General features: G+C 33.3%; 3 protein-coding genes and 2 long non-coding RNA genes across 25 annotated transcripts; all 5 read right to left on the bottom strand.

Moving 5' to 3' along the window:
• Window positions 1-3,520: 3,520 nt before the first annotated feature.
• LOC139977464 (fibroblast growth factor receptor 4-like) lies at window positions 3,521-13,247 on the bottom strand. Of its 5 annotated transcripts, XM_071986807.1 has the most exons (13): window positions 12,339-13,241; window positions 11,562-11,849; window positions 10,384-10,698; window positions 9,415-10,130; window positions 8,948-8,984; window positions 8,129-8,166; window positions 7,679-7,837; window positions 7,148-7,252; window positions 6,462-6,751; window positions 5,554-5,671; window positions 5,182-5,269; window positions 4,785-4,902; window positions 3,522-4,595 (listed from the first exon to the last, which is right to left on the bottom strand). In XM_071986807.1, exons 4-13 carry the CDS (start codon window positions 9,548-9,550, stop codon window positions 4,515-4,517), a joined length of 1,170 nt encoding a protein of 389 aa, XP_071842908.1. In that variant the 5' UTR covers window positions 9,551-10,130; window positions 10,384-10,698; window positions 11,562-11,849; window positions 12,339-13,241; the 3' UTR covers window positions 3,522-4,514. The 5 variants fall into 5 exon arrangements, 2 of the variants coding, with proteins under 2 accessions (XP_071842909.1, XP_071842908.1); XM_071986808.1 differs by lacking the exon at window positions 7,148-7,252 and having other exon boundaries at window positions 3,521-4,595; XR_011796548.1 differs by lacking the exons at window positions 3,522-4,595; window positions 4,785-4,902; window positions 5,182-5,269; ... (2 more) ...; window positions 7,148-7,252; window positions 7,679-7,837 and having other exon boundaries at window positions 12,339-12,659; window positions 13,151-13,247.
• A 23,438-nt stretch (window positions 13,248-36,685) lies between these two features.
• LOC139976735 (uncharacterized) lies at window positions 36,686-37,841 on the bottom strand. The gene is made up of 3 exons (XR_011796241.1): window positions 37,466-37,841; window positions 37,135-37,186; window positions 36,686-36,769 (listed from the first exon to the last, which is right to left on the bottom strand). It is a non-coding gene; the product is annotated as an uncharacterized lncRNA (long non-coding RNA).
• Window positions 37,842-41,577: 3,736 nt separating this feature from the next.
• Window positions 41,578-61,836, bottom strand: LOC139976730 (uncharacterized). Its single transcript, XM_071985428.1, has 26 exons — window positions 61,664-61,836; window positions 60,407-60,473; window positions 57,916-58,227; window positions 57,241-57,555; window positions 56,910-56,996; window positions 56,785-56,821; window positions 56,278-56,323; window positions 55,335-55,397; window positions 54,830-54,892; window positions 54,309-54,371; window positions 53,729-53,782; window positions 53,211-53,273; window positions 52,684-52,746; window positions 52,254-52,316; window positions 51,731-51,793; window positions 51,217-51,279; window positions 50,739-50,801; window positions 50,260-50,322; window positions 49,737-49,799; window positions 49,223-49,285; window positions 48,742-48,804; window positions 48,215-48,277; window positions 47,698-47,760; window positions 47,214-47,276; window positions 44,809-44,852; window positions 41,578-44,211 (listed from the first exon to the last, which is right to left on the bottom strand). Exons 2-25 carry the CDS (start codon window positions 60,459-60,461, stop codon window positions 44,814-44,816), a joined length of 1,953 nt encoding a protein of 650 aa, XP_071841529.1. The 5' UTR covers window positions 60,462-60,473; window positions 61,664-61,836; the 3' UTR covers window positions 41,578-44,211; window positions 44,809-44,813.
• A 10,508-nt stretch (window positions 61,837-72,344) lies between these two features.
• LOC139976728 (uncharacterized) lies at window positions 72,345-107,049 on the bottom strand. Of its 16 annotated transcripts, none has more exons than XM_071985412.1 (31): window positions 106,857-107,049; window positions 102,221-102,287; window positions 99,945-100,256; window positions 99,231-99,566; window positions 98,911-98,997; window positions 98,789-98,822; window positions 98,286-98,334; window positions 95,943-96,005; window positions 94,697-94,759; window positions 94,282-94,344; window positions 93,868-93,930; window positions 93,440-93,502; window positions 92,739-92,801; window positions 92,026-92,088; window positions 91,621-91,683; window positions 91,058-91,120; window positions 90,366-90,428; window positions 89,653-89,715; window positions 89,248-89,310; window positions 88,685-88,747; window positions 87,994-88,056; window positions 87,283-87,345; window positions 86,879-86,941; window positions 86,316-86,378; window positions 85,624-85,686; window positions 82,856-82,918; window positions 81,878-81,940; window positions 80,899-80,961; window positions 79,918-79,980; window positions 76,737-76,780; window positions 72,345-76,181 (listed from the first exon to the last, which is right to left on the bottom strand). In XM_071985412.1, exons 2-30 carry the CDS (start codon window positions 102,273-102,275, stop codon window positions 76,766-76,768), a joined length of 2,274 nt encoding a protein of 757 aa, XP_071841513.1. In that variant the 5' UTR covers window positions 102,276-102,287; window positions 106,857-107,049; the 3' UTR covers window positions 72,345-76,181; window positions 76,737-76,765. The 16 variants fall into 16 exon arrangements, with proteins under 16 accessions (XP_071841513.1, XP_071841512.1, XP_071841517.1 ...); XM_071985411.1 differs by lacking the exon at window positions 106,857-107,049 and adding an exon at window positions 105,842-106,774; XM_071985416.1 differs by lacking the exons at window positions 94,282-94,344; window positions 106,857-107,049 and adding an exon at window positions 105,842-106,486.
• A 909-nt stretch (window positions 107,050-107,958) lies between these two features.
• Window positions 107,959-112,194, bottom strand: LOC139977838 (uncharacterized). Of its 2 annotated transcripts, XR_011796710.1 has the most exons (6): window positions 111,998-112,194; window positions 111,491-111,810; window positions 110,998-111,279; window positions 110,553-110,867; window positions 109,531-109,836; window positions 107,959-108,060 (listed from the first exon to the last, which is right to left on the bottom strand). It is a non-coding gene; the product is annotated as an uncharacterized lncRNA (long non-coding RNA). The 2 variants fall into 2 exon arrangements; XR_011796709.1 differs by lacking the exon at window positions 107,959-108,060 and having other exon boundaries at window positions 108,748-109,836.
• Window positions 112,195-117,780: the final 5,586 nt, after the last annotated feature.

The raw sequence follows: 117,780 nt of genomic DNA, 5'->3' as shown, positions 1-117,780 counted from the left end.
AAACAAAGCCCCTCTTTACACGTGATCCATTTTGCCCGCTCATATAAAATACAATTTTGCATTCTAATGTAGAATCAAATACCTTAAAGGGATAATGTATTCCGCGCGGGATTATAGAAATATTACATAATGATTACATAAAGTCACTTCCAGGTAAGCAAACTCCAGCCGATTGTGTTTTCTAGTTACTAGCCACCCCTTACAATAAACAAATGTGTCCTTCCATTCTCCACCCTGATGTTGATGTTATGCTTCGACCACGAAGCCTTTGAATATCAAGCTCCAACTTCCAAGACGAAGATCATCAGCATACTGATTACACTTTGTTAAACACCACTTCGGGAAACAAGAGGATAAATCATGCGTATCCAAGAGAATGTACTCCGAGGTGACGGAGAACTGCAATGACGGCAACTCCCATGAACAATATTTGAACTGAGACTTCTGGATTGTTACAACTTAAATCCTTTTGATACTTTATTTACAAATTTAAGATCCACCATCTCACATGTCTTCATATTGTCAATTCAAACCATGTAAAGGGTACACCTCTTTTTTTTACAAAATCCAGCGATTCTCATATGAACCTTATATATTGTGCAGCTCACTTTTGCTGTTTACGGGATACGGTTGGAGATCACCCACATAATTTAGCATAGCAAGTATTAAGGTATTGGCAGAACTTGACAAGCAACTCGAAACCAAATTCGATGAAGTTATAATGCGCAGGTTACACACATGTAGTAGGTAGAATAGTTATCGAGCTAAATATTTCGCTGTAGGAGAGTAACTTTTTTCAAGCGCTTTTGAGAACGACCCACTCATCTAGTTTAACAATCACCAGAGCGGTAGATAAAACTTTCTTGCTAGTCCATCCGATCTCGGATCACTTTTCATATTTCATGCTTGAAAAAATAGTGTCGTAAATATATAATCTGATTGGTCGTTTACGTAGTTTACAGGTCGGCAAAGTTCTCTCAATAAAGGTTAATACTTGTTTTGAGCACTCGACTTTTCGTGAAACATATCATTTTAGTAAGTGGTCTTATCTGAATATTTTGTATTTGTTATCGGTAATAACCGTTGACGGTACACGGATTGGTATTAACAAATTTAATTAAGGACATTTTTATTTTATCGTTATATCTTATTTTTCTTTACCATTTTAAATTGAACACACATAAGGGATGTTAACAAACGCATCCAAAAAAAAACGGTAAAAATTGACAAATATAAAAATAGAAGTGGATCCCACTCATTTTATGAGAAAAGCCGCGCAGTCATAATGATGAAAACGCATAACCGTGTAACTTTATTAGCCCTCGATTAAACACATAAATTTCCGGGGTTGAACTTTCGAAGCTACTAACAGGAAACCTCGAGGAGGTATGGACTGACTCAAAAATAGAAAGTCCATCAAAAATCCTAAATTTACCATTAGACATATGACAATATGTCCTTAAAATTGGCATTAACAAATATTACGTCATATCTTTTTTCTCCAACTCAAACTATAGTTTGACATGTTGGTTTGTGCCCGTTTCCTTGCTATTTTTTTTAACGCACTAGGATTAATATGTTGAGGGTTTGTACCACTAACATCTAGATGTCCCAGGTCGTCTCTTTAAAATTATAAAACAAAAATGTCAATGTTATTTCAATTCGTTTCGATGCCTAATTAGGATTTTCGATCAGAAACTTGTCAAATACATGTTGTGTGTTTTAAAAATTACTATGAGTTTATGATTGACTACAAATATAAGTTAACATTAGATAATATCTATAAACATACATAAAGATAGTATATAGGTACAATGAATTGTTCTAATACAGCTGTTGGCCTGACAACGTCCATTGCATTGAGCTGTTAATCAAATGTATAGTTATAGTGTAAAGATGTTTCCGTGATAAACGTGTGGCGGAAATAATTGTTATACATCATTGAAAATCCCTATTTGCAGGATGAAACCGATTTTTATACCTAGCCTCTCACTATTTTGACAAGAGCATAGCAACATATGTTGATTTCACTTTCATTAGAGGTAACTATAACTTACCGTGATAGTAAATTATGTCACACTTCCTCATTGTCATGAAACTTAATGCGTCTATAACCTTGTCAATCAAATTTCTAAAGTACATTCTGGGTCGCACGGCCGCACCATCACCCGATACACACACAGAACACAGTCACTACTGTAAATCTCAAAATGTTGTACCAAAGTAAACACTGGATCGTGTTATACATCGATAGCATGTGCTATTATGATTACAGTATGAAATGAGGATATGAGTAATTCCAACAAATCCAGTTGTTAGGTTTAGTTGGGATTACACACATCCTCAGTTATTACTGTAAACCTAATAACACATGCTACCGATTTATTAGATTTGTCAGCACAGTCCAGTATTTACTGTGGTACAAAATTTTACGATTTACAGTAGTTACTGTAATCTCTGTGTGAATCGGCTGTCTCTGTGTTGAAAGTTAAGGGAAAGCCAGTCCATAAAGAGCAACAGGAGGTAAACTAAATTTTAACATCCACTAAACAAAGGAAAGTTTAAGACACTTAATGAAAATGTACAATGCACTAATAAATATTTGACGGTTCAGGTGGCGTTAACGCATGCAAGTACGATGAATGTTGTAATTGTTTCCGGGTAGCTGTAATTGATGGATAAGAAAAGAACGATCTTTGCTTGAATAATGCATTTAAATGATCCATCATGTTTGAATATGTGATACTCACATATTAAACTGAATATATCGCCTCTGATAGAATAATTCGTGTTGGTTTCATATACCCTTAGAACTATACGTTCTTCGATCTTTGGTTGACGAAGGCGTTATTAAAACGTGACTGCGAGCACAAATTCATAGTTATAGGATGGTGCCAGCTGATTCACACAGAGATTACAATAACTACTGTAAATCAGAGTACAACGATTTCGAATACATGGAGATATTCACTGCTTGGCAAATGCGTGAGATGATTGTATCGAAATTGAAAGTAGGTAACTATTTAATTTGTGGATGGAAAATGGTGGGACGGTTGGGAAGTGTTAGAGGATTGGAGGGGAGGGGTGGAGAAGGGGGGTGGAGACATGACGGAGATTTTACAGTCCGTTAGCAATGTGAATGCAAATGCTTCTTATACACATGATAGTTAAGCACATCTGTAAGTATTGAAAATTCAATTAAAAGTTTGTGTTTTATTTATTAAACGCAATAGAGCTAAAAAGCACAACGCTAAACAGTATAATTAGATGTCGGAATCATTCAACCACTACCTTTAATGGGCTTATCGATACAAGTTTTCTTTAATTAGACAGAGCTAAAATACGGGAAGTTCTTATACGTAGACATATTATAAGGAACAATTTTGAATGAACATCACGAACACAACTTTTTCAAAGGTTTTAATACAGTTTCTTTTCAATTGAAAAAGCATCGTAATGTTTTATAAAATACACAAGTATATTAAAACTAAAACGCTATAAAAGATAAGTTCAAGAACTGACAAAATGTTCCATATCTCTTTATACATGCCGTTAACAGCAATCTTTAACTTCAATATACAAACCAAACTTTGCAAGGGTTTCAATCGATTTCTCTCAGCAAGCATAAATCATTGAACTGTTTTATAATTAATATTTATAATTATAGCTTTTTTTCATGAACTTTCAAATAACTTAGTGTACATATTCTTCAAAGTTTTGGTATTTGTCACGTTTCCGTTCACATTTTACCTTTCAAAATCCACTCTATTGATGAATCCAGTATAAAATTGCCTTGTATCAAAGATTTCCTTCAGACAAGTATTATTATAAAGTGATTTTCTTGGACGAGCTTCGTTGATTTAGTTGTGGGATCTCTCTCATTACAGTCGCTCACATTCTTAGCATATCTCACACCTCGATTTTTGCTTCCCAAAAAAGATATATCTACCACTTTTAAGCCATTCACTAATTTAAAATGACTATAACCAATGTGTGACGAAAACTTTCCTTTTGCATGAAAGCTCTGTTTATATTAAGTTAAAAAATGATGGTTTAATTAAAATATAAACATGATAGAATAAAATTCATAATAAATTTAACAATAAAAGTCATCAGTTTTTTAAGTAGATATTATTATAGCTGTATTTTATTTTACGCGTTATAAGAAGAGCCATTTTATTAACCTAATGCTTACACTTTGATACTGTAGTTGGTTAAGATGTTAGTTTTAATATTCAAGCTACTTTGAATTGTTAATCTTATCAAATTAAAACATAGAAAAAGTACTTTTTGCATATCTATGTAAAAACAAACATGGAAATGGTAATGCATTAATAACGGTGACATAAACAGGTGATAAGATACAAAATTCTTAGGATATGTCTAATCTAGGTATCTTACAATATTAGGATACAAATATTAAATCGTTAAATTTTTTAACAAGCAATGTAAGAGTTAAAAACGACGGGCAAATGCCGCGCTGCGGTTCCAAAGCAAAGCAAAGTAGTTTTCAGCTATAAGATTTGACGATCGTAAACATTGTCATAACATTTGTATCCACCTTCGACTTCCACTTGTGGTATATCATAGAAAGCCTGTTTCAAATGGAAAATAATGACAATTTTACAATCATGACAATGGTAAATAGAACGTTTTTAAATTATATACAAACTAAATCCGATAACATAAGAGAAACCCGAAAGTACAAATGGTTCAGATTCGTCATTGATAATATTCACCTCCGGTAACTTAATTCATTGAAATGCGTACATAATTCCGCTTACTTCATTACTATGGATTTTCTGGTGATCATCGAAAGCCTCCTCCAAGCACTCTTCCAACCTCTCAAGGTTTGGACGCAAGTTTATGTTAAAGTGCCAACATTCACTGGCTGCGGAGTATCTATAAATGGAGCAATTACATATTATACTAATTTACACATTTTTTTATTATATATATATATATACTAATCTCATTTTGTTAAGCCATCTCGATAAGGCTATACATATAGCTACGTTAATACTTGAAAGTGAGATAGTTTGGAGCTGATGGTCTACAGAAAGGTGTTAAATTCTATTCTAGAGTAATAAACAAGCAATTCCTTGAAGATGGAAAACTGATTAATTTATAAGTTGTTTAATGAAATAAACAGTTTAACCACCGTTTTAATTTAAATCTAACATTTTGTCTGGACATCTGCTTGGCTTCTTCAGATTCCTACACACATCAACACGAGAACGAACATCAGCATGGGTGGGCGGCAGAACTCCTGTGGAGAATACAACGTGAATAAACATAAGCTCATTCTAATTGCATATATTTCTTAAATCCATACAATATTGAAGGACATTTTTTTTTTCACTTACAGTATGCAACTGAAACAATCACGTCAATATCACGTCAATCACGTCTAATCATGGTATTATATAATTGCAATCGATCATTGCAATGTATTAACTTTTTTAAACAGGTTCTTGGCAAAATAAAGAAAACACGAAGATATGTAGAGCTTATGCCAATGAATAGGAATTACCGGTAGAGCCGTTAACCTACCATATGAGAATATTTCCCATACCACAACTCCCACAGCCCAAACATCACTTTTCTTTGTATACACTCTCTTCCCGATGTGTTCCGGGGGAAAATACAACGGAACGAAGGAAGTAGAAACCTATGACACAATAGAAGAAGCAAAGAAATCAGACAATGGAAATTAATTGCAACAGTGAATTATTAGTATTATTTAACCACGTAAGTTTTTTCTGCTCTTTTGAACTGGAAAGGTGTCGTATAGTCAAAATCTCCGGTTGCTTAGCAAACAAATGTATATTCTTGCTTTTGGTTGAAGTACTTATTCTAACTAAATAATCTACTTTCTTGTCAACTGCTTTGTTAGGTATACTGTAATTTACTTTATGTTATGATACTTTAATGTACTGTTGTTAGTTCAAGCTGTATCTATTTAACAATTCTCAACTGAAATGCATAACATTTGATGTCCTCGTGGTTTTTGTATGATCATATTTAAACAAAAATAGTATTCAGTTTCATTGGAGGGTGCTCAGTTGTTTATGCAAAGTTTCATAATCATGTATTAATTAGTTTATCAACAATTTGTATACTATTAATATTCAGGCCAACAACATAAGGGTATCAAGTCATCGTCCATTAAATATTTCGATTGAAACATAACTAGTACTCGATGCATCCGTTTCCTTAGACTAATTCAAGGCAATGTTCCGTTTACGACCGTCCCATCATTTTCGTAAAGTGCTTCGTCATCGTAATAACTGATGTGTAACGGCCAGCATTGAAATACTCGATACAGACAACCAGCCAGCATGTAGGTAAGTGTGCGCTTAAAACGGAATGTGCTACGAAATGTATCGGGAGATATAGATAACTGTACTACACAATAAGTGATGATATATTAAAATGCCAGCAACAAAAAACGGGCTTACATCTGCTCTCGGTTCGAGATCTTTGACCGCTGAATGGCAAAAGTTGTACAATTTACAGGAATTATTATTCGCCGTAAGCAATAACTTGTCAATACATAGTCCAGGATGGATCCAGTGATATTGGTGCAGAAACTTGATTCCACGAACGACGCAAAGAGCAAATCGGAAGAAATAGTAAGGTGCGACTCCTCCATTTAGTTCTCCCTGTACCATGTTTCTTCCATAGTCCTTTCCCAGTAGAGTACGGACAGTACCGTATGCCAAATGTTCATGAACACAATAAACTGTATCTGCAGAAATCAATTGTTATATCTACACGATTATAAATATTACAAACACTAAAAACTTTACATTCCACTGTCATATGCTCATTCCAAATATGAGATTATGAACCGAATTTGACTAAATTTGCAATGTGATTAAAAGATCTTACTAAGATCGTATTAAAGTGTATGATTTGTTTTAAATGATGATATGGACATTGTAACAGAGCGATACATTATATAATCTAAAAAAGAAAGCTTCAACTGGAACATTGCTACAAGCTATTATCAGAGCGTTAAGTTGGTAATAAAATGTCAATGTCACACTTTGCATATGGTTGCACAACAGACTGAACCTGAAGCCACATCCAACTAATTTGTTTAAAGATCAGAACATCAGAAAATAAGTTGGTTGTATCTTACCTGACTTTGTGCAAAGCCCTAGAAATTTAACAACATTCTCGTTGTCTGGCATTTCTCGAACCATCTGGCAAACCCGACGCCAATCAGCTTCACAGCCGCTGTAATCTTATAATTTAAAGAGAAATCACTGCAGATATTTTGGCCCACACTTAATAATCAGTTCCATTACAAAAAGGTTTAATTTACTTTTTGAAATGAAAATGCATGTTTAACTTGGTATAGCGTTAGTTTCATATGAAAACAAAATTCTAGGTTTGACACAACAGCCAAACAGAGGTGCTAGTATTATGCACCTCTCATTTGTTTTATGAGCAAGACTGATATGTGTATACAATTTAAACATTTAAAAAAATAATAATAATAATACTTGATAAATATAAATAAGTTGCTATCGCGCAAAAGGTGGAAAAGGTCCAAACTTTTTGTAAGATTACACATCACTAAAGAGTGAATAATAGTATCCCAAGATGCGAAATTAAGAGAGAGAAAAGGCACTGATAAAGTTTATTGTGCTTTATATTACACGGTTACCTCCGGCAGTCGATAGAATAACTTTGGTTTGACCATCTGTTCCCTTTTTGAAAATTCCTATCCACCGGTGCCTGAATTTTCCTTCCTTCAGCAGAAGTGAAAATACCATATCTGTTTGTGAAAATGTTGTGACGGTTCCGCTGTGCAGGTTATCTAACTCTGAAATGAAAGTACAAGTTTACATATATGCAACTGTTCGATATATTTTACTATAACTGATATTAAAGTTCATTGGTGTAAATATAACATTGCAGTACCTGTCTTCTGCCATAGTGTAGTAAACCAAATGGAACCACTTCCCAACGCACGAAGAAGATAACTAATTCATTGGAGAATAAATAAGCTTAACAGCAGAAAATGTTGGTGATATGCTTTATTTTATGTTTTCTAAATTATCAAAGTTAGAAGGCTATGTTTTAAACGGTAAATATTACGGTTTCTTTCACTTACCAAGGTCATATTCTGCTGATTTAGATAAGGACAGCTGCCTGAGTGTGAGATATACATTGAAAAGAGCTACAGACGATTGTAATCATATATCATCAGTCATTAATCTCACGATCACAATCACGCAACTGAAACTTAGGTGAGATAAATATGTGTTTTTTGAGTTGGATAAAACTTAAAGTAATGATATTACAAATTGGTTCCGAAACAGACTACAATTAAGTTTGCAACTGTAATTGTGTGAAAATTTCCAAAGGAAATTACTTGGCTGTCTTAAAAGCAACCTACAGTTTTCCTGCGTGCTTCATTGCTTCGGTATGACATACTGAATTGCAGGTAAAGCTGTTATCAGAAATTTATCACAGCTTAATCTTTCCAAATTTACTTTTCTGTTAATCTCTAATCACTAATTATGTTGCCCAGGCTGGATTCTTTCATGTATTTAATTCCTGAATTAAAGGTTAATAGAAAGGCGAAAGCGAATGTCAGCGTTATTGGAATAAAACTCGCAGTTGTTCATTAGTGAGAATTTTGATAATATGAAAACTTGTAAGATTCTGTTTTGTTATATTTACCTGTTCTACACACATATTTCTTCTTAATAAATGGATTTAAAGAGGAACTTATTTGTTGTTATTACAATAAACACGTTCGTCTCCAACCATGAAACTGTAACATATCAATACTGTACCTTGGTTTGTGTGTCCAGAAATAATAAACCTTTGATTTGTACTGTTCAATGTTAACTATGATGGTTCTATGATCTATCAAACACATTTAATGAAAGCTACTGTACATAATAAAAATGTAGATACTACTCACCAACTACACCCGTAGAATTTACATAACCGGACACCCTCTGTAATATAGTTTACATACGTTATAAACAGTTAATTAATACAATTGTATTTAGAGTCCACTGCCTACTAAATAAAAAAACACTGACAATGACTCATAATAACAACAAGGCTAACTAATATCTCTGATTACATTGAGTACATAAAATAACGTATACACAACAAACTCCAAAAAAACTTTGTAAGGAATTATTCAAATTTAAATTATGTTAAAAGTTCTAAATACAAAGAGAACTAAACTATTCAAGCCATTCCCCTAACCCCCCCCCCCACCCCACCCACTAAAGTACTGTACAGTTGATATTAAAATGTGTTCGCATCTGATATGAATACGTGACTTGTAGTGTATTCGTTAATTATTACCGTTTAGTAGACTTACCGTTAGTAAATCATTGATATAAACATCATAAACTAACCTACGAACTTACTCACTCTTTATGAACATAGATAATGCCATGACAAGGATGACCCCACAACAGATGAAAATCACCATGCTCTCAGTACTACCTTCTGCACCTTTGAAACCAAGTGGAAATACATTTAAATGTATACAAGATGTATTATTCATCTAGAATCATTTTACTCCAACCCTAATGACATATGTTTCCTTTCTAAAAAAAATCCAAAAAGAAACATCCTGATATTAAATTGGAAATAAATATGGCAACTGTATATTTACAGCTACATTTTAAGCCGATGAGAAAGTAGAACACGTTGAACAAATGAATTTAACTTGCCTAATATTTAAGTACACAAAGATGATAAACGAGCCGAGGAGGATAATTGTAAATGTTAAATTGAACAAATTATGTCCAGGATACTTGCTCTGTATTTTTTTACGAACTCACCTCCATTACGCACGAAAACTATTTCACTGATAGCATTATCCCTACCAGTTATTTGCGCAATACATCTGAATTCTTCTACATGGCGAATTTTGTGGTGCTGAAGTTGAAATTCCCAGACCGTTGGATTAAGTGACTGGTTTTGAGCATCAAGTTGAAGTGTTTGCCATTCGTATAAATCGCTTAACCGCTGTAATTTTACCACTGGTGTCGGATTGCCCGTCGCTTTACATCTAATGAGTACATCTTCATTCTCTTTAATCTCTAATGCATGTGGTGTAATTACATTCACGAGCGCAGGATCTATTCATAAACAAACATTTCAAAGGATTAGGCTAAAGAGATTCACAATAATGTCTACATGGTGATGAAATATGACTTTAAAGAAAAGGAAATAAATTTGGGTTTATTAGAGTTGAAGCAATGAAGTGATTGGTGCCACCTGCATTATCACACCACAGAGTTCCAAATCAAAGACAGAGACGAAAAATGGATATAACAATAGCAAAATCTACATCTTATTTAAAACTGTTTGGTGAAGCGAAACTGAACTTACACGGTTTTTCAATGATCAACTCTCCACTCAATGCCCATCCATTGTATCCGTTGCAGGATAAACATCGAAATACAGTGATGTTCTGGCTTATAGCAACGTTGTGGAAAATACACTTAGTAATTGCCAAGCCTTCTTCTGGAATATTCCCTATCGTCGACATATTTTGCCAACCCTTTTCCGATAGAAACTGTTGTAAGATGAACGTAGGCGTTGGATATCCATCTGAAGAACATGTCAGGTTAATGCGATCGTTTTTCTCTTGAAGAAACAACCGCTTGGAGGCACTGGAAGTAAGCCTAACATTTGAAGCGGGATCTGTAACGCCAAAACAAGAATATTATATAAAAAATCTGTTTTAAAAAACTGTGTGCTGCGAAAACAACTAGCATACACAAAATATGCACTTAGATACCAGACAAAAAATTATGAAAATTATAATACTTATATCTGGGATTCATAATGTCAACGTAACACTTTTGGAATTCTTACAAGAAGATGTAAATATCTCATTTTGTTTTCATTTCGTAGATTAACGTTATCATAGCTGGATATACCGCTCAATCCAAGATAATTGCTTATTTGCCCGAGTGAGTACTCAACATTGTCCTTTAAGCCAGAAGTTGCCAATAAATAGTAAACTTGCAATGAAAATTACGATATTTGAAGTTACATTTGAACCATGTTTAGAGTACAACGGTAGTGGGGGCGGGGGGGGGGGGGGATGGGATGGTAACTGCATGCATTGGACGTACTAAAACCAAAACAATGTATAGTGACTGACAATATGATTATGACGCTTGATATATCACATCAGTAAAGAGTCAAACGATCATATTTACGGTATATATAAACTAAATAAAGACAAATGAGCAAATCCATGTAAACCACAGAACTTGTAACGTTAAAACAAGCTTATTAAAGCAATAGAGTAACAGAGTATGTTTAAGGAATTAACTTTGACTTCTTGTCCAGGCTACAACATGCATGCATTAGATGCGTAATTGGGCGTGTGTTACGAGCGCGAACGACTGCCTTTGTAAAATGGTAAGACGGATATACTTCACCTGCTTTTGTTACAAATTTCCATTTAAATAGGGACACTTCATTCAACATATGAATTGCCCGCATTAATAGTTCTTAACCCAACATTAACATCAATACTTGTATTATAAACTTACGTAAGACAACAATATTTGCACTGGAAGAAGCGTTAACTTGATTTCGGATTAGGCATTTCATATTCTTTCCATGGTAACTTCGCCGACTTATAAAAGTAATATTGCTACACATTGATGTTTCGGTGGATTCTGTTGAAACGCAAGAACCAAAAGGTAGACTTGAAATGCCATCATCAAATATCCAAGATATTGTCGATGAACTCCACAGTTCCGAAAACGTCACGCAACACTCAAGTGTCATATTTTGGTGTTCTTCTGGAATAGTATGTAGGGTTACCGTAACGGGACCTGTGTACCGAAATTAAAGCAAGCAGTGATATATCAGCTTTTTTTGTTTAAAAGCAGTAATTTGTATCAGATAAGACTTGATTTCACATTGTTTCCACTGATGGTTTATATTTTGAATATATAGTATGCGACGGGGTTTTTTTTTCAATTGTTTTTCCTAACCAATCACATCAAGCCTGAGAAGTTTAAATAGTTGAGAAGTGTCATTAAAGACCGAAAAAATCAGCAATTGCTATAACCTATGAAGCATTGTCTACGATGTATTACTTTGCTCTTGCAATAACACATTTGAAATGATGAACGGTATAACAATTGTTATAGCAGTTATGGTGTACAACACAAGTTGAGAGTTTGAAATACAAAATTATTCGTGGCAATAAAGTCGTGATATTACTTAGATTTGTTCGATCGTACCGTATATTTTTACAATATGGTCGTCATTACTTTCCTAAACTTTATTCAAGGTATTGTATCTTAACTGTCACATACCTTGCAGGAAGAGGTAACACCTTTTTGTCTCTACGACTCCATGTATAGTCGGGTACCTGATACAAGAGTAACTTCCAGCATCACCAATTGTTGCATCACTGATTCCCAACCTTGCTCGGGTGCCACTGGTGGATAGCGTTGATGTGTATTTCCAACCCTCTCTCAGTATCAGAGATGATCTTGCATCATGTCTCATGAGAGATTTGCTATTCTGTTTCCAAACCACTGAGTAGTCCGACCAAGATGTGTCAAAGACAAACTCTATTTCTGCCTTTGAACCGACAGTACAAAAAGTTCTACAGGTCTTCATGGCATTTGACACTGGTAGTTTAAAATTAAAACTCAACGATAATTCATAATATGGAACATAACTTGTACTGACAATACAACAAAAGGTATACATTTTTACCTGTCCAGTTGGAAATCATTTCAACTATTTAATGCATTTGCATGAGTTTAACTTATATGCTCCAGTTATATTAAGACATGTGACCTTTATATCATGTTCTTTGTTACGATATAAAACTGATTTAAAAGAAAGATAGGCTGTTGTTATTTCAAGTTGATTTGTTTTTAATAAAATAATATATTAGTTATATAGCTTTATACTTCTAGTTCTATAACTGTTCTTTAAGGCTATGCGGGGAAATGGGTTAAGCTTCATTAATTGAAATATGCATTGTTTCTGATATTATTGCACGAATATCATAATAACGTATTCACTAGACGAAAAGCTTGTATACATTGTTTTTACATTTTAGTCGAAGCTAAATAAACTTTATATTTAAAGAAAACGAAAGCTCATACATCACCTGTTGTACTGCTACCGCATTTGGAATATGCAAAGGGAAACATAAGTAGTAAGATAATTATTGGTACCTCCATTTAACAAGTGTTTCACTGGTGTTTTAACAGAAATGAAAATAGTCTGATTACCAACATATGATGGCACATTTCACATCAACGCTTTACCAATAATGAATTTAGTTGTCGCTTTGTCAACTGTTTAGCGGTACAAGGTTTTATAAATCGTAATTAATTTAAGCATGTGTTTCTTACAAAAGAATATTATATTAGTTTCGTTAATAAGTGCAGTCTAAAAGCATCATTTTGGTAATTATTGATAAATGCATTATTGACTTTGTACATCCTTTTGTTTTGAGTTTGTTACATCCTTCACAAAAGAGATATGTATTAATACAAATACGTCTTCGCATTGAATGGTAGTTATAAAGGCTGTTAAACATTGCTAGAAAGGCAGATGATTGAGTTCCACTTTCAACATTTTTATTTTTCAATCAGTGATAGTAATACAGTTTTGTTCTTGTTCCAATATCGGTTATTATAATAAGCAACATACACATTGGATAACATTATTAAATGTGAAGGCAACCTAAACTTTGTCGTAAGATCACAATCTGACGTATGTATTTATTTTAATAATTTGTATTATTGAGATTACTATTTTACAATAAACATGTTACAAACAATGTTAGGGATGAATAGTAGATCACACTAATTTTATGGGCATGGCAATGGAAGATTTGTATTTGCAAAGTTATTCAGTCATTATACTTAAAAAAAGGTATCCTCAAACCTATGTACCTGTATAGAAATGAATCATATTCATATTTATAATACTGTATTTTACCAGTTACGGCTAGAGAATCCCAAGTGGGTATGAACTGACTCAAATGCAAGCCAATTCTTAGTGTAATTAGACATCAGCATTAGACTAATAGCACTCTGTCAACTCAATATCGACACAAGCAAACACCACATCCTAGCTTTAAGCTTTATCAAATAATAATACTGTTTGATATTACATAAGGCTATTTCTTTATAGTAGAGGACACCCCACTCCAACAAATGTAAATAATTAAAAACTAAATAATAAAATGATAAAAAAAATCACTACAAAAACATTCCATTCGAGGACTAACAATTTTTGGGATGAAACACTAATACATTTGTTTCATAAGTTGAACGCTTCTGAGAGGCAGTGAATTGAAGTTGAATTAAAATTAATTATACTTTTAATGTGCACAATATTTGTTAAGGTGACTTTGATACTATGGGTAAACCTGTGAAAATTTTCATATTGCGTGGTAAAAAAATATATTTATACCTGTAGGTTTGATAATAAAATCCCAGATATACACCAATTTTATTTTAAGTTGCGCTTCGAATTGACCTGTATTTTTTTATATCTAAGCAAAACAACACTTTGTTTAACCTTAACGACTAGGCCATTATCATTTTTTTAATGTATTTTTTTATGTAAGTCTTTTTACTTATTCTTCTGTATTATATGTTACAGTATTGTAAATAAATACAGTGAAAAAAAATAGTTTGCGTGAACATGTGAATTCACGACATCTACTCTCGTTGCTCACAGTCATAAGTGAGTTTTATTGCAAGGCAAGTAGTCTATTAGAGCAGTTAATAGTTTACAGTTACTATGGATCGTAACAAGTTATATTTTTATTGATATACTCAGGTTACTGATTAATTAACTTTCAGATCAATCTATCTCTTTATATCAATTTGCTAACTTTAATCGTAAAATTGATTGTTAAATGAAGTGCTTTTGATGTTCAGTGGCTTGATCTATTTCCTGTTACTTTTACTGAAGGGTTTTCCTTATATGTTACCCAGAATACAGACATGTCGAGTACTAGAAAATGTATAGTGTATTGATAAACGTCTCGGATAAATGACGACTGCATTGACATTAATTTCATTTGACGGAGAGGTCGAATGGGTTGAAGTGACAGAAGCGGTAGAAGGGTGGGAGATATTGGGTGACATGGGTGGGAGTCGTTGAAAGGTTGAAAAATAGTTTCCAGTACGTAGCCAATTTTCTTCACGGTTGTAAGAAATATATCTCCCAAAGAAAGGACCTGTTGTTAAACTTGTATAAAGGAAGTAATTGTTTAAACTTTAATCCATATAAACAGATTGTGTCCGTATAAACGTGTTAGTTAAACAGAAGAATTGCAAACCTAGTTGATATTTCTTTATTGTACTCAACGGAAGCTGTTGACATGCACGTTGAAATTATCAGAGATAGCTTGTTTGATTTTGTATTATGCTTTCATTCTTCACAATATCGTTAATTATCCAGAGATAATTGAAACGCACGACACTAAAAATATCGCCACAATATATAATACAATGTGTACTGACCAATTGAAATACGACGTTCCTAATGAGACAATTCCAGCTGAGGTGCGTTTACATATTAACACATGTAGTTTATTACCAATTTAAAACATATCATGTCAATTGATCTAAAAAGTTCCTTAGTCACTGTTTACAACATTCAAACAATTTATCTACAGAAAAAAATACACTCAACCTGTTCACATTTTACACAAACAAAGCTGGTGCAACCAGTGCACCTATCCTGTGTTGTGTAGAAAAAAACATTGTGTGAAACTTGATGTAAAAACTTACTACACAACACATGGTGTGGATTTCACAAAATATGTTGTAGATTTAACACGAGTGATTTACCAAACTAACTGCACACTCTAAGGTGCAAGTGTGTTAGTATAAAGCCCAAAAATTATGTCACTTGTATGAGTGTTCGAGCTATACATAAAATAAAGGACCAGTGCTTCCAGGATTATGTTAATGACGACATTTTTCTTAGAAAAACAACAGTTTACGAAAGTACAGAGGACTGGAGAACTGAAATAACAGAAGAATTCAAAACTGATATACTTGATGACCGTGTGTGTTAACCGGTGTCTGGCCAGTCGATTTTATGAACTCAGCTTTTTTTAACAGAATCCTGAATGGTCCTGCAACTGCTGAAACTTGGACATTCAGGACTTGTATAAAATAGCCTGTGTCCTGTAAATAATAACTTTACATGATCATTTCTGTTTTCATCTCGAATTATTCAGATTGTACATTAAAATGTTGGCTAATTGGCTAATAGATCGTCATCTAGCAGGATAAAACCGCTTTTTATGCCTAGATATCTCTCTCAATATGCGTTTCCACTGCACTTACAAGAGGATAGCAACATATGCTGATTTCACTCTCATTATAATGAATTATACTTGCCGTGATTGTAAATTTTACCACACTTCCTCATTGTCATGAAACAAAAAGCGTCTATATCCTTGTCAATCAAATTTCTAGAGTTCATTCTGGGTCGCATTGCCGCACTATCCTGTTACTATGGTGTTTTGCTCGCAAAGTTGTACCGCTGTATATATATATATACAATAATAAAGAAATGTTATGTCGCATTCACATTGACCTAAGTAAGAGCTTTAAATACATACAGGTTTTTTATATTTGTGGGATAAATTTGGGATATATTTTGGGATATAATATCCTGTAAACGGACATTAAGTCCCTGCCGGTTTAAAACGCAGTCACGTTTTAATGGGGCCGTGGTCAGCAAAAGATCGAATAAGTCATAGGTTAAGGGTATCTGAAACCAAGACGAGTTATTCTAATAAGAGGCGATGAATTAAGTTTAAAATATGAGTGTCACATATTTCAACATGATTGATCAATTGAATGTCTTTTTCAAGTAAAGATCTTTCTTTCCTTTCCCATCGCTAACAGCTATCCGGAAACACTTGCAGATTTTATCTTACTTGCATACGTTAATGACATCGTAACGGTTAATTATTCATAAATGCATTGTTCTTTCCATGAAGTATTCTCAGTGTCCATTTGTTTTGTGGGTGTTAAATATTAGTTTACTTTCTGTTGCTCCTATTGACGGATTTTCCCTTCCTTTTAACACAACGATTGGAATGCAAAAAATATAAAATGCGTTACTAATGCGTTAGATTAGTGTATTGAACTTAAAAGCATGTGACTCATTTGAGAGTGGAAAAGAGTAGGATGGTCTAGGCAGTATTGGCGGATTCAGAGGGTCATGTTTTGAAGATTAGATGGTCCTACCTGCGAAACGAAAGATCATATTTCAATAATGTGACATTTTTTTTTTTATGAAAAGGTTGTATTCTTTTCCGTCGTAATTCAACATAAACCTGTTTTGAACAGAAGAAAGTCATTAGAGATAAGCCACAAGGAAATGTATCCCAGACAGGAGAACATATGACTATTATCTGAAAAGTCGTTTTCTTAATGTGAAACCAAACCATCGAGTCCCCCTCCCTATGATTGGGAACAATTCTGGAACATAGAAATAACATTGGTTGGAGAAATGTCTTCCAATCTGATACACAAAGACATCAGGGCGCATTTAAAGTAGCTTCCTCAGCAGCGAACTATTTTAATGGCTTTTGGACTTATGCCATGCCTACTACAGTGGTCAAATATAGTATTGACTTCAGATGCACTGAATGCTGTTGAAAACTTAAATTCCCAACGTCTGTACAAAGCTAAGTATTCTCTCTGTAAGTTTTGTGAACTCTACGACGAAGCAGTTTAACATGAACAAACCTTCAATAATGCAACAAGTGCTTCATTGGAAATTGTTTGTGCATATAACCAAAGTGTTAAGTTGGCAATAACATGTCGCTGTCAAACGTTGTATATGATTGAGCAACAGATTGCACCTAGAGTCGCATCTATTATTTTTTAAAGAAAAATTACAACACCTGTAACGAAGTAAGTTGATGTATCCCTCATGACTTATTGTAAAGTCCCAGAAATGTAATTATCTTTTTTCCTGGTATTTGTTGAACCATCTGGCAAACACGGCACCATTCGGCTTCAAAGCTGCTATAGTCTAAAAATTTTAAAATACACCTCTGCAGACATTTAACAATTATTCCATTTGAAAAACGTATATCTAACATTTGCGTAATATAAGTGCATGTGTGGCTTAATACAACGGTAGTTTCATATAACTTGAAGATATAAACAATAACCACATTCTTATGCTAATATCATAGAAAATCCATACGTATATGCAGCAAGGCTGATATATTTTAACAATATACGTAACTTATACCTGATTAATACGGAAGATAAGTTCCAATTTGCTCACAATGGTGTAAGAGATTCGACATTTTTTAAGACTACTTTGTACTACGGATATTAACGTTTCTTGATGTTAATGTAGCCTGCCAGTTACCGTACTATACTATATACTGATAAACCAAATGGAACCACCTCCCAGCAACAGAAAATGGGATAAAAATATGATTAGAGAATAAAAAGTTTAACAACAAAATAGCAAGAACAATTTGTTTTAAAGCTTTAAGGATTGACATTCTGTAAAACTACACGCAATACATTCATTATTATTTTATTTCTGCCTATTTCTGCGATACTACATAAAGTTCTAAGGGTCGCCCCGTGGCATTTGGCAGTGGTAGATTAAAATAGAGCTCCATGATAATTTATAAACTTGAGTAAATGCTACAAAATGTATTTTCACCGTTCCATTTGGAAATCTTTAAAACTAATGAATGTATGTGCTTGATTTTAACAAAATATGCCATAGTCATTTTAAGAAACCTGATAAGCTTCAATAATTGATCGAGTAGGCTATGTGATGAAATGATATTTATCGTCATTGAAGTATAAATTGCATTTCTCATTTTATTGCATGAGTATCATTATAAAGTCTTGACAAGACGATCAGCTTTTATCGATTTTACATTTAGTCAAAGCTAACTAAATTCTATATTCAAGAAAAAAGTACGCTTATACATCACCTGTTGTACTGATGCCGCATTTAGAACATACAAAGGGAATCATAAGTAGTAAGAAAAAAATTTGTGTCTCCATTTAATAAGTGTTGAACCTGTGTTTTAACAGAATGAAGTCAAGTCAAGTATGATAGAACATTTCACACCAAGCGTATATGTCTTTAATGGATTTTAGTTGTTGCTTTTTTAAGTAATTACCGGCTCAGGGTCTTATATACGAATTGTAATTACTTTTACGTAGGTTTTCCTTACAAGAAAACACTCAATTAGTTTCGTTAATAAGTGCAGTCTGAAGGAATTGTTTGGTAATTATTCATAACTACATCATTGAATCTGTACTTCGGTATGATCTGGGTTTGTCACAAGTTTCACTAGATGCTTATTAACACACACTCTTTGCTATATACACTGAATGTTGCTCACAAAAGTGGTTACACATTGCCAGAAAGTCAGGTAAAGGATTTCACTTTCAAACTGTTATTTTCAGTCAGTGATCATACTGTATTAGTTTGTGTATATGTTTTTGTTCTTTTACAATATCGGTAATTATAGATAGTAGCATACACACTGGTTTAAACTATAAAGGTTTAGACATCCTTAACTTTATCATAAGTCCACAATGTGATGTATAAAATCACTTTAACATTTTATTTTTCTGTGTTAGATTAAAAGGGATCAAACAAAGGCGACTCTTATAGTCGCATTCTACATACAGACTTTAGAGGAAGACTTTTGAAAAGAGTGGAACACACTATTTTTATAAGAAATGGCCAACATAACTGTTCTGGATAATTTGTATTAGTAAGGCTGTACAGTCCTAATATTGGAAAATACACACCCTCATCAAATAACCATTTACCTTTATTAGAAATAGATCAAATTAACTAGAACATTTACATTGTACTATAACACTCTGGCATCTCAAAATTGACATAAGCAAAAACGGCATGATAGGTTTACTATTGTTGTTTTTCGAATCACTAAAGATCGATAAATAAGTGGATTGTACTTGATCTTTATTGAACGTTGGAGGATTGTTTATTAGGTTTAGATACCACAACTACTAGGCACTGAAGATTGTCTACTTCAACAAATAAAATAAAATATTCTGACCAAACACAAAATTCCTTGATTTGATTGCAGTTTGTTTCGATACCTAATTAGGATCTATTACAAAGGTGTCAAATGCTTGCTGAGGTGATTATTTATCAACTGTAATGTCTGCAAGATTGCTGAAAGCATTAAATGTTTAACAGCAAGAAGTGAAATATTCTTTTATACTAGTATTAGTTCAGTTTACTGCTGTAATGCCGTAATAGGCCCGACAAGTATGCCCATTACGTTGAGTCATAAAGATACCATCTAGTTTATAGTGTCAAACTGCTTCTCTTGAATCAGTCATTCAAATAATAGCTGTAACTTATCAAATCAGTTTTAATAGGATGAGATCGTTTTCATAAACGATTAATTTACCATATGATATGGGTATTACATGGAAAACGTTCTATTTAAACTTTATTAAAAAAATATTAAAACAAAGTTTATTTATATTCAAGTTACTGAGTAATTTGTTTTCAGTTTCATGCATTTGTCAAGCAGCAATATTTGTTTTTTTTTTGTATACATTGCTAGTAATTTTAATAACCTTAATAACAATCACTAACTGAGTGCGTTTATGGCATTATAGTAGGCACTCATGTATTTAGTACACCGTTAGTTTCATGAAGGGCTGTCGATATCTTGATCTACTTCCCGTTGTTTCAACTGACGTGATTTTCCTTAAATTTTTCCCAGATTACAGACATGTTGAGTACTAGAAAGTAAACAGTGTATTGCTAATGCGTCAGATAAATGAAACAAAATATTGAAATTAAAATATTTAATTCATGGAGGGGTTAGACGGGTTATTTACGGTAGGAGCAGTTGAAGGATGGGATACGTGGGAGGATGTGTGGGTTGGTAGGGTGGGAATGGGTAAAAGGGTTGCAAATATTTGTCAATGAGTATCTAATTTTCTTTATAGTTGTACAAAATATATTATCTTTAGAGAAAGGACATGTTGTTAATATATTTATAATAGAAATATTTGTTTATATGATATGATGAGAATGTGTCCCTATAAATGTGTTAGCTAAACTCATCTGTAAGAATTTTAATCCCAGTTCAAACTGAAGAGATTACTTTTTGTACACAAGAGAAGCTATTAAAATTATCATAGCTAACTTGATTAAATTGTATTATGCTTTTGTTCTTTACAATATTGGTTATATTTAAGCAATTAAACAAACGACGCAAAAATGTTAAACCAGTAGTTCTGAACATGTTTATCAGTACATGTTTACCATCACGGCACAATATATTATAAAACATATCCCTAATCAGATAATTATATCTCAGGTGCGTGTACATAGTAACATGTTACATTGATTGCCAATGAAAACCTGTAACGTTAAACGTACCCTTTTGTCAAGTAACAGTGTTCTGCCGTATTCAACATGTTAGTGTTAACTTTGTGAGTATTAAAGTCATGAGAATTGCATATTGTAAAAACTTAGCAAACATTTAAACAGAATGTCTGCTTAAATACGTATGATTAATTGCATAACCAGTAACAATCTGAGATTTATGATATGTCATGTTCTCTTTTGTAAGAAATATGTATTATGAGATATGAAATGTAAAGATTCAAACTGTGTAGCGTATAATATATGCACATAGTGATACAGTCCATCGTGAATACAACAGATCTGCTGCAGTACTGTTGTTATGAAACAACAATTAATATATGCAAATAGTGAATCATTCCATCTTGAATACATCAGTTCTGGTGTTATATTGTTGTTTTAATCCGTAACGTGCACATCTAGCGCTTTGAGAATTATATATACTTAAATATGGTGGCGGCATTCATATTAGTTTCTTTTTTAGAAAGAATCGTTACGACTCGTAATTAACAACATTGACGTCGTTACCATTAGACCATCAAGAACATTTAGATAATTACTAAATGAAAAGTAGAAGACTTAATATCAATCTATGTTTGAAGCATGATGTAAAAGCAGTTAGCTGTACAAAGCAAAAGCATTTAGAACAATTTCTTTTCCAATGATATTCTAAACACATCTCAACAAAATCGGAAGTACATTTTTTTGTTTTAGAAAATAATTTACAATATTGCAATATCGTTGAAGTTCTTGAGTTTTATCATTTATCCGCCGTCATGATTTGCCAAAGAACCACTTTATATCCATGATATACTCTCCCGTAACATAACCAGATACGAAAATGACGAAAATATCAAGGAATTATCTTGTCCATTTACATTATTTTGATGGGATAGGGAAAAACAAAAGTTTTGACCGTATGAGCAGGTCCTGAAGCGGTTTTCATGATTTATTGGAAGACGTGTACGCGGATGAGGACGGGAAAGACAAATATTTCACAGCAGGTTGATTTTGTTCTTCTTGGAGGAATCGCATGTGTACCAGAGATTGAGTTTCCAATCAAACTCATGGCTTAATCAATCGCTAAATAAAAAACTACAAATTGCGTTATTGTTCAAAATTAAAGAGTTTTATTCTGTACACCGACACTGAAGTGCACAACTCAAGCAATTTTAGCAATTAATGTAATATTAATTAATATTAATTTGCAGGGAGGCAGCCCACTGTCATGTTGATGAAAGACTACCCTTTCGTGACAGGTCTTGTATAGTACTAGTCTGGCTTCTATTGATTTTGTACCAGAGAACCAAAACAAAAGAAACAATCACGTGTTTGCAGATATACAAAGAATTGTAAGTTATCGTGACAACAGATCGCTAGTTTGTGTTTCATTTTAAACACAATCTAGCTGACCCTAACCCTGTCGTCGTATTGACACTACAGCGTGGTAAACAATTTATCAGAACTAAGTCATGAATAATTCAACTGCTAGCAAAGGAATTAATATATGGGATGTTTTCTTTTTCAAACGGCTCGCTCTGCTTCGGAAAACGCCATTATAAAGATAGGAAGATCTAAGTGGTGAAGATTGTGTATTAATGTACGCTTCAGATGTCCCCACTAGGTCACGAGGTCTGACGTTATGAATAGTGAATATATACTTGTAGAATGACGATTCTTCAGAGGCAATCTAGTCAATGATGTCTCAAACAGTACCTTCTGAATAAGAAATAGCTGACACAAGTCCACATAGTCGGCTTTGCTTAAGAAACCAATACCAAAGCTTGCTTTACCAGTCATCCACGCCCATTACTTAAAGATGAACGAAAAAATACGATTTTATTGACGTTATTCTAGTGGTTATTCTAGTTGGTTTCCATTTTAAATATCTGAAACGTGGCGTCAATCCGATGTTGGGAAATCTTAAATTCAAAACCTGTGTTTTTTTAAAAAAAAACAATCATGGCATTTCGCGAAAAACTGTATGATGATCGCATGTGACGTCATTATGATGATAACAAAGTAAGCACAGTGTAGACTGTACGTCAGCTGCTTGCACTGAATGTGTTATTTTAATTGCAATTTACACTATATTAACGCGACAGACAAGCTTAACTTAAAGGGAAAAAATAATATAGAGGATTCAAGTTACTGAATTTATTATGCCATTCTAAACTAGTTATATTCACGACCAGAAAAAATTAAAACAAACCAAAATTGAAGACGGTCCTGGATTGCCGGATTAAATACAAATGGTTTGTCAATTGGAGGAACTCTTTCTGGAAGGAGTTACCAACACAAATATGGATTTGCTTCCATTTGAGGCACATGAGCTACATTAGTATCATCCCCAACTCGGTAAAGTTCAATGTCATCATTTTGTTTACTGAAGTTGATGAAGACTCGCTGAACAATGAATCTACCTATTCCAATTCAATGTAGCCATCAGCTGGTTCTTCTTCGACTTCAACCTCGGATTATGATATGTTGGATGTCATGTTTAGCGCAGTAGGCCTATACTTCCATGAGCATCAATGAATCAACGAATATTGAGGCCGACTTTGAAACTCATACGATAAGGTCAGCATTACCGCTGTAACAAATATGAGTATAAGCCGGAAATGGGGCAAAACCTGTCATCGATGTATTAACTTTAAACATAAACGTAAAATTAAAATGGCAGAAAGGAGATTTTAATAGCTGGGTGATACATTCAAGGTTCTAATTAGTTGTTATCTAATGCAATTTTACTTCGGTGTTAATTAGGTATTATCGATCCTGCTTTTTTGTCGTTTTAGAGAAGCCGACGTCCCTGATGTGTATTATGGAAAAACAGACACAGAGCCCTCTCGGGCTCCAATTGAAATTTGCGTGTGGCAAGGTTGCTAATAGGCCTTAAGTAAAACATGTTTGAAAGATTCATGCTTTTATGCCGCATTATGTATATATTTCGCGGTAAATGCAACAGTAAGTGTTGCAACTAGGAGACCTGTCAGACGTCAACAATATAATGTCTTGTAACCGAACTTGCGTAGTATTTTAACTTTTGATAGCTTTTTGCTATTTGTTGTTGTATATGCTGTATTGACTGTTTACAGCTTTAAGGAAAGTTGTAATTCTCTGCCGGGACATTGTCGTTATCCTCTGAAGTTGCTCACTATGAAGAAAGCAATCGTGTACCTGGCATTTGTTCAAAGAGTTGAGCTTTCCGGCCTCCGGAAGGCTGGTGACCGCAACTCAGACGCGGTGTTCTTTGAAGTAGTATATTCTCGCACGAGTAAGCTCAAGCCAATGCTAAGGCTAGTAGTAAAGGAGCTGATGGTAACGTTCAGCGTGGCACTCTTTGACAAAATCTCATACAAGACGTCTACTTACGGTACGTTATCTTATTAATTTATATCAATCACGTCGGTTTGTTTCTAATACCACGGCGCCTGATCGTAGATATTGTAAGTGCTCAGAATATTCTTTATAATATGAATTGTTTAGCAAACTGCGCTATTGCACTGAGGGAGATTACGTCCAGGTATTTAAGATTACCGTTCTCAACCCATCGTTAACATTCACGTTGCTAACGTTATTTAGTCACGTTATGAACTGCGTAAGAATACATGTGCGTTCCCAAGGATTAGTGCAAGGATCAGTGAATGGATTCAAGATTGATCCACCAGACAGGAAGTGACGTTGTGGACATAATCCACATGCAAATTTCAATTGGAGCATGGAAGTCGCTTAGGGTGAATTTTTGGGGCCGAGCTGTCTTTTCGGTAGATTTCATTTTTCGGTAGATTTCATTTTTTATACTCAATAGAATATGATAAAAAGTATCACGGCACCATGACTTGCCGAAACAAAATAATGATTTCTATATTAAACCGTTTATTCTGATGAAATGAATCGATACAAGTTTGCTTTATTTCTATATCAGAAGAGAAATATCCAATAAGATGTTCAACTGAAGAGGTAAAGATCATGAAAGTTCATGAATTTTCATGAAAGTCCTCAATTACACCATTCTTGTTTAAGCGCTGTTACATAATAATATGTGATAATTGTCATCCCATGGAAAATGTCATTGGCTAAATATTGACAAGTAATAGTTTTCTGCTTTAACCAACATGTAACTGTTAAAATTAGTTACATGAAAAGCTATACATTCTATACGTTAAGTTTTCGAACATGAAAAGATGATTGGCAGTACCAATAATATAGTGGGCGTGGCAGCGGTATGTGTAAGGCTCAAACCTATTCTCACATTAAAATTATGTGATATATTTACAAATTTAAAGCAAAGTAAAATTGCATAACGATAGTTCATACTTTAAAATACATATGTAAATATATAAAAAGAAACATGATCATTTGTCATTTTTGAAGTAATGCTTATTTTCTGTAGCTCGATTATTATTGCTATACGTTCAATACTTTTTAACAAAATGTAACATCCTCTTGTGCTAAGTACCAAATGGTGTAGATTGATTTACGATACACTGAATACAGTCGTTTTAGGAACAAAATATCGCCCCAATACCTTAGTCATGAAAAGTGCATCCAATGTTTTGGAATGATTTATGCATTATTTGTAAAACCATCATTGTCTAGGTTTCTTAATTAAATGTTGTAATTGTGTAATTTTATTGCAATAACTAATCCGTGAGAGATTCGGTAGGGTTTCGTACACCATTTTGCGGTCCATATTATTCCATTACAACGTCTGAATAATTCCACCAATTAATCATAAACAGATTACTGTTCAGTAGCGAGTATTCCATATATGTATTGGCAAAAAAGATTTTATTATGTTTGCCATGTCGGAATTATTACAAACCCCGAAGTGTTGATAATTAAAGCGAGATAGTCTGGTACTACTTGATAGCAAGGACAATGTAGACCAATCTTACTCTAAATAAATGATTGAATATAATTATCTTAGCCATACACATGTTGCAAACATATTCGTATCGTATAATATGAAACATGTTTGAACTTTTCCTGTATTAATCGTAATTGCTTGAAGGCTACATTACGAGATCGCGTTACTGAGGTAAGGTAGCTTGATCTAGTTTTAAGTTTGGTGGTCAAATATGACAACTTTGGTAGAGAGTTACAATGAAACAATATCAATGAAACAATGAAACAATATCACTGTCATTGAAATATAAACGGCATTGACTACACAGTAAACGATATCACACGAGGTGTCTTGATGTATAATCCAGATACAAGGTACAAAGGTTGCAGCACTAAATAAACAGCCAGCCCGAATCGAAACTAAAACCTAATAGATGGCACAACCTTTGTCACTGGTGTCATGTTCACATTACGATGACTATATTATCAGGCGCGTATCCAGGGGGGCGCGCCCCCCGGGTAAGAAAAAGAGGAGAGAAAAAAAAAGAGAAGAAAAAAGGGAAAAAGAGGGGGAAAAAAGAGGAGGAAGGAGAGGAAGGAAGGGAAAAGAAAAAAAGAAAGAGAGAAAAAGGAGAAAAGGAGGGAGTAGAAGATAAACGCCAAGACACCGGGAAGACAAGAGGAACATTCATAATTAAAGCGCTGATCACTATTATATACACATAGTAGCCAGTGACGAATCGAGGATTACGGGGGGGGGGGGGGTGCGTCTCACCCTACCCCTTACACCGACAACTCCATTTTTGACGTTTCCATTTTCATCTCTCACTAATGTAGATATATATATATATGTATATATACCATCTATGGTTTATCATAACGCGTGTGTGTGTATGGACGCCTTAAACAATTGTACAATTGTGCTATGAAACGCTCGTAGTACCAAGACCTTGACAAAATCCGGCAACACACCACTTCATCGATAACAAGTGATCGGGTATATCGTCCCCGTTCTGGCGTAGTGACGAATGTTCAAAATGTGAGTTTTGAGAAAACGCGCTCTAAAGATTTTCATATTTTGACTTTAGTATAACGTAACTAAAAGAGGATCTTTTTTACCGAAAGTTTTCAATATTTTAAATATAACAAATAGAACTTTGAGTTCTCATGTTTGTTGCTGAAATTTCTTACATAGTAGTAATTTTAGTGTAAAAATTTTCGTCGTTATGTCATGTCATTTTCAGTTAATTTTAGACATTCGCCACACATTCGGCACTATGCTAGAACTAAATTTTGAAGTTTCGTCCTGTCACAGACTTGTATTCGTCACTTTTGTGCGTAGTAGCCATTGGGTACACCGTGAATGTTCACTGTCACATGGGGAGAGGAAGGGGGGGTTAGGTGGAATAACCTTACGATAGAAGAAAATAATCGAAGGGGTGGTACATTGGTCTTATCAATTTTAAAAAGAATGTCCACGGTTTACTGTATAAAATAGACAAGGAATGGGTTATACGCAGGTATCAACATACGTGTTTTAGTATGTTTTTCTTGAGTGACATGGATGGAGTCGGATATGACGAGGGGAGGTGGTATATAGGGCAAGGAGAGCCGGCTGTTGAAATGGTGGTATATTGGTCTTATTAATTTAAAAAGAACGCCCACGTTTTGTTGCAATGTATAAAATAGACAAGGAATTTGTATGGGTATGGGCGGATGTAAGTGTTTTAGTATGTGTTTCTTGGGTGAAATGTAGGGTGTCGGATAGAGAGATGTTGAGGTAGGGAGGGCAAGGAGAGCCGGCTGCTGAAAGGGTTATATATTGGTCCTATTAATTTTAAAGAACCCCCACCATTTTCTATAATGTATAAAATAGACAAGGTATATGATGAAATGTGAACACATGCAGTTGCAAAAATAATAGTTCCAGTGGCGTAATCTGTTAAGTCGGAACTCTTATAAAGCACACAGACTACGGAAAATTGTGTGCAATTCTTCATTTTCAAGTAAGTGTATTACGTGAAATGTCTCTGACGATAGTTTCTAAGTATCCTTCAAACGCTTTGGGAAGCTATTCCACTATACTATCCCCTTAAACCGAATGTGAAATTTTATTACGCTCACAGGCACATTCATAATAACCAACCCAACAACGGTGCCATTGTTCAAGTGTTTCCAAGTTGTACTATAGTATGTTGTTCCTTCTTTTTATTTCCTTCCAGTATACATATAAAAAAATTCTTACGCTCACAGGCACATTCATAATATCCAACCCAACCTCGTGTGAATCCTCAGATTTAAAGAAGGAAATAACTGTGCCATTGTTCAAGTGTTTCCAAGATGTACAGTAGTATGTTGTTCCTTCTTTTTATTTCCTTCCAGTATACATATAAAAATTATAGAGAGGAGTCATATAACACCTCAACAAGAAGAATAACTCATATAAAAGTTTTTTTTAAGATGATAGGATACCAAACAGTCCAAGAATAACTAATATAAAAAGGGAGAAAATGTCAAGATGATAGGATATCATATAAAATACATCTACTAATACAAAAGTTATTACATAAAACGATATAACAAACAGACTATAACAAACATTCTAAGTGCTCGAATGAAATGTATAAAGCAACACGGTAAATAAATGAGTTGCTGTAAACTTACGTTCGGTATTTTGTGTGGATTTCTTAGATTTCTGCCTGATTTGTGCAGGAGAGTTTCAGTACAGTACTACAGTATACAAAGGGTTATTCTGATCACTGTAAATCGTATTAGCCATTCTTGTAAACTCAGGTCTTGCAGCAGCATTTACTTTTTCTAAAAGTATATTGTATTCTAAATTAATATAGATGATGTGTATTTAAGAAACTTCATTCTTCTTTTCTTTGCTTTTTTTTGCAATATAAAATGGTACCAGACAGGCACTGTACAGATCACATGTGCCAGGGTAGAATAATAGTATTGCAAACATTTTCCTTAGCATTTTGGTTAAAGAAAGACACAACGTAAGCCACACTAAATACTATATAATATACTTTTTTAACACCTTAATGCTTTGCAAAAAAAGGTCAAACTGTCGTCACTGTATACTCCCAGTACTCAGTTTTGGAGGTTCTAGCCACATCAGATCCCTCAATAATAATAATAATAATAATAATAATAATAATACGTTGCGACCTTGATAGAATGAGACCTTCATGTTTTATGGTTTATTTTCAAAAACAAATTTCCCTTATTTTTTTTTGGGGGGGGGGGGGGGGAGTTACGCAATAAAGTCTTGCGGTCACATGTTGGAACTATGTCAATTACAGAACACTGAAAATTTCATTGGTCAGTTTCAACAGAGCTCTTATGAATTGTACATGATACAGCAGTATCATCGGCATATTTTGTTATAGAAATATGTGAGTTTGACCTAATTTCATCAGTATATATAGTAAATAATATAGCATATAATGGCCCCCCTCCCACCCCAAGGCACACCAACCTTTATTTCCAATGTTTTCGATAACCCTTTATCCAACCTTACTTGTCTGGGCCATCCTTGAAGAAATTGTGTCAGCCAATGAATAAGCCATGTTTCTTTGATAAATCGTAAAAGATCCTTCATTAATTGAAGCATTTGACAAGACAGTATTAAAGGTTGCTATACAGATTTTCTAGTAATTCGGTCTAAACTCACCCCCCCCCCCTCCCCTCCTTGTCCTTTGTAGCAAAGTAACTACTTAAGTATAAACTATGCTAGTACCTTCCAAAGTTTCATGTAAAAGTATGTGACCTTCAATTATGTAACTAGGTATTACTTAGCTAGGAAAAGTTAGTTTTAAGTTAGGCTAGAGTAATGCTCGTGATGAGCAAAGCCGCCAACAGCTAAGAGAAACCATACTACCTTAGGGAGATGTTACATTTGTAACGATTTGACGATTTGTATCTCGGCAAAACGTCAATTTTCAGATTGTTCTCATTTTGACGAGTTGTCGTAACTCAACAAAACGTCAATTTTCAGACTTTGTTTTCATTTTGACGACTTGTTATATTTCGGCTAAACGTTAAAATTCAGATTTTTTTTTATTTTGACGACTTGTTGTATCTCAGCAAAACGTCAATTTTCAATATTTTGTCATTTTGACGACATGCTGTATCTCGGCAAAACGTCAATTTTCAGATTTTTGTCAGTTTGACGACTTTTTGTATCTCGGCAAAACGTCAATTTTCAGATTTTTGTCATTTTGATGAGTTATTGTATCTCGGCAAAACGTCAATTTTCAGAATTTTGTCAGTTTGACGACTTGTTGTATCTCGGCAAATTTAATAATTTTGTCGTTTTGACGAGTTGTTAAGCTCGGCAAAACGTCTTTTTCCGAATTTTGTCATTTTGACGAGTTCGTTTCTCTTTCACCACCATGTCCCTTCTACGCTTCCGAAGTATATGAATACTGTATTAATCAATTAAATGACGAGGTGAACTAATAAAGATATTACCTTCCCATAATCCTGGGTGTTTTCAAATGGCAGTTAGTTGGTTCTCAAGTCAGTATGACATGGTTGTTATGTTCGGCTTGTTCCAAAGGGTAATATTCGTCGATATGCAAAAATACATGGACCTTAGACAAATAGTGTTACTGAGTGGTTGTAATGATGACTTAAGTATTCGTCAGTATGTAAAAACGAGAGTGGGTCTTAGGTGGACATTCGTCAAAAATGAGTCAGAAAAAACGAAAAAATAGACAGTTTTAAAACTTCTAACCCGGCTCAACCGATTCTTCACCCTCGAAATAGGTAAGAACAATATTTAACTCAATTTCGCCAAAAGTGCACGTTCGCCACTACGCGAAAACGGGGACGATATTAGTGACCGCTAGAGGTCGTGCACTGACCTACATGGAGTGTGACCGCTTCCGCCTTTGCAATTTCCCAAGATCAGGCCCCGAAAAATCCATGAAATCCCAAGGGCACTGTACTGTATGGATATCTAGCAATATCTAGCGACATCTAGGATGAAAATCCCAAGATCTTCCCTAACTTCTTGGTTGACGCTTCCCTAAATTCTTGGTTCTCAGGCGAAAGTGTGCATCTGGTTGGTCATTTCATCCTCGAGAAGTGTCATTTCCGGTGATCTGGGGGGGGGGGGGGTTATCAAAACCAGAAATTTTCTTGTACGCTGCGCGCCAACCGAAGGTGGCGCTCCGCTTAGATAGTAATTCGCGCCCCCCGGGTTAGAAAATCCTGGATACGCCCCTGATTATTACCATGTATTTGGTTCATACGCTATGGCGTGGCCGAGTCAGTTTGTTAGCTAGACTTAGATCAACAGTCCTAATCTCCAATGCGTGCTATGAGCCATTACTTGCAAACGGTCTAGTTTTTAAGACTACACATGATGAATAATGTACTGAGTATTTTTAGTTTAGAAATATCATAGTCTGACTGTATATATGGTCATCAACAGCTGGCAAATACCTGTTCGTTTGACAAGAAAGTGTCCGTTTTGAAACAACCTCCCTTTTCTTTGTTAACATGAAGAGCATATGGCTAACGTAGCACTTGATTAAACTCGCCCAACGAAACAAGTGGCGACAAAACATGTGCAGTTGCTTATAAATGAGACACTAAGCAAGCATTTCAAAATGAAACACAAACTCATGAAACAATTAACATAACATAAACATATATATGTTAATTATTTTCTGGATAATTATGTTCTCTCAACTAAAGAAGTGAGAATGCATTTTCACGATGGCTCGGTGTGGTTAGAATACAGTCATTAGACCATAGTCCCTTAAACTGTATGCATTGTCCATTTCTTCCTAAGAATGGAAACTCACTTCGATATATCTTAGTTGTAAACATTCGTAGACTCAGCGATCATCTTTTCTGTTAGGCTTAGTCAACCGCCCACAGTTTATGTAATACTAAACGCATTCCAGAATATATTAATTCACTGATCTTTAGTCTAATCTAAATCTGTATTGAAAATCTGCACGTGTACGCAACTAATACATAAATTGACTACACGATAAAAATACACATGGCTTATTTTAAGGCTAACGTTAGACTAATAGAGAACGACAGTGCATATTCTCAAGCATATTGTCATAATTAATATATTGATAATTACCATCCGATATTATGTAAGCAAGTATATTGGCTGATTATAAACGGGTGAATCTTCAACCATGGAAATACCAAAAGACTTCAAAGATGGACTTCAAACGGTGAGTCGATGCTTGATTGAAAGGACATTACCCATGTGACCAGTCTATGCAAATACAATCTGCCAACTCAAAATCGCCAGACCTACAGTGTAACATGTGTGGTACATTTTCATATTTCAGAATGATAACGTATCCAAATTGATCAAGCTTCTTCAGCAGTCACTTCATAACACTGAGACAGTTTATTTTCCAATTGCGAATGTTTAAATTAGCATAGAAAGTTATGTACGAACACGATATCATACTAGTGTACGCTGATATGGTTGGACTGTTGCAATAACATTATTAAAATGTTGCTGATGAACAACGTTTACGCTTTGATGATTTTTTTTAAGAAGACAGATTTAAATTGGGTTTTTCCCAAAAATATTGAAAGTAATCACCGTTTCAAACGTTTACAATACTATCACAACGTTACAATCTTCTTTTGAAACAGCACGGCCCACATTTTCAAACACATTTCACACATTGTTAAAATATTGTTAAGCTCAAAATTTAACTTTTAAAGATGTTAACGCTGTGATTAGTATCATTGATTTGTCATATATACAGTAATCAACCCAGTAAGTTTCCGCCATATAACAGAAGTCCAATATTGGTCATTGTGTATAGGTGCTTCAGAACGAATAATTGAATGATTAAACTAGACAGAGTATATCGATTATGTGATTATTTATTCATTTGATGTAGACAGTTGTAGCACAGGAGAGAATATGATTTAGAGGTGGTCATCTTCAACATTCGACTAGAGGTGCTTTTGAACACGATCGACAATCGTGTAAAATCGTTGCGATGGTACATTTCACTTATATTAAAAATGTCAAAATAAATCATGCAAAGAGTTTTTGTACCATTGTAAAATAATTTCAAGCTAATTAAAACTTGAGGTGATGCTATAAAATATTAATTGTTACATCTCATCCTACATTTTGGATATATATGCACAAATATACATTCAATCAAACAATGCAGTCACTGCAGTAATTTTTCGTGTGTGCACTTTCAGCTAGTTTTTCATTTGGCATTAACATAGAAACCAAAAGAACTCTTCTTAAAAACTTTAAATATGTAGCTATTTTATTAAGCATAGAGGAAAAGCCTTGACTTGAAATATTAAATATGTTAACCACACATTTCAGCTCATTTCGGTATGTGTTCAAGTTTGTTCAATTTTAACCATTATCTCCTTTGATCATGTGACCATTTTGTATTATTTAATAATATTGTAATATTCATGATATTTTAAAACGTTTCAGCTCATCACGGATACATATACAATAAAAAAGGAACCATACGAATCATTTTATACGTTATGCTTAAACTGTAAAATATATGTTATAAGAACATACATTTTCAAAACAATGCAAATCTAACCCAGCAATCATGAATTATTTTTTATGTACACTAAACAGATACATAAATCAAATAAATGTGTAAAATGTTGTCATTTTGCATTATTTAATAATATTGTGATAGTCATTATAGTTTAAAACGTTTTGGCTGGTCACGCATACATATATCAAACAAAGCAGAAGAAATTTAAGGATAATCGTTATACGGTTTGGCCAAACTGTTCAATCTATCTTATAAGTAAATACATTTTCAAAACAATACTAATCTAACCCAGTATCACGAAGCATATGTTTTGTACATTAAACATATACAAAGTACCAAGTAGCTTCTCCTATTTTTTTTTTATCAAATAATTGTTTTCATGCTTACAATACCCGCAATTACTTTCCGTTCCCCATTATTCTCTTGCTATTAGTCAACATTTTGTCAAATACTCCGCTATTTCTTATTGGAATTCCGTACCAACTGCATTGCATTCAGTTAATAATTTATCCTCATTCAAACGTAATTTAAAGCGTTACCTTCTTTCGTATAAAATTTTATGATTTAGTCTAAAATTCGGGCCACATCTTTATTAAAGTTTTTTTTTTCTTCTCCCCCACATTTTTTCTTCTTATTGTTATTCATTTTCTTGTAACATTTTTTTTTGGTCATACTTTGAACCTTTGTCAGTTTGTCAGTTTGTATTTTGGGGATACCTCACTTACAAGTTCTTATGAACTTTTCGAGGATCCCCACAACCATATACTAGGTATGTATATACTTGAATTATGTAAAATGTTGATAACGTTGATGGTTGAAATATAGTTGAACAAACAGAGATTATTCTTTTTGCGAGCTCTAAAATCGTATGGTGTCAGTCAGAATATTTTAATTAACTTTTATCGTGCTATTATTGAAAGTATTTTAACTTTAAACATTTTAGTCTGGTTTAGTCGCGTAAGTAAGCATGATCTTAGGAAACTAGAATCTGTCATAAAAAACGCGGAGCGCCTCATTGGCACAGGCCTACCGTCCCTTCACTCACTCTACCAGGAGCGAACGTTAAAACGTGTTGAAAATATATTGATTGATGATTACCACCCAGCAACTGATTATTTCAAATTCCTGCCTTCAGGCAAAAGAATGCGTACTTTTAAAGGTTCTAAAAGATTTACTGACAGTTTTTATCCTTCTGCTGTGAAGATATTCAATACGCACCAAAACCGTCAACAATTTTAAACTTTGTAGACTTTATATTGGATTTGAGGGCATTTATATATTAAATTTGTACTCTTTTATATTTTGTAGGTACATTTTATATTTTGTTCATCTTAATATTTTATAGGAACGTTTTCATATCTTTGTGCAATATTATACGTCTCATTTGTTGTTTACAATTTTTAATGTTTTGAGCTCTTGTTATCAACCAATTTCCATTGTATTTTTATATGATTGGCTGAATAAATATCTATCTATCTATCTATCTAAACAAACAAACATCTAATACAACTGTAAAATAACACTGCAGCGTAATATTGATAAAACAAGAAATGCATTAACGGGAAGCGTGAGTTAAGAACTTCCTTAAAAATCTCTATACAGCTTAATTAAATTGATTAAGATAGAAATTAATAAATTCTAATTATTTATACTGAGAAAGGTATTCTTTTCAAATGCTTAAAGAAATATGGTGGGAAAATATCAATTGTTTAGAAGAATACATCAACATATTCCGTTAGAATAGATTATCACTTTGTTAAATTTAAAGTCAGCATGTAAAGGTTGATATTGATATGTTACACTCAAATATCATTATCATGTCAGAAAATAATACCAGCAGTTAACATCAACATTGGATGTACAAAGGTGACTGTCCTGTGTTAGTGGTGGCCCCCGGGAGTGGTGAATTTTTTGTAACATTAAGTCATTGACGTTTTTTAGCATTCTGATAAATTTGACGAAACGTCATGCTCATCCAGACCATAAATTATAATAATCGGCTGTCCTGTAATGCTAGATTACTCTCGATATTTCATGTTAGTGTTTTCCTCTTCTGCTTTCGTTGGTGGTGGTTTATACATTGGTTTTTTTTAATCTGCTGGCAAAAAAACTATGAAAGCTAAGGAACATTTTTGCACTGCCAGCCTAACTGAAATAGCTAGCGGTGATACATAAATACAACACGTTTTTTATACCCCTTCTTCATAAACCGAAACTTAATATGACACCGTTATCATTACTGAGAAGATCCATTTATCACAACTTCGTATAATGTTTTTCATGTATAACAATTTATGGTTCACATGATTAATAAAAATGCAGAAAATATTACTTTTAATATTTTAAAAGTTATGTTTGATTTATTCTTATCGCTTTGTGGTTCTTATAGACCGAGCGAGTCCGAAATAAAATTATGCATTGTTAATGATTTGCTCAACTGTACATCGTCAGATTAAGGGTGACGGACCCTCAAGACAGCCACCATTCTCTTGACGTTTGATAATACGAAACACACTTTACAAACCCTATATTAAATGGCTGACAGATATACACAAAAAATACACATATGTTGTATAATGTACGGTACACACCTTTTCTTTTTCACCACTGCATAGTTTGCTCCGTCATCAAATCTAGAAACAGCAAATTTTGCTTTTGGTGCTCTTTCTCTGCGATACCAAAAATTGAAAAGTGTATTAATAACCAACGCATTTTATGTAACTTAGGACTGTCATATATATTTCTATCAATTTCATCACAGACCTTCAATAGTGTTTATTGCAGTATTTTTTATCGCTGAGATGATAACAGTTTTTTGTTGTATTTGTAATCCACAGATACATACCTTAACTCCATAGCTTGCACCGTTATCGAACTTAGCCAGTGGGACGTCTGGAGTTGCAGACCCGGTGCGATCAAAAACTTGGAAACTAGACGAACAGATATCAGTTGAAAACTTCAGTTATCTTTAATTTTGTTGAACAAGTTTAGCCTGTATTGAATTGCTCGTGTACTAGTTTAACTTGAATTGCTGGAATGAAATAATGTTAACTTTTTTTCCACTCAGTAAGACCGAGTTTGCAAATTTGTATCGTTACTCATGTTTTTATTTATTTTTTATCAGCCTAGAAAATAATCCATTGCTCCACTACCATAGCGTCAAAAGTATAACTCAGTTAATGTTTGCTAACAATGAAGCTTTCCCTAACAGCTCTAAGATAAAGAAGAAAAGTTAAGCGATTGCAAGAAGTGTTTAAACATTAAAAACAGTGAAAAGAAATGAAAATCAACTTGCTTTTGGTATTGTTCAAGAGGATAGTCTTCCTTCCTTGATTGTGACGGTGTATCTAAATCATTTGAAAGATACGAGTTGTATCGATGAAAGCAAAGAGAAACAATATCGACACAACGAAGACAATTGTAACATTAGCTGCGAAAAAGTCCAAGTTAATAAAAAGCGAGCCGAGTAGTACTTATTGTTAAAGTTGTTAAACTGTATTCTATTTAATATATATATATATAAAACATTATATCAACTTTCTTGGTGCGTAGTTGTTCGTTAAGCATAATTATTTATGTAATTGACTGGAACATTTCGCTGGCAATTGTGCTGTGGAAAGACTCACCTATCTGACTCGAAGCTATCGGTCCATGGGAACATAGGTCTGGCATGTCTCGACGTATAAAATTTTGCTGATTTTGTGTGGAGTTTGTCGCGTTTCTGTAAAAATCCAAGCAATAGCACTGCTGTCTATGTGATGTTTTTCCGTTGATCTCATTACACGAGTAATATATATATGAACTCTGCCTAATACGCATTTATGCTATAGCTGTACTTGTGGTATATGATCATAATATCTATAGCAGAAGTCAGTAATAAAATGTACCAAAATCTTTATAACTAACAGAAAGCTATTTGAAATATATAAAATTCCAGGCCCGGGAAAGAAATATTCAATAAAGCTTTGTTAGATTTCCGTAATTTTATATATTACAAATGTTAAAACAGCTTATATTCTACAAGAAGCTCCTGCGCGTTTAAATTTGCTAAAAGTAGGGAGACTGACGCTTCGAGTCTAGCAGTGTTATCAGGAAGAAATCAGATAGCAGGATCATCAGGAATGTACTGCTTGTAATTGTATTCAAAGTTCCAATTTACGCGCCCGTAAATCTTGTTCATAATATCAACCAGTTTCGCTTTGTGATTATCTCTGCTTGCCTTTGTAGAACATTCTGCAAGTAATGACACGCCATGTTCTCTAAGTTTTATCAATTGACACCGTCGTTGTTGAACTTATTGCTTACTTGGTATGAAGTTGCTAGAAAAGACGTAACATTCTTTGTTCATAAGCTTTTATTTTGACTTTCCAATAAAACTCGTGGCTTGATTAAAAATGTTTAAAAAAAATCAACCTGCTTGTATTTCGTCGCTATATAAACAACTACAAATTGCGTTATTGTTCAAAGTTAAAGAGTTTTATTCTGTACACCGACAGGGAAGTACACAACTCAAGCAATTTTAGCAATTAATACAATATGCAGGGAGGCAGCCCACTGTTATGTTAATGAAATACTACCCTTTTGTGACAGGTCTTGTATAGTACTAGTCTGGATTATATTGATTTTGTACCAGAGAACCAAAACAAAAGAAACAATCACGTGGTTGCAGATATGCAAAGTATTGCAAGTGATCGTGACAACAGGTCGTTAGTTTGTGTTTCATTTTAAACACAATCTATCTGACCCCTAACCATGTCGTCGTATTGGCACCACAGCGTGGTAAACAATTTAACAGAACTAAGTCATGAATAATTCAACTGCTAGCAAAGGAATATATACTTGGGATGTTTTCTTTTTCAAACGGCTCGCTCTGCTTCGGAAAACTCCATTATAAAGATAGGAAGATCTAAGTGGTGAAGATTGTGTTTTAATGTACGTTGAAGATATCCCCACTAGGTCACGAGGTCTGACGTTATGAATAGTGAATATATACTTGTAGAATGACGATTCTTCAGAGGCAATCTTGTCACTGATGTCTCAAAATGTACCTTCTGAATAAGGAATTGCTGACACAAGTCCACATAGTCGGCTTTGCTTAAGAAACCAATACCAAAGCTTGCTTTACCAGGTATCCACGCCCATTACTTAAAGATGAACGAAAAAAATACGATTTTATTTACGTTATTCTAGTGGTTATTCTAGTTGGTTTCCTTTTTTACATATCTAAAATGTGGCGTCTATCCGATGTTGTGAAATCCTAAATTCAAAACCTGTGTTTTTTTTTTAAACAATTGTGGCTTTTTGCGAAAAACTGTATGATAATCGTATGTGACGTCATTATGATGATAACAGAGTAAGCTCAGTGTAGACTGTATATCAGCTGCTTGCACCGAGTGTGTTATTTCAATTGCAACCTACTCTATATTAACACGACAGACAAGCTGAACCTAAAGGGAAAAAATGATATAGAGGATTCAAGTTACTGAATGTATTATGCCATTCTAAACTAGTTATATTCACGACCGGAAAAATTAAAACAAACCAGTCTTGGAGACGGTCCTGGATTGCCGGATTAAATACAACTGGTTTGTCACTTGGATGAACTCTTTCTGGAAGGAGTTGCTCACACAAATATGGATTTGCTTCCATTTGAGGCACATGAACTTCGTCTGCATCATCCCCAACTCGGTCAAGTTCAATGTCTTAATTTTGTTTACTGAAGTTGATGAAGATTTGCTGAAGGGTGAATCTACATATTCCACTTCAATGTATCCATCAGCTGGTTATTCTTCGACATCAACCTCGGATTATGATAGGTTGAAGGTCATGTTCAGCGCAGTAGGCCTACTTCCATGAGCATCAATGTATCAACGAATATTGAGGACGACTTTGAAACTCAAGCGATAAAGTCAGCATTACCGCTGTAACAAATATGAGTCTAAGCCGGAAATGAGGCAATAACCTGTCATCGATGTATTAACTTTAAACGTAAACTTAACATTGAAATGGCAGAGAGGAGATCTGAATCGCTTGGTGATACATTCAAGGGTCTAATTAGGTGTTATCGATGTGTAAACGTAAGTTGGCGTGACGTTTCGATCCTAGCAGGATCTTCTTCAGAGGCTAAATGACGAGTAACAGTAACAGAAGGGACATTTAGCCTCTGAAGAAGATCCTGCTAGGATCGAAACGTCAGGCCAACTTACTTTTACACATTATATTACACAGGCTCTCTAGTGGATAAGCAGTTTGCTAACAGTTTGTTTTATTTAGGTGTCATCTAATGTAATTTTAATTTGGTGTTTATAATGTGTTATCGATCCTGCTTCTTCTTGTCGTTTAGAGAAGCCGACTTCCCCAATGTTAATTACGGAAAATCTAGACACAGAGCCATCTCGGACTCCAATTGAAACCTGCGTGTGGCAAGGTGCTGATAGGCCTTAAGTAAAACATGTTTGAAATATATATGCTTTTATGCCGGATTACTAATATATATCGCGGTAAATGCAACAGTAAGTGTTGCAACTGGGAGACCTGTCAGACGTCAACAATATAATGTCTTGTAACCGAACTTGCGTAGTATTTTAACTTTTGATAGCTATTTGCTATTTGTTGTTGTATATGCTGTATTGACTGTTTACAGCTTTAAGGAAAGTTGTAATTCTTTGCCGGGAAATTCCCGTTATCCTCTGAAGTTGCTCACTATGAAGTAAGCAATCGTGTACCTGGCCTTTTTTTCAAAGAGTTGAGCTTTCCGGTGTCCGGAAGGCTGGTGACCGCAACTCAGACGCGGTGTTCTCTGAAGTAGTATATTCTCGCACGAGTAAGCTTAAGCCAATGCTAAGGCTAGTAGTAAAGGAGCTGAGGGTAACGTGCAGCGTGGTACTCTTTGACAAAAACTCATTAAAAAAAACGTCTACTTACGGTACGTCATCTTATTAATTTATATCAATCAAGTCGGTATGTTTCTAATACCACGGCGCCTGATCGTAGATATTGTAAGTGCTTAGAATATTCTTTATAATATGAATTGTTTAGCAAACTGCGCTACTGCACCGAGGGAGATTATGTCCAGTTATTTAAGATTACCGATCTCAACCGATTGTTAACATTCACGTTGCTAACGTTATTTAGTCACGTTATGAACTGCGTAAAAAAACATGTACGTTCCCAAGGATTAGTGCAAGGATCAGTGAATGGATTCAAGATTGCCCACCAGTCAGGAAGTGACGTTGTGGACATAATCCACATGCAAAGTTCAATTGGAGCATGGCCGTCGCTTATGGTGAATTTTTGGGGCCGAGCTGTCTTGTTACCCTCCATATCATTAGAATATGTAATACGAATGGGGAATGTGTGTATGCTCAAGCGCACACACTGCCATTTGTGTTTGCACAGTGTGGAAGTACCGTTTGTGGACCGCTGTGAAGCCGGGCTAGAATATTTCCTCCTGAATCCCAAACCACGAGACATGCATGGGAATAAACGCAATAGGCATTAGTTATTAGAGCTAGACTGACCAATTGATTGAGTTCAAATGCGGTTGTATTTCAAGCTTTGTGACCTTTCTGTTGGATTTAATGATGTACGGAACAAGAAACATTTATGTCTGACTCAACAGCAGTGCATACGAGCGCTTCTACTTTGTTTAGTTTTTCTAACTGTTAATCATTTATTTATTGTATTGTAAGTTCATGAAGTGCTTTTGATGTTCCTTTCTTTAGTTGATGTTAAATTTGGTCTACTTCCTCTTACTTTTGCAGACGGGTTTGTCCTCAATTTCTTTTACCGATAACATAGACGTCGATTATGAGTAAAATGTACTGCTAATGCGTCAAATAAATGCAGAAAGTATTGAAATTATAACGAGGTTACTATTTCATTTGTGGGATGAGTGGAACTTGATGGAAATGTTCAGAGAGGTGGATACATGACGAAAATTTTCCAGTCATGAAGCCTATTTTCATGACCGTTGTTAAAATTGTATCTTACACAGAAGGGACTTGTTTTTAACATAATTATTATGTAACTGCAACTTATATTTTTTATTCAATTTTCCAATAATGTTTGAACACATCTAAAAGAATTACAAAAATAGTTTAAACGGTAGATTTCATTTATTATACTCAATAGAATATGTTAAAAAGCATAACGGCACCATGGCTTGCCGAAACAAAAAATGATTTCTATATTAAACCGTTCATTCTGATGAAATGAATCGATACAAGTTTGCTTTATTTCTATATCAGAAGAGAAATATTCAATAAGATGTTCAACTGAAGATGTGAAGATCATGAAAGTTCATGAATTTTCATGAAAGTCCCCAATTACACCGTTCTAGTTTAAGCGCTTGTACGTAATAAAATTGGCTAAATATTGACAATATAAAGAAACATGTTCATGTGTCATTTTTAGAAGCAATGCTTATTTTATGTAGCTTGATTAGTCTTTTGTACGTTCAACACTCTGTAACAAAATGTGCCACTCTCTTTTGCTAAGTACCACAGTATCAAGATTGATTTATGATACACTGAATACAGTCGTTTAAGGAACAAAATATCGCCCCATTACCTTAGTCATGAAAAGTGCATCGAAAGTTTTTGAATGATTTATGCATTATTGGTAAATATATCATTGTCTAGGTTTCTTAATTTAATGTTGTAACTGTGTAATGTTATTGCAATAACTAATCTGTGAAAGATGTGGTACGGTTATACCATTTTGCGGTCCATATTATTCCATTTCAACTTCTGAATGATTCCACCAGTTACTTATAATCAGATTAATGTTCAGTAGCAAGCATTCCATATATGTATTGGCAAAAAAGAGTTTATTATGTTTGCCATGTCGAATTAGTGCAAACCACGAAGTGTTGATAATTAAAACGAGAGAGTCTGGTACTACTTGATAGCAAGGACAATGGTCATTGTAGACCAATCTTACTCTGAATCAATGATTGAATATAATTATCTTAGCAATACACGTGTCGCAAACATATTCGTATCTTATAATATGACACATGTTTGACCTTTTCCTGTTTCAATCGCAATTGCCTGCTACATTACGAGATCGCATTACTGAGGTAAGGTAGTTTGATCTAGTTTTAAGTTTGGTGGTCAAATATGACAACTTTGGTAGAAAGTTACGATGAAACAAAGAATACTGACTTACATATTCGTTCAGTGTTTCAAGAATACTTGATTACATTGCTATAGTTGATAATGTCAACGCCACAAATGTTAAATGACACATACGCTAGTGAATAATGCACTCTCTGAAAAGTATAACATATCCGTCTAGAAATGATATTGACTTGGAGACTTTCTCTATACTTCGAAGGAGAAACGATGAAAAGTGGAAGGCATCTCTTTTAATAGGTTTTAGTAGATTACTTTCATATTGATCCAACAAATTGATAAAGCATTGCATTGAAATACTAAAAACTAGATAAAAAAATTGATAGCGCAAAGCGGTTATACTGCCAGGCAGGAGCATATCAAAATGATGAAGCAATGAAATAAAAAAGTTGTAAAAGACAGATTGTGTGTGTGATTAATAATTATGGTACCTAGTGTAATGTTATGTGTTTAATCTGAACTCTCTTAATTCTCTCTTATAGGTTGTTTGGTAAGAAAATTACGATGGCGCTCTTCCCTCTTAACATTAAGATACAGATCATAACAGGGGATATCATATCATTACATGAAGTACATATGGTAATACCGATTTTAGATAAACCGTATGGCAATCATTGGAACAGCATCCATTGTGAAATTATTATGATTTAACAAAATTGGAAGATTGATTTGCTCCTTTTGGAGTTCCCTGTTTTGTAAGAGTCTTTAGCTTTTGTCGAACTTTCTACGTGTTCAACTTCGCAGACGAATACAAAAGTAATATAAAAATGAACAGACACGATGTCCATCAACAACAACTGCAACTACAGGTAAATTGAATGACGGTTGAGGAAACGGTTTCTGTGAGGGCGTAACAAATGGACAACATTGTAATGATGGATTAAAATATAGGCGGAAACATTCCTGTGCATGCCTTGAATGGATACTCGAACGAAATGGTGTACGCCACAGGGTAGTGATGGAGCGTAGAGAAGAACAAGTCATGTATATAAAACTGGATTCGGGAAACTGATATGGATACTATGCAATTAACTTTTCTGGAAAAGGAGATCCGTGGAGATTGATGACGTATATGCGAGGTATGCCTGCAATTGCCAAAGCCAATGACTCAGAGTAATAGGCGACAATGACTTCTTTCTCACGTGACACTGAATATACGTAGAGAAGTTCGATTATCTCGTTTCCATAGTTTTGACCATTTATACGGCGCATTTATGGTCGGCCAGAAAGTTTACCTGAAGTAAAGATAACCAGTAGTAGTTGTAAGTGGTTTGATAAGTGATACGATGCCACGTTGGGACGTTTCAAGGATTCCACCCTTATTTAAACTTTTAACAGTTGAGCAAATGACTGTCTGTTCACACATTGTAATAGATATAAGTAGCATATTCTCAGGTTTAACTAAATCGTTTGTTATGTACTAAACGAAGCATACTATAATGAACTTCGTATTCCATTGTTTTGGTGTTCCGTATAACAAAATCCATGACAACTCAATCATACACTGCATTTTCTCACCCACACACTCATCTAATTAATATACCACCCCATAAATCGATCATTGACCAAACAATTCACTGCAACGTTCATGGTACCGTTTCTTTTCACTTAAAATGCTAAAAAATGACGTTTAAAATTATAAAAGAAATCGTTTTCTACAGAAAGCTGAAAATAAACAGGGATGTAATATGTAAAACAAACAATGTTATAATAAATATATTAAGTGACTGATAAGGTATACTACCAGTTAATCGTCGTTAATGATTTATTTTAAAGAAATAAAATACATCATGTAATAATTAATATGAAAGGAATTGGGTTAAATACAATACATTTACTATTTGTGAGTCTCTTCTTCTTGTCCTGCTGCTCCGCCCTGTAATTTTTCAAAAGTGTATTTAATAAAAGTGTTATATAAAAGAAAGATATTAAAATAGTTACGGATAAGTAGATACTCAACTGAATTTGATTCCAAACGGCTCTCAATGTCAATCTGAGAAAATTCAAGGTCTGGTTCTCAAGTACTTTCGGTCTTACAGTTTTACTATATTAACATTGTGTTTTTAATAGAGAAAACGTTATATACTTGTTGCACTTCCCGAATGCATGTTTGAAATGAATAGTAGTTTCTATTGTTTAAAATACTCCAGATACTTATTGTAAAGCTTTTTCGGTCGACTTTTTAATCTTGTATATCTGTTTTAAGGAATGCATTGCTTCATCGTTATAACATATTGTAACGACATCTAAGTTACCGGTGCTACATGAAGTTTTCTATTACATTTTATCAAATGCACATTCTATCAGTTAAGAAATAAAACGTATCTAACTGTTGAATAGACAAACATGAACTCCTTATGGCAAGCTAGTTTGTTTCTAATAAATGGACATATACAAGTAAATATCACCGACTTTATAGGTATTAAACTTGCTTACTGTAAAAACAATGTTCGGTTAATGTATTTTTACATTTTGATTTATAACTTGCATTCCCCAATCCATTCATGTACCTTAGATGTTCGCATTACTCAATTCGCCCCACAAAAATAATGTTATGTGATTTGTTTAAAGCGTTTTTATCTTTTGTTAATTTATTTTAGGTGGGTAACGTGCTGCTTTCATATAGTTCCTGTTCAATACGATTTAGAAATGGACATTTCATTGCCAATAAAATCAAAAAGTATTTAATCGATGGATATAAAAAAAAATGAACCCATTGACAAATGGTAATTGTTCCTATTCTTCTAAGAGCACTATTATTTTTCTATTATTTGATGAATATTTGAAACAAATTCTTCGTCAACTTCTATAGCTCATATGTCATTTAATGTAAGCAATAACGATTCATTATTAGTTCTGTTTCATCGATTATTTTGCAACAACCACAAAAACTATGCTTTCATAGACTATTGTGTTATGTTCGTTATTTAACTTGGAAAATTATCATTGGTAACGCAAAAATAATTTTCAAATCAATTTTTACAGTAGTATGTAAATCAATTTGATTCAAATACGCTAGAGCAAATAGCAACACCAGAGTATCAAAACAATTACAACTTTTTCTTAAAAGAAAAACTCAGTGTTTCAAGTTATGCCATGTCTTTTTTTCTGTTTTATGAGTTAGATTTCTTTAAAAAAAAACTGCACAGCATGTGATTTTTTTAATTGATTAGGCAAGACAATCTAACAATTTAAAACTACCTTTTTTTATATAATCTGTCAACACGTCCCTAATACTCCAATTTGCTCGTCGCTCAAAGTTTTAGAATTACTCATACTATCAAAGAACTGTCCATTAACACGTTTGGCTGTAAGTAAAAAATTCACTCCCAACTTGGATTTCTGCGTGAATATATTCGCGGTTCTACAGAATTCCAGGTGGCAAGATTATCGGCATACCATTTTATTATGTCTTTAACAACGTTTGTAATAACTAAAACCATAGAATGATCGAGGAATATGTTAAGTCACTTGATAAATGGAACACCGATGCTTAAATATCGTACGTATCTCAAGACAATTCATATTTTTATGCACTCCTGTCAGACGTAACCGAGAACTAAATAGTTTGTTTTGTTATATGTGCCATCGTTATACCGTTGATAAGGAGTATCGTGAATGATCATATTTCTCCGTAAGATATAACAGTAGTGAACGTGTTTTTGTCATAGGATAGCGAGTTTATAAAGAGAATTATTAAGAATATTTGAGACACACCTGAAGAGCTTTCTTTTCTCCATTTAATGTCTGTACAGTTTTGTCAAGCTCAGCTTTTTTATCCTAGTAATTTAATTAGAGAAAAAAGGGAGAAAAGATGTTATAGTTAATACATAATAATAAAATACCTTCCATTGTAAGGAAAAATTGCTAAATAGTAAATACATTTGTATGTTTTTCTCTTTAAAATATCACTTTTTCTTAACAGAATGTAAGCTTCCGTAAATAAACATTTAAGTAGATTTTGTTATGTTTTTTAACTTATATTTTATTACATATGATTGATGTAAATCACTTTCATGCTTATGTCAAGACATTTCATATATGTTTGTACTTATGTCAGTCAAACTGAAGTAATCGAGAACTAGATAGTTCGTTTTGTTATATGTGCCATCGTTATACCGTTCATAAGGAGTATCGTGAATCTTCATATTTCTCCGTAAGATATAACAGTAGTGTAAGTGTTTTGTCAAAGGATAGCGAGGTTATAAAGAGAATATTAAGAATATTTGAAACACACCTGAAGAGCTTTCTTTTCTCCATTTAATGTCTGTACAGTTGCTTCAAGCTCAGCTTTTGTATCCTAGTAATTTTAATTTGAGAAAAAAAAAAGGAGAAAAAATGTTATAATTAATATATAATAATTCATTATATTCCATTGTAAGGAAACATTGCTTAACAGTGAATACATTTGTATGTTTATCTATTTAAAATATCGCTTTTGCTTAACAGAATGTATACTTCTTTAAATAAAAATTATTTTGATCGATGAAAATCACTTTCGTTTTTATGTCAAGACAATTCATATATGTTTGTAATAATGGCATCAAACATAAGAAATCGAGAACTAAATAGTTCGTTTTGTGTAAGTGCCATACTTATACCGGTGATAAGGTCAATCGTGACTCTTAATATTTCTCCGTAAGATATAACAGTAGTGTAAGTTTTTTTTTGTCATAGGATAGCGAGTTTATAAAGAGAATATTAAGAATATTTGAACACACCTGAAGAGCTTTCTTTTCTCCATTTAATGTCTGTACAGTTGCTTCAAGTTCAGCTTTTTTATCCTAGTAATTTAATTAGAGAAAAAAAGGAGAAAAAATGTTATAGTTATTATATAATAATTAAATATATATTCCATTGTAAGGAAACATTGCTTAACAGTGAATACATTTGTGTGTTTTTTTCTTTAAAATATCGCTTTTTCTTAACAGAATGTATACTTTTTAAATAAACATTGGAATAGAGTTTTTTATGTTGTGTGATTATATTTTATTTTGATTAATGTAAAATCACTTTCGTTTTTATGTCAAGACAATTCATATATGTTTGTAATCATGGCATCAAACATAAGAAATCGAGAACTAAATAGTTCGTTTTGCGTAAGTGCCATAGTTATACCGGTGATAAGGTCAATCGTGAATCTTCATATTTCTCCGTAAGATATAACAGTAGTGTACGTGTTTTTGTCATAGGATAGGGGGTTTTTAAAGAGAATTATTAAGAATATTTGACACACACCTGAAAAGCTTTCTTTTCTCCATTTAATTTCTGTACAGTTTTGTCAAGCGCTGTATTTTTATCCTAGTAATTTTAATTTGAGAAATAAAAAAGGAGAAAAAATGTAATAGTTAGTATATATTAATAAAATACCTTCTATTGTAAGGAAACATTGCTAAATACTAAATACATTTGTATGTTTTTCTCTTAAAAATATCACTTTTTCTTAACAGAATGTAAACTTCCGTGAAAGACATTTGAGTATTTTTTTTTTTAATGTTTTTTAACTTATATTTTATTACATATGATTGATGTTAAATCACTTTCATGCTTATGTAAAGACATTTCATATATGTTTGTACTCATGTCAGTCAAACAGAAGTAATCGAGAACTAAATAGTTCGTTTTGTTATATGTGCCATCGTTATACCGTTCATAAGGAGTATCGTGAATCTTCATATTTCTCCGTAAGATATAACAGTAGTGTAAGTTTTTTGTCAAAGGATAGCGAGGTTATAAAGAGAATATTAAGAATATTTGAAACACACCTGAATAGCTTTCTTTTCTCCATTTAATGTCTGTACAGTTGCTTCAAGCTCAGCTTTTGTATCTTAGTAATTTTAATTTGAGAAAAATGAGAAACAAATGTTATAATTAATATATAATAATTCATCATATTCCATTGTAAGGAAACATTGCTTAACAGTGAATACATTTGTATGTTTATCTATTTAAAATATCGCTTTTGCTTAACAGAATGTATACTTCTTTAAAAAAAAATTATTTTGATCGATGAAAATCACTTTCGTTTTTATGTCAAGACAATTCATATATGTTTGTAATAATGGCATCAAACATAAGAAATCGAGAACTAAATAGTTCGTTTTGTGTAAGTGCCATACTTATACCGGTGATAAGGTCAATCGTGAATCTTCATATTTCTCCGTAAGATATAACAGTAGTGTAAGTTTTTTTTTTGTCATAGGATAGCGAGTTTATAAAGAGAATATTAAGAATATTTGAACACACCTGAAGAGCTTTCTTTTCTCCATTTAATGTCTGTACAGTTGCTTCAAGCTCAGCTTTTTTATCCTAGTAATTTAATTAGAGAAAAAAGGAGAAAAAATGTTATAGTTAATATATAGTAATTAAATATATATTCCATTGTAAGGAAACATTGCTTAACCGTTAACATTTGTGTGTTTTTCTCTTTAAAATATCGCTTTTTCTTAACAGAATGTATACTTTTTAAATAAACATTGGAATAGAGTTTTTTATGTTGTGATATTATATTTTATTTTGATTAATGTAAAATCACTTTCGTTTTTATGTCAAGACAATTCATATATGTTTGTAATCATGGCATCAAACATAAGAAATCGAGAACTAAATAGTTCGTTTTGCGTAAGTGCCATAGTTATACCGGTGATAAGGTCAATCGTGAATCTTCATATTTCTCCGTAAGATATAACAGTAGTGTACGTGTTTTTGTCATAGGATAGCAAGTTAATAAAGAGAATTATTAAGAATATTTGATACACACCTGAAAAGCTTTCTTTTCTCCATTTAATTTCTGTACAGTTTTGTCAAGCGCTGTATTTTTATCCTAGTAATTTTAATTTGAGAAATAAGAAAGGAGAAAAAATGTAATAGTTAGTATATATTAATAAAATACCTTCCATTGTAAGGAAACATTGCTAAATACTAAATACATTTGTATGTTTTTCTCTTAAAAATATCACTTTCTTAACAGAATGTAAACTTCCGTGAAAAACATTTGAGTAATTTTTTTTAATGTTTTTTAACTTATATTTTATTATATATGATTGATGTTAAATCACTTTCATGCTTATGTAAAGACATTTCATATATGTTTGTACTCATGTCAGTCAAACAGAAGTAATCGAGAACTAAATAGTTCGTTTTGTTATATGTGCCATCGTTATACCGTTCATAAGGAGTATCGTGAATCTTCATATTTCTCCGTAAGATATAACAGTAGTGTAAGTTTTTTGTCAAAGGATAGCGAGGTTATAAAGAGAATATTAAGAATATTTGAAACACACCTGAATAGCTTTCTTTTCTCCATTTAATGTCTGTACAGTTGCTTCAAGCTCAGCTTTTGTATCCTAGTAATTTTAATTTGAGAAAAAGGAGAAACAAATGTTATAATTAATATATAATAATTCATTATATTCCATTGTAAGGAAACATTGCTTAACAGTGAATACATTTGTATGTTTATCTATTTAAAATATCGCTTTTGCTTAACAGAATGTATACTTCTTTAAAAAAAAATTATTTTGATCGATGAAAATCACTTTCGTTTTTATGTCAAGACAATTCATATATGTTTGTAATAATGGCATCAAACATAAGAAATCGAGAACTAAATAGTTCGTTTTGTTATATGTGCCATCGTTATACCGTTCATAAGGAGTATCGTGAATCTTCATATTTCTCCGTAAGATATAACAGTAGTGTAAGTTTTTTGTCAAAGGATAGCGAGGTTATAAAGAGAATATTAAGAATATTTGAAACACACCTGAATAGCTTTCTTTTCTCCATTTAATGTCTGTACAGTTGCTTCAAGCTCAGCTTTTGTATCCTAGTAATTTTAATTTGAGAAAAAGGAGAAACAAATGTTATAATTAATATATAATAATTCATTATATTCCATTGTAAGGAAACATTGCTTAACAGTGAATACATTTGTATGTTTATCTATTTAAAATATCGCTTTTGCTTAACAGAATGTATACTTCTTTAAAAAAAAATTATTTTGATCGATGAAAATCACTTTCGTTTTTATGTCAAGACAATTCATATATGTTTGTAATAATGGCATCAAACATAAGAAATCGAGAACTAAATAGTTCGTTTTGTGTAAGTGCCATACTTATACCGGTGATAAGGTCAATCGTGAATCTTCATATTTCTCCGTAAGATATAACAGTAGTGTAAGTTTTTTTGTCATAGGATAGCGAGTTTATAAAGAGAATATTAAGAATATTTGAAAACACCTGAAGAGCTTTCTTTTCTCCATTTAATGTCTGTACAGTTGCTTCAAGCTCAGCTTTTTTATCCTAGTAATTTAATTAGAGAAAAAAGGAGAAAAAATGTTATAGTTAATATATAGTAATTAAATATATATTCCATTGTAAGGAAACATTGCTTAACCGTTAACATTTGTGTGTTTTTCTCTTTAAAATATCGCTTTTTCTTAACAGAATGTATACTTTTTAAATAAACATTGGAATAGAGTTTTTTATGTTGTGATATTATATTTTATTTTGATTAATGTAAAATCACTTTCGTTTTTATGTCAAGACAATTCATATATGTTTGTAATCATGGCATCAAACATAAGAAATCGAGAACTAAATAGTTCGTTTTGCGTAAGTGCCATAGTTATACCGGTGATAAGGTCAATCGTGAATCTTCATATTTCTCCGTAAGATATAACAGTAGTGTACGTGTTTTTGTCATAGGATAGTAAGTTAATAAAGAGAATTATTAAGAATATTTGATACACACCTGAAAAGCTTTCTTTTCTCCATTTAATTTCTGTACAGTTTTGTCAAGCGCTGTATTTTTATCCTAGTAATTTTAATTTGAGAAATAAAAAAGGAGAAAAAATGTAATAGTTAGTATATATTAATAAAATACCTTCCATTGTAAGGAAACATTGCTAAATACTAAATACATTTGTATGTTTTTCTCTTAAAAATATCACTTTCTTAACAGAATGTAAACTTCCGTGAAAAACATTTGAGTAATTTTTTTTAATGTTTTTTAACTTATATTTTATTACATATGATTGATGTTAAACCACTTTCATGCTTATGTAAAGACATTTTATATATGTTTGTACTCACGTCAGTCAAACAGAAGTAATCGAGAACTAAATAGTTCGTTTTGTTATATGTGCCATCGTTATACCGTTCATAAGGAGTATCGTGAATCTTCATATATCTCCGTAAGATATAACAGTAGTGTAAGTTTTTTGTCAAAGGATAGCGAGGTTATAAAGAGAATATTAAGAATATTTGAAACACACCTGAATAGCTTTCTTTTCTCCATTTAATGTCTGTACAGTTGCTTCAAGCTCAGCTTTTGTATCCTAGTAATTTTAATTTGAGAAAAAGGAGAAACAAATGTTATAATTAATATATAATAATTCATTATATTCCATTGTAAGGAAACATTGCTTAACAGAATGTATACTTCTTTAAAAAAAAATTATTTTGATCGATGAAAATCACTTTCGTTTTTATGTCAAGACAATTCATATATGTTTGTAATAATGGCATCAAACATAAGAAATCGAGAACTAAATAGTTCGTTTTGTGTAAGTGCCATAGTTATACCGGTGATAAGGTCAATCGTGAATCTTCATATTTCTCCGTAAGATATAACAGTAGTGTACGTGTTTTTGTCATAGGATAGCGAGTTTTTAAAGAGAATTATTAAGAATATTTGACACACACCTGAAAAGCTTTCTTTTCTCCATTTAATTTCTGTACACTTTTGTCAAGCGCTGTATTTTTATCCTAGTAATTTTAATTTGAGAAATAAGAAAGGAGAAAAAAATTAATAGTTAGTATATATTAATAAAATACCTTCCATTGTAAGGAAACATTGCTAAATACTAAATACATTTGTATGTTTTTCTATTAAAAATATCACTTTTTCTTAACAGAATGTAAACTTCCGTGAAAAACATTTGAGTATTTTTTTTTATGTTTTTTAACTTATATTTTATTATATATGATTGATGTTAAATCACTTTCATGCTTATGTAAAGACATTTCATATATGTTTGTACTCATGTCAGTCAAACAGAAGTAATCGAGAACTAGATAGTTCGTTTTGTTATATGTGCCATCGTTATACCGTTCATAAGGAGTATCGTGAATCTTCATATTTCTCCGTAAGATATAACAGTAGTGTAAGTTGTTTTTTTTGTCATAGGATAGCGAGTTTATAAAGAGATATTAAGAATATTTTAACACACCTGAAGAGCTTTCTTTTCTCCATTTAATGTCTGTACAGTTGCTTCAAGCTGAGTTTTTGTATCCTAGTAATTTAATTAGAGAAAAAAAGGAGAAAAAATGTTATAGTTAATATATAATAATTAAATATATATTCCATTGTAAGGAAACATTGCTTAACAGTGAATACATTTGTGTGTTTTTTTCTTTAAAATATCGCTTTTTCTTAACAGAATGTATACTTCTCTAAATAAACATTGGAATAGAGTTTTTTATGTTTTGATATTATATTTTATTTCGAATAATGTAAATCACTTTCGTTTTTATGTCAAGACAATTCATATATGTTTGTAATCATGGCATCAAACATAAGAAATCGAGAACTAAATAGTTCGTTTTGTTTAAGTGTCATCGTTATACCGTTCATAAGGTCAATCGTGAATCTTCATATTTCTCCGTAAGATATAACAGTAGTGTACATTTTTTTTGTCATAGGATAGCGCGTTTATAAAGAGAATTGTTAAGAATATTTGAAACAAACCTGGAGAGCTTTCTTTTCTCCTTTCAAATTCTTGTTAGTTGTTGCAAGCCTTTCCTTTGTATCATAGTAATATTGATTTGAGAAAATAAAGTTTATGGTTAGTAAATAATAATACAATTCCTCCCATTGATATGACTCATTGCTGTGTGGTTTATGAATCTATATGTTTTCTCTTTATATAAGGAAAACTCAACTTTTAGAAAACCATTATTGAATGACTGCTGAGTTAATGTTGTTCACAGGGTCATCTTCCTGATCTACATTTTCAATAAAGACATCATGAGAGGAAAAGGGTATTTTGAACCGTAAGTTTAGATATTTCTACATTAACTCCGCTAACAGTATTGCAAAATCTTCTTATATCCATTTCACAAATAATATATGTATGTACTCATGTCAGTCAAACAGAAGTAATAAAAAAAACTAAATAGTTCGTTTTGTGTAAGTGCCATCGTTATACCGTTAATAAGGAGTATCGTGAATGATCATATTTCTCCGTAAGATATAACAGCAGTGTACGTGTTTTTGTCATAGGATAGCGAGTTTACAAAGATAATTGTTATGAATATTTGAGACACACCTGAAGAGCTTTATTTTCTCCATTTAATGTCTGTACAGTTGTGTCAAGCTCTGTATTTTTATCCTAGTAATTTTAATTTGAGAAAAAAAGGAGAAAAAAGTAATAGTTAGTATATATTAATAAAATACCTTCGATTTTAAGGAACCATTTCTAAATAGTAAATACATTTGTATGTTTTTCTCTTTAAAATATCACTTTTTCTTAACAGAATGTAAGCTTCCGTAAAAAACATTTAAGTAGATTTTTTTTTTTTTTTTAACTTATATTTTATTACATATCATTGATGTTAAATCACTTTCATTTTTATGTCAAGACATTTCATATATGTTTGTACTCATGTCAGTCAAACAGAAGTAATCGAGAACTAAATAGTTTGTTTTGTTATATGTGCCATCGTTATACCGTTGATAAGGTCAATCGTGAATCTTCATATTTCTCCGTAAGATATAACAGTAGTGTTAGTTTTTTTGTCATAGGATAGCGAGTATATAAAGAGAACATTAAGAATATTTGAAACACACCTGACGAGCTTTCTTTTCTCCATTTAATGTCTGTACAGTTGCTTCAAGCTCAGCTTTTGTATCCTAGTAATTTTAATTTGAGACAAAAGGGAGAAAAGATGTTATAGTTAATACACAATAATAAAATACCTTCCATTGTAAGGAAACATTGCTTAACAGTGAATACATTTGTATGTTTTTCTCTTTAAAATATCGCTTTTTCTTTACAGAATGTATACTTCTCTAAATAAAAATTGAAGTGGAGTTTTTATGTTTTGATCTTATATTTTATTTTGATTGATGTAAGTCACTTTCGTTTTTATGTCAAGACAATTCATATATGTTTGTAATCATTGCATCAAACATAAGAAATCGAGTGCTAAATAGTTCGTTTTGTGTAAGTGCCATCGTTATACCGGTAATAAGGTCTATAGTGAATGTTCATATTTCTCCGTAGGACATAACAGTAGCGTTGTCATAGGATAGCGAGTTTATAAAGAGAATATTAAGAATATTTGAAACACACCTGGAGAGCTTTCTTTTCTCCATTTAATGTCTGTACAGTTGCTTCAAGCTCAGTTTTTGTATCCTAGTAATTTTAATTTGAGAAAAAAGAGAGTAATTTTAATTAGAGAAAAAAAGGAGAAAAAATGTTATAGTTAATATATAATAAAAAAAAGTATATTCCATTGTAAGGAAACATTGCTTAACAGTGAATACATTTGTATGTTTTTCTCTTTAAAATATCGCTCTTGCTTAACAGAATGTATACTTCTTTAAATAAACATTGAAATAGAGTCTTTTATGTTTTGATCTTATATAGTACGTTTGTTTGTACTTTCTCGGTAATTGAATTCTTTTGTCATTAAAATGCAAGGCTTATGGATTTTCAATTAATCCGTTGACATCCATTTAGGTCAGAAATGACCCAATTTAAGTAAACATTTTCAATTGAATCATATTTTGAGTTTCATGTATCCTGTATCCATCATTCATATATAGAAGATAAGTAGATCTTTTATTTTTAATAAATTTGTGGGCTGGTGCTCAACATATTTCCTACAGTTACTGATTTGCTAATTCTGCTGAAGGGAACATGCCATATGATCAAAACGAATCGAAATATTGAAACATTCAATCTTAGAATAAGAAGTATAACAAGTGCTGTTACTAATTCGATACCTTTTTTTAAAATATCACCTAGGATCTAGCCTGGACACGAACTACTAACTTGATCCACTATCAACACCAACTGGGTAACGACCAACTTGAAACCGTGTGATCATGACGTCATCATGTCTAGTAAAGTCACACGAGTTGATTTGAAAGGAAATGCAAACTACACATCTCGGTTTAAAAAAATTGAGCGATCCACTGTGCAATGTGTTTCTGAATGAAACTAAATGCTCTAAATCTATGACATAAAACCTTTAAGTAATGTAAACGTATTTGAAAATGTATTAACAAACCTCAAGAAGCGTTTTTTCATCAAGTAGACTTTTACGTTCACCTGTCCTGTTGTTGAAGTAACAAAATAGAAAAAGTAATGCTAATTTATCCATATCAGTCACTAAAGCAGATTTCTTTTCAGTTTATTCATTAGTTATGCAGCAGAAGGACATCGTTGCTAAAACCAGGTAATTATTGATGGGAATTATAATCTAACCGTTCACACTATAAAACTTCTGCCTAGACAGTGTTGCCTTACTGAAAGCTTCCTTTATATTGGTACTCGTATGAAGTGGAATAAATACGCTTCTAATCTCTTAAAAGCAAATTAATTAGACTTATGAACTAAATTTTGTATCAAATAATACCAACGCATTTGTCAACCAACCCAACTGCCTTGAATTTCTTGATCAAATCATGTTATATGCAAGTTAAAAAACACTTGAACAAATTGAATACTGTGTTGAATTGTTGTTATTGAGAACTATAATTGTGTAGCAAATATGTTTGCAAGAAAGAAGTCTTACCTTTTCGTTTTCATTTGTGTATATTTTTTCCTTATTGCTAAAATTAAAGAAATAATATGCAATTAATTAGTAAAAATGACAATCGTGAAAGCTATTTGTAAGTTTTGGTAATTTATTGTACATACCGTAACTATTGATTAGTAGGAAAACAGTAAGCCCAGATACAACTATAAGCAGAACGAGCAGAACGATCCATGTTCCTGATGATTTATCTGTAGAAAAAATAACAATTTTTGTTTTCGATCGACCCATTGCATTTAAAGCCATAAATAGACAACATATGATATACACGTACACATAAACTTTAAAAATATAAACTAGTAAAGAAAGTCAGTTGTTTGGCTGGATGAATCGGTGCATGGCTGGATAAACAGTTGGGCAGACAGACATATTACTGGATGGGTCTAGGGAGGATACTAATGGATGAACGGATGGATTGATACGCCCTTAGTTTACCTGTATCTGTTTTGTCCAGTCTGACATGGGCAAGTCTTGCACATGCTTGTCCATCTTCACTAGCAACAGCTTCACATGTAAGAGGTAATCCAAACTCATTCGGCACCGTAATCGTTTCTGATATTGTACTGGATTCTTCATTCAAGGGAGGCTCACTAGATACAGAATTAATCTCTTTCGAACCATTAAACCATTTCAGAGATAACGATGATGGGCCACCTTTTGCCGTACAAGTTAATTTTGTTTCCTTAGAGGGTTCCACTTGAAGAGTGCAACTGTCACTTGGTTCACACTGTTCGATTCCGAATGTGAAATCTGAAAAACAGTATATGTAAGAGCATAACAAATGCAACAGAAAATCAATGATGGAAGGTTTGTTTGCAATTTTCGAAAATACCAAATACTGAATGTGTCACCCAACACTTACGTAACAACCAGTTAGAGCCCATAAATAATCGTAAATAGTCTTTAAATATATACACTACCAATCACATTGCTTGGTGAGCATTCTCCTTGCAACCAACAGTCAGTTCAGGGTAAGAATAAGGGATGATTTATTTACAAGATTATATGATACGATGGTCATTGCGTACATATTAATATATTACCAAGCATGTTTTCAAGATTTACAGTTCTGTGGTACACACTACACATAATTTACACACATGTACTTACCATTCACCGTGACCTCAATTGAAACAGCCCCGCGACAGTTGGTATTTTCTGATACAATTCTGCAATGATATATTCCCCCTTCTGCTAGGGTAACATTGTTAATGACGAGACTACCATCCTCATTCACTGAATATTTCTCCGAATCAGGGCTAGGGATGCCAAGCACTCTTGATGCTACGCCCTGGCTAGTTGAAAAATCTTCTCCTCTACTCCAGAAGTAAGCCGTCTCATCGCCTTTTGGTACACACGGCACCACTGCTGTTCCACCTTTCTCGATGGAGAATACTGGCCAGTTTGCAAGAGCTGGTTGAACTAGGTTAAATGCATGTACAAGTTTTATTTGGGATTTGAAAACATGATTCAGATGTTTTATTTCCACTGCTTTTTCTGAACGATGCGAGTTTTATTTAGTCATCATTGCTTGCTTGTATGGATACAAAAACAATTAATTCTTTAACTCAAACCCAAGTTATATGAAAACGCAATGTGATATTGTTGAAAACACTATTGTGCAGAGAAACTGGGCATTGAAGCGTCGATCATTAGCTATAGAAATATAGTACTTAGCAGAGCCTTTTAGAAGAATTCAGAAGTTGAGGGTCTTAGGCGAGGGAGGGGTTTAGGGGTGCCGTTCAAAACGAGGGATATCACCAGCGAGATTATATTACACAATATCACCACACTATCACCGGCGGATCAACGATTTTATGAACAAGCGGTGATCATTATATTATTGCAGTAAACTCCTCTTTAAGGAGGGAATCTGGGAAAGTTCTTCTTATGAAATTATACTGTCTGGGGCACTTTTAAACATTAACTTAGTTCTATAGTGAAGTATTATGCAATATATTGCTAAAGAAATAATGTTATTTCTTCTGTTGGAATAGGGGGGAGGGGAGGAAGACGCAATTTCAAGGATCAGGTCGAAGGTTTTGATTTGAATAGTTTACATTCCGATTAACAAATCGCATATCTTAAAAACTGAGGGAAGATGGTCGAACTTGAAAAATTAGATAAGAAGAAGTTGACATTATCAACTTCCAAGTTTGGCCATCGTAGCATCTTCAAATGTGGCTAAATTTCTTCTCGTTAATACCCTAAACTCTATGGGTGTTATTAAACTACATGTAAAATTGTATAGCTTTCTACTTCAATGCTCTATCAGTTTGTATCTGTAGAGGAAGAAGGCGGTTCTCGGGTTAATCGTGGGTAGGTATGGGTGTAGCTCGGATTGATCTGTGGTAGGGTTTGTGATGGTAGGTGAGGTATTGTTGTCGGGATTCGCATTATTTCATACTTTTAGTTTTGCTTTGTTTACTTTCCCTAATTCCTATTCATTGTTTTTTCTATGTATGACTATGACTTTTTTTTTTTAATTTAAAAACTCTTTGACAAAGACCCTCTGTTTTTTTTTTTTTTTTTTTGGGGGGGGGGGGGGCGAGGGTTGAGTTTAACTTCCCTCATTGCTGTTCATATTTTTGCAGAGTGCTCTATCTGATTTTGTAGTCAAACAAATATACGAAACGAGTTTGTAACTCATTAAAACGAGCCTAAATTGTCATCAAAATATGAAGTTAGCAGTTTTACGAGTGTTGTAACAACCAAGCACAACGTCTCATTAATTTTCTTTTCACATATAGATTAGACTGGTTTTTTCGTCTGATGTGATGAGTGTAATATCACATTATTGTAATGCGAGAATCTCTGAATTGACGTAAGTCCTTTCAAATGTACAGTTTTTCTTCACACTCCCTTTTCCTATAGAAGCCGATACGTTATTGTATTGTATAGGGTCTAGAGTCCTTATTGTATTTTCTAGGGTCTAGAGTCCAATGTGATGTTCATGGGAGCAATATATAAGATTTAACACGAAACATTGGGTAAAAATTATAACAAGAAGAAATGTTGACATTGTTCTGGAAATATATCAGAAGTATCCAGTTTTGTAGAAATTAGTAACTGAACCTTGAGGGAACTTCTTTTTTTTTGGAGGGGGGTGCAAACATCTCCACTGGGGGGACACTTCTTTTAGTGTGTCAATAAAAATCCCGGTACATCCATATTAATCTAAACTGAATATACTGCATAGAGTTGTGCATCTACGATTTTGCTGCCTATATTTCTTTTAGAATTTGTTTAAAAACTACTGAAATGAAATTAATGCATTTGTTTGGACTGCATATATCATCCGTTCTTACTGTAATCTTTATAACACATGCTACCGATTTATGATCACGGTCTAGTCTCTAAGGGGGCAAAAAGCTTTAAGATTTACGGTAGTTACTGTAATCTCAGTGTGAATCGGTTTAATCATTCGATTAATATTCGTGATATTATCCAACATACGTATAGGCCAAGATAATCATGATCGAACTAAAAAATAGATAATGAAATTAATTGAAATAAATGCTTTGCATTTAACCCTATTGAGCGACGTTCAAGATAAATGCACATTCAAAATATGTTATCTTTGAAGAAATCAACAGCTTACCACACAGACTTGCAAGGCAGCTGACCAAAATGAAAGAAATGCCAAAAAGGTTCATCGTGTTGGCTTGCTGCAACGGAGAAACAGATTATATATTAAATGCCATACTAGTACAACAGTGATGTAAACACAGCCCAAGCCAACAGCTTCGTACGCTTAATCATCATTAGATTAATCCTTGTTTGCGGTCTGCATAGATTGAGTAGCTACTGCCTTGAGAATTGGATGCGTGGATCATCTGAGGTTGAAATCGGGTAGAGAGAAGGTTAGTTATCGTGAAGAATTTGGGTGATATAATTACCAATGTATTTAATGCATCTTTCATGTATGATAATCGCATGTGTTGATGAGCGACTTCCCATCTTCCTTTGCGGGTAAGGTCCAGTTTACTTATAATAAATCGTCTGCATTATTTAACTGTATAATACAGTAAAAAATGATGTATGTATACTAACCCCGAACCAATTAAAAATTCTTACTTTAATATTTAACAACAAATGAACTACGCTTTCTTGATGTGAAACAAAATCTTTCGGTGGTAGATTTTACAAGCAAACACGTGTTTTGTTATAAATGAAGAAAGTGTTATAACCTGTTTTCATTTATAAATTGAAAATAATTGTTTATCAATTAATTACACGTGTTCGTTTAATTACCAAACAACTTTGATACCACATCAAGCCTTAGGCTCCCTCCTTTCCCCGCCTGTGAAATATTTTCCATGCAATTGTGATGTGTATGAAACTCCATGCTACCAACTCCTCAGCCTTAATAACCAATCGTAGTACCACTTGGATTGTACACTCCTCTACCCCCCCCATACCTTTGTAGGTAATGACACCGTGATTCCCTTTATCTCTGCCCCCTCCTCAACCCCCATCCCACCCCAATTAATAACCAAACCTAATTAGCCATTTTTCATTTTCTCTGAATGTTTTATTTTATTATTTAAGCCAACATTTTCCTATACTAAGTGACCACCCCCCTCTTTCTACCTCAACCAACATCTGTTTCCCATAATGTTTACCCACCCCACTCCCTTCTCCCCAGGCCACCCTCAACCCTCGTTCATGAAGGACACGTTCAACTTAGAATACCTATCGATTGTTTCATCCATTTCGAGTCCACACGGATGTTAAAGTTCTTTTTTTTTTCATCTTTGTTACTCTAAAAATTTCTAATGAGAACTGAAACCCGTTCCCAAACCCAAACTGTCACGCTCCGTTGGGTAATATAAAGCCCGACCTGTTAACTGTTGGCCTTTTTTGTTCGCTCATCAAATGGGTGAAAAGAGCTAGCTCGGCTATATATCTAGGTTTGAGTAAACAGCAAAAATCTGGACAACGGAATAGATGTGTGACGAAAGGAATGAAAAGAATCGTTCCACGTTTAAGGCTATTATTTACGTATGTAACAGGTATGACTACACTATACTATGATTGCCTGCCATACCATTATTAGGGTGTGCAAATATAGTGTTAAGCTGTGTGTTAGACTAACTCACCTGTACTTTTCAATTTCTGATTCATATAGTTTGACAACCGCAAAGTTTTTATACACCATATCCATGTTAGGTCTTGTTGGCATTTTATTGTTTACCGTTTGAAGGTGTGACTACCATATCAACAGCTCCTCATAAAAACCACAACTCCAGTTCCCCCTGCCCCACCCCCACCCCACCCCCATATAAAACTCAAGTTTAAAAGGTTTACATGCTTATAGTAATAACAGGTTAGTTAGTGGCTTATTTCATTTTTTTACTATTATTCGACACTTTGATGAGATAACTAACACATTAGATCACTTACCCAAGTTCCCAACCCGTTCCCCTCCTCAACTTGAACAATGTGTCACATCGAGAGCTCATTTCCATTGTTTTACAAAACCACTTTCAACCCCATTATTTACACGAATCATCACCTACCACCCCAGATCCTCATTATTATTTATATAATAGACCTTTAGACCTTTTTTCAAATACCTTAGCGAAAGTATGATCTGTTATCCTAAGAATATAGATTTTATCAAAATAATGAAACGAAAGTTCGGGTTTAACATTCTGTATTTGGTTACAATGATTCGCGTACAGCGAAATCATACCCACCTTCACAGACTAAGCTATTCCAAAAGTACATTCTTGTGAAACTCCACTCAGTAGTTAAACAAATATTTGTTAAACCATAAAGATTGATTTGGTGCCAAAAAATATCACTGTCATTGAAATATAAACGGCATTGACTACATCACGGTAAACGATATCACACGAGGTGTCTTGATGTATAATCCAGATACAAGGTACAAAGGTTGCAGCACTAAGTAAACAGCCAGCCCGAATCGAAACTAAAACCTAATAGATGGCACAACCTTTGTGACTGGTGTCATGTTCAAATTACGATGACTATATTATCAGGCGCGTATCCAGGGGAGCGTTGGGGGCGCGCGCCCCCCGGGTAAGAAAAAAGGAGAGAAAAAAAGAGAAGAAAAAAGGGAGAAAGAGGGGGGAAAAGAGGAGGAAGGAGAGGAAGGAAGGGAAAAGAAAAGAGAAAGAGAGAAAAAGGAGAAAAGGAGGGAGTAGAAGATAAACGCCAAGACACCGGGAAGAGAAGAGGAACATTCATAATTACAGCGCTGATCACTATTATATACACAAGGTAGCCAGTGACGGATCGAGGATTACGGAGGGGGTGTGCACCTCACCCTACCCTTACACCGACAACTCCATTTTCATCTCTCACTAATGTAGATATATATATATATATATATATATATATATATATAGATATTTATATATGTATATATGGTCTATCATAACGCGTGTGTGTATGGACGCCTTAAACAATTGTACAATTGTGCTATGAAACCAACTGCAGCTGGTCTCGGACCCGACCGAGTCGTCGAGGAACATGACGCACCTCTCACTTCTTGAGATTGTTCCCATCTGCATGAAAACGCGCGCCCACAACCCTACGCCCCATCCCTCTAATCGCTTCCCGATGAGTTACGAAACTTAATTAATGGACTTTGCTCGTAGTACCAAGACCTTGACAAAATCCGGCAACACACCACTTCATCGATAACAAGTGATCGGGTATATCGTCCCCGTTCTGGCGTAGTGACGAATGTTCAAAATGTGAGTTTTGAGAAAACGCGCTCTAAAGATTTTCATATTTTGACTTTAGTGTAGCGTAACTAAAAGAGGATCTTTTTTACCGAAAGTTGTCAATATTTTAAATATAACAATAGAACTTTGAGTTCTCATGTTTGTTGTTGAAATTTCGTACATAGTAGTAATTTTAGTGTAAACATTTTCGTCGTTATGTCATGTCATTTTCAGTTAATTTTAGACATTCGCCACACATTCGTCATTGTGCTAGAACTAAATTTTGAAGTTTCGTCCTGTCACAGACTTGTATTCGTCACTTTTGTGTGTAGTAGCCATTGGGTACACCGTGAATGTTCACTGTTACATGGGGAGAGGAAGGGGGGGTTAGGTGGAATAACCTTACGATAGAAGAAAATAATCGAAGGGGTGGTACATTGGTCTTATTAATTTTAAAAAGAATGTCCACGGTTTACTTTAATGTATAAAATAGACAAGGAATGGGTTATACGCAGGTATCAACATACGTGTTTTAGTATGTTTTTCTTGAGTGACATGGATGGAGTCGGATATGACGAGGGGAGGTGGTATATAGGGCAAGGAGAGCCGGCTGTTGAAATGGTGGTATATTGGTCTTATTAATTTAAAAAGAACGCCCACGTTTTGTTGCAATGTATAAAATAGACAAGGAACTTGTATGGTTTATGGGCGGATGTAAGTGTTTTAGTATGTGTGTCTTCGGTGAAATGTGGGGTGTCGGATAGAGCGATGTTGAGGTATGGAGGGCAAGGAGAGCCGGCTGCTGAAAGGGTTGTATATTAGTCCTATTTATTTTAAAGAACCCCCACCATTTTCTATAATGTATAAAATAGACAAGGTATATGATGAAATGTGAACACATGCAGTTGCAAAAATAATAGTTCCAGTGGCGTAGCCTGTTAAGTCGGAACTCTTACAAAGCACACAGACTACGGAAAATTGTGTGCAAGTCTTCATTTTCAAGTTAGTGTATTACGTGAAATGTCTCTGACGATAGTTTCTAAGTATCCTTCAAACGCTTTGGGAAGCTATTCCACTATACCATCCCCTTAAACGGAATGTGAAATTTTATTACACTCACAGGCACATTCATAATAACCAACCCAACAACTGTGCCATTGTTCAAGTGTTTCCAAGTTGTACTATAGTATGTTGTTCCTTCGTTTTATTTCCTTCCAGTATACATATAAAAAAAATCTTACGCTCACAGGCACATTCATAATATCCAACCCAACCTCGTGTGAATCCTCAGATTTAAAAAAGGAAATAACTGTGCCATTGTTCAAGTGTTTCCAAGATGTACTGTAGTATGTTGTTCCTTCTTTTTATTTCCTTCCAGTATACATATAAAAATTATAGAGAGGAGTCATATAACACCTCAACAAGAAGAATAACTCATATAAAAGTTTTTTTTTTTTAAGATGATAGGATACCAAACAGTCCAAGAATAACTAATATAAAAAGGGAGAAAATGTCAAGATGATAGGATATCATATAAAATACATCTACTAATACAAAAGTTATTACATAAAACGATATAACAAACAGACTATAACAAACATTCTAAGTGCTCGAATGGAATGTATAAAGCAGCACGGTAAATAAATGAGTTGCTGTAAACTTACGTTCGGTATTTTGTGTGGATTTTTTAGATTTCTGCTCGATTTGTGCAGGAGAGTTTTCAGTACAGTATACAAAGGGTTATTCTGATCATTGTAAATCCTACTAGCCATTCTTGTAAACTCAGGTCTTGCAGCATCATTTACTTTTTCTAAAAGTATATTGTATTCTAAATTAAAATAGATCATGTGTATTTAAGAAACTCCATTCATTCTTCTTTTCTTTGCTTTTTTTTTGCAATATAAAATGGTACCAGACAGGCACTGTATAGATCACATGGGCCAGGGTAGAATAATAGTATTGAAAACATTTTCCTTAGCATTTTGGTTAAAGAAAGACACAACGTAAGCCACACTAGATACTATATAATATACTTTTTTAATACCTTAATGCTTTGCAAGAAAAGGTCAAACTGTCGTCACTGTATACTCCCAGTACTCAATTTTGGAGGTTTTAGCCACATCAGATCCCTCAATAATAATAATAATAATAATACGTTGCGACCTTGATAGAATGAGACCTTCATGTTTTATGGTTTATTTTCAAAAACAAATTTCTCTTATTTTTTTTTGGGGGGGGGGAGTTACGCAATAAAGTCTTGCGGTCACATGTTGGAACTATGTCATTTACAGAACACTGAAAATTTCATTGGTCAGTTTCAACACAGCTCTTATGAATTGTACATGATACAGCAGTATCATCGGCATATTTTGTTATTGATATGTGTGAGTTTGACCTAATTTCATCAGTATATATAGTAAATAATATAGCATATAATGGACCCCCCTCCTTTCCACCCCAAGGCACACCAACCTTTATTTCCAATGTTTCCGATAACCCTTTATCCAACCTTACTTGTCTGGGCCATCCTTGAAGAAATTGTGTCAGCCAATGAATAAGCCATGTTTCTTTGATAAATCGTAAAAGATCCTTCATTAATTGAAGCATTTGGCAAGACAGTATTAAAGGTTGCTATACAGATTTTCTAGTAATTCGGTCTAAACGCCCCCCCCCCCCCTCCTCGTCCTTTGTAGCAAAGTAACTACTTAAGTATAAACTATGATAGTACCTTCCAAAGTTTCATGTGAAAGTATGTGACCTTCAATTATGTAACTAGGTATTACTTAGCTAGAAAAAGGTAGTTTTAAGTAAGGGTAGAGTAATGCTCGTGATGAGCAAAGCCGCCAACAGCTAAGAGAAATCGTGCTTCTTTAGGGAGATGTTACATTTGTAACGATTTGACGATTTGTATCTCGGCAAAACGTCAATTTTCAGATTGTTCTCATTTTGACGAGTTGTCGTATCTCAACAAAACGTCAATTTTCAGATTTTTTTTCATTTTGACGACTTGTTATATTTCGGCTAAACGTTAAAATTCATATTTTTTTCATTTTGACGACTTGTTGTATCTCAGCAAAACGTCAATTTTCAATATTTTGTCATTTTGACGACATGCTGTATCTCGGCAAAACGTAAATTTTCAGATTTTTGTCATTTTGATGAGTTATTGTATCTCGGCAAAACGTCAATTTTCAGAATTTTGTCATTTTGACAAGTTTGTTTCTCTTTCATCACCATGTCCCTTCTACGCTTCCGTAGTATATGAATACTGTATTAATCAATTAAATGACGAGGTGAACTAATAAAGATATTACCTTCCCATAATCCTGGGTGTTTTCAAATGGCAGTTAGTTGGTTCTCAAGTCAGTATGACATGGTTGTTATGTTCGGCTTGCTCCAAAGGGTAATATTCGTCGATATGCAAAAATGCATGGACCTTAGACAAATAGTGTTACTGAGTGGTTGTAATGATGACTAAAGTATTCGTCAGTATGTAAAAACGAGAGTGGGTCTTAGGTGGACATTCGTCAAAAATGAGTCAGAAAAAACGAAAAAATAGTTTTAAAACTTCAAACCGGCTCAACCGATTCTTTACCCTCGAAATAGGTAAGAACAATATTTAACTCAATTTCGCCAAAAGTGCACGTTCGCCACTACGCGAAAACGGGGACGATATTAGTGACCGCTAGAGGTCGTGCACTGACCTACATGGAGTGTGACCGCTTCCGCCTTTGCAATTTCCCAAGATCAGGCCCCGAAAAATCCATGAAATCCCAAGGGCACTGTACTGTATGGATATCTAGCAATATCTAGCGACATCTAGGATGACAATCCCAAGATCTTCCCTAACTGAAGGCAGATAGAGAATCGAAGCCGTCAGTGTGTAATGAACTTGAAACTGTGCGTCTTTCGAAATGAAAAGAATGTGGGGCAAAGTAGCGTAACTCATGTGGGCTCGGACCGTGTTGAGCAGGTGGCCCCGACCAAAAGTGGGCCCCGCTATACTGATGCACAGAAAAGGGGTATACCTCTTTGGATAGGGAGGGCCCGTTTTACTGGGAAAGAAAAACTCATGCAAAGACTGAACAAGACAATATATATATTTTCACGTGATACGGAATACGGACACCATGATCATGGGTTCATTGGGTATTAATGTATGTATCGAGCTAGTTGTGTTATTTATTATTATAATCGAAAAAGAAGTATATAATTTAATACCCAATTCTAGCCAATGTTATACTGAGTACAACATCGGGACATATGATTTTTTGAAAAATTCTAAAACAATGACCCAACACCCAACAGACTTGAAACTGCGTTCATTTGAAAATGAAGTCAGGGCTTTCATAGAAATATGATAATAAAAGGTAAGAACAAATATGCCTTCTTTGTATCTGGTAAGTAAAAATTAGGCTTACATGGAGACAAAGTTTCAGCCGAAATTAGGCCTATGCTAAGGTTTTATTACTGTATTTGTACAGTAGTCTCCATTATACTCCATACAATAGGGGAGGGGGGCATTTGCCCATTCCCCCTGGAAAATCAAAAATTTAAAAAAAAGTTAAGCATTTGACATTTCAATGATTTCCCCCAACCAACAGTTCTCTAGTTATGTTCATTGCATACGGACCCATAATGCATTACCGAAATTATTGAAAGTCAAAATCCTAAGACATGAGACCTCAAAACAACCGATGTGTAAATGCAACTTGAACGGGAAGTGTCTTTTCGGACGATCTAGGAGTATTTTTTGGCCCAAAAAATCGTCGTACGCTAAGGTGGCGCTGCGCTTAGATAGGAGCAAGTAGTGTGTTACACCTTTTTGACCTACTTGCAAATAATTTTGCGGACGCCCTTGCTTGGACCTCCTGATAGGGGATCCCCGTTGGGCCAGGAGCCCCCGGGTTCATCGTTACGCCACAGGTGGAGCTTTGCATAATAAACAGATAATAGTTATTTATTCCAGTCTCATTTCAATTATTCGAATTTTAAAGCGAACGGCAGATATCACATCGTATTAGTGAGCATGAAAATGGCGTTCCGGGATGAACAGCCTCAAAACTGTAGATGTGTGTAGTGTTCGGTTTCGGAAATATATGATATTTTTCATTTCCTTCAACGAAGTTTTATACTAGCCGTTATAAGAGGTTTGAATATTTGTACACCAATATATTAACGGTGTCTGAATTTCGAAAATTCCCTGACCACCATTCTTCATCATACTTCCCTCTACTCGTGCAATTTTGACCGGTCTGTTAGGGGGTAGAGAAGGTTTTTCTGTATTGGTTGTCCATAGATGAAATTTTGTGCAACATTATGGGTATGTTTTGAAGTGAATTTATTCACGAGAATTGTGAATTTTCAAATTCTGAACAAATAATTGGCTTAAAACCTTGAAAAGTGGGGCTTACGGGTTATTGTGGGCCGCGACGTAAAATCACCTACAAAAAGCAATGATCCACATGAGTTGTGTTGAGGTCAACATGATATGTGATTGGTGACAATCTTCAAAAGGTTATGAATGGAAAAACAATTCTTAGTTCTCAGGCAAAAGTGTGCATCTGGTTGGTCATTTCATCCTCGAGAAGTGTCATTTCCGGTGATCTGGGGGGGGGGGGTTATCAACCCCCCCCCAGATCGTTTTGAAACAACCTCCATTTTCTTTGTTAACATGAAGAGCATATGGCTAACGTAGCACTTGATTAAACTCGCCCAACGAAACAAGTGGCGACAAAACATGTGCAGTTGCTTATAAATGAGACACTAAGCAAGCATTTCAAAATGAAACACAAACTCATAAAACAATTAACATAACATAAACATATATATGTTAATTATTTTCTGGATAATTATGTTCTCTCAACTAAAGAAGTGAGAATGCATTTTCACGATGGCTCGGTGTGGTTAGAATACAGTCATTAGACCATAGTCCCTTAAATTGTATGCATTGTCCATTTCTTCCTAAGAATGGAAACTCACTTCGATATATCTTAGTTCTATACATATTCGTAGACTCAGAGATCATCTTTTCTGTTAGGCTTAGTCAACCGCCCACAGTTTATGTAATACTAAACGCATTCCAGTATATATTAATTCACTGATCTTTAGTCTAATCTAAATCTGTATTGAAAATCTGCACGTGTACGCAACTAATACATACATTGACTACACGATAAAAATACACATGGCTTATTTTAAGGCTAACGCTAGACTAATAGAGAACGACAGTGCATATTCTCAAGCATATTGTCATAATTAATATATTGATAATTACCATCCGATATTATATAAGCAAGTGTATTGGCTGATTATAAACGGGTGAATCTTCAACCATGGAAATACCAAAAGACTTCAAAGATTGACTTCAAACGGTGAGTCGATGCTCGATTGAAAGGACATTACCCATGTGACCAGTCTATGCAAATACAATCTGCCAACTCAAAATCGCCAGACCTACAGTGTAACATGTGTGGTACATTTTCATATTTCAGAATGATAACGTATCCAAATTGATCAAGCTTCCTCAGCAGTAACTTCATAACACTGAGTTTATTTTCCAATTTCGAATGTTTAAATTAGCATAGAAAGTTATGTACAAACATGATACCATACTAGTGTACGGTGATATGGTTGGACTGTTGCAATAACATTATTAAAATGTTGCTGATGAACAACGCATCATATAAATGTCCCCGTGTATTTCATGCCATCACAAGTGATAGCGGACCGTTTACGCTTTGATGATTTTTCTAAGAAGACAGATTTAGATTGGGTTTTTTTCAAAAAAATATTGAAAGTAATCACCGTTTCAAACGTTTACTATACTATCACAACGTTACAATCTTCTTTTGAAAGAGCGCGGCACACATTTTCAAAGACATTTCACACATTGTTAAAGTATTGTTAAGCTCAAAATTTAACTTTTAAAAATGTTAACGCTGTGATTAGTATCATTGATTTGTCATATATACAGTAATCAATCCAGTAAGTTTCCGCCATATAACAGAAGTCCAATATTGGTCATTGTGTATAGGTGCTTCAGAACGAATAATTGAATGATTAAACTAGACAGAGTATATCGATTATGTGATTATTTATTCATTTGATGTAGACAGTTGTAGCACAGGAGAGAATATGATTTATAGGTGGTCATCTTCAACATTCGACTAGAGGTGCGTTTGAACACGATCGACAATCGTGTAAAATCGTTGCGATGGTACATTTCACTTATATTAAAAATGTCAAAATAAATCATGCAAAGAGTTTATGTACCATTGTAAAATAATTTCAAGCTAATTAAAACTTGAGGTGATGCTATAAAATATTAATTGTTACATCCCATCCTACATTTTGGATATATATGCACAAATATACATTCAATCAAACAATGCAATCACTGCAGTAATTTTTCGTGGGTGCACTTTCAGCTAGTTTTTCATTTGGCATTAACATAGAAACCAAAAGAACTCTTCTTAAAAACTTTAAATATCTAGCTATTTTATTAAGCATAGAGGAAAAGCCTTGACTTGAAATATTAAATATGTTAACCACACATTTCAGCTCATTTCGGTATGTGTTCAAGTTTGTTCAAGTTTAACCATTATCTCCTTTGATCATGTGACCATTTTGTATTATTTAATAATATTGTAATATTCATGATATTTTAAAACGTTTCAGCTCATCACGGATACATATACAATAAAAAGGAACCTTACGAATCATTTTATTCGTTATGCTTAAACTGTTAAATATATCTTATAAGAATATACATTTTCAAAACAATGCAAATCTAACCCAGCAATCAGGAATTATTTTTTATGTACACTAAACAGATACATAAATCAAGTAAATGTGTAAAATGTTGTCATTTTGCATTATTGAATAAAATTGTGATAGTCATTATAGTTTAAAACGTTTTGGCTGGTCACGCATACATATATCAAACAAAGAAGAAGAAGAATTTTAAGGATAATCGTTATACGGTATGGTTAAACTGTTCAATCTATCTTATAAGTAAATACATTTTCAAAACAATACAAATCTAACCCAGTATCACGAAGCATATGTTATGTACATTAAACATATTCAAAGTACCAAGTAGCTTCTCCTATTTTTTTTATCAAATAATTGTTTTCATGCTTACAATACCCGCAATGAAAATTTACTTTCCGTTCCCCTTTATTCTCTTGCTAGTAGTCAACATTTTGTCAAATACTCCGCTATTTCTTATTGGAATTCCGTACCAACTGCATTGCATTCAGTTAATAATTTATCCTCATTCAAACGTAATTTAAAGCGTTACCTTCTTTCGTATAAAATTTTATGATTTAGTCTAAAATTCGGGCCACGTCTTTGTTAAAAAAAAACAATTCTTCTCTCCCCACACTTTTTCTTATTATTATTCATTTACTTGTAACATTTTTTGTCATACTTGCGTTGTATTTTAACTTTTGATAGCTATTTGCTATTTGTTGTTGTATATGCTGTATTGACTGTTTACAGCTTTAAGGAAAGTTGTAATTCTTTGCCGGTAAATTCCCGTTATCCTCTGAAGTTGCTCACTATGAAGTAAGCAATCGTGTACCTGGCCTTTTTTCAAAGAGTTGAGCTTTCCGGTGTCCGGAAGGCTGGTGACCGCAACTCAGACGCGATGGTCTTGAAGTAGTATATTCTCGCACGAGTAAGCTTAAGCCAATGCTAAGGCTAGTAGTAAAGGAGCTGAGGGTAACGTTCAGCGTGGTACTCTTTGACAAAACTCATAAAAAAACGTCTACTTACGGAACGTTATCTTATTAATTTATATCAATCAAGTCGGTATGTTTCTAATACCACGGCGCCTGATCGTAGATATTGTAAGTGCTTAGAATATTCTTTATAATATGAATTGTTTAGCAAACTGCGCTATTGCACTGAGGGAGATTATGTCCAGTTATTTAAGATTACCGATCTCAACCGATTGTTAACATTCACGTTGCTAACGTTATTTAGTCACGTTATGAACTGCGTAAAAAAAACATGTACGTTCCCAAGGATTAGTGCATGGATCAGTGAATGGATTCAAGATTGCCCCGCCAGTCAGGAAGTGACGTTGTGGACATAATCCACATGCAAATTTCAATTGGAGCATGGCCGTCGCTTATGGTGAATTTTTGGGGCCGAGCTGTCTTGTTACCCTCCATATCATTAGAATGTGTAATACGAATGGGGAATGTGTGTATGCTCAAGCGCACACACTGCCATTTGTGTTTGCACAGTGTGGAAGTACCGTTTGTGGACCGCTGTGAAGCTGGGCTAGAATGTTTCCTCCTGAATCCCAAACCACGAGACATGCATGTGAATAAACGCAATAGGCATTAGTTATTAGAGCTAGACTGACCACATGATTGAGTTCAAATGCGGTTGTTTTTCAAGCTTTGTGACCTTTCTGTTGGATTTTATGACGTACGAAACTATAAACGTTTATGTCTGACTCAACAGTCGTGCATACGGGCGCTCCTACTTTGTTTAGTTTTTCTAACGGTTAATCATTTATTTATTGCATTGTAAGTTTCATGAAGTGCTCTTGATATTCCTTTCTTTAGTCAATTTTAAAATTTGGTCTACTTCCTGTTACTTTTGCAGACGGGTTTGTCCTTTTTTTCTTCTTTTACAGATAACATAGACGTCGATTATGAGTAAAATGAACTGCTAATGCGTCAAATAAATGCAGAAAGTATTGAAATTATAACGAGGTTACTATTTCATTTGTGGGATGAGTGAAACGAGTGGGAGGGGTATGAGGGTTGGGAGGAGTAGGTGGTTGGAAATGTTCAGAGAGGTGGATACATGACGAAAATTTTTCAGTCATGAAGCCTATTTTCATGACCGTTGTTAAAATTGTATCTTACACAGAAGGGACTTGTTTTTAACATAATTATTATGTAACTGCAACTTATATTTTTTATTCAATTTTCCTATAATGTTCCTTATAGACTTGATAATTGAACACATCTGAAAGAATTACAAAAATAGTTTAAACGGTAGATTCCATTTATTAGACTCAATAGAATATGTTAAAAAGCATCAAGGCACCATGGCTTGCCGAAACAAAAAATGATTTCTATATTAAACCGTTTATTCTGATGAAATGAATCGATACAAGTTTGTTTTATTTCTATATCAGAGTAGAAATATTCAATAAGATGTTCAACTGAAGATGTGAAGATCACGAAAGTTCATGAAAGTCCCCAATTACACTATTCTAGTTTAAGCGCCGGTACGTAATAACATTGGCTAAATATTGACATGTAGTATTCTGCTTTAACCAACATGTAACTGTTAAAATTAGTAACATGAAAAGCTATAAATTCTATACGTTAAGTTTTCGAACATGAAAAGATGATGGGCAGTACCAATAATATACTGGGCGTGGCAGCAGTACTTGTAAGGCCCAAACCTATTCTCACATTAAAAGTCTGTGATATATTTACAAATTTAAAGCAAAGTAAAATTGCAAGACGATAATTCATACTTTAAAATACATATGTAAATATATAAATAGAAACATGTTCATGTGTCATTTTTAGAAGCAATGCTTATTCTATGTAGCTTGATTATTCTTTTGATACGTTCAACACTCTGTAACAAAATGTACCACTCTCTTGTGATTTAGGATACACTGAATACAGTCGTTTTAGGAAAAAATATCGCCCCATTACCTAAGTCATGAAAGGTGCATCCAATGTTTTTGAATGATTTATGCATTTTTGGTAAATACATCATTGCCGAGGTTTCTTAATTTAATGTACAACTGTGTAGTATTATTGCAATAACTTATCCGTGAGAGATTCGGTAGGGTTTCGTACACCATTTTGCGGTCAATATTATACCATTAAAACTTCGGAATGATTCCATCAGTTACTTATAATCAGATTAATGTTCAGTAGCGAGCATTCCATATATGTATTGGCAATAAAAAGTTTATTATGTTTGCCATGTCGGAATTATTGCAAACCACGAAGTGTTGATAATTAAAACGAGATAGTCTGGTACTACTTGATAGCAAGGACAATAGTCAATGTAGACCAATCTTACTCTGAATCAATGATTGAATATAACTATATTAGCCATACACATATTGCAAACATATTCGTATCGTATAATATGACACATGTTTGAAATTTTCCTGTATTAATCATAATTGCCTGAATACTACATTACGAGATCGCATTACTGAGGTAAGGTAGTTTGATCTAGTTTTAAGTTTGGTGGTAAAATGTGACAACTTTGGTAGAAAGTTACGATGAAACAAATAATAATGACTTACATATTCGTTCAGTGTTTCAAGAATACTTGATTACATTGCTATAGTTGATAATGTCAACGCCATAAATGTTAAATGACACATACGCTAGTGCATGATGTACTCTCTGAAAAATATAACATATCCGTCTAGAAATGATATTGACATGAAGACTTTCTCTATACTTAGAAGGAGAAACGATGAGAAGTGGAAGGCATTTTTCTTCAAATAGGATTTTGTAGATTTGTTTCATATTAATCCAACAAATTGATAAAGCAATGCATTGAAATACTAAAACATTATAAAAAAAATGATAGCGCAGAGATATTGCCAGGCAGAAGCATATGCAAATGATGAAGCAATGAAATAAAAAAGGTGTAAAAGACTTGACAAGATTGTGTGTGATTAATAATTAGCCTATGGTATGTAGTATAATGTTAGTGTAAAAGCTAACCAGATTGGTATTGCTAAATAAGTACGCAAAGTCAGCGAGTTAACTTTAAATAAAATAAGCAGTAACCTCTAGGTCTCTTTTATAGGTTGTTCGGTAAGCAAGTTACGATGGCGCTATTCCCCCTTAAAATTAAGATACAGATCTGTCATATCATTACATGTTTTACATTTGGTAATAACTATTTTAGATAAACCGTATGGCAATCATTTCATTGTGATATTCTTATGATTTAGCAAAATTCGAAGATTCATTTGTTCCTTTGTTGGAGTTCCCTGTTTTCTCGGAGTTTTTACCATACACATCTAAAAAGAGTTGTACGCCAAACTATATTTCTTCAGATTATGTTATTTACATAGAACACGTCTTATAATCAATTAAATCATTCATATTAATTCCTACATTATTGTGTTTACTAAAAATTTGTCGAACTTTCTCCGTGTTCAACTTCACAGACGAAAACAAAAGTAAGGTAAAAATGCACAGACACAATGTCCATCAACAACAACTGTAACTACAGGACTGAAGGACGGTTGAGGAAACGATTTCTGTGAGGGTGTGACAATTGAAAACATTGTAATGATGGATTAGAATATAGGTGGACACATTTCTGTACATGGCTTGTATGGATACTGAAACGAAATGGTGCACGCCAGAGGGCAGTAATGAAGCGTAGAGAAGAAAAAGTCATGTATTTAAAACTGGGTTAGGGAAACGGATATGGATCCTATGCAATTTACTTTTCTGGAAAAGAGGTCCATGGAGATTGATGACGTAAATGCGAGGATGTCCATCCTACAACTGCCAAAGCGAATAACTCAGATCGATAGGCAACAGTAACCTCTCGTCATGTGACATTGCATATAGTTAAAATAGCTCGACTATCTATGTTTCCATAATGTTGACCACATACGGCGTATGTATGGGCGACCAGAAAGTTTACCTGAAGTAAAGATAACCAGTTGTTGTAGGTGGTTTGAAAAAGGATACGCGGCCACGTTGGGGCGTTTACAGGAATTCATCCTTATTAATGTTTTTAAGCAGTTGAGAACTAACTGTCGGTTTTCAGTGTTATTAATTACACATTTTAATATAAATATAAGTAGCATATTCTTGGGTTAAGCTAAAATCGTTTGTTTTGTATTAAATCAAGCACATAATAATTAACTTCGCATTATCCTTGTTTTGGTGCTTCGTGTTACAAAAACAGTGACAACTTAAAATCAGACCTCAATTGTACACTCTATGTTCTCATTCACGCATTCATCCAATCAATCATTCACCCATAACTCCAACATTCCCTAATCTATTCACTTTAAAACTCATTGCTGCATTTTTTTCTTATCATACTCCAAAGGACGTTTATAATTATAAAATTTGCAATCAGTATATTAAGTGACTGATAAACTTCAAGAACAGTATATCGTAGTTAATAATTTATTTACGAAAAATTAAAATGTAACAATTACCATTTTAGGAATTAGGTTTAATACAATACCTTTACTTTCGTGGATTTCTTTCTTGTTGTCATTCTGCACCGCCCTGTAATTGTTCAAAGGGGTATTTATTCATTACGTTTTATAACAGTAGAAATAAAAATAGTTACGGATAAGTAAATACTCAAATGAAGTTGATCCCAAACAGCAGGCAATGCCAACCTGAGACGATTTAAGGTCTGGTTCTCAAGTGCTTCCTGTCTTATAATTTTTACTATTTTAACATTGTATTTTAATTCTAACTTAAGGAAAACGTTTAATTGTTAAACTTTCCGAAAGCATGTTTGAAAAAAATACTTGTCTCTATTGGCTAAAAATACTTCATATACTTACTGTCAACCTTTTTCGATTCACACTTTTATAATGTACATCTGTTTTAAGGTCTGCATTTCTTCATCGTTATAACATATTTTAACGACATCATAGTTATGGGTGCTACATGAAGTTTTCTATTTTTATGAAAGCAATTGTACATTTTTAATCCATAATTGAAACACACATCACATCACATCTTCCTAAGACTTTTGTCGCCTCCTCAGTTTTTGCAGTTCTTTTTCGTTTTCCTGGGCAAGTTCATCAAATGGGCATTCTATCAGTTAAGAAATAAAACATATCTAACTGTTCGATAGAAAAATTTGAACTCCCTATGCCAAGCTTATACATAGACATGTGCAAATAAATAGCTGAGACTTTATCATTATTAAAGTTGCTAACTGTAAAAACGATGCTCGGATAATTTATTTATACATGTATGTTTTATACTTGCATTCTACAAACCATTTATGTAACTTAAATGTCCGCATTAATCCATTCGCCTCACACAAATAATCTTGTGTGTTTGTTTAAAGCGCGTCTATGTTTTTTTAACATATTTTGGTGGTTAACGTGCTGCTTGCATATAGTTTGTGGCCAATAAGATTTTAAAAATGGACATTTCAGTGGCAATAACATAAAAAGTATTCAATCGACGGATGTAAACAATTGAACACATTAACAATAGTATTTGTTCATTTTCTTATAATTAATATTAGCATTTTTCTATTATTTTGACGAATATTTCAATCAAATTATTTGTCGTCTATTCTAGTTCAATTGTTTTTTAATCAAACTATAACAATTACATTATCAATTCTGTTCACCGATCTCATATGATACGCAAAATCTACGATAAAAAACTATGCTTTCATAAACTATTGTGTTAAGCTTGAACTGTGAAAATTATCACAAAAAAATTCAAATCAACTTTGCAGTTATACATAAATCAACTTGATTACAATACGCAAGTGCAAAAAGTAACATCAGAATATTCAAGCAAACCCATTTTTTTTTATTCAAAAGAAATTCTCAGTAGTTCAAGCTTTTTGTTTCATGTCTTAACCTTTTAATGAGTAAAAGTTCTTAAACCTTCTAACACAGAACGTGCAAACGTTGTTTAAAAATTGTTTTAAGGTAAGACGATATCACGATATTTGTGAACGAGCGTCGTTTTGACTCATTTAAAACAAAATTTTATTTGAAATCTGTCAACGCTTTCCTAATACTCAAGTTTCTCTAGTTTGCTAGTCGTTTAAAGTTTTAGTTTAATCTTACTATCAAAAACGTTAATTTACACATTTGGCTGTACAAAAATATGATACTTCCTTCTTGATTGTCTGCGTGTTTTATTCGTGGTTTGTCAGAGCTTTCAGTAGCAAGAATTTCGGCATGACTTTATGACTGTTATGTCTTTCCTAATGATTGTCACAGATCCACAGTCAACACCATGAAGACTGAGACCCCAGTTGGAGAACACTTTAACCTTCCCAACCATACCATTAACGACATGTCCATACAGGGGATTGAATCCTTAGGTAGCCGTCCTAACCTGGTACGAATAAGCAGAGAGAGACTGTGGATGCAACGCCTTCACACCATTCAACCTCATGGGCTCAACATTCAGGAAGGACATGTCAAACTTTTCTTCTGTCCCCCCTTCTCCCCTTGTCCCCCTCCCCCATCACTCCTCTTCTCATAGCTCTCTTCCATCCTTTCTTCTCCACACTTTTCTGTCGTTGTCCTTCACCAGTGTATTCCCTAGCCCCTTCCCTTAATTCTCTCTTTGTCCCCCCACTGTTTATCTCCTACCTCTCCTCTTCCCCTGTTGGTTTCTTTCTTTCTTCTCGCCATCCCTTGTCTACCAATCCCCTTACATCTATCTCTTTTTGTGTTCACCATGTTCATTAACCTGTCTGTATTCTACGCGTGTTTTTGTCCCTTCTGTTACTGTTACTTGTCATTTATCCTTTGAAGAAGATCCTGCTAGGATCGAAACGTCAGGCCAACAAACTTTTACACATTCTCCTACACAGGCTCTCTATTGGATAAGCAGTTTGCTAACAGTTTTTTTTTATTTTGATTGTAATAACTCTCATCATAAGCTGTTCCAGGAATATGTCAAGTCAACTGATTAACGGACAATTACATTTGAATATCTATTGTTTTATGACTTTCACTATATGTTGCATTATTGTGTATGCCAACACATTGATTGATTGACTAATAAGTTCAAGTTGTTTACAGAGTAATTCCTTTTCTATAAATTTTGATTAGTAATCGGAAACTAAATAATTCGTTTTGTTCTACAATCCATTATTATCATGTAGATGATGTTTGTGATGTTATCTTCTAGTTTGCATGATTGATGTCAATTATTTTTCTACTTATTTCAAGACAAATTATATATGTGTTTATTGATGTCAGTCAAACAGAATTAATCTAGAACTGCATAGTTCGTTTTGTTCTATATACGTTCCATATTTATGCCGTTAATTAGTTATATTTTCGTTTGCAAGACAAGTAATACCGATCCAAATATCGATGATTTCTTTAATAAATTTAAATGTGCTTTGAGCGTTGAAAGTTCAAATATTTTAAGCCAAAGCAGCCCCGGAAAATATAGTGAATTTTTCGGAGCTTAGAAATGCCTTTTCATTTTGTCCAAACCTGTTTACGTAGATGTTTCTTATTTAGCAGTGTGTAGTGCAATTGGTTTCTTTTGCTGTCTACTTACATAAGCTGATATTAACTGCTGATGCTTAAATATGTAACAGACAATTTATAATTTTAAAGTGTACCATGTTGAGTGATCGTGAATACATATGGAGGAGAAAAAAATGAAATATATAAAGAATAATCGAAACAAACCTGATGAGCTTTTAGTTCGGCACTTAATTTCCCTTCAGTGGTTTGTAGCTTTTCCTTTGTTCCCTAGTTATTTTAATTTGAGAATGATGGTAGAAAAGAAAGTTATTGTTTATAATAAAATACATTATATAAAAGGGAAACATTGCTGAGTAGTTAATACATTTGTATGCTTTTCTTTTTAAATTCCTGTTTTTTTTTTTTTACTCAAACAAATGATTGATTGGCTGATGGATTCATGGTGTTAACAGGATAATGTTCCTTATATATATTTATAAATCAAAACATCAGGCGATAAAAAAAAGGTATTTCTAACGGTAAGTTTAAATATATCCATATTAACTCCTCAGCCATTATTACAATAATCATGTTGTTTCCTCTTTATTTCTATTTGTCTTAACAGAGATGTTTGCTTCACTAAATAATCAATGAAACCATGGTTTTATGTTCGTGATGTTATCTTCTATTTTGTATGACTTATATCAATTGATTTTTCTACTTATTTCAAGACAAATTATATATGTGTTTATTGATGTCAGTCAAACAGAATTAATCTAGAACTGCATAGTTCGTTTTGTTCTATATACGTTCCATATTTATGCCGTTAATTAGTTATATTTTCGTTTGCAAGACAAGTAATACCGATCCAAATATCGATGATTTCTTTAATAAATTTAAATGTGCTTTGAGCGTTGAAAGTTCAAATATTTTAAGCCAAAGCAGCCCCGGAATAATATAGTGAATTTTTCGGAGCTTAGAAATGCCTTTTCATTTTGTCCAAACCTGTTTACGTAGATGTTTCTTATTTAGCAGTGTGTAGTGCAATTGGTTTCTTTTGCTGTCTACTTACATAAGCTGATATTAACTGCTGATGCTTAAATATGTAACAGACAATTTATAATTTTAAAGTGTACCATGTTGAGTGATCGTGAATACATATGGAGGAGAAAAAAATGAAATATATAAAGAATAATCGAAGCAAACCTGATGAGCTTTCAGTTCGGCACTTAATTTCCCTTCAGTGGTTTGTAGCTTTTCCTTTGTTCCCTAGTTATTTTAATTTGAGAATGATGGTAGAAAAGAAAGTTATTGTTTATAATAAAATACATTATATAAAAGGGAAACATTGCTGAGTAGTTAATACATTTGTATGCTTTTCTTTTTAAATTCCTGTTGTTTTTTTTACTCAAACAAATGATTGATTGGCTGATGGATTCATGGTGTTAACAGGATAATGTTCCTTATATATATTTATAAATCAAAACATCAGGCGATAAAAAAAAGGTATTTCTAACGGTAAGTTTAAATATATCCATATTAACTCCTCAGCCATTATTACAATAATCATGTTGTTTCCTCTTTATTTCAATTTGTCTTAACAGAGATGTTTGCTTCACTAAATAATCAATGAAACCATGGTTTTATGTTCGTGATGTTATCTTCTATTTTGTATGATTTATGTCAATTGATTTTTCTACTTATTTCAAGACAAATTATATATGTGTTTATTGATGTCAGTCAAACAGAATTAATCTAGAACTGCATAGTTCGTTTTGTTCTATATACGTTCCATATTTATGCCGTTAATTAGTTATATTTTCGTTTGCAAGACAAGTAATACCGATCCAAATATCGATGATTTCTTTAATAAATTTAAATGTGCTTTGAGCGTTGAAAGTTCAAATATTTTAAGCCAAAGCAGCCCCGGAAAAATATAGTGAATTTTTCGGAGCTTAGAAATGCCTTTTCATTTTGTCCAAACCTGTTTACGTAGATGTTTCTTATTTAGCAGTGTGTAGTGCAATTGGTTTCTTTTGCTGTCTACTTACATAAGCTGATATTAACTGCTGATGCTTAAATATGTAACAGACAATTTATAATTTTAAAGTGTACCATGTTGAGTGATCGTGAATACATATGGAGGAGAAAAAAATGAAATATATAAAGAATAATCGAAGCAAACCTGATGAGCTTTCAGTTCGGCACTTAATTTCCCTTCAGTGGTTTGTAGCTTTTCCTTTGTTCCCTAGTTATTTTAATTTGAGAATGATGGTAGAAAAGAAAGTTATTGTTTATAATAAAATACATTATATAAAAGGGAAACATTGCTGAGTAGTTAATACATTTGTATGCTTTTCTTTTTAAATTCCTGTTGTTTTTTTTACTCAAACAAATGATTGATTGGCTGATGGATTCATGGTGTTAACAGGATAATGTTCCTAATATATATTTATAAATCAAAACATCAGGCGATAAAAAAAAGGTATTTCTAACGGTAAGTTTAAATATATCCATATTAACTCCTCAGCCATTATTACAATAATCATGTTGTTTCCTCTTTATTTCAATTTGTCTTAACAGAGATGTTTGCTTCACTAAATAATCAATGAAACCATGGTTTTATGTTCGTGATGTTATCTTCTATTTTGTATGATTTATGTCAATTGATTTTTCTACTTATTTCAAGACAAATTATATATGTGTTTATTGATGTCAGTCAAACAGAATTAATCTAGAACTGCATAGTTCGTTTTGTTCTATATACGTTCCATATTTATGCCGTTAATTAGTTATATTTTCGTTTGCAAGACAAGTAATACCGATCCAAATATCGATGATTTCTTTAATAAATTTAAATGTGCTTTGAGCGTTGAAAGTTCAAATATTTTAAGCCAAAGCAGCCCCGGAAAAATATAGTGAATTTTTCGGAGCTTAGAAATGCCTTTTCATTTTGTCCAAACCTGTTTACGTAGATGTTTCTTATTTAGCAGTGTGTAGTGCAGTTGGTTTCTTTTGCTGTCTACTTACATAAGCTGATATTAACTGCTGATGCTTAAATATGTAACAGACAATTTATAATTTTAAAGTGTACCATGTTGAGTGATCGTGAATACATATGGAGGAGAAAAAATGAAATATATAAAGAATAATTGAAGCAAACCTGATGAGCTTTCAGTTCGGCACTTAATTTCCCTTCAGTGGTTTGTAGCTTTTCCTTTGTTCCCTAGTTATTTTAATTTGAGAATGATGGTAGAAAAGAAAGTTATTGTTTATAATAAAATACATTATATAAAAAGGAAACATTGCTGAGTAGTTAATACATTTGTATGCTTTTCTTTTTAAATTCGATTTTTTTTTTTTACTCAAACAAATGATTGATTGGCTGATGGATTCACGGTGTTAACAGGATAATGTTCCTAATATATATTTATAAATCAAAACATCAGGCGATAAAAAAAGGTATTTCTAACGGTAAGTTTAAATATATCCATATTAACTCCTCAGCCATTATTACAATAATCATGTTGTTTCCTCTTTATTTCAATTTGTCTTAACAGAGATGTTTGCTTCACTAAATAATCAATGAAACCATGGTTTTATGTTCGTGATGTTATCTTCTATTTTGTATGATTTATGTCAATTGATTTTTGTACTTATTTCAAGACAAATTATATATGTGTTTATTGATATCAGTCAAACAGAATTAATCGAGAACTAAGAAGTACGTTTTGTTAACTCTTAAGTGTAACTCTTATTTTGAAAGCTGGAAAGGTCGCTACATGCCTTACGAATAACCGTCCTATCACTTTACTGAATACCGATTACAACATTGTTGCTAAGGCACTTACGTCCCAATTAGAACTCGTTATTCCTAATGTAATCGGTCCTCAGCAAAGCGGTTTCATTAAAGGAAAACTCGTTGGCGAAAATATTAGATTTGTTTAAGATCTGATTAATTATACTTCAGAACAAATGTAGTAGGTTTTCTTTTTATGATTGACCTTGAGAAAGCCTTTGACAGATTGGAGTGGAACTTTATCCACTCTACTCTCCCTTTCTTTAATTTCGGCAATAACTTAAACAGTGGATTCATGTTCTTTATAACAACAGCAAGGTTTGTGTGTGTAGCAATGGTTACACTACAGGCTTCTTTTCAATTAATAGAGGTGTTAAGGAAGGCTGCCCCTTAAGCCCTTACATTTTTATTCTGTGTGCATAAATTTTAGCATTAAAAATAATTGTAATAACATTCTAAGGGGTATTAATATTGCCGGTAAGGAAACAAGGTTGCTTCAATACGCGGACGACACTGTCTTTTTCATTGATCATAACAGATATTCTCTCACGGAAATTATTCGTGTTATTAATCACTTAAAGCTCTCGTCTGGTCTTGCCGTGATTTTGAGCAAGTCTTATTTGTTTCCGTTGGGCCCTTTTATTCACCATAGTCCAGTGTTTATTTGTGATTTCGGTATTAAACTTACTCAAGGTCCAGTAAATTTCTTAGGCATTGTCTTTACTAATAATGGCGACGATATATTCATTCCTAAACTATCCAGACTAAAAACTTGTTTACGTATTTGGTCTACTAGAGATCTAACCCCAGTGGGAGGGAATACAATTGTTAAAAGACTCGCGCTTTCTCAGCTAGTGTATCTGTTTTTAATAATTCCAAATCCACCAAAAAGCTTCATTAAAGAAGTTGAACACATCATCTTTGATTTTGTTTGGCATGGCAATCCAGACAAGGTTAAACGTTCATCGATTATAAATTGTTTAGGTGAGGGGGGTTTAAAAGTACCTCACATTGAGAGTTTTGTTAAAAGTTTGAAGTGTACCTGGATTCGCCGATATACAAATGATATGGATGGATCGTGGAAAAATTTCTTCGATCTCTACTTGTTATCTTTTGGTAAAACACTATTTTTTAAATGCAACTTTAAGAAATCTGATGTCAAAAACAATTCTAACGGTTTTATTAAGCAAATTTGTGAGACATGGTGTCACATCACTTACATGACACCCACAGACTCTTTCGGAGATGAATATTTGTGGAATAACTCTCACTTACGCATTAATGGTAATGTTGTTTTTAACAATATTTTGTATAAAAAAAAGGCATTTTATTTGTGGGTGATCGCTTCGACGAGAACGGAGCTCCTCTGTCTTTTAAGGCTTTTGAAAATAAATACCAGCTGCGTGCTCCCCGTTTACAACTTATTGGGGCTTAATTTATGCCATTCCAATTGCATAGAGGAGGTCTGGTTGTTGTAATGTTAACTTTTCTAATCCATCTTCTACATTGTTTGAAATGTGTATTCATTCTTATTCAGCCTCTCAATAATGTTACCCACTCAAAAAATCTCTAGGCCGCCTACCGCCATTCAAAAGTGGCAAAATAATTTTGTTGAAATTACCAAGCCAGACTGGCGTCGCATTTTTAGTATTCCTTGGAGCAATCTTTCTGAGGTCATGCTTCAATTATTTCAGTTCAGATTTCTGCACAGGATTTTAGATACTAGACTTTTGTTTTTGATGGGGCAGAATCTCCAATGACGAGGAGTCAATCGAGCGCCTTACCTGGGACTGCTACGTGACGGCAAAGTTTATCTTAAATGCCGAAATGCGTTTCTTAAATAAGCAATTCTTTTTCTCCGAACAAGATATCTTTTTCGGTTTTGGCAACGTCTACTGTCACCCTTACAACTTTTATACCGTTAATAAGGAATATCGTGAATTCAAATAAAAAATCAAACAAAATTAATCGAGAACTAAATAGTTCGTTTTGTTCTACGTTCCATTTTCGTACAGTTAGTAAGGAATATCGTGGATGTACATATTTCTTCTTAGAATAGAACAGCAATTTTCGTGATTTGGTCATACGAAATCGAGCTCATGCAGTGAATATAAAGAATAATCGAAACAAACCTGATGAGCTTTCAGTTCGGCACTTAATTTCCCTTCAGTTTTTTGTAGCTTTTCCGTTTTTCCCTAGTTGTTTTAATTTGAGAAAAAATGGTAGAAAAAGAAAGTTATTGTTTATATTAAAATACATAATATAGTAAGGAAACACAGCTGAGTAGTCAATACATTTGTATGTTTTTTTTTTTACCTAAACAAATGATTGATTGGCTGATGAATTTATGGTGTTAACAGGGTAATGTTCTCAATATATTTTTATTAATAAAAACATCCTGGGTTATTGAAAGATATTTTTAACGGTAAGTTTAAATATTTCAATATTAACTCCTCAGACAGTATTACAACAATCATGTTGAATCCTCTCAATTTCAAGTTTGTAAACAGAGATGTTTGCTTCTCTAAATTATCACTATAACGAAGGTTTTATGTTTGTGATGTTTTGTTCTATTGTGTATGATTCATGTCAATTCATGTTCGTGTTTATTTCAAGACAATACATATGTGTGAGCATCGATGCCAATCGAACAAAATTAATCGAGAACTAAATAATTCGTTTCGTTCTACGTTCCATTTTCATACAGTTAGTAAGGAATATCGTGAATGTACATATTTCATCTTAGAATAGAACAGCAATTTTCATGATTTGGTCATAAAGTATCGAGCTCATATAGTGAATATCAAGAATAATCGAAACAAACCTGATGAGCTTTCTGTTCGTCACTTAATTTCCCTTCAGTTGTTTGTAGCTTTTTCGTTGTTCCCTAGTTATATTAATTTGAGAATAATTGTAGAGGAAAAAAGTTATTGTTATAATAAAATACATTATATAACAAGGAAACATTACTGAGTAGTAAATACATTTGTATGATTTTCTTTTTAAATTCGATTTTCTCTTTTTACTCAAACAAATGATTGATTGGCTGATGAAGTCGTTGTGCTTACAGGGTTACTGTTCCTCATATACTGTTATTAATAAACAACGTCATGGGATAAGAAAAAAAAAGATATTTCTAACGGTTATTGTGTATGATTCATGTCAATTCATGTTCGTGTTCATTTCAAGACAATGCATATGTGTGAGCATCGATGCTAATCAAACAAAATTAATCGAGAACTAAATAATTCGTTTCGTTCTACGTTCCATTTTCATACAGTTAGTAAGGTATATCGTGAATGTACATATTTCATCTTAGAATAGAACATGATTTGGTCATAAAGTATCGAGCTCATATAGTGAATATAAAGAATAATCGAAACAAACCTCATGAGCTTTCTGTTCGTTACTTAATTTCCCTTCAGTTGTTTGTAGCTTTTTCTTTGTTCCCTAGTTATTTTAATTTGAAAATAATGGTAGAAAAAGAAAGGTATTGTTTATAATAAGATACATAATATAGTAAGGAAAATAGCTGAGTAGTCAATACATTTTGTTTTTTTTTACTTTTTTTTATTTACTTAAACAAATGATTGATTGGCTGATGAATTCATGGTGTTAACAGGGTAAAGTTCTCAATATATTTTTATTAATAAAAACAACCTGGGTTATACAGTTAGTAAAGGAATATCGTGAATGTACATATTTCTTATTAATATAAAACAGCAACTTTCATGATTTGGTCATAAAGTATCGAGCTCATATAGTAAATATCAAGAATAATCGAAACAAACCTGATGAGCTTTCTGTTCGTCAATTAATTTCCCTTCAGTTGTTTGTAGCATTAACGTTGTTCCCTAGTTATTTTAATTAGAGAATAATGGTAGAAAAAGAAAGTTATTGTTATAATAAAATACATTATATAACAAGGAAACATTACTGAGTAGTAAATACATTTGTATGCTTTTCTTTTTAAATTCGATTTTTTTTTTTACTGAAACAAATGATTGATTGGCTGATGAAGTCGTTGTGTTTACAGGACTACTGTTCCTAATATATGTGTATTAATAAAAACATCCTGGGATAAGAAAAAAGGTATTTCTAAGGGTACGTTAAAATATATCTATATTAACTCGTCAGCCATTGATACAACAATCAAGTTGTTTTCTCTTAATTTCAAGTTTGCTGAACAGAAATGTTGCTTCACTAATGATCAATGAAACGAAGGTTTTATGTTCGTGATGTTATCCTCTATTTTGTATCATTTATGTCAAATTAATTATCGAACTTATTTCAAGACAACTTATATAGGTGTTTATTGATGTCAGTCAACATAGTTAATCAAGAACTAAATAGTTCGTTTTGTTTTACGTTCAATTTTTATACCGTTAATATGGAATATCGTGAATGTACATATTTCTTATTAATATAAAACAGTAATTTTCATGATTTTGTCATACCAATTCGAGCTCATATAGTGAATATAAAGAATAATCGAAACAAACCTGATGAGCTTTCTGTTCGGCACTTAATTTCCCTTCAGTTTTTTGTAGCTTTTCCGTTTTTCCCTAGTTGTTTTAATTTGAGAAAAAATGGTAGAAAAAGAAAGTTATTGTTTATATTAAAATACATAATATAGTAAGGAAACACAGCTGAGTAGTCAATACATTTGTATGTTTTTTTTTTACCTAAACAAATGATTGATTGGCTGATGAATTTATGGTGTTAACAGGGTAATGTTCTCAATATATTTTTATTAATAAAAACATCCTGGGTTATTGAAAGATATTTTTAACGGTAAGTTTAAATATTTCAATATTAACTCCTCAGACAGTATTACAACAATCATGTTGAATCCTCTCAATTTCAAGTTTGTAAACAGAGATGTTTGCTTCTCTAAATTATCACTATAACGAAGGTTTTATGTTTGTGATGTTTTGTTCTATTGTGTATGATTCATGTCAATTCATGTTCGTGTTTATTTCAAGACAATACATATGTGTGAGCATCGATGCCAATCGAACAAAATTAATCGAGAACTAAATAATTCGTTTCGTTCTACGTTCCATTTTCATACAGTTAGTAAGGAATATCGTGAATGTACATATTTCATCTTAGAATAGAACAGCAATTTTCATGATTTGGTCATAAAGTATCGAGCTCATATAGTGAATATCAAGAATAATCGAAACAAACCTGATGAGCTTTCTGTTCGTCACTTAATTTCCCTTCAGTTGTTTGTAGCTTTTTCGTTGTTCCCTAGTTATATTAATTTGAGAATAATTGTAGAGGAAAAAAGTTATTGTTATAATAAAATACATTATATAACAAGGAAACATTACTGAGTAGTAAATACATTTGTATGCTTTTCTTTTTAAATTCGATTTTCTCTTTTTACTGAAACAAATGATTGATTGGCTGATGAAGTCGTTGTGCTTACAGGGTTACTGTTCCTCATATACTGTTATTAATAAACAACGTCATGGGATAAGAAAAAAAAAGATATTTCTAACGGTTATTGTGTATGATTCATGTCAATTCATGTTCGTGTTCATTTCAAGACAATGCATATGTGTGAGCATCGATGCTAATCAAACAAAATTAATCGAGAACTAAATAATTCGTTTCGTTCTACGTTCCATTTTCATACAGTTAGTAAGGTATATCGTGAATGTACATATTTCATCTTAGAATAGAACATGATTTGGTCATAAAGTATCGAGCTCATATAGTGAATATAAAGAATAATCGAAACAAACCTCATGAGCTTTCTGTTCGTTACTTAATTTCCCTTCAGTTGTTTGTAGCTTTTTCTTTGTTCCCTAGTTATTTTAATTTGAGAATAATGGTAGAAAAAGAAAGGTATTGTTTATAATAAGATACATAATATAGTAAGGAAAATAGCTGAGTAGTCAATACATTTTGTTTTTTTTTTACTTTTTTTTATTTACTTAAACAAATGATTGATTGGCTGATGAATTCATGGTGTTAACAGGGTAAAGTTCTCAATATATTTTTATTAATAAAAACAACCTGGGTTATACAGTTAGTAAAGGAATATCGTGAATGTACATATTTCTTATTAATATAAAACAGCAACTTTCATGATTTGGTCATAAAGTATCGAGCTCATATAGTAAATATCAAGAATAATCGAAACAAACCTGATGAGCTTTCTGTTCGTCAATTAATTTCCCTTCAGTTGTTTGTAGCATTAACGTTGTTCCCTAGTTATTTTAATTAGAGAATAATGGTAGAAAAAGAAAGTTATTGTTATAATAAAATACATTATATAACAAGGAAACATTACTGAGTAGTAAATACATTTGTATGCTTTTCTTTTTAAATTCGATTTTTTTTTTTTTACTGAAACAAATGATTGATTGGCTGATGAAGTCGTTGTGTTTACAGGACTACTGTTCCTAATATATGTGTATTAATAAAAACATCCTGGGATAAGAAAAAAGGTATTTCTAAGGGTACGTTAAAATATATCTATATTAACTCGTCAGCCATTGATACAACAATCAAGTTGTTTTCTCTTAATTTCAAGTTTGCTGAACAGAAATGTTGCTTCACTAATGATCAATGAAACGAAGGTTTTATGTTCGTGATGTTATCCTCTATTTTGTATCATTTATGTCAAATTAATTATCGAACTTATTTCAAGACAACTTATATAGGTGTTTATTGATGTCAGTCAACATAGTTAATCAAGAACTAAATAGTTCGTTTTGTTTTACGTTCAATTTTTATACCGTTCATATGGAATATCGTGAATGTACATATTTCTTATTAATATAAAACAGTAATTTTCATGATTTTGTCATACCAATTCGAGCTCATATAGTGAATATAAAGAATAATCGAAACAAACCTGATGAGCTTTCTGTTCGGCACTTAATTTCCCTTCAGTTTTTTGTAGCTTTTCCGTTTTTCCCTAGTTGTTTTAATTTGAGAAAAAATGGTAGAAAAAGAAAGTTATTGTTTATATTAAAATACATAATATAGTAAGGAAACACAGCTGAGTAGTCAATACATTTGTATGTTTTTTTTTTTACCTAAACAAATGATTGATTGGCTGATGAATTTATGGTGTTAACAGGGTAATGTTCTCAATATATTTTTATTAATAAAAACATCCTGGGTTATTGAAAGATATTTTTAACGGTAAGTTTAAATATTTCAATATTAACTCCTCAGACAGTATTACAACAATCATGTTGAATCCTCTCAATTTCAAGTTTGTAAACAGAGATGTTTGCTTCTCTAAATTATCACTATAACGAAGGTTTTATGTTTGTGATGTTTTGTTCTATTGTGTATGATTCATGTCAATTCATGTTCGTGTTTATTTCAAGACAATACATATGTGTGAGCATCGATGCCAATCGAACAAAATTAATCGAGAACTAAATAATTCGTTTCGTTCTACGTTCCATTTTCATACAGTTAGTAAGGAATATCGTGAATGTACATATTTCATCTTAGAATAGAACAGCAATTTTCATGATTTGGTCATAAAGTATCGAGCTCATATAGTGAATATCAAGAATAATCGAAACAAACCTGATGAGCTTTCTGTTCGTCACTTAATTTCCCTTCAGTTGTTTGTAGCTTTTTCGTTGTTCCCTAGTTATATTAATTTGAGAATAATTGTAGAGGAAAAAAGTTATTGTTATAATAAAATACATTATATAACAAGGAAACATTACTGAGTAGTAAATACATTTGTATGATTTTCTTTTTAAATTCGATTTTCTCTTTTTACTCAAACAAATGATTGATTGGCTGATGAAGTCGTTGTGCTTACAGGGTTACTGTTCCTCATATACTGTTATTAATAAACAACGTCATGGGATAAGAAAAAAAAAGATATTTCTAACGGTTATTGTGTATGATTCATGTCAATTCATGTTCGTGTTCATTTCAAGACAATGCATATGTGTGAGCATCGATGCTAATCAAACAAAATTAATCGAGAACTAAATAATTCGTTTCGTTCTACGTTCCATTTTCATACAGTTAGTAAGGTATATCGTGAATGTACATATTTCATCTTAGAATAGAACATGATTTGGTCATAAAGTATCGAGCTCATATAGTGAATATAAAGAATAATCGAAACAAACCTCATGAGCTTTCTGTTCGTTACTTAATTTCCCTTCAGTTGTTTGTAGCTTTTTCTTTGTTCCCTAGTTATTTTAATTTGAGAATAATGGTAGAAAAAGAAAGGTATTGTTTATAATAAGATACATAATATAGTAAGGAAAATAGCTGAGTAGTCAATACATTTTGTTTTTTTTTTACTTTTTTTTATTTACTTAAACAATTGATTGATTGGCTGATGAATTCATGGTGTTAACAGGGTAAAGTTCTCAATATATTTTTATTAATAAAAACAACCTGGGTTATACAGTTAGTAAAGGAATATCGTGAATGTACATATTTCTTATTAATATAAAACAGCAACTTTCATGATTTGGTCATAAAGTATCGAGCTCATATAGTAAATATCAAGAATAATCGAAACAAACCTGATGGGCTTTCTGTTCGTCAATTAATTTCCCTTCAGTTGTTTGTAGCATTAACGTTGTTCCCTAGTTATTTTAATTAGAGAATAATGGTAGAAAAAGAAAGTTATTGTTATAATAAAATACATTATATAACAAGGAAACATTACTGAGTAGTAAATACATTTGTATGCTTTTCTTTTTAAATTCGATTTTTTTTTTTTTACTGAAACAAATGATTGATTGGCTGATGAAGTCGTTGTGTTTACAGGACTACTGTTCCTAATATATGTGTATTAATAAAAACATCCTGGGATAAGAAAAAAGGTATTTCTAAGGGTACGTTAAAATATATCTATATTAACTCGTCAGCCATTGATACAACAATCAAGTTGTTTTCTCTTAATTTCAAGTTTGCTGAACAGAAATGTTGCTTCACTAATGATCAATGAAACGAAGGTTTTATGTTCGTGATGTTATCCTCTATTTTGTATCATTTATGTCAAATTAATTATCGAACTTATTTCAAGACAACTTATATAGGTGTTTATTGATGTCAGTCAACATAGTTAATCAAGAACTAAATAGTTCGTTTTGTTTTACGTTCAATTTTTATACCGTTAATATGGAATATCGTGAATGTACATATTTCTTATTAATATAAAACAGTAATTTTCATGATTTTGTCATACCAATTCGAGCTCATATAGTGAATATAAAGAATAATCGAAACAAACCTGATGAGCTTTCTGTTCGTCGCTTAATTTCCCTTCAGTATTGTGTAGCCTTTTCTTTGTTCCCTAGTTATTTTATTTTGAGAATAATGGTTAAAAAGAAAGTTATGTTTATAATAAAAAACATAATATAGTGAGGAAAAATAGCTGAGTGGTCAATACATATTATGTTTTTTTTTACTTCTTTTTATTTACTTAAACAAATGATTGATTGGCTGATGAATTCATGGTGTTAACAGGGTAATGTTCTCAATATATTTTTATTAATAAAAACATCCTGGGTTTTTGAAAGGTATTTTTAACGGTAAGTTTAAATATTTCCTTATTAACTCCATAGCCATTATTACAACAATCATGTTGTATCCTCTTAATTTCAAGTTTGCTGAACAGAGATGTTTGCTTCTCTAAATTATCACTATAACGAAGGTTTTATGTTTGTGATGTTATCTTCTATTTTGTATGATTTATGTCAATTCATGTTCGTGTTCATTTCAAGACAATGAATATGTGTGAGCATCGATGCCAATCAAACAAAATTAATCGATAACTAAATAGTTCGTTTTGTTCTACGTTACATTTTTATACAGTTAGTAAGGAATATCGTGAATGTACATATTTCTTATTAATATAGAACAGCAATTTTCATGATTTGGTCATAAAGTATCGAGCTCATATAGTAAATATCAAGAATAATCGAAACAAACCTGATGAGCTTTCTGTTCGTCAATTAATTTCCCTTCAGTTGTTTGTAGCTTTTTCGTTGTTCCCTAGTTATTTTAATTAGAGAATAATGGTAAAAAAAAGAGAGTTATTGTTTATTATAAAATACATTATATCATAAGGAAACATTGCTGAGTAGTATATACATTTGTATGCTTTTCATTTTAAACTCGATCTTTTTTTACTGAAACAAATGATTGATTGGCTGATGAAGTCGTGGTGCTCAACATAATTAATCGAGAACTAAATAGTTCGTTTTTTGTTTGTTTTTTATTTGCGTTCCATTTTTATACCGTTAATAAGGAATATCGTGAATGTACATATTTCTTATTAATATAGAACAGTAATTTTCATGATTTTGTCATACCAATTTGAGCTCATATAGTGAATATAAAGAATAATCGAAACAAACCTGATGAGCTTTCTGTTCATCAATTAATTTCCCTTCAGTTGTTTGTAGCTTTTCCGTTGTTCCCTAGTTATTTTAATTAGAGAATAATGGTAAAAAAAGAAAGTTATTGTTCATTATAAAATACATTATATAATAAGGAAACATTGCTGAGTAGTATATACATTTGTATGCTTTTCTTTTTAAACTCGATTTTTTTTTTACTCAAACAAATGATTGATTGGCTGATGAAGTCGTGGTGCTCAACATAATTAATCGAGAACTAAATAGTTCGTTTTTATACGTTCCATTTTTATACCGTTAATAAGGAATATCGTGAATGTACATATTTCTTATTAATATAGAACAGTAATTGTCATGATTTTGTCATACCAATTTGAGCTCATATAGTGAATATAAAGAATAATCGAAACAAACCTGATGAGCTTTCTGTTCGTCAATTAATTTCCGTTCAGTTGTTTGTAGCTTTTCCGTTGTTCCCTAGTTATTTTAATTAGAGAATAATGGTAAAAAAAGAAAGTTTTTGTTTATTATAAAATACATTATATAATAAGGAAACATTGCTGAGTAGTATATACATTTGTATGCTTTTCTTTTTAAACTCGATTTTTTTTTTACTCAAACAAATGATTGATTGGCTGATGAAGTCGTGGTGCTCAACATAATTAATCGAGAACTAAATAGTTCGTTTTTTTTACGTTCCATTTTTATACCGTTAATAAGGAATATCGTGAATGTACATATTTCTTATTAATATAGAACAGTAATTGTCATGATTTTGTCATACCAATTTGAGCTCATATAGTGAATATAAAGAATAATCGAAACAAACCTGATGAGCTTTCTGTTCGTCAATTAATTTCCCTTCAGTTGTTTGTAGCTTTTCCGTTGTTCCCTAGTTATTTTAATTTGAGAATAATTGTAGAAAGGAAAGTTATTGTTAATAAATAATAATATAACACATTCAATTGAAAGGATACATTGCTGAATAGTTAATGCATTTGTATGTTTTTTTCTTCAAATTAGATGTTTTTTTAAACTTAAACAAATGATTGATTGACTGATGAATTCAAGGTGTTTACAGGGTAATGCTCCTTTTATAAATTTATTATTGTAAACATCGTGGGATCGCAAAGGTATTTTTAACGGTAAGTTTAATTTTTTTCTTTTCAAATTAGAAACGTTTACTTATAAAAAAAAAAGTCGTGGTGTCAGTCGGACACATGTGTTCAATTTATTCTTGACTTTTGATTGGTCTAAACATGAAGTTGGTTATGCGTATTAACAAGATATTTAACTAACATTAAAGTATAGTTTATCAGTTATCCTTTACTTCATATTTGATTTGTTTTTCCCGAAAGAATCGTTTCTTTTGTCATCATTGTCATAGTAATAAAAATAATTGCTATGGATGCAACGCCTTCGCATCATTCAACCTCATTGGCTCAACATTCAGGAAGGACATGACTAACTTTTCTTCTGCCCCCCCCCCCGCCTTCTTCCCTTGTTCTCCACACCCCTTTAACTACTCTTCTCATAGCTCTCTTCCATCTTTTTTCCCCACACCTTTCTGTCTTTGTCCTTCTCCAGTTTATTACCTACCCCTTCCCTTAATCCTCTCTTTGTCCCTCCACTGTTTATCTCCTACCTCTCCTCTTACCCTGTTGGTTTCTTTCTTTCTTTCTTCTCTCCATCCCTTGTCTACTAATCCCCTTTCATCCATCTCTTTGTGTTCACCATGCTCATTAACATGTATGTATTTTGTGCATGTTTTTGTCCCTTCTGTTACTGTTACTTGTCATTTACCCTTTGACGAAGATCCTGCTAGGATCGAAACGTCAGGCCAACTTACTTTTACCCATTGTCATATTGTATTATTAAACATAAGAAAATCAAAGAAATTTGATGCAATTATATGTTATATGCTTAACAAAAACATTACTAATTTTACACATGGACGGAATTTTTTCATGTTGTATGAAATAAAAGAAGTAAATAAATCATGTGTCAGTTGATTTCTCGTAATTCATTTAAGTTTACCAATTGCATTCTTCAATGAATTACTAACACGTAAATACCTTTAGTGTTTTCTCCTTTTCAGCCAGTTCTCTCTGAACGGTATTAAGTTCTTCTGTTTTTGTCTACTCGTAGTTATAGGAATGAATACGAACAAAACATCAATACTTTCAACAGAAATTCCATAATTGCGAGAATAATTTTGAAGCCATACACACAATTTGCAATAACATCTTCTATAAATTGTCTTCTTCATCAAGCTATAACAATTGAATTTTCAATTATGCTAAAAAAAAAATATTGTTTGATATACTGGGAATATTATCATTCGTAACGCAAAAATAATTTCAAATTAACCGTTACTGTAATATATAACTATGCTGATTCAAATACGCTAGTGCAAATAGCAACATCATAATATCAATGAAAAAAATACAACTTTATCTTCAAAAGAATACCTCATTGACTCAAGTTTTTGCCATGTCTTATGGTTATTACGAGTAAAATTTCTTAACACTATCGTTATACCGTTAATTCAAGTGAATTAAATACCGTCGTTTCCTTCTCAGTCAGATCGTTCCTAGTTCTGTTGTCTATTCGAATATTTGATTTAGTTTTGTGGATTTACCTCTTCAATTAATCACTTAATAAGAAAAATGTCGGGTCATTTACGGCTGTTCTATATAAGTTAAGTTATATATAACAATTGATTTCGTTACAAAATATTTCACAAAGTGCAAATCTGAGAAGCTGTTTTAACAAATAAGAATTAAAGAAGCTAGTTGTCAATGAGCCTCTGTTTTGGTTTGGATTGTCTCTTAAATTGAATATCACTGCTTCCGACTTTCATTAGCGAAAGGGAAGATTTTTATTAAGGTTTTTAGATTAAACATTGATAAATAATCCCAAAAAAATTGTAAAGTCTTTGTCCCTTCGTCTAATCTTTCGTTTGCAGACTTATTTCTTCTTCACTCTCCATATTCCAATTCATTCGTTAATCTTAATGTTTATTTCTATTATTCGTGATACTATTGAAATCCACAGTTTTGCTAGAGGAACTTACTTATACCCATTTACGTGAAAGTTTAGACATTAGAAAATTCAATATCACATTGAAATTGTCTTCCTCTTTTCTTCGATTTCAGTTGTTTGCTCTATTGTTATGAATGTTGATTATCTCCAAGTAATTGTTATATTATACGTATATAATAGGACAGTGAAGAAATTAATAAATGTTCCATCATTTTCTGGATGCACTACCTGTAACCTCCTAATGTAACATTGTAATAAAGAAATTCTTCTCCTCTTTGATTTAAAGTTAATTGAAAAATTAAAACTAATAAAAACTAATTAATAATTGAATGAACATCACCAGGGATGTTCGGATTTTACATTGTCTTCTAAACAATTCTTTCTGAAGTTTGATTCATTATTTAATTAAGCTCTTAATTAGACCATCTTGTACGTTGGACGTCGTATCTGCTCAATTTGATATTGTCTAAAGCAAATCAAAACCTACATTCAAGGTAATAAAATATATGATTTCTGACGTTTAGTTACACACGATATTTACTAGGATATTACTGTACACTGTTAACATTTGCTGCTTGCCTACAATCGTTCGGTTCTGTTTTAATCGTTAAGGACTGGTTGTATTTTAACATCTCTTGTGAATATTTCTTTACACATGGTTGAATAAATGTTTACACAATGTTCCCTTCTTGACCTTCTCAGATCAAACACCAAGTGCTAAGCGTCGTTGACATTGTATTTTTTTTTTTTAATAAAGGTTTCGATTATTTGTTTTCATAAAAATGAACGGTTTATGGTTGTTCAATAATTCATTTGAGAGACACTTAGGTCAAAACCGACCCAATTTTAGTAAACAAGTTCAATTAATTCATAATTTGAGTTTCATGTCTGCTGAAGTCGTCATTAAAATATCAAAACATAGAAAATAAGAACATCTTTCATTATCATAAATTTTTGGGCGGGTGTTCTACATATATCCTCATATAACTGCTTTGCGAATTTAGCAAAAGGGAGCATGTCATATAAAGATCACACATATTCATTTCCCGATTATTAAGGCTTGTCAACAAACAATCAATTACATTGGCATAGTATGGATTGTGACAATGATAAAACTATTGAAACTTAAACAAAGAATGAGAAGTATAAGATAGCGTTGTTACTAATTCAATACCATCCAAATTTTTACAAAGGAGCCTAAACATGAGATACCAAATAACTTGATCTAATATCAACACCAATTGAGTAACACTACACATGATCTTGGTCAAAAGTTGTTGAGGGGTCCACTGTGTAATGTGTTTCTGAAAGGAACAAAATGCTAAAAAATTCATGACATAAACGTAAACGTTAATGTTAACTTATTGACAAACCTGAAGACTTGTCTTTTCTTTTTCAAGTAGTCTTTCCTGTTCACTTGTCCTGGTGTTGAAGATATATAATGGAAAACATCATGCTTACTTATCCATCTCAGTCACGAAGAAGCTTTTTCATTTTATCCATTATTATAAGGATATCATTGCTTAACCAGATAATTATTGAGGGTAATAATTCTAACCGTTCACACAATGATATTACTGCCCAAAATGCGTTGCTTTAACTAGTTAAAAACTTAATACCTTTATATGATCCTTTATATTGTTACTTGTTTGAAGTGAAATAAATGCGCTACTAATTTCTTAAACGTAAAAAATCATTTATTAAACTAATGCATTATATCGAATAATGCCATCTCTTTTGCCAACCAACAAAACTGCTTTAGATTTTAATTTCTTGATGACATTATGTTTCATGAATGATTCAAAACACTTGAGCAACTTAAAAAAAAATAACTTTAATTATGTAGCGAATAAACTTGCAACAAATGAAGTCTTACCTTTCTTTCGTTTGTGCATACTTTTCCCTTTTTGCTAAAATGAAGAAATAACATGCAAATTAATTAGTAAAAATTAAAATCGTGAAAGTTATTTGTAAGTTTTGGTAGTTTACTTTACATACCGTATATATAGATCAGTAGGAAAACAATGACCACGATTGCAACTATAAGCAGAACGAGCGGGATGATCCACCTGGCTGACGACTTATCTGTAGAAAAAAAAAGCATTTTTGTTCGATCGACTCATTGCATTAAGAACCATAAATAGAAAACATATGATATACACGTTTACATAAACTGAAAATACAAACAAGTAAAAAAGGTAAGTTGTTTGGCTGGATGAATCGGTGCAAGGCCGGATAAACATTTTGGACGGACAGACATATGACTGGATGGATCTAGGGAGGTGATTGACCGATGGATTGATACGCTCTTAGTTTACCTGCATCTGTTTGTTCTTTAGCTGTATCTGTTTTGTCCAGTCTGACATGGGCAAGTCTTGCACATGCTTGTCCATCTTCACTAACAACAGCTTCACATGTCAGAGGTAATCCAAACTCATTCGGCACCGTAATTGTTTCTGATATTGTACTGGATTCTTCATTCAAGGGAGGCTCACTAGATACAGAATCAATCTCTTTGGAACCATTAAACCATTTCAAAGATAACGATGATGGGCCACCTTTTGCCGTACAAGTTAATTTCGTTTCCTTAGAGGGCTCAACTTGAAGTGTGCAACTTTCACTTGGTTCACACTGTTCGATTCCGAATGTGAATTCTGAAAAACAGTATGTATGTATTGTTATGTAAGAACATAACAAATGCAACAGAAAATCAATGATGGAAGGTTTGTTGCAATTTTGGAAAGTACTGAATGAGTCACACAACACTTACGTAACAATCAGTTAGAGCAAAAATAGTTTTTAAAATTGTACGCTACCAACCACATTGCTTTGTGAGCATTCTCCGTGCAACCAGCAGTCAGTTCATACAAACCCACAACTCACAAAACAATGTGGGATGAATTATTTACAAGGTTATTATGATATGATGTTCATTGTGTACATAGAAAGATATTTCCAAACATGTTTCCAATATTTACCTAAGAGTTACAGTACTGTGGTACACAGTACACATGATTTACACCATTACTTACCATTCACCGTGACCTCAACTGACACAGCCCCGCGACAGTTGGTATTTTCTGATACAATTCTGCAATGATATCTTCCCCCTTCTGCTAGGGTAACATTGTAAATGACGAGACTACCATCCTCATTGACTAAATATTTCTTCGAATCAGAGCTAGGGATGCCAAGCACTCTTGATGCTACGCTCTGACTAGTTGCAAAATCTTCTCCTTTACTCCAGAAGTAAGCCGTCTCATCGCCTTTTGGTACACACGGCACCACTGCTGTTTCACCTTTCTCGATGGAGAATACTGGCCAGTTTGCAAGAGCTGGTTGAACTAGATTAAATGCATGTACAAGTTTTATTTGGTTTTTGAATACATGATTCAGATGTAATATTTTCCCTGCTAAATCTGAATGATGAGACCTTTTGTATTCACCATTGCTTTCATGGATACCAAAACAAGTAGTTATTTAACTCAAATCTAAGTAATATGAAAACGCAGTGTGATATTGCTGAAAAGACCACTGTGTAGAGGATCTGTGTATTGAAGCGTTGATCATTAGCTATAGAAATATAGTACTTAGCAGAGCCTCTTTGAAGAATTCAGAAGTTGAGGGTCTTGGGCTAGGGAGGGGTTAAGGGGTGCAGTTCAAAACAAGGGATATCACCAGCGTGATTATTGCGCACTATCACCGGCGGATCAACGATTTTATTAAGAAAGCTGGGTGATCATTAGATTATTGCAGTAAACTCCTCTTTAAGGAGGGAATCTGGGAAAGTTCTTCTTATGAAATGTTGCTGTCTGAGGCACTTTTAAACAATAACTTAGTTCTATAGTGAAGTATTATGCAATATATTGCTAAAAAAACATAATGTTACTTCTTCTGTTGGAATAAGGGGGAGGGGAGGCAGACGCAATTTCAAGGATCAGGTCGAAGGTTTTGATTTGTACAGTTTACATTCCGATTAACAAGTCGCATATCCTAAGAACCGAGGGAAGATGTTCGAACTTGAAAAATTAGATAAAAATAAGTTGACATGTTCAACTTCCAAGTTTGGCCATCGTAGCATCTACAAATGTGGCTAAATTTCTACTCGTTAATACTCTAAACTCTAGCGGTGTTATTAAATAACATGCACATTTGTATAGCTTTCAACTCCAGTGTTCTATCAGTTTGTATCTTTAGGGGGAAAAGGGCGGTTCTCGGGTTGATCGTGGGTAGGGCTGGGGGTAGATCGGGGGTATGGTTTGTGATGGTAGGTGGGGTATTGTTGTCGGGATCCGTATTATTTCATTCTTTTTGTTTTGCTTTGTTTACTTTTCCTTTAATTCCTATTCATTGTTTTATCTATGTATTTCGGACTTTTTTTTTCATTTATTTAAAAACTCTTCGACGAGACCCTCTGTTTTGTTTGGTGGGGAGGGGGGGGGGTTGAGTTTCACTTCCCTCATTGCTGTTCATATTTTTTGTACAGTGTCCTATTTGATGTTGTAGTAAAACAAATATACGAAACGAGTTTGTAACTCATTGAAACGAGCCTAAATTGTCATCACAATATGAAGTTTTACGAGTGTTGTCACAACCAAGCACAACGTCTCATTAATTATCTTTTCACACATAGATTAGGCTGGTTTAATCGTCTGATGTGCTTAATGTAATATCACATTCTTGTAATGCGAGAATCTCTGAATTGACGTAAGTCCATTCAAATGTACAGTTTTTCTTTCACACTCCTTTTTTTTCCTATAGAAGCCGATACGTTATTGTATTGTCTAGGGTCTAAAGTCCTTATTGTATTGTATTGCAAATATCTCCACTGGGGGGACACCTTTTTAGTATGTCAATAAAGCTACTGGTACATCCATCTTCATCTAAACTGAATATACTGCATAAAGTAGTGTATCTACGATTTTGCTGCGTATATTTCTTTTAGAATTTGTTTACAAATTACTGAAATCAAGTTAAATCATTTGTTGGGACTGCACATATCAAACGTTCTTACTGTAATCTTCATAACACATGCTACCGATTTATCATCACGGTCTAGTCTTTAATGTGGCACAAAACTATTAGATTTACGGTAGTTACTGTAATCTCAGTGTGAATCGGTTTGATCAGTCGATTAATATCCGTGATATTATCCAATATACGTATAGGCCAAGGTCATCATGATCGAACTAAAAAACTAGATAATGAAATTAAATGAAATAAATGCTAAGAATTCAACCATATTGAGCCACGTTCGAAACAATTGCACATTCAGATGATGTTTTCTTTGAAGAAATCAACGGCTTACCACACAGACTTGAAAGGCAGCTGACCAAAATGAAAGAAATGCCAAAAAGGTTCATCGTGTTGGCGTGCTGCAACGGAAAAAAACATATGATACGTTAAATGCCATCAAATACAATAGTTGTATAAACACAAACAAGCCTACAGCTCCGTTTGCTTAATGTGGTGTAAACACAAGCAAGCCTACAGCCTCGTTTGCTTAATGTGGTGTAAGCACAACCCAAGGTTACAGCTTCTTTCACTTAATCATCATTATATGGTAATCGCATGTGTTGATGAAAGATTTCGCATCTTCCTTTACTGATAAAGTCCAGTTTACTTATGATAAATCGTCTGCATTATTTAACTGTATAATACATTATAAACCGAAGAACGTATGTATATTTACCCCGAGCCAATTACAAATTCTTACTTTAACAAATAAACTACGCTTTCTTGATGTGAAACAAAATCTTTCGGTTTTAGATTTAACAAGCAAACACGTGCATTGGTCTAAATGAAGAAAGTGTTACAACCTGTTTTCATTTATAAATTGAAAATAATGTTTTATCAATTAATTACAAGTGTTCGGGTAATTACCAAACATATTTGATACCATATGAAGCCATAAGGTATTGACGTTCAATCTGAAATAGTTATCGCACCTGCAATGTTTATGTGCAGAAGAAACATCACGAACATATATTCCTTTCATTGGCTAAATTTTACATAAAGAAATGATCCGTTCTGGCTAGTCTTAACTGACAATGTAAATTAGTTGGTAAACTATAAACAAAGCACAATATTGTCATTTGCAAACTACTTTAGCGGTACGTTTGTAATTTTTTTAAGGACGTTCTAAGATCAATGTTTGGTTTGGTCATCTAACATTAAGTCCAAACATCACGTTATCTCAAAACAATATCAACAAGTCCTTACTCCACCCATCCCACTAATGTTCAGCCATATATAGTTCATCAAGCGCACACTGGGAAAGTATGCCTTTGTCACCTGTTCTAAAGTTATTATTTAAGTAATCACTTGTAGTACATAATTTCATCGTTATGTGTAAATGGCCAACGAGAAAGTCACTTTCGGATAATGACACTACTTACCTTCTTTTGCTTAAACATGTGGACACTAAGAATTGTGTAACTAAGAAAATGTTATATTTCCTTTCAATGTGTCGTATTATACTTGCATAATAACCAGGTATGCCTTGTCAATGTATTTCTTCATTGTATTAAATTCATACAATACTCCATTGTAAGCCCACCATGGTCACGACGAACATTTTACTAAACGATGCTCTTCTTATTTCATTTTATTATATTACATATTTTCTTTCTTTCTCTTTGCTGTTTTTATTGTTCAATCACATTTGTATCTTGGTCGGAAGTGAACTGACATAAAAAAACAATAAATGATGTTATAAAACTTTGTGTTTATGTGTGATTGCATGACATAAGATATCGTTTCAATGTGGTAATTAATAAATTAAAAGGAATAGTTATTTCTTAAAGAATAAAAAAAAAGAACGAGGCTGCCATGTGTAACCTTTCTATCTATTGTATTAAGACAATTTGCTCATTTTATTAGTTCTAAACTTGTGCCTATTATTTTCACTTCCGGTAATTGTTAAGTTATAAGAAAAACAATTCATTTTGTTCGAAAATGAATTCAAGAAACTTGAGTTACAAATAAAAGGATAAAAAGAAACGTTGTTTTGTCAATTGTTTTGGTTAATCCGATTATTATTTTGTCTTTATTTTGTCTTTATTATATTGATAAGAATATTCGTTTTGACTAGAAATATGCTAGACGATTAAATAATGATCAGTCATGTCACTAAAATTACTTTCAATGCGGATACAAATTTCATCAAGATCTTTGATCCAGGAATTGCTCTATTTTGTTAAACCGTTTTTACACCATTAGCTTACAAGCTGATCAAAGATGGGGGAATGAGAGAATTCACCCATTCCCTTCTTTCTCCGCCGGTGAAATATTTTCATGCAATTGTGATGTGTATGAATCTCCATGCTACCAACTCCTCGGCCTTAATAAGCAATCATAATACCACTTGGGTTGTACACTCCTCCATTCCCCATACCTTTTTAGGTAATGACACCGTGATTCCCTTTATCTCTGCCCCCTCCTCCCCCCCCCCCCCCCCATCCCAACCAATTATTTCCCAGACCTAATCAGCCATTTCTCATTATCTCTGAATGTTTTATTTTATTATTTAAGCCAACATTTTCCTATACTAAGTGACCACCCCCTCCTCCTTCTACATCAACAAACACCTGTTTCCCATAATGCTTACCCACCCCCCCTTCTCTCCGGGGCACCCTCAACCCGCGTCAATGGAGGACACGTTCATACTTTCAACTGAGAATCCCTATCGATTATTTCAACCATTACGACTTCACACGGATTTTAAAGTTGTTTTGTTTTTTGTTTATCTTTTTTACTCTGAAAATTTCTAAAGGAAACTGAAACCCATTCTCATACCCGATCTGTCACGCTCTGTTTGGTAATTTAAAGCCCGACCTGCTAACTGTTAACCTTTTTTGTTCGCTCATCAAATGATGAAAAGAACTAGGTCGGCTATATATCAAGGTTTGAGTAAACAGCAAGAATCGGGACAAAAGAAAAGAATCGTTCCACGGTTCAGTCTGTTATTCACGTATGTAACAAGTATGACTACAATATACTATGATTGCCTGCCATACCATTATTAGGGTGTGCAAATATAGTGTGACGCTGTGTGTTAGAATAAGTCACCTGTACTTTTCAATTTCTGCTTCATATAGTTTGACAACCGCAAAGTTTTTATACACCATATCCATGCTAGGTCTTGATGGCATTTTATTATTCACCGTTTGAAGGTGTGAATACCATATCAACAGCTCCTCATACACACCACAACTCCAGTTCCCCATGCCCCACCGCCCCCCCCCCCCCCCATATAAAACTCAAGTTAAAAAAGTTTACAAGCTAATAGTAATAACAGGTTAGTTAGTGGCCTATTTTATTGGCTATTATTCGACACTTTGATGAGATAACTAGCAAATTAGATCACTCAACCAAGTTTCCAACTCGTTCCCTCATCCCTCTCCCCAACTAGAACAATGTGCCACATCGAGAGCTCATTTTCATTACTTTACAAAACCACTTTCAACCCCATTATTGACACAAATTATCACCTCCAACCCCAGACCACCATTATTATTTAAGTAATCACTTGTTGTACATAATGTCATCGTTATGTATAAATGGCCAAAGAGATAGTCACCTCCGGATAATGACACTACATACCTTCTTCTGCCTAAACATGTGGATACTAAGAATTGTGTAACTAAGAAAAAGTGTAACTCTAAAACAGAAAAGACAAACACTTTTTCAGTCGATAACTGTTCCTAGTCACAGGAACCACTCACTTAGATGGGTTTACAGTATTTCGAAGGTTACAAGGGTAAGCAATTAATAATAGTTTTTTTTTTAGAATATTTACAAATACCTTAGCGAAAGTATGATCTGTTATCCTAAGAATGTAGGTTTTATCAAAATAATGAAACGAAGGTTCGGGTTCAACATTCTGTATTTGGTTACAATGCTTTGAGTACAGTGAAATTATACCCACCTCCATAGAAAAAGCTATTCCAAAATGATATTCTCATGAAACTCCACTAAGTAGTTAAAAAAACATTTCTTGAACCATAAAGACTGATTTGGTGCCAAAAATATAACTGACATTAAAATATAAAAGGCATAGACTACATCACAATAAACGAAATATCACATGTAGTATAGAGATGTATAATCCAGATACAAGGAACAACGGTTCCTAATACAGCACTGAATAAACAGCCAGCCTGAATCGAAACTAAATACCTACTAGATGCCACATCTTTTGCTACTGATGTTATGTTGGGATTATAATAATTATATTAGTACTATGTTTTTGTTCCATACGCTATGGCGTGGCCGAGTCAGTTTGTACTCTAGACTTAAATCATTCTTAATATCCGTGGGTGCTATGAGCCGTTACTTACAAACGGTGTATATTTTGTAATATCATAATTTGACAGTCATAAACAGCGGGCACATAAGTGTTCTTTTGACAAGAAATTATGATAAGGATTTTTGCAGAAATACCTTCTAGATAATTAGGCTATGAAAACTAAAAATTATTGAAGTAAACAAGGGAATGTTACGGGAAATATTACGTTACACTGGGGTATATCGGTTTCAATCTGGCTCGTTATGGGTAGAACATAGTCATTAGACCATAGTCCCTTAAACTGTGTGAATTGTCCATTTCTCCTTACCAATGCAAACTCATTTCGCTACATCTTGGTGCTTACATGTTTAGTAGAACTTAAAGATCATTCTTTTTAACTGGTAAGCTTGGTTAACAGCCAACAGTTTGTGTAATCTTTAAAGCATTCCAGTATAAAATAATTCACTGACCTTAGTCTAAGCTAAATTTGTATTGAAACACTATCCTGAGTCCTACGTGTACGCAACGCATTTACGTAAAGTGACTACACGATACAAATTTCACATGGTTTATTTTAAGGCTAACGTTAGACTAATTTTGGAACGACAGTGCATGAACTCAAGCATATTGTCCTAAAAATTATATAGATAATTACCGTCCGATCGTATATAATCAAGTATAGAGGCTTATCATAAAAGTGTGAATCCTCAACCAAGAAAATACCGCAAGACTCCAAAGATTGACCTCAAACGGTGAGTCGAAATGTTCGATTGAAAGGGTATTGCCCAAGACCAGTCTATGCAAAAACAATCTGCCAACTCGAAATCACTAGACCAACAGTTTAACATGTATGTATTTATGTACGTATGCGTGTGTTTGTATGTGTGGGTGTGTGTGTGTGTGCGTGTATATATATGTATGTATTTAAGATCCTCCTGCAAGCATGAACTCGCAAACTGTAGCCAAATTGGCTTATCAAAGCCGCAAGCTGACCGAAGTCTCTTATGTGTTGTACATTTTCATATTTCAACAGTCACTTCATAACACTGAGAAACTATATTTTTCGATTGAGAATTTTTAAATTAGCATAAAAATCATAAATTAGCATATATTGTACAAACATGATACCATACAAGTGTACACTCATTTAGTGAGACCGTTGCAATAGCATTATATAAAGGTTTTCTGGTGAACAAAGCATCATAAAAAATGTCCCGTGTATTTCATACCATCACAAGTGATAGCGGACCGATTAGTATTTGATTGATAACTAAGTATATGCTTTGGAAGATTTTTTTTAATAAGGTTTAAATTAAGTTATTGAGTCGTTTCAAAAATGTTGCATGTAAACAGCATCACAAAAGTTTACAATACTATCACAACGTTACAACCATCTTTTGAAACGGAAGTGTTGTTCAGCATTATATCAGCCATAAAATATAAAATAACAGAATGATCATGATGAAGCAAATTTATAAATAGTAAGAAAATAAATAATTTTATGATTTTTATGTCTATATTTCAAAATATGTTTGCTATGGATTTGATCAGAATATCACCAACGGGTTATTTCAAGTCACTAAAGCACGAAAATTGCTCTCACGTATGCGCAATAACAAACATTTTATTGTTACGAAGTGACACTAGCAGATAACGTATCCGAGTGCCAACTGTAACAGCTAACTTGGCTTTAGATAAACTAACTTATCCTCCTCTTACAAGACTCAGTCGTAAAACGATCAAAATAATATTCTTACTTTGATAAATAGTCGCTGCTATTACAATAAAGATGACTAGTACACCGATGAGTAGGTTGACAGCTTTTTGGATATTTTTCTGGATAAACATGGACAAGCTGACTGTGCGAAAGACAAATTAAAAAAATGCATATCAAATATACAATATATGCTGACAGGGCTCCAAATTTTGATTAACATAATTCTTACAGCCCAAATAGGAACTGTCCGGAAGTTATTTGGTTTGTAATATTTTAACAGGTTTGGTAAAATTAATACTTTACTGCCTGAACTTCTTACGTAATTTAAGCTCATCTTCCTGATTGAAACTTCAGTGCAATAGATAGCTTACACGTGTGCTTGAATGGAAGACTATTTCTGTATCCATTTAGAAAAGAAAAGAAAAAACAAGTAGGCATTTGATGTAATTGCAGATCTCATCCTCGAATGTGTGTGTATATGTAATAATAAACAATCATACAAACAATGTAACTCACCACAGGACATCCTCGTGAGTGCACAACTTTAAGTTATTGTCTCATTAGTTATGTACAAAGCAAAGTTTTTAATCAATAAACTTTCCTTGACTTGAAATATACACAACTACAGACTTTTGATAAGTGCACAGGTTGACATGGAGCTAATTTGATCACGTGATACTTGACAGTTTGCGTAAAATACTATTAGAAAGTATGTAGTCTGTGGTATAAGTTTTAGAATTTAAACCAAATACCGAACTCGTAACGAGTAAACCAAGATAATGAATGCCAGCCTAGTATTATTCAGAATAAACAGTCAGATCGTTGTGGCGGTCGTGGGAGTATGTTAAAGAAATAACAACGTGCTATGTATTTTTTGTACTGTAGTAGTCCCTAGACATTCCGTCAATCATTTGACAAGATATTTGATCTGTTTAATAGAGTTGTGTACGCGAAGAAGTAACAGTAGTTTGGGATCACAATACTTGCATATTGCTTATTTAGAACTTCTATTTAAATAATATATAAGTTGTACTATAATATAATCCACATTTGCTATACAGAGGGTGTGATCAATTCAACCTATGTAAAATACAGTTCATGATACAAGTGCTTAGTAATAATGATAGTGATCAAGCAGTTATTTTTACGACGCTTAAGCGAAAACGAGGGTGCAATGCCACAAAGGTGTATGTTTTGTTTAAGTGTGAAACAAACGGAGAAAGCAAGGAAAAAGTTGATTTCGATGAGACTTGGATGATCGAGATTGGTTTAATGTTAATACCAAATATAAATAAATGTATGTGTAACATGCTGATGTAGACTTTCAGGGCTGGTAATTTGTAATGATACCCTGTTGAAGATATTTTATTCCAACGATACTTCTTTCTTAGCATTAAAGCTGTAGTGTGTCTCCTTAATTGAATTCAATTGGAAGCTCTTCTTGGGATATTCTTTGAACATATAAACAAAGTTGTGCTTTGAAGAGCCTTTCGAGATTATGCGGACTGGCTGACGAGACAATTTATAAAGATGTTTCAATATGCAGATTATACATTGGAGAAATGCACTTCATATATTGAAAAGGACCATTGTGCAAATAACCATTACTTACTTGAAATTTTTACAGGTGAAGCACTACTATCATCAAAAGTGTCTATTGTATTATTAGCGTGACATCTGTACTCTCCCGTATCAGCACTGTTCACTACCAGACGAAATTCCCATATGAGATGGAGTGGATTGGTGGTAGCATTATTTATAATAGGTGACACATCATTCATTGTTTCCCAATGGCCAACAACATTATTCTGTAGGTAAACGTCTGGCATTGGACGTCCATAGCTAGCACAAGTGATCGTTACGTTATCACCTATATTGCTGTACAGTTACCCGGACAATATCAAGACCTCTGCCGAGACTGAATAATGTTAAGAAAAGCCAGGCTTAAATACGTTAGTAAATAGAACTTATTACTGTTGCAAAGCATTCGTGACACGAAGGAATTGGCTGTTCAAACATTTATTTGACTTGTTGAACACAGGCTAAGCTAGATACACAAATGCTGTGATTTTATTCGTAGATATTTCTTGCTTAATGTTTGTTTAATTGTAAAGAAGCTAAAACCCTTAGCTAATATATGTGATTCATATGATAGTCTGCAACTCTGCAACTTTTCAAAGTTAGTTTTATACTTTGAGAGAGAGAGAGTGAGAGGGGGAGGGGGTATCAGAATATAAAACTCGTTTCGAGCATGTATTTACCAGTTTGGTATTGTTCTGTCACTTCTCTTTGTTCTTATTGTGGCGGTTTTGACTCTACAACAAAGGTCATTGCTTTGTTCAGAATTTGTTCACGACGTATGCTATAAAGGCAATCCCTATGTATAACTCTTAGTAACGTTACGACCAAATACCCCTACATCCCACACTACCCAAATTATTGCAATACTATCATATTAAGACAACGTTCAGACAATGATAATGACTGCATTTTTCCTTTAAGTTACTACATGGTAAATATACCTTGATAAGCTGCACGTGTTTAGGCAAACTTGTTATATAGTGCATCCTAACCTAACATTCCATTTTAACAATTTCCAATAAGACATATTTACGAAACGAATAGCATCCTTACTGAATGCTTCCACGAGAACTCCATGGTCGCCTTGAATGTCTGACATGTTGTTTGAAGCAAAGCATCTTAACCTCTCACTTGAGTTCTCACTTGAGAAGTAGTACAGAAACGTTACTGTGATATGTGTATCATTTCGTCTAACAGGTTCAGGAAAGGAGTTTGTATTGATCCATCGCATTTTTAAATCAGCATTGTACTTTTGCAATGTAATATTAGGAGGCGGAAATCCATCATATAAGCATGTTATATTGATGTAAGTGTTATTTTCAACAATTAATGGAGTCGTTGGAGATTTCCATACTGATGTGGCGGGGTCTGTAAGTTGTAATGGAAACGAAGAAAATGAAAGCATTGACAGAATGAATGAAAATCGAGAATGAACTAGATGAAATAGATGCAGAAAAAATGTTCGGTAAAAATATTTCCCTTTTACACTGTTACTTACACATAACTTTAACACGCCTGTAGCTGGAAACATTGAGTCCGTTTACTATGGTGCATTCCAACATTTTGTTGTGATAGCTTCGTTTTGCTGCAATTAACACATTGCTGCAAATATGAACTCTGGGTGCAACTGTGTTGCTGATTCTGTTTGTTGTGAATATTGGAATATCAATCGACCAAAGATATTTTACGTGATTAACGGCGTGTGAAAATTCTACACAACATGTCGCCGATATAGATTCAGTTTCCATTACCGTTGCAATTGATTCCAAGAATGGTCCATCTGAAAAGAAATGAAACTGCTTTGTAAATCTTAAAGTAGTAACTGGAATAGGTTCGAAAACATCACTCAAAGAGTTGTAGTGTATGTGATTTTGTTGTAGTTTAAATGAAACCTTTAATTAAACTTTACACTAATTTTTGAAATTATGTTAGTAACTGGAGAGGTTTAGATTTGGAAAACTATAGATTGCACATTATGCGATATATCTCACCTTGTATTATTAACAGCCAGTTATGGACCACCCATTGTCCTCCTGCGCTTGTAATTTGTTTACACTTGTAATTTCTCCGTCATGATACCTAATATTTTTAATTATAAGTGAAGCTGTGGTTTCAATTCTTTCCGTTGAATAAATACTGCCCTCCTCATTTATGAATGGTTGGTCAGTTATTACCATTTTCTCTCCGTGTGACCATTGTACTACATCATGCTCATGAAATGTTTCGAAAGAGCAAATAATCTTTGCCGAGGAACCAATATAAGCCAGTTGCAATCTCTCGTTTTCTCCTGTCGTCTTGATTTTTGAAGAATCTGAAATCAAATGTTAGAATGAAATATTCTCATCATATCATAAGATATACAACTTTTGGTGGTATTATATCAACGGTAAGTTTCCATTGATTATTTTACTTCGATTGTGTCCATTCCATTACCTAAGTTTTAAAAAGAATATGAGACGAAGCACTATAAAATGTATTAATGATTTTCGTTTCCTTACCAACTAACGTAAGCGTAGAACCAACTGCTATTATGAAAACAAAGCGTAGTAAATATACTCTTCTCCACTTTAAAGACATTTTGATGATAAATCAGCTTCTCGGTTCCGCATTTGTTGCGGCCTAAGTTTCTCCTATAGCCTTCTGTTCAATCTATGAATAAAAACTGAAAATAAATCGGTAATCAAATCAAGTGTGTTGTCATTTGTACGGAACTTTACACAAATAATGAAAGCAGTTGCCTTAGGCTCACTTTATTAGATACAGTTTCCACCATGTGATAGTGCGCATGCGTTGATGATATTGCAGTGAACACACTACTGTCAGGCAAAACAGGAATAACGTGTAAAATTACAATACAAAAAAGGGAGCGACTTGAAATGAGTGCACGTAATAACAAAGTACAAACGTATAACACGTATAATAACAGGCTAGTTCATATAAATTGGATGAATATATATATATTAAAACGGAAGTTACAAATTCCCAAATATTAACACAAACTTGATACAAGCGACAATGCCTCATTTGTGTCCCTTTGTTTCCTTAGTTTGCAGTGACGGATATGCTTAATGTATGTTGTACGTGTAATTTGCGACGGCAATACAAGCATGTATACAGGTTCTTGAAGGCGGGGAGGGGTTGAGGGACTGGCATTGTCCCGATATCAGTCCTGGGGATAGTTCTTAGGGGACGAATATCCCTTCCTTTGAGTAACATTTGAAAATCCGCCCTTAATACTTTTAAGTCGCTGGCCACTTTGTAACCCTCAAGTTTATCAGTCTAAAACATTGGCGCGTGTGATACCTCATCAATCCGCCAAGCCTAGCAATAGAAACGAGCGTAGAAAAGTCACTTCCTCAGCTCAAATTTCCCCTGATCTACCGCGAGAGCCTATTGATATGCCTGAGGCAGGAAACTGTTATGGCAGTGGTATTAAAGGGCGCATTTGCAAATGAGTCGTCCCCATGCTATTGTTTTACCATATGGAACCATCCAATTATGCACACAAATTCACTAAGGGGCGCGATTTAGCAGCTATTTAATAGCATGTTTAAAAAAAATGTTTATTAAGTGAACCCCTAGTCTCCAGTACAGTACATGTGGGAATGACACAGGTATATGTTATTATGCTCTATTTCCTTTACTTTTGTTGATTTTTTGATATAATTAAGTTGTTTTTTAGACTTGTCTTGATCATTTTATTTTAATAATTTAAATTTGCTTGCTCTCTTTTCAGTGTTGCTGACAAAATGATGCTGTCAAGAGCTGGATTGTATGCTTACATGTATTAACAAAACATGATGTTTCACTCTACGTAATATCACTTTGATGTTAAACAACTTTGATTCAATCTTTTACATTTTGTTGTTATGGAGGATGCGATCATAGTCCATAGCTCTAGTGTCGAGCTGCCACTTCTTGGAATAACACGGTATGAATGAAGGTGCATTCCGTCTTAACAGTCAGCTAACTTCATATAAATAACACCACTGCTCTAACTGAAATGAGTATACAAAATAGTTTTGTTGGGCAATATCTATATGGTTTGAGGATACAAGTTAGCCTAAAACACTTCCTCTAATTACAGAAAATATGGTACTGTATCAACGATGGTTTTGTGGGGCAATAAAGCAATCAATTGTCTTATAAGAAAGTAGTAACAGTGTGCATTTGTTAAGGTTAACATTGTTCAATTATAGCAATATTGTGATTGAACATTTACTTCTATAAGTGTGTTATATTGTTTTTTGTTCGTTGAAGTTCATATGCATTGTATATACTTAAAGTACCTTTTCATGTCCGTTAACAAAGGATACACAATTAACCCCCAACGACATGTTCGTATCCCCTTTAAAGTGCTTAATAGTTGAATATTTCAAGTTTTCGCAAGTGTTCTTTAAAAGAGTAATTAATGATTTATAACGTTTATTAGTAACAATAGCAAATGTTTATGATTGTTTTTATTTCTTTCTCCTATTAATGTACTTACGCCTATAGCCAGGGCTACAGGGAAGTGATGTTATCATCTTTTTAAACAAACATTTGTTTTACCATGCAATCTGATGGAGATGGTTGGCTTACTGGATGATGAATTGTCATTGTCCATTTATATTTATCTTAAGGGAACAGGAATAATATAAATTAACTATGCGTATTACTAAAAATGAGTCAATATAACGTCAAGCTTATTTTGAGGAATAAAATTGCAATCCGGTATTTTTTTGTTAAATAAACCGATTAAATCGTTGTTATTTTCCAAATGTATTCTACACACCGAAGTAATTCTTTTCTTGACAGTACTAGGCTAGTGTGCAAAACTTTCAGACTTTGTGGCATTTTCTGCTACTAATAGTCCGTAACATTTGATTTTGTCCCAGAGAACAAAAAAAATAATAACGACAGGTTTACCTCGTATGGATAGAAATAAAAGTAACCGTAACATTAACATTTTTAACTTTGCTTCACTGAATAAAACACGACCTAGTCGGCACGTGTTGGCACTTGGTCATCAATTAACCTGAACTTAGTCATGAATTCATCTGCTAGCGAAGGAATTCATGACTGGGGTGTGTTATGTTTTGTCATCGGATAATTCGCTCTGCTACTGAAACGTTATTATAAAGAGAAAGTGGTACAGTCTGTGACATTCATTACGCAACGGTGCTGGGCAAATGTCTCCTTCTGATTTCTCTACACTAGTAAAAGAAGTCTAGCACTCTGCACCGTGATCAGTGCAGCACACAATACTTTCGGAATGACGATTCTGTAAGGGCAACTCTGTCACTACTTTCTGGAACAGGACCTTCTGAACGAGAAAGACTCGGAAACAATACCCCCTCTTTTCACGTGATCCATTTTGCCCGCTCATATAAAATACAATTTACATTCTCCTGTAGAATCAAATACCTCAAGGCATAACGTATTCCGCTCTAGGATCATAGAAATATTACAAAGTCACTTCCAGAGCAAAATCCAGCTGATTTTGTTATTTATTTACTATAGAGTCAGTCGTTACAAAGACAACTTTGCCCTTCCATTCTCCACCATTGATATTGATGTTATGCTTCGACCACGAAGCCTTTAATATGAAGCTCCAACTTCCAAGACGAAGATCATCACCATACTGATCACACTTTGTTAAACACCACTTCGGGAAACAAGAGGATAAATAATGCGTATCCAAGAGAATGTACTCCGAGGTGACGAAGACCTGCAATGACGGCAACTCCCATGAACAATATCTGAACTGAGACTTCTGGATTGTTACAACTTAAATCCTTTTGAGACTTTATTTACATATTTAAAATCCGCCATCTCACATGTCTTCATATTGTCAAGTCAAACCATGTAAAGGGTACACCTCTTTATTTTACAAAATCCAGCGATTCTCATATGAACCTTATATATTTTGCAGCTCACTTTTGCTGTTTACGGGATAAGATTGGAGATCACCCACATAATTTAGCATAGCAAGTATGAAGGTATTGGGCAGAACTTGACAAGCAACTTGAAACCAAATTCGATGAAGTTACAATGCGCACGTTACACAAATGTAGTAGGTAGTATAGTGATCGAGCTAAATATTTCGCTGTCGGAGAGTAACTTTTTTCAAGCGCTTTTGAGAACGACCGACTCATCTAGTTTAACAATCACCAGACCGGTAGATAAAACTTTCTTGTTAGTCCATCCGAACTCGGATCACTTTTCATATTTCATGCTTGAAAACATGTTGTCCTGAAGATATCATCAAATTGGTCGTTTATTCAGTTTACATGTCGGAACAGTTGTTTCAAATTAGTTTAATAATGTTTTTAGCACTCGACTTTTTCCTAAAAATATAATTTTAGTCAGTGGTCGTATCTGAATACTTTGTACTTGTTTAATATATCGGTAATCACAGTTGAAGGAACACAGATTGGATTTACACTATTAATTTAGGATATTCCTATTTAATCGTTATATCTTGTCTTTCTTTACCCTTTGAAATAACACACAGACGGGATTTTAACGAACGCACCCAACAAAAACGATAAATAAGGACAAACATAAAAATAAAAGTGGATCTCACTCATTTTATGAGAAAAGCCGCAAAGTCATAATGATGAAAACGCATAACCGTGTACCTGTATTAGACATCGATTAAATACATGGTTTCCGGGATTGTACTTTCACAAGCTACTAACAGGAAACCCCAAGAATGTATGGACTGACTCGAAAATAGAAATTCCACCAAAATCCTAAAACTACCATTAGAAAAATGACAATATGTCATTAAAAGTTTGACTTGAACAAATATTACGTCATGTCTTTTTTCTCCAACACAAACTATAGTTTGACATGTTGATTAGTGCCCGTTGCCTCGCATTTTTTTTTAACACCCTAGGATTAACATGTGCAGGTTTTATACCACTAAAGTCTAGATTCCCCAGGTCGTCTCTTTAAAATCATTCTCCCACCTCTCCTCTTCCCCTGTTGGTTACTTTCTTTCTTCTCTCCATTCCTTATCTTTGTGTTCACCATGCTCATTAACCTGTCTGTATTCTGTGTGTGTTTTTGTCCCTTCTTTTACTGTTACTTGTCATTTAGTCTTTGAAGATGATCCTGCTAGGATCGAAACGTCAGGCCCACTTACTTTTATATATTCTCTTACACAGGCTCTCTAGTGGATAAGCAGTTTGCTAACAGTTTTACTTTATTTTATTTTGATTTTGATTTTAAATTGATTTTAAATAAAATATCAACATGTTATTTCAATTCGTTTGGATGCCTTATTAGGATTTTCAATCAGAAACTTGTCAAAATCATGCCGTGTGTTTTATCGAATACAATGAATGAATGATTGTTTACAAATATAAGTAAACATTAGATAGTATATATATATATATATATATATATATATATATATATATATATATATATATATATATATATACATATAGATAGTATATAGGTACAATGTATTGTTCTAATACAGCTGTTGGCATGACAACGTACATTGCACTGAGCTGTTAATCAAATGTATAGTTATAATGTAAAAATGTTTCTGTGATAAACGTGTTGCAAAAATAATTGTTATACATCATTAAAAATCCCTATTTGCAGGATTAAACCAATGTTTATGCCTAGCCTCTCACTATATTGACAAGAGCATAGCAACATATGTTGATTTCACTCTCATTATAGGTAACTATAACTTGCCGTGATTGTAAATTATGCCACACTTCTTCATTGTCATGAAACTTAATGCGTCTATAACCTTGTCAATCAAATTTCTAAAGTACATCCTGGGTCGCACAGCCGCACCATCACTTGATACACACAGAGAATACAGTTACTACAGTAAATCTCAAAATGTTGTATCAAAGTAAAAACTGGATCGTATTATACATCGATAGCATGTGCTATTATGATTACAGTATGAAATGAGGATATGAGTAATTCCAACAAATCCAGTTGTTAGGTTTGGTTGGGATTACACACATCCTCAGTTCTTACTGTAAACCTAATAACACATGCTACCGATTTATTAGATTTGTCAGCACAGTCCAGTATTTACTGTAGTACACAATTTTACGATTTACAGTAGTTAATGTAATCTCTCTGTGAATCGGCTGTCTCTGTGTTGAAAGTTAAGGGAAAGCCAGTTCATAAAGAGCAACAGGAGGTAAACTAAATTTTAACATCCACTAAACAAAGGAAAGTTAAGACACTTAATGAAAATGTACAATGCACTAATAAATATTTGACTGTTCAGGTGGCGTGAACGCATGCAAGTACGATG

Source organism: Apostichopus japonicus, chromosome 12 (assembly GCF_037975245.1).
Source record: "Apostichopus japonicus isolate 1M-3 chromosome 12, ASM3797524v1, whole genome shotgun sequence".
Taxonomy (NCBI): Eukaryota; Metazoa; Echinodermata; class Holothuroidea; order Aspidochirotida; family Stichopodidae; genus Apostichopus; species Apostichopus japonicus.
Note: the sequence above shows the minus strand (reverse complement) of the source record. Positions and strands in the feature narration are given on the sequence as shown.

What these genes read in the sequence shown, in the direction of transcription:
- LOC139977464 (XM_071986807.1), bottom strand. Translation starts at nt 9,550, where the DNA reads ATGAATAATACATCTTGTATACATTTAAATGTATTTCCACTTGGTTTC. An exon ending in ATTATCTATGTTCATAAAGA is followed by an intron (nt 8,985 to 9,414) that starts GTGAGTAAGTTC and finishes ACTATATTACAG; the next exon opens with AGGGTGTCCGGTTATGTAAA. An exon ending in AGAAAATCCATAGTAATGAA is followed by an intron (nt 4,596 to 4,784) that starts GTAAGCGGAATT and finishes CATTTGAAACAG; the next exon opens with GCTTTCTATGATATACCACA.
- LOC139976730 (XM_071985428.1), bottom strand. Translation starts at nt 60,461, where the DNA reads ATGAACCTTTTTGGCATTTCTTTCATTTTGGTCAGCTGCCTTGCAAGT. An exon ending in ATGAAAAAACGCTTCTTGAG is followed by an intron (nt 55,398 to 56,277) that starts GTTTGTTAATAC and finishes TAAAATTACTAG; the next exon opens with GATACAAAAACTGAGCTTGA. An exon ending in GAGAAAAGAAAGCTCTTCAG is followed by an intron (nt 47,277 to 47,697) that starts GTGTGTTCAAAT and finishes TAAAATTACTAG; the next exon opens with GATACAAAAGCTGAGCTTGA.
- LOC139976728 (XM_071985411.1), bottom strand. An exon ending in ACGAACAGAAAGCTCATGAG is followed by an intron (nt 88,748 to 89,247) that starts GTTTGTTTCGAT and finishes TAATATAACTAG; the next exon opens with GGAACAACGAAAAAGCTACA. An exon ending in CCGAACTGAAAGCTCATCAG is followed by an intron (nt 82,919 to 85,623) that starts GTTTGTTTCGAT and finishes TAAAATAACTAG; the next exon opens with GGAACAAAGGAAAAGCTACA.